At 37.7% G+C, this 114345-nt stretch overlaps 12 protein-coding genes across 14 annotated transcripts; 4 read left to right on the top strand and 8 right to left on the bottom strand.

Annotated features, from left to right (window-relative positions):
• The first annotated feature begins 6145 nt into the window (after window positions 1-6145).
• LOC131316992 (beta-amyrin 28-monooxygenase-like) lies at window positions 6146-6981 on the top strand. Its single transcript, XM_058346574.1, has 2 exons — window positions 6146-6217; window positions 6776-6981. The coding sequence occupies exons 1-2, from the start codon at window positions 6169-6171 to the stop codon at window positions 6979-6981; spliced, it is 255 nt and encodes an 84-aa protein (XP_058202557.1). The 5' UTR covers window positions 6146-6168.
• A 4116-nt stretch (window positions 6982-11097) lies between these two features.
• Window positions 11098-13366, bottom strand: LOC131317614 (uncharacterized). Its single transcript, XM_058347145.1, has 2 exons — window positions 12888-13366; window positions 11098-11611 (listed from the first exon to the last, which is right to left on the bottom strand). Exons 1-2 carry the CDS (start codon window positions 13335-13337, stop codon window positions 11522-11524), a joined length of 540 nt encoding a protein of 179 aa, XP_058203128.1. The 5' UTR covers window positions 13338-13366; the 3' UTR covers window positions 11098-11521.
• A 10151-nt stretch (window positions 13367-23517) lies between these two features.
• On the bottom strand, window positions 23518-28915 carry LOC131316991 (uncharacterized). Its single transcript, XM_058346573.1, has 6 exons — window positions 28389-28915; window positions 26899-26967; window positions 26325-26381; window positions 25408-25890; window positions 24856-24942; window positions 23518-23622 (listed from the first exon to the last, which is right to left on the bottom strand). Exons 1-6 carry the CDS (start codon window positions 28836-28838, stop codon window positions 23518-23520), a joined length of 1251 nt encoding a protein of 416 aa, XP_058202556.1. The 5' UTR covers window positions 28839-28915.
• A 12188-nt stretch (window positions 28916-41103) lies between these two features.
• Window positions 41104-42403, bottom strand: LOC131316316 (uncharacterized). Its single transcript, XM_058345638.1, has 3 exons — window positions 41825-42403; window positions 41247-41389; window positions 41104-41215 (listed from the first exon to the last, which is right to left on the bottom strand). The coding sequence occupies exons 1-2, from the start codon at window positions 42260-42262 to the stop codon at window positions 41291-41293; spliced, it is 537 nt and encodes a 178-aa protein (XP_058201621.1). The 5' UTR covers window positions 42263-42403; the 3' UTR covers window positions 41104-41215; window positions 41247-41290.
• Window positions 42404-46995: 4592 nt separating this feature from the next.
• Window positions 46996-48914, bottom strand: LOC131316676 (uncharacterized). The gene has a single exon (XM_058346111.1). The coding sequence runs from the start codon at window positions 48696-48698 to the stop codon at window positions 47166-47168; it is 1533 nt and encodes a 510-aa protein (XP_058202094.1). The 5' UTR covers window positions 48699-48914; the 3' UTR covers window positions 46996-47165.
• LOC131316990 (uncharacterized) lies at window positions 48697-57317 on the top strand. The gene is made up of 8 exons (XM_058346572.1): window positions 48697-48883; window positions 50942-51246; window positions 52714-53499; window positions 54191-54363; window positions 54984-55068; window positions 55152-55352; window positions 56617-56789; window positions 56943-57317. The coding sequence occupies exons 1-8, from the start codon at window positions 48697-48699 to the stop codon at window positions 57019-57021; spliced, it is 1989 nt and encodes a 662-aa protein (XP_058202555.1). The 3' UTR covers window positions 57022-57317.
• Window positions 57318-57373: 56 nt separating this feature from the next.
• LOC131313341 (nuclear transport factor 2-like) lies at window positions 57374-66886 on the bottom strand. The gene is made up of 9 exons (XM_058341606.1): window positions 66527-66886; window positions 65847-65981; window positions 62002-62308; window positions 61251-61513; window positions 59893-60076; window positions 59537-59658; window positions 59382-59447; window positions 59129-59210; window positions 57374-57842 (listed from the first exon to the last, which is right to left on the bottom strand). The coding sequence occupies exons 1-9, from the start codon at window positions 66563-66565 to the stop codon at window positions 57646-57648; spliced, it is 1395 nt and encodes a 464-aa protein (XP_058197589.1). The 5' UTR covers window positions 66566-66886; the 3' UTR covers window positions 57374-57645.
• Window positions 66887-71408: 4522 nt separating this feature from the next.
• On the top strand, window positions 71409-75064 carry LOC131316516 (pentatricopeptide repeat-containing protein At4g02750-like). Of its 2 annotated transcripts, XM_058345918.1 has the most exons (2): window positions 71409-72973; window positions 73139-75064. In XM_058345918.1, the coding sequence occupies exons 1-2, from the start codon at window positions 71776-71778 to the stop codon at window positions 73816-73818; spliced, it is 1878 nt and encodes a 625-aa protein (XP_058201901.1). In that variant the 5' UTR covers window positions 71409-71775; the 3' UTR covers window positions 73819-75064. The 2 variants fall into 2 exon arrangements, with proteins under 2 accessions (XP_058201901.1, XP_058201900.1); XM_058345917.1 differs by having other exon boundaries at window positions 71411-75064.
• Window positions 75065-75412: 348 nt separating this feature from the next.
• LOC131316697 (uncharacterized) lies at window positions 75413-79401 on the bottom strand. The gene is made up of 5 exons (XM_058346132.1): window positions 79206-79401; window positions 78987-79103; window positions 78028-78123; window positions 77839-77937; window positions 75413-76015 (listed from the first exon to the last, which is right to left on the bottom strand). Coding segments are annotated over exons 1-5 (585 nt in total). The 5' UTR covers window positions 79207-79401; the 3' UTR covers window positions 75413-75743.
• A 3015-nt stretch (window positions 79402-82416) lies between these two features.
• Window positions 82417-83070, top strand: LOC131316699 (mitochondrial import receptor subunit TOM9-2-like). The gene has a single exon (XM_058346135.1). The coding sequence runs from the start codon at window positions 82495-82497 to the stop codon at window positions 82813-82815; it is 321 nt and encodes a 106-aa protein (XP_058202118.1). The 5' UTR covers window positions 82417-82494; the 3' UTR covers window positions 82816-83070.
• A 12515-nt stretch (window positions 83071-95585) lies between these two features.
• Window positions 95586-98278, bottom strand: LOC131316693 (plasmodesmata-located protein 2-like). 2 transcript variants are annotated; one of them, XM_058346127.1, is made up of 4 exons: window positions 97153-98278; window positions 97038-97119; window positions 96179-96292; window positions 95586-96067 (listed from the first exon to the last, which is right to left on the bottom strand). In XM_058346127.1, the coding sequence occupies exons 1-4, from the start codon at window positions 97939-97941 to the stop codon at window positions 96060-96062; spliced, it is 993 nt and encodes a 330-aa protein (XP_058202110.1). In that variant the 5' UTR covers window positions 97942-98278; the 3' UTR covers window positions 95586-96059. The 2 variants fall into 2 exon arrangements, with proteins under 2 accessions (XP_058202110.1, XP_058202109.1); XM_058346126.1 differs by having other exon boundaries at window positions 97038-98278.
• A 3369-nt stretch (window positions 98279-101647) lies between these two features.
• LOC131316691 (pre-mRNA-processing factor 19-like) lies at window positions 101648-110943 on the bottom strand. The gene is made up of 18 exons (XM_058346121.1): window positions 110801-110943; window positions 110582-110667; window positions 108456-108527; window positions 108289-108351; window positions 107342-107428; window positions 106629-106776; window positions 106428-106549; window positions 106140-106256; window positions 105756-105851; window positions 105569-105628; window positions 104762-104836; window positions 103695-103799; window positions 103489-103605; window positions 103327-103404; window positions 103061-103157; window positions 102486-102537; window positions 102137-102207; window positions 101648-102019 (listed from the first exon to the last, which is right to left on the bottom strand). The coding sequence occupies exons 1-18, from the start codon at window positions 110811-110813 to the stop codon at window positions 101904-101906; spliced, it is 1575 nt and encodes a 524-aa protein (XP_058202104.1). The 5' UTR covers window positions 110814-110943; the 3' UTR covers window positions 101648-101903.
• Between the last annotated feature and the right edge of the window lie 3402 nt (window positions 110944-114345).

The following is a 114345-nucleotide window of genomic DNA, read 5'->3' as shown; positions in this document are numbered from 1 at the left end:
AGACACCAGTGCACACCTACCTATACTCCTAAGCTAAATGGTGTAGTTGAGAGGAAGAATCGTACCATTCTCAACATGGCTAGAAGCATGTTGAAAGATAAAGACATGCCCAAGAGATTTTGGGCCGAAGCAGTTCAGTGTGCAGTCTACTGAACAGGTGTCCTACAAAGAATGTGCAGTCGAAGACACCACAAGAAGCATGGTCCACTCACAAGCCAGGTGTGGGTCATCTCAGAGTGTTTGGTTGTATTGCCTATGCTAAAGTTCCGGAGGCAAATAGAACCAAACTCGAAGACAAAGGAGTTAAGTGTATCCTTGTTGGATATGGTGACAGAACGATGGGATACAGGTTGTATAATCTCATCACTTAGAAGGTGATTTTCAGCAGAGATGTCATTTTCGAGAAAAATGAATCCTAGAGCTGAGGTCAAATAGAAGCTACCAAAAATATGGAGCTAACACTTGAAGATGAAGAACAGGTACAAACCAGAGATGTACCTGGGAGACCAGAAGATCAGCCAGCATCTTCCCGTGGTTTCCCTTCACCACAACAAGGTGAACCATCCTCACCAGTTGAACGAGAAATTTCAGACATGAGGCCCGGAGGAATTCGGAACTTGAATGATCTGTATCAGAATACAGATCAGATGGATGCAGATTTTACCATGTTCTGTCTGCAAATCAGTTGTGATCCAGTTAGTTTCGAGGAAGCTACCCAAGAAGGAAAATGGATGAAGGCTATGGATGGAGAGATTCAGTCCATAGAGAAGAACAAGACTTGGGAGCTAACTAGCCTCCCAAAAGGTCACAAGGCAATTGGAGTAAAGTGGATCTACAAAGCTAAGAAGAATGCTCAATGAGAGGTTCAGAGATACAAGGCAAGACTTGTAGCGAAAGGCTACAAACAGAGAGAAGGCATAGACTATGGTGAAGTGTTTGCCCCTGTTGCCAGAATGGATACGATTAGGCTAATGATCGCATTAGCTGCTCAGAAGAAATGGAAGATCTACCAGTTGGATGTCAAGACAGCATTCCTGAATGGATTTCTTGAAGAAGAAATCTATATTGAGCAGCCACTTGGATATGTGAAGAAAGGTCGTGAAGACAAAGTGTACAAATTGACGAAGGCGCTATACGGGCTGAAGCAAGCGCCTCATGCATGGAATACCAGAATTGACAAGTACTTCCAAGAGAATGGATTCGAGAAGTGCCCCTACGAACATGCACTCTATATGAAGAAGGAGACTGATGGAAGCCAGCTGTATGTATGCCTTTACGTTGATGACTTGATTTTTACAGGCAACAATCCAGCCATGTTCGAAGCATTCAAGAAGACGATGTTTCAAGAGTTCGAAATGACGGACATCGGACTTATGGCTCACTTCCTAGGCATTGAAGTGACGCAAAGTGAAGAAGGAATTTTTATCTCCCAAAGTAGGTATGCCACGGAGATACTGAAGAAGTACGAGATGGAGACATGCAATCCAGTGACGACTCCAGTCGATAGTGGACTGGAACTGAAGAAATGTGATACTAGCAATGTTGATCCAACCTATTTCAAAAGCTTGGTTGGAAGTCTGCGATATCTGACCTGTACTAGGCCAGACATACTCTATGGTGTTGGGCTAGTCAGCCGATACATGGAGACACCATGGCCAGATCAGTCACACTTGTTTGCAGCAAAGCGGATTCTCCGCTACATCAAAGGGACTCATAGTGATGGACTGTTCTATCAGTCAGGCGGTGACCTGAATCTTTCCGACTATTCAGATAACGATTGGGGAAGAGACTTGGATGAAAGGAAGAGCACAACAGGGTTCGTTTTCTTCATTGGAGATACCGCCTTCACTTGGACATCCAAGAAGCAAGCGATCGTGACATTGTCATCTTGTGAAGCTGAGTATGTTGCCGCCAACTCAGCTGTCTGTCATGCTATATGGTTAAGGAATGTGCTGAAGCATTTGGGCTTTCTGCGAATATTGCCCACAAAAATCTACGTTGACAACCGCTCTGCAGTTGCGCTTGCAAAGAACCCAACTCATCACGAAAGAAGCAAGCACATCAATACCCGCTACCACTTCATCAGAGAGCATGTAAAAGCAAAGGAAGTGGAGTTAGTTTCTTGCAGGACATATGATCAAGCAGCTGATATCTTTACGAAGCCCCTCAAACATGAATCTTTCATAAAAATGAAGACAATGCTTGGAATGAAGAATCTCTGAGAATCAAGCTTAAGGGGGGATGTTGAAAAACCAGTAAGCTTGATTTGGAACGTGTGGAACTATTGTTTTGGAGGCTATGAATGCCTGCAAGTGGAAGGGTAAGTTGGTGAAGAATGAAAGTCAGATAAGCCTACAAAAAGAGCAAGAACAAAAACGTGGGTATTGAATTTAAGCTTCCGTATTTCAATTTGTGATCTTTGCATTTATTGCAAGATTATCTATTTGTCTGCTTGATTTGCCTATAAAAGAATGTATTCTGATTATGTAAAAGATATGAGTGGAGTAAGAGAATAAGAGAGTTACAGAGAGAGAGAGAAATTCCTCCTCCTTGTATGTTATTTTCAAATTGAGTGAGTTCAATATATCGTGAGTGTGTTTGTGCAATTCTCTTGTGAGTTTCATACATTATAAGTGTGTGATCAATACTCCTCCACCCAACACCTAGTCCTATAAAAATGGCTCTTAACGGATGTTCCTAATGTTTTCTGATTTTGTCTTCAATGAGCTCTCCAAATAAACTCTCGAAGTTTGGCTCTCCCGACACATTGGATAATTCTAATGAAGCCTTTTCAGTAGCCTTACGTGGGACTATTGTCGTATGATAATGCATTTTATTTTATTTTTACAAGTATTTCCCCTCAAACTAGGTAACGGTTTAACTAATCCATGGGAGCGTATACATGCTCCTGAATTAACATACTCCTTTGATTCAAAATTGGACACTAATTTTGCTTATTTGGACACTTTAGGAGCTAATTTTTGAGAGGCCGTTGGAGATGCTCATACCCTAGCTAGACAACGTACGCCATACGACCAAACATCCACCATCTCTAGATACACATACACACATGGACACCATCTTACACAAGCCCGGCACCTTCCCGTCTTCAACTATCAAACCAGTCACCTTCTGCCACCCCGGCTCTTTGATAAACCCACCTACCATTCCAATGCAAGTCCAAAATACTACAATACGAAACCACAATTACGAACCAGTGGAGATGATACATTTGATATATTGATTATAATATGGAAAATATGATGTCATATAAGTTAGAATTTCTTTGTCCACTTCACGGAAAGGCATTCATAGATATCAATGCACTATTCTTTGATATTGATACATTTGTATACATTATCAGCGAGTTTTTTTTTTTAGTCAATCGATAGGAGAGATCATTACATTATGTATGAAATACAAACCACTATCAAAGGAATAACAATTACTATAAGCCCAACTTAACTATAAGCCCAATTAAGGGGAGAAATAACCCCAACAAATACAAATTAAAGAATACTCACATGCAGATGGAAAAACTCGAACTCCTAATCTCCTAGTGTGATGAAAGAGTCCTGACCAATTGAAATAGCTCCAGTTGGTTATTATCGGCGGGTTTTAACATTTTACTCTTATATATAAGCTAACCAATATTTTACCATACCAATAATTTTGTTCTGTGTTTAGATGTGATAAATGTAAGCTCAAGAAGAATATCACTTCGCTGAAAACTATGAGCAAAATTAGTTCGGAAACAGTTGACCCGTCATGTTTTATGAATTATCCATGGACTGGTTAGACGATGAAAATACCGCCACTGAATTGGATGAGGATGGAGGAGGCGGCAACAGCGACAGACGGAAACCTGGCGGCGATGGAGAGAATGTTTTGGGCGACATAGGAAAATATGTAGGCGACGGAGAGAAATACAAGCAAGCAGGTCATACTCCTGGGCTTCTTCGATAGCCTTGTCCGTTTCTCCACTATATCTAAGCACAGTTATTGACACGCAATATCAAAAGAAGAAACAAGAGACTAAACAAAAATTGGTTGCAAACCCAATTGAAAAATGAAGCTAAACAAGAGACTGAATCCTTTTAATTAATCTTGGTTTGACTTCAATCGCTAATATCTTCAAAAAGAAGCTGAAACAGGACACAAAAAAATGTACTATAGAATTTGGAGGGATCCATCGCTAATAACCTTATTTGATTCTCAATTCACAATTGATTTGATTGGTCTTGCGAATATCCCCAAAGGATCCAAAAATTCAAAACCACAAAACCGTCAGAGCAAATTGGACAAATAGAAGCTCTACATTTAGCCTAAATTTTAAAGCAAAATTAGATGATTTGTAAACACCCTTCCCGATATCGGATTGAGGTGAGTTTTTACAAGGATCCTAAACAAAGTATTTTGAACAAAATGAGTGGCTCCGATCATCTTTGCGGGACCCGAGACGGGCGCAAAAGTGGTCTGTGCGGGACTGCTGTATAGCAGCTGCTGTACCAGTAGCATTTCTATTTTGTTTTATTGGGAAAACTGAAGATGCGGTATCTGTTTGGATTTCTTTTTCCGGGATCGAGTCTAAGAAAAGGAATAGTTTTGTTTACCTTTGTCTGATTAGGTTGTGGTCCTTAGGTGCTTTCTCTGTGAAACAAAGACTAAAACACTACATTCTCACACAACTTTTGGATCCCACGTCCAGTGGTTGAACTAGAATTTAAATTCAAAGGCGGCGGCGTTTAATGAGACTCTACTAGTATCTTTAAATATTCATTCGTAAAAATTTTAAGAGAAAGGTTAAGTGTCAAGTTAGTACAATATTGATCTTTGTCTTTTTCTATAAATGAATAAAGACTTAATTTAATTCCAATGGTCTTTAAATGAAAACTATTGAACTATTTATTTGTGATCCACACCATTCATCTTTGAAATCTCTGCATTTTTAATATTTGTGTGAAAATCAAGTTGTTTGGATACCAATAAGTGCCTAATCTATACTCATAAAAAGCACTACTTACAAAATTGGGATTGGCCCGTGTCACTCCCCCCTCTATATAGTTCCGCCTTTGCCCACATCAAATGATACCGTCAGATCGAAGATGAACATAGAGAGGATCTTCGTGTCCAAAGAATAAATGTTACCGTTGGAAGACCGACAAAAAACGAAAATACTACATAATCCCTTCTTAACATTGATGTAGAGAGGATCTCTGTGTTCAGAGAAGAGAAAGTATCAACAGTAGTTTTTTTTTTTTTTGACAAGAAGAAGAACAAAAGTTCAACTGACCTAGACGTAGACAAAGGTTTTCTATAATTTAGTTATTTATTTGATTTCTTATTCTTTTGAGATGTTCTATTTCTAGCATCTGGATAGTTAATAGTATTAGTGTAGAATGAAGTTTTTGCTAAAGGTTTGTTTCAGTTATTTTGGTACGAGTTTTTGCGTCTTGTTTACCTTTTTGTTATTAGATTGTGGTCCTACGTGCTTTTCCTCTTGAACAACGTTGAAAATATTCATACTCACATAGTAACTTTTTGGTCACGCATCAAGCCTTGTGATGAGATCCACAAATTACGCGAGCGTGGAAAATTCTATTAAAAGACAAAAGTATCCCTAGTACTATTGTTCCCCCTCCCTTTCTCCATTACCATCTTCATCACAAACAGAGCTCCAAAAAATCGAAAGCCCATAATCAGAGAACATATATAGCGTAAAACATACCATATGAAGCACTTATTCAGACTATAGCAACAGCAACTCATATACAAAGGTATTGGAGAATCTCTAAATGCACTTCTCCTATGCAATAGATCGATCTGGAGATGTCCAAACAGTTTGACTGTATAACCAAACACTTCTGCAGTAAAATATTAAGAAGGGTAAATTACCAAGATTAAAGTTGGTCAACGCCAATTTCATGAGCTACTTTGGCTTAAGAAATAGCTCATGAAAACCGGAGCCCAACGGTTTAGAACTGGAGATACATTCCTCTAGATCTTCATCGCAAGCTATTAAAACCAAATCATCATCCTCATCTTTGTAATTGATGTTATAAATTCTAGCCTCGAGTGACAACCGCTTTTTCACTTCTTGTTCCAGCTCTATCTTTTGGAACGGTCGAGACAACCGCTTTTTCACTTCTACCACCATAACTTTTTTTCATGAAGTATGTGGGTGAAAATCCAGATGTCTACAACAGAGTACTATCAGGTAACATGTCCCGGTCCGGCCCGGCCCCTTTATTGTTCTTGTCTCGCAAGTGGTCCCGTTTGTTTCTGTGTAATTTCTCAAGCATATCAGTCGTACTTCAAATTAACCAGAAAGGATGTTTAGCTAGCTCTATTTATTGCTTCTAATTTCATTACATGACTAGGTCAAAGTAAGCCAAATACTCCCTTCCTCCCATTCTTTGGCCTTTTAAGAAATTTGAACTTTTTATGGTGATATATTATTACTTTTCATAAGGTAATGAATATATCTTCGCGCCTAATTACTGGAACTGTCTTAAAAGTGTGACTCCTAAAGAATAGTGTGACATGTCAAAGTCTTTGTATCGCAAGTAAGTTGCTGGATTGTTCGAAACAGTTAATTGGAGAAAATTTGGACCATTCCATTTTCTACAAAACAATTGAGTTTGAATTTTTCCTCCATTGTTTACTCATTGAAGCTATATAATGTGTTAACGCAATAGAAGATTTGTTACAGTATATGTTGAAGTGGTTGGGTGTTTGGCAATAATAAAACTTTTCTCATTTTAAATGTATACAGAGCAATTGGAAATCTCGAAGGGCAAAAAGGCAGGGGAAATGTTAGATTGGGAAGATTTGTCGAAAATGAAGTACTCATGGAATGTGATGTGCGAAGTAATGAGACTTGCTCCTCCTCTTCAAGGAACTTTCAGGGAGGCCCTGTGTGACTTCACCTATGCTGGTTACACAATCCCAAAGGGATGGAAGGTGCGTAATAATAAGTAAATACTAGGGAGAATTTTGCATAAGTCCACTATAGCAGTTTCCAAACCCATCTAGTCCACTTTTAAGTTTCATAACCCCTTAAGTCCACTAGCCTATTATTAGGGATTAAATGAACCCGGCAAGACCAATATACCCCTAATTTTAAAAAATATTTTGCCCTGTCTCATCCATTTCAAAATTATCCCATTTCAAAAAATTACAAACCACCCCCACACCCCCCCCCCCCCCCCCCCCCATTTTCATCCGTTTCATCCATTTTCAGAAGAAAAGCCCAGTTCCCAAACCTAAAAAGAGTTCGTCTTTAACCACTCGATCGTCGTCGCCGTCCTCGAGCGCTCAAATACCGGTGTCGTCTCTGTCGCCGTCGTCAAGCCCACGATTGCCGTCGTCACTCCAACATCGAGATCTACGGACGAAAAGCAGAGATCAACCCACGTCCCAGACTTTCTTCGTCGTCGATTGTCGACCTAGCCCCAAGGTACAGTTCATTCCGAATATGAAGAACGAGAGAAATACTCCAACGTGATCAAAGGACGAAGATCAACGTTGATCGTTTGTCAAATCTGTCGACGTCGATCGTCTCTCTCTCTCTATCTCTCTCTCCCTCTCTCTATCTCTCTCTCCTATTATCCACTTTGATCGTTTGGCAGATATGTATATATCCACTTCGATCGTCGCCCTTCGTCGCTTTTGCATATATGTATATATAGTTTCTGATTTATATAACATTATATATGACCTACTGTCTCGTAAGACATTTTATATAATGTTCTGTTGCTTTTGCATATATGTATATATAGTTTCTGATTTATATAACGTTATATACGATATACTGTCTCGTGAGACATTATATATGATGTTCTGTCGCTTTTGCATATATGTATATATAATTTCTGATTTATATAACGTTATATACAATCTACTATCTCGTGAGACATTATATATGATGTTCTGTTCAACAAATATATAGGGTTATATATGGTTATATCAATGTTGGTAACTGAGTCCAGTTCAAGGTATATATAAGAACTCATTAGCAAAGCACAATTGAACAATTAATAATATATAAGTTAGGGTTTTGATTGCGAGTAGATATGATTATATCAAACTCTGATCATTATATGTTCTACTTTATTGAATTGGTCTGCGCAGCGGCCTTACTGACTTATTATTTGTGCAGTTGTTCAAGGGGTGAAGAGTATTAAGTTACATGTGAAATCGACCGTGAAGAAGGCGACGGCAACAAAGGGAAAGAAGTTACAAGATCTCCTCTTCTTTTTTTTCCCATTTTTTTTAGAGTTAGAAAGGACAGAATCTCATGTATAACGTTATAAGGCTATAAGTTTATTTTTTGTCACACTTATTACGTTTTTTTGTGTGTATTTATTTATGTGGCAAAGTAATACACATATAAAGTTCTTTGTTTGTTTTTGCATTGTAAACATAAATAAGATTATTTATATTCGGTTATCAGAAGTTAGTCAATGAAACCGCTGCGCGGACCAATTCAATAAAGTAAAACATATAACGTTATATGTGAGTTTCTATGCTGTGAAACTCCAAAAAAATAGAACATATAACATTATATGAAAGCTGCTGACTTGTGTACTCCCAACAAAAAAAGAACATATATTGTTACTCGAAGCAAGTCATTGATGAATACTAAATTGTTAAAATTCAAGATTCTACTGCATCCAATATACACAATGGTATACTTAAAAAAAAAAACTTCCACAAATTTCAAGCCAACAAAAACAAACTTCCACAAATACCAGGGTCACAAGGTCGTCTGGCCAGATAATATTGTAGGTGGTGTTTTTCTTGCTTTCTTTTCTTGGTACTTGCATATATGATGTGGAGAGGAGTTATGGCTCCTAAGCCTAGATTATAGCTGAGCTTATGATGTCAATGCATCTAGATATCAACCTCCTGCTTGCTGAAATTTACCACCTGCTTGATGTTTGCACGGGGTAAGCAAAGAGGCCACACCATATATATATCAAAATAAAGTGGCAAATTAAATAAGGCCACCATGATAAATCTGGGACCAACATGGCCGCAAACTAGACCATAACATGGTATTTATGGAAAAGACCAAATGCAGACAGAAAAAAAAAAAAACCCAAAACTAAGTACCACAACCCTCCCATTAATTATTCCAGTATCAAGCGTATTTCTTTTGCAAAAGCTGAAAACAAAGTACCACCACACATTTATTCTATCATTATCAATAGATGAATACGGATAGCCTTGAAAAAAGGATAGCCTTGAAAAAAGGATTATACACATTTATGCACAAATGACTTACCTAGTGTCATTTCTTCCAATGCCATGCCTCGATGTATTACCTCCAGCAATAACATAACCAAAGTCATTCATTTGGTATTTGTTGTACCCATAGGCCATAGACCTGAATAATTTCAATTTGCTATTCAAATTAGATTTGGTCATATATCAATCACACAATCAACTTAACTTCCTAGCTAGTTACAGATTCATACTCATATCAATAAAATTTACATATGAAAATAGGACCAAATACATGCACTGCAAGAAATTTGGGATCTCCCAACGGCTTTTTTTAGTAACGCTTGGAAAAACCGTCGATATAGATGGTGTATGGTAACGGTGTGCAAAACGTTACTAGAAACAAGACTATAGCGATGGTTTTTTATGCAACCATTAGTAGATTACAAGACTATAACGAAGATTTTTAATAACCGTTACTAAAAACTGGACTATAGTGACGGTTTTCATTAACTGTTAGTAGATTTTTACACCGCCAAAACCAATTTTCTTTCATACGATCGGTTTTCCAAATCAGAACTAAAGATCGAGATGGTTGACTTTTTTTCCATGTTGATTAAATCATTCTCGTAAAAATTTGACTCAATTGGGTTTAGAAAGCTTCTTTATCAAGACACAATTTCATTAAATAAATAAATTTTTTTATCCGATCAAGTGTATAGTGATACCCGATTAACTTCCTCTTTGGTACAAATGAAGTACTCGTTAATATGTAAAAGATAGATGGTTTCGATCAGACAAAATATGACTCAGGTAGGGGTCGGGTCTTAAAATCTAATACTTTAATGTCTCGGGATGCATCAAATGTGATCCGATCAGGCGGTCAACGATATCCGATGATCTTCGATGTTGGTGATAGTGACAGAATTAGTGATCGAGATGTGAACTCCCAACGGTTTGGATTGACGATTGTAAAAATTGAGTTTGTAATTACATTTAAAATATATACGTTCAATGTAATTCATAACAAACTATGTCTTGTTTTGTACTTGAACGTACAGTAGCCACTCGACCACAACACAACCGTGATGGTCGAGACCATTGATTTTGTTTTCCTTATTGATTAAATCACTCTCGTAAAAATTTGGCTTGATCGAGTTTAGAAAACTTCTTTATTGAGACAAAATTTCATTAATGAAATAAAATTTTCTGCCTGATCAAGTGTGTAACGATCCTCAATTGATTTCATTCTTGATATGAAGGATGTATTCTTTACTATGTAAAAAATTGACAGTTCCAATCGAAAAAAACAAAAACAAAAAAGAAGATATTAGTAGGTGTTTGTATAGCACAAACCGAATTTAAACCAAATTTAAAAAATTAGATTAAGAAAATTTTGGTTTGTAAATATTAGGTGTTTGATTTAACACAAGTTGTGGGATAATTCGGCTGGTTTGCTAGCACGCGCGCACACACGATGTTGTGGGTTCATTCCCAAGAGGATCAAACATTATTTTTCTACCACACGGGTGCCACGTCAGCGCCACGTGGGCATTACATCACACAGTGGTAGTTTTTCAAAAAAAAAAATTTCCTTTACCAACGCTCGTCAAAACCGTCACTATACCTCTACCAGCGACGGTCTGGCCGACTGTTGGTGAACCATTAGTATAGCCTTTAGCGTCATTTTTTTTTGTTCTTTAGTGACGCTTTTGATCGTTGAAAGATGTCGATTTTCTTGTATTGATGTAAAAGTTAACTGTTGTGAATTGTTGCTCCAAGCCTTTCTCTTCTTCTTCTTTTTTAATTAACAGCAAAGAAATGTTTTTACTCTTTGAATAAGTATTAAAAAGACTAAAGAGAGCAAGCTTTTTTTTAATCGACAAAAGTAACATTTTATTCAAGAAAACTTGACGAATAGTACATCGAGAGAGGGGAGGGAAATACAACCAAAGATTGAATGAAAAAGAAACACGAAATAGGACAAAGCCCTAAACATCTAGTGGGCTAAGCCCGAACCAATACACCTAATAGGCCAAGCCCAACACCCAACGGGCAAAACCCAAGAAACCAGAAATACTTAAATGGCCAAGGCCCAATGCGTTGTAAAATGCAGAATTTTACTAACGGGACTAGTGCTTTAATTTCAGATAGTGATAATGTCAAAACAATTTTTGTTGATGCCAAAGTTTCAGCGCATAAAAGTCTTGTACGCTACACATGATACAAGTCTTCTTGTGTACTAGAGTTTTGGTACCAACAAAAATAGTTTTGACATTATATATCATTCCTCTTAATTACTTCCGTTAAAACCCAAAAAAAAACCCCAAGCGAATTCAGCACCGCCCTTTAACACCTTCTTTGTGCGCCGCTTCAATTTGTCCTAAACGCATAAAAGACCACAATTAGTTAACAAACAAATCAATTCAAGTTTAAGAAAATATACTGCACATTAACAAGTCCAGTTCATTACAAAACTGAAGCTTCCAAAAGCAAATGTATTGTTAGCAAATTAAGACTGTACTGTCTTAGCGCTTATAACGTACCTTCCTAACGTACGGTATTTGCGAGGGAGGTTAATTTGTGGGTGGCGGCAGTGATAGCTTGTAGCGGTGATGGGGCTTTGGATCAGTGGTGGTCATGGCGGTGGTGGTCTCTCATTCAGCGGTAGTGATGGTTGGGATGCAAGGCGTTAGCAGCCGGCTCGGAGCATTTTTGGGATCGGTGACATATGGTGGATTCACGGCGGCTTGCGCAACGGTAGCGGCATTTCAAATCCCGATCGTTTGTAGTCTCTGGCAATGTGGTGGTTTTATTGGTGGGGTTTTTGTTTTTGGGTGTTTAGGGCTTTGGTTGGTCTCGGACTAGCGTTTGGGTCTCGGGTAGTGTGAAGATTAAGTAATTTTAATTTGCTTTCTGTCCTTAGTCTTTTAATCTTTGTAATATTGCATAGATTAATAAAAAATTTATGCCGATCAAAAAATGTAGGGTATTTACTTTTTAAAAAGTTGCCTAAAGTTCGGTTCAAACTCGGCTAGAATGCGACCAATCAATTAAAAAGGCATCTTGACGTTATTAGCTTCTTCTTTTTTTGAACAGTAACGTCATTAGCTTTGTTGCAGTTTTTTTTTTTTTATCAGAAAAAAATTTATTAATAATCTCAACATGGCACATCGAAGGAAAAAAGACAAGAACCGGCCACAAGATATTGATACATGCAGCTAGGAGAAAGTCCAGCGACAAAAAAAGAACCATCTAACAAAAAGTCGAATGGAAGAACCAAAACTAAATCCCGGCAACCCATGTAGTCCGCCCCTGGTTCCAACCATGTGTGGGACACAAAGCCGTCCTTGACTTTTCAGGAGCTTAAAGTAAAAATTAAAATCGAGCCTTTTTGTTAGATTTTTTTGAAAGGTTCTAACCTAAAATCAATTAGCAATAAATGGAATAACCTCTAAAATATAACAACAAAATTTGGGTGGCTTAAATGAGCCATATGGGACAATTCCAACACATGCGGGAAATTACAAAACTGTTTCTAGGTGTCATCGTGATAAGAACTTCGATCAGCGCTCCATGAATACATCCAAAAATCAATCCAGTTTATCATATATATGCATACAGATGTATGTAGGACAGTAGGAGCAGCAGTATGTTACCATGGTTCGAGAGTTCCGGAGGAGAGCATAGTTGTCCAAGAAGCAGGAGTGAGCATGAGTGAAGTTCTTGTTACGATAACAGGAACAACACAGGTCGTATGTCTTCTCCTTGTTATCCTTGTGGCATTCGACGCACAGGAAATGGAGGCCCCACAAGTAGGAGTTACAACCATCACAGACCACAAGCCTGTTGCTCGTGAGCATATAGAAAAACGTAACGGATTCCTCGAAATCCAGAGTGCCGTCGTTGTTCTTGTCGAGAAATTTGAACAGGTTTGTATGGAGCCCCAGGTTGTGGCCTTTTTTTACTAGGAAATCCGAGTACTCTTGGATGCTCACTTTCCCGTCTCCATTTGCGTCTATTGATTTGTAGAAACGCACAAGAGTTTTTTGTTGGTCCTTGGACATGTTCGCGTAATAAGCCATTGCTGCCTCACGCATCTCCTCCATCGATATCTCTCTCTCTCGATCTCTCTTTCTCTCTACAAGTATTAGTCTTTTTTATTTAGGGACAGTACCGGGCATATCCTCTCTTTTCTTGGTGACTAGTACCGGACATATCCTTGTACTTATATAGAAGGAGAAACCTTACAGTGAAAGGACCTACCTCACTATAATTTTTATATGCATTTTGACATGGCAAGCCAATTATGTACTCTAAAGTAGAGGTGCAGGTGTTGACTTTGTCCGCGCGCGTATTGGCATCACAAGTGGGAAGGAATCTCAATATTTTAAATAGCGGTAGCGGGTTGTGTGCGTATTGATATCACAAGTGGGAGGGAATCTCTGCATGCAATTTCAAATGGGAGTGCAGTTTGCATCTTGTGTACGTTTGAACTTCTCCTCAATGATCTGATCCATTCAAATAGTAGGGGCTTATCGAATAATAGCTTCAAGTGAAAATTCAAGCCGAACAAACACTCATGACCACTTGGTCATGACACTTTAGTTGTAGCATTTCCTTGTATTGGAGGTTTCGTGTTCTGATGTTTTTGGGTAGTGTGTTCCTAGAATTTTGGGCATATATCCCTTGCCTTTGCCTTGGCCTTGGCTTTCGCCTTCCTCCACTTTTCCCGTCGTACTTTTTGCTTCGATTTAATAAAATCTCTTTTGCCGAGCAAAAAATACTTCTAACAAACAAACTCAATTTTTTTGTGGTCTGACATTTTGAACTAAAAAAAAATGCAAGTAAACAACATCCACTGTCCATAACAATTCCAACTCAAATTTTTATTCTTGTCGGTATTCATTAAACAGTAGTGGCGAGAAGAATTTAGGTGGTCATGAGCAGTGTTTGGTTTTATACATTTAATTTTATTGGAGTCCTCAATTTAACGATGGACTTAAAATAAAATAAAATCATAATTAGATGGGAAAGTCTATAATACACACCCCTTAAAAGGGTGTACCATATGCACCTATTTTATGGTTCATTCATAATGTTTTAGAGTATTTCGTAACTTTTGTTCTAGAATTCATAACTTTTCAGCAGTACGATTCGTAACATTTTCATTATAATTCATAACATTTTGGTATATCTCATAACCTTTATACGATTCGTAACTTTTTAGCAATACAATTCGTAACATTTTCTCTATAATTTATAACATGTTGGGGGTGCATATGATACACACCCAAATAAAGGGTGTGTATTGTAGTCTTTCCCTAATTAGATATGAGAAGAACATATCTCCATATTTTATATATATATATATATATATATATATATGAGATTATTTTTCGTATTTCGAAGTCAAGTTCTTAATGTCTGATCAAAAAAAAAAAAAAAAAGTCAAGTTCTTAATGATTAAAAAATTGTCCACCAGTTTGCCCACTAGCTAGTTTGTTGCCCAGTTGCAAGCTCGATGATTGGTAGGAGTACTTAATTAACAGTTAACACACGTTTTAGACTTCTTGATGTGATGGATTAATGGGGTTCTAATTAATTAATGAGAAGATACTTATTAGTGGCAGTACAGCTAACAATGACTTTTTCAAAATGAGATTTTGCCTAATGATTAATACAAATTAATTTGTCTCGATTGGTATTATTTACTTTTAGTGTTCTTTTGTTTAGTCCTTGTTAAAAATTTTGAGATCAATCAATCTCCACGATACGAAGATTTAGAAAAGTATTAAAAAAAATTAACAAAATTGAAAAAAGTACAGACGACACTAAAAAAAAGTTATAACTAGAAGCATGGTTATATATAGAAGCTGAAGATGATCAGGAATGGGCAAAGGTATGTTCAGGCTCCCCAGCATGATGATGGATCCTTACGTATTTATTTGGAGTACTTTTTTTGCTTTTGTTGTTTTTTTAAATTAAATAATAGAAAAAATATAAAGATGGCTGGTTCGAACTTTTTTTGTCTTTAGTCAACGTTATTTTTGGGCTTTGATCATAATTTCCCACTTTTTAATCTCCTCTTGTCGAGACAAACATTTAATCGAAAAAAATTCAATGAACCTAACCAAAATATAGAAAAGCCAAACAAAAATACCAAATCCTTTGTTTAACCCTGTGCCTGTGGGCCCCTAACGAGGCTAAGAATACACGAAAAGAAAAATGGAACAGATCGAAGTCGATCGACGATATGTTGGGTATTCCGAAGTTCAAGAATAGGGTCGGAAGAAATAAGTAAAAGTGTGTAGTGTTTATATCTGTTGTGGTAGCACCTGCTCTATCCTCTTCTTCTAATCACTTTGACAGGTTTCACCTCAATGAGTCTCAAGCAATTTGGTCTTTAAATAAGATCATGGTATCGGTTATCAGGTTGATGATGAGGAAGTTATAACTAGAAATTGAGGAAGTTAAAACTTTGGGTATTGAAATTAAAAGAGGGAAGAATTATAATCTGAAGAGATTTGTTGAAATGCAAGAGGAAGAATTGAAAGAAAGGATACATGCTCTAGATGATTTTGATCGAGGAAGAGGATATCTCGGAGGACGATGTTAATTTCAAGGAGGATGCATCCCTCTCTTCGGCTTTTTGATCTCGAGTTTGGGCGGGTTTGAGGTGTCTTGCTTCTTTTTTGGTTTTGCTTGGCAGCTATTTGGTTATGGTTTTGACTTTTTCTTTGTATTTTTGTTGTTGTTGGTGGTGGGGATTTAGGTTTTGGGTGTGAGGCTCATTTGGATCTTTGGTTGCTTTTTGTTTTTTGGGTTTCGGTAGTTCTTTTTGGGCTTCAGTTGGCTTCTTGCCTTCTTTTAGGTCTCGGGTGGCTTTTGCCGGTATGTCCTTGATCCTTTTAATCTTTATAATCCTTTATGAAGATTAATAAATTCTTTTGCTTAGAAGAAAAAGAAGAAGTTATAACTAGAAGCATGGTTATATATAGAAGCTAAAGATGATCAGGAATGGGCAAAGCTATGTTCAGGCTCCCCAGCATGATGATGCAATGGGCAAAGGTATGGGCAAAGTTGTAACTAGAAGCATGTTTATAAAATCTCAAGTTCTAACAATATCCATAAATAAAAAATCTTATAAAAAAATAAGATATGGACATCACTTTCTACTCATATTTAACTTTGATCTACTCTTACCTTCCAAACTGAAATCGCAGCACCTTCCACTTAAAAAAGTGGAAGGTGCTGCGATTTCAGTTTGGAAGGTGTTTTGCTATCCTAAAGGACGTTTTTGCTTGGGTCCCCTATCTGTTCTGAGGTAGGTTTTGGATGATTACACTTATCTCATTGTGGCTTCATTCAATTTCTTGTTGGATGTATTTTCTTTCTTTTTTTCTTTTTCCTTTCCTTCTTGGCCTTCTCTATGCTTTTAGATTTTCATGTATTTAGAATTTGGCAGTCTCAATATACTCTTTTTGTAGAGTTTTAATAAAATTTTATTACTTATAAAAAAAAAACCTTAGTTTTAGAAAAAGAATTTATTGTTTCAATCCGCCCTCCGAATCAAGAGTCCAATTTAATAAACCTAATTAAGTTCTCAAATAGATTACAATATGCACCTTATTGACTACTCATTATCAATTATGATCTCATATTCGTAATTTAATTTGATTGTGAATCTATTTGAACAGGGGAAGAAATCTCATGACTTGTTTTTAATTGTTTTATGTTTTAACTTTTAACCTCAGAATCTCACATGGGGTTCCACATCTTATGATTCTATATATGGCAAGTTGCAACACTAAAAAAGAGAGGCTGACGAAACTACAAAACAAAGAATAGCAACAAAAAAAAGTTCCTGTTGATGGTGGTTATTGTTGAGTTTGAAAAAAAAAAATTTTTTTTTTTTCTCGGCAAAAGGAACTTTTATTAAACTCGAAGGGGTACATCAAGGGGAAAATAAACATTACAAAGGACTAATACCGTAGAAGATATCCAACCAAAGCTGGATAGAACACCAAACTACACCTTCACTTTTCGAATCCCATCCAAATAACCTTTGAAATTCTCCACCGTGTAGATCTTGATGTCAAACTTAACCTTTATCCATATAGCTACTCTCGTTTTAATGGATAGGTTAAGAGTGTTTTTGGAGTTGGTCGTTTCAATCTCTTCGATCTTATCTTTCAGACTTTCCCTGTCTAGCTGAATAAGTCATAAGCCTAATTTTTGATTGGATATTGGTAGAATCTACCAATATATCATAAAAATGTATCTGAGCCCACAAGCCTTCAAACCCTCATTCCTAATTTTCTAAATTTTTCACTTTTTTTTGTTTATAAAAAAGAAAGAGAGAGAAATGTGTGAGAGAGAGAGACATGGATTTAGAGAGAGGAGAGATTTTAGAGAGATGGTAGTTGAGTTTATTAGGGGGGAGGGAGAGAGAGACGTGGATTTAGAGAGAGAAGAGAGATTTTAGAGAGACGGTAGTTGAGTTTTATTAGAGGAGAGAGAGAGAGAGAGAGAGACGTACGTGGAGGGGGTGTGAATATGGAGAAAAAATAATTTTACGCCTCTGGAGCACAGCTACATGATGCCCCATGCTCATTCTCCACCACACTTATATCTTTCAGTACATAGAATGTGAATAATGTTAGCGTGAAAAAATTGAATTATCTTTTTCATCAAATACTATTGCGCCCGTCTGTTTGATACGCAGGCCAAAATGCACCAATATGAAGTTTTTGTGCGGGGCCAAAAATCACCAATATGAATTTTTTGTCCTGGGCATCAAACGGGTATCAACTAACATTGTGCCCGTTCGATACATTAGCTAGGCCAGAAAAAATCAATGTAATTTTTTTATCCCGTGCATCGAATGGGTACAAACGCTAGTATGTCTTATTTTTCATGTAGTGGAGCACATTTTTCTAATGCAATAGTGACACTCTCATTGTAGCCAAAATGAAGTACTCGGATAAGTACTGATGATTGCTCATTTTTTAAATAGTAGACGAATTTTTACATTAAATCATGACTATATATAGACTCAATAGTCATCCTACAACTTGACTTTAAAATATTGTTTCTCAATTTAGTGAAGTATCTAGCAGACCTTGTCAAAGTCTAGGGTGACTTTGTGGGTCAATGGGAGATATAGCATCACAGATTATTCGGTTGACGACTTCAAGAGATGTACATTTGGATGCAGTATTAGGCGTACGTGTGATCAATGTTGTAAATGACAAGTTGTATTGGTTAAATCTTTGAGGTTTTGTTTTCATTCAATCTTTTGTTTGATATTTTCTTCTTTTTATCTTTTCTTCGAGTGTTTTTTTAGCACTTCACCTTTGCTGATATACGCATGACAATCTCATTGGGATGTACATATGTAGCCCTGATGAAGAATCTTTGCCTCTCTTGATGTACCCGTTATCCAGTTATCAATAAAATTCTTTTCACCAAACGAAAAAATTTAACTTTAAAATAGTAAGAAAATCTCATATATCAAATCATTGGATTATTTTGAACTCATATCTAATTACTATAGAATCATAATTTATTTTTGAGATAGAATTGATCCCAAGTCTACCCTCCAATTTAAGATACAGATCAATGTAATTAACCCAATTTGAATTTGAAACATAATTCTGTCACCATCTTTGTTTGATTATCTCACCAGGCTCTATATCTCTTCTTTAGAGGTCAAGATGACTCCAATCACAGTACTCTATTTTGATATCCAAAATAGAAAGTCACATTTTGAATCTTTATGTTTTTTTTTTTACATCAAGAATGGGACTCGTCCCTGATTAAGGGATCAAGTAACCACGACGGTAGGGAATCAGTTCAAAGACAAGACCCCATACCAACTATACCTTTGATCGCCAACAGGTGAGCGACTATATTGCAAGGCCTACAGGCAAAGGAAAAAGAACAGATTTGAAAACTTCTACCCAAGGCCTGGACATCATGAATAATAACCCACAACTCCTGACTAGTGACAATCTGCCCATTTATCATATTAATCACAACTTGAGCATCACTCTCCACTACAATTGACCCGAACCCCAATTGGCTCCCTAGCAGAATCCCTCTTCGGATTGTCATGGCTTCTACCACTACAGGGCTAACACATCACGAAAGCTTCCCCATTATAGCACCAACAAAGCTCCCCCTACTATCTCGAATCACGGCACCGAAACCACCTTCCCCTGATTCCTTCTTCCACGCACCATCTACATTAATCTTGAAGGACCCCTCCGACGAACATTGCCACAATTGCCTTTGCACCTCCTCGTCGCTCATAAAATACCAGCGGGTTCACTACCAAAAATTTCTGAAAAGCAGTCACTGCGCGTCTACTGATCATTTCAGAGAGGAGGATCTTGTGATAAAAAACCGCACCATTTCTCCATTTCCAAATGTACCACAAAAGCATAGCAGTTGACTCCAAACACCACTCCCGATTAGATACAGATTGCCATCGTGATAAGAAACCATCCCACAGATCAGTAAAAGAGTTAACCTGTAAATTTACGACATCCAATGAAAAGGGGAGCATAACCACACCCGACGGGACAACTGACAATCCCAAAAAAGATGCACATATAACCATATAATTATATGTGAATGTTATTGGTATATAACTAAGTTCAAAAGCTGACAAATAACCACTCTAGGGAAAAGGAAAGTGATAGGTACGTAAACTGGAACTCGATCTACGTAGAAATTGAGATCCATAATGATCCGCACATGCGGCATTTTCAAAATTCATTGTCAAAATATCAAATTTTTTCTTCGAATCGAATAATCGAAGCGTGAACAAATAACACTTCATTCTGCCTAAAACCGACATATGAAAACTCACGGTTGTGTGTATTGTTGCTCCAAGCCTTTTTTTTTTCTTTTTCTTTTTTATAGGCAAGAAGATATTTTATTAGAAACTTGATAAGGGTACATTAAGAAAAAAGAAAAGAAACAAGACAGTTAAAAAACGAGGTAATTGCTCCAAGCCTTGTTACGCTAGCTAGCTGTAAAATGCAGAATTACTAACGGGACTAGTGCTTTAATTTCCCTCATTAACCTAAAAAAATTTCCAAATAAATTTACCACCGTACTTTAACGCTTTCTTTGTGCGCCGCTTCCATTTGTCCTAAAAGCGGAAAATACCACAATTAGTTAACAAACAAATCAATATTCGAGTTTAAGAAAACATACTGCACATTAACATAAATATAAAATATAGTATATTTTTAAAAAATTGACTTATACACTCTCCTAAGGCCATCCACAGTGGTATTATCAAATGCCAGTTGTTTTTAAAGTTAACAATGTTGGTGCAAAAGATTACTCACAATGGTATAATCAAACTTAGCAACATCTTTAGAAATAATCAAATTTTGAGCTTTGGATAACCAAAACTAACAACCTTTTTCAATAATCAAAATTTGTGAATCATACACCACATAAGTTAACTAGTTCCAAAATTTGTATACATACGTGTTTCAACTAGTATTTTCTTCTTTCCTTCTTCGCCCACTCTTTTTTTTTTTTGGTTAAAAAAATAAAATTGAAGAATAAAAATTTTATGTAGCCAAGCTTTTTCGCTACTCTATATCTTTTTCACTTCGCCAACAAATTATTTCTCTTTCTTTTCCTTCAAAAGTGAAACTCATATCTCTCGATCATCTAAAATTCAATCCATCGTCACCGGATTAAGGTGTTTCACTCTTTTTTCCTGTTTCTACTACCCATCCAAAAAAAAAAAAGGAAAAAATCATAATAGGAGAGAAGAAAGTCACCGATTTTTTTTTTCAAAATTAAGAGAGGGAATCGATATATTTTAACTCATAAAAAATGTAAATGGAAAGAAGGGAATGACGAAAAACAGGAGAGAGAGAGAGAGAATGAAATTGTAGTAGACTTCCATATTTTGATTATGGACTAGAAGTGACCATAGTGAAGCTTAGGCCATCCACAGTGGTATAATCAAAAGCTAATTATTTTTAAAGTTAACAATATTTGTATAAAAGATAGCTCACAATAGTATAATCAAACTTAACAACATTCTTAGAAATAATCAAATTTTGGATTTTGAATAACCAAAATTAGAAACCTTTTTCAATAATCAAAATTTGTGGATCTCATACCACATAAGTTAACTGGTTTAAAAATTTGTATATACGTGTGTTTCAAATATTATTTTCTTCTCTTCTTCGCCTGTTCTATATCTCATTTTCTTCACCCACAAACTATTTTTCTTTTTTTCTCTCCAAAAGTGAAGCTCATATCTTTCGATCATCTACAATTCAACTCATTGTCGCCAGATTAAGATATTTACAAAACTGTCCCATGCAAAACTTCGTAACAAGTGTATGCAAGAACGGGACCAGGATTTTACCCTAGTAGTAGCGAAATATATACTAAAAACATCTAGTGGTGGCGAGACTATATAAATTGTGCATAATTTTTTTTTTTACATATAATAATTGTATTTTCTAAAATTCTTATCGTGGCGGTCGCCGTCACTAAACCCCCCTGATCCCATCCTTGAGTGTATGCACATGCGGGAATTTACAAAAGTGTTCCTGTCGATCATCGTAATAAGAACTTCAGCGCTCCATGGAGCACCGCTCCTCCCGAAGGAGGAGCCCTCACCGCCCAACTCTCTCTCACTCACTGTCTCAGCACACACACCACTGTTTAAAAGGCTGTCAAAATAACAAGGAGAGAAAAACAGCGTTTTATCCCCTTGTGGTCACACCCACACTGAGGGGTGGACCCAACAGATGAATCCCCTGTCCTACGGGAATGGACTTGTGAATTGTTATGACTGAACGAATATGCTTCCCTCAACAAAACTCTCACTAATTGATCTTGGAGAGCTATGGGTAGGATTTTCAATCTAATCTATATAAATATTTTTCACACATGTAACTTGATGGTAATCACAGGACTTTATGTAGATAGATCATGACCTTTTTTCAATGGACACAACTCTTCATATTTTCTTCCATCAAAAAAGTAATAAAACACCTATTCATTAATAGTTACAACCTTATACATAATTGGTCACTAAACGCATTCATGGATACTCATCATATCTATTCACAAATAGTCACTAAACCTTTCCATAAAATCTATTGTATTTTTAATAAAAGCACATATAATGCTATATGTGTAATTCTGAATTCTATATCATACCAACATAACTAACATATATGGTTATTTGTCAACTTTTGAACTCAGTTATATACCAATAACATTCACATATAATTATATGTGTCAAAATATGTTCTCTGTACACAAACTCATATCCACAAAAATTACTCTCTTCATTTATCCTTGTTCCTACAAAAACAATGTACTCTAAAAATAACGTAGCACCAAAGCATCTGGCACTTGTTCGTATATATGGCGGCTGTGAGGTGCATGAGGTGGTGGTGGTGGCAGCTGTGGTGGTAGGGCGATGACGGGTGAAGGTGGGGGCGGTGGTGGTGGTGGGGGTGTAGTGGTGGTGGTGGGGGCGACAGCGGAGCTGTGGCGGCGGCGGTGGTGGTACAGTGGTGGTGGTGGTGGTGGTACAGTGGTGGTCGCGGTGGTGGAGGCGGTGGTGTGGTTGTGGTGATGGCGGTGGTGGTGATGGTGGCGCCGGTGGGGGTTGTGGCAGTGGTGATGGGTGGCAGAGCAATGGTGGCGGCGGTGGTCGTTGTGGTGGTGGTGGGGCGGTGGTGCGATGGTGGTGGCGATAATGGATGTGGTGGTGTGATGGTGGTGGTGGGGCGGTGGTGCGATGGTGGTGGCGATAACGGATGTGGTGGTGTGATGGTGGTGGTAGTGGGGTGATGGTGGTAGTGGGGAGGGGCAGCGGTGGGAGTGGTGGCGGTGGTGGTGGTCGGATGAAGGGGTTGGTGGAGAGAGAGAGAGAGAGAGAGAGAGAGAGAGAAAATATGATTGAAAACCTAGGAGGGCATTTTTGTCTTGTACAAGTTCTTTTTTCAAGTAAAATGGATTTAAGACCTTACAAAACATTACTAGTGAACTAGAAGGGTTACAAACTTAAAAAATTGACTTGATAAATTATAAACATGTTATAGTGAACCTTTAACCAATTTTTTATAAATAAAAAAAATAATGCTTCGAACACAGATCTAAATACATATGGTTTTGAAATTAAAGAAATCTATAGAAATGAGTTTCACGGTATATTCACGGAATCTGTGTGAATCATAAGACTCTTAACACATCAGTATCCGAATGGCATCTGGGCATTACTCCTCACATAATGGTGCATCCGTTTCCAACAGCTACTGCGTTGATTGCTCCTTTGATTGCTGCGTTGATTGTTGTCTCAAGTACTCTGAACGTAAGATCCCATGCTCTCTGAAAAACATAAAACGTACACATAACCAATGTGAACACTCAGTAGTGCATGCAATTTTTAACCATGAACATGAAGTTCTAATAAAACGGTTATAAAATTCAATGACCCATAAGATTCCTATTAGAAGAACAATCACCGGCCGGTTCGTTTTTCTATTCATCGTAAGCTCCATAGGTCGGGCTTCCTCATGGTTGAAAATTAATTTCATGTCAAAACACATATTCATTTGTATCCCCATACTTATTGAGTTGTACACTCTAATTTTATTCTTCAGAGTATCTGTTTAGGTAAGTTGAGTAGAATTGATGGGACTTGTAATGAGCGAACGAGTGTTAGACGATAGTCAAGTCAGAAAAGCGCATCACAATAGTCATTTTGTCGGTTCGGGGCAGAGAAACATCCTAGAGCTTCTTTTGCTTTGTATTTTGGAGTAAAGGTACAATCTATGGATCATTGAGTGCTAAATACAACTCCAAGCTTTCTTCTTCTTTTTTGGTAACCAACTCCAAGCTTTCTACAACTTAGTTTCGATCTACTTGAGTCGTCTTCCAGTGGATTTCAGAAAGATATCGTAAGGCTTGAGGGTTCAAGGTAAGGGCAATCAAACAACTTGGTGTGGTGAACAAGGATTTGACAAGTAGACCTTAACGTAGTTTTAAGAATTCAAATCATAGTGTAAGATTTCTTGGTACTACACAATCGTTTTGATAGTGCTTGATTTTCTTTGTACCTTAGCGATCAATTCGCAAAAAAAAAATTATGTTAAAACAGCTGGCAAAAAAGATAAAGTATGTATAATAAGAGCACAAAAAGATAAAGTAGGTATAATAAGAGCACAAGGTACATAAAAAACATGCATCATAACTTGAAGAGATCGTAAATTGACAACCTTTGGTTTTGTTCAGTTATCGGGAATATTACATATATTCTCATGAAAAGGAAGTAAAGAAAAACGTACGAATTTTTAATTTTTTTGTGTTTTTATTCCGTTAACAAAGAATTTTGTAGGAAAACTAAATTCTTGCTTTTTAGCAAGAAAGTGCTTTTCAGTTAGAATAATTGAATGAACCGAAACTTTCTCGGCAACTCGCAAATTAGTTCTAGAAAAGTTGATTTTACCATCGTTTTACAACCGTGCAAGTTGCAACTCAAAGGGGCCTAAGCCAAATTATGTGCAACCTGAATAAACTAGCCAAAACGGAAAACACTCGAGAGTTAGCAAAGGTACTCACCGTTTTCAGGTTAGGAGGAGCATTATAAGGAACAACATAATTCGTTGGGAATGTGGGAAGTTCAGTGATGGTAACAGATGAACTTGGCTGCAACAAAACACAAAGAAATAACCACTATGAAGGTCATCATCATTGAACAAAGTCAAGACGACAATGAAAATAGATTTAAATAAATGTACGAATTCATTATTAGCCTCCTGTAATGAGAAAATCGTTAAAAAGAAGAGGAGGGCAAACACATGAGATTTCTGAAACAAAAAATGCATGGGCTAGCTTTCTAAAGGGAGCATTAGATAAGTGTTTTAATTTCAGGAAAAAAAATAAAAAGTAGCCCGAAATACTATATAGTATCACCACATGGTGCTCCGCATAAATGATAAATTGTTTCATCGAAAATGTGAATAACCCTTGCTTCTACTCTTCTCGCAAAATTTTGTAATTGTGTGTCGCCTGCAAAAATGTTCTTTGCGTGATTTCTAGTAATACTACGTGAATAACGCTACCGGATACTCAGGAAGTATCGAATAACCTCAAATTTCTTGCTTCAGTTACCTTGTGCTGATTCGAATAAGTGACATTACTCCCATGCATTCTCTTGGTTTCCAACAAAGCATAGTTATCCAAGAACTGGGCATGCTCGTGGCGATAGTGTTCGCCTTGGAAACAGTTTGGACATACGCAAAACAAGTCGTTGCCATTGTTAAAGCAAATGGAGCAAGTGAAATACATGCCCGGGATGAACTCATCACACCCGCCACAAAAGGGCCTCCCACTTTTGATTATGTAGTAAAGAGCCATTACTTCCATGAATTCTAGGGTTCCGTTGTTGTCCTTGTCGAGTTCTTTGAAAAATTGACTACTGCCCATTTTTACGTGGCCTTGGTCCCTCATAAACCCTAGAAATCCATGGAGACACACTTTCCCGTCACCATTGTCGTCGAGTGATATGAAAAAATCACATGCCGCTCTTTTTATGTCCGCTGAGCTTTTATGGTAGTAGAGTCTGGCAGTTGTGACCAAATCCCCCATCGTGGCCTAAAGCAAAAATAGAGAAGCACAATTCAGTGTACAAACTTTATATCTAACCAAAAGCTAGCTTTTAATCCAGTAGGTGGAGAGGTCCCAAAATTATACTATGAAGTGATCACTCATTTCATACCTAAGCAATTTGAATATTTTATACTTTGATGAGATTACACATCGATGGTGTTGAACGAGGGGTTGTGGTTGCATTAGTATTATAAATATATATACATCTCAACTTTTTATAGTACTAATGTAACCTCTCTTTTTTTTTTATCAGCTAGTACTAATGTAACCTCAATCGTCGATCAATCAATGTACCCTTATCAAGTTCTAATGACGTTTTTTATTTTGCTGAGCCAAAAAAAAAAAAAAAAAAGGGTATATGTAGTACTCTGGTACTTATCGTAGCATAAAAGATGTGTCTCTTATCCAATAGAACTTACACGTTTATAGAGATTGCGACTGCCAACCGCTCCCGAAGTTATCGCAAGCTTGTTATCCTGCAATCAGAAAGTGTAGTTGAACTTGAATCTTCTTGACAATATGAAAGTAATGTAAACGAAACAAGAGAAAATCTTAACGAAACAAGAGAAAATCTTTTCAACGGCAGAGCCGTGAATAGGTGTTTACGGCGTTCAACCGCGCGCGTCCAAAGTATTTTTGAACGGTTACCTACCGGTAAGAATTAAAGCTTGATACCAGTATGGATGGAGAAAATATCGTATTAGTCTTAAGAAATGTACATCGTTGAAAGAGATAAGTGTGTGTAGACATATGTAGGAAAACACTTGTACACAATTCATAGCCTTGTGCTTGGATCCTTTTAATTTTTGTAATTCGTTTTCAAAAATTAATAAAATTATTGTTTGCCGTTCGGAAAAAGAAAAAAAAAATCATAGCCTGTAATTGTGATATGTGCGCTATACATGCACCCATTTTGTTGTATAACACTTCATATATAATACTTGCACGTACATAAATTGGCATATGATCATTCGGGAGATCGTGAGTGCCAACCTTGTTGGAATGCCCATTCTCTGGATGTGATACCACCATTTTTGTAGAAGTTCCATGTAAACTTTGTACCTATCATTGAAAGATTAATAAATTAGATATACAAGCGGTAGAACTTGAGCAATATTTAATGATCCTTTTATCTTTCAACGCTTCTGTATATATATGTTTCGTTGTCCCGTATGTTTATTGAATTTAATAAGATCTCTTGTTTTGCTAAGGAAAAAAAAGGGGTGATACTAATAAACAGACTAAAGCTGGTTTGGCTTCAAAAGTCATTTTGACTTATTGTTTTGTTTTTATTTAAATTTTTTTTTGCATTTGTTATTTGCATCAAACATTTATGACTTATTGATTCGTCTCGACGAGATGAATCGGAAAAGTAAAAAAAATTTATCGAAACTCAAATTTTTTTTAAAAAAGACAAAAATAAGTAAAAATAACTGTCTTATTGACTTATTTTTGTCCTTATTCAAAAAATTATGAGTTTCAATCAAAAAAATTTATTTTTCCAATTCCTCTCGTTGAAACAAATCAATAAGTCACAAAAGTTTGACGTAAAACTAACAAATGCGAAATTTTTTTGAATAAGAACAAAAACAAATAAGTCACTTAATTTTTTAACCAAACCCACCCTAATTTATGGACACAAATCCAGATACAAATGTGTTCATCCTCTTATACATGTGGGTCTTTATTATCTTGTATATATGGGTACGGTTCATGTCCATCGGACAACTTTGACTACATTTGTATTAGATCTATCTACATAAATCTATGTACGCAGACTCCTACAAGAGCAAAAGAAAGCTACAAAATAATGTGAAACTCAACTTAGATAATCATATCCTGTATAAAATTAACTAAGGTTCTTATTTTTTAAATATTTTTTCCGTTTTACGAGACAGTTTATTCTCTCATAATACATAATCTTTAATTCAAAAAATAAGCATTTATTTTAGTTAGTAAAACACACCAATTCAAATTTTATCCATTTAGCTTTTGTTTCATAGGAAAAAGGAATTACTTGAGTAAAAAATGCAGGAAGGAAAAGGTTGCTAAGAAACCAACCACAAGACCCAAAATACAAACCTATGAAACCTTTTCCAAACTCATTTGAGATCCTTTGAGATCGGTCAACTCGATACTAAAAATCAAACTATAAACATATTTTGAAGCTCGCCAAACTTCTAACCTCGGCTAAGTTAGCAGAGGTTCAAAACTTAGCCGAGGTTAGAAACCTATCGAGCTCAATAGGCTCATGCCTAACTCTATTAATTACACTAAACAAAACCAACCCCGAAACTCATTTCCAAGTTCACAATCTTTTCTATCATATTCGAACAAACAACACCCTGATCGCTCGGTTTCAAATCGTTTACTGCTAAAAGTTTGTTCTATATCACGAAATACTTGCATGAATAATACATACACCTTGTCGAGTTATCAATAAAATTTTCTTTTGCAGACAGAAAAAAAAAAAAAAACAATACCTTCCATGGTTTGGTGTGGAGGAGATCATAGTTGTCCAAGAAGGTGGAGTGTTCGTGGTTGAAGTTTGTATCACGATAACAAGAAGAACACAGGCTGAATGTTCCCTCACCAACCCTGTAGCATTCGACGCATACGAAATGGAGGCCCAACAAGTGGGACTTACAGTTATATCCACCACAGAACACAAACCGATTGCACGTGATCATGTAGAAGAGAGTAACACATTCCTCAAAATCAAGATATCCGCGGTTGTTTTCGTCGAGAAGTTTGAACAGGTTCGATGGCACTTGATTGTAGCCTTGTTTCCTGATGAAATCCAAGTACTCTTGGAACCTCACTTTCCCGTCTCCGTTCCCGTCCATTAGGCTGTTGAATCTCTCGAACGATTGTTGTTGGTCTTCGGACATGTTGGCGTAATATGCCATAGCTGCCCCGCGCATCTCCTCCATCTCTCTCTCTCTCTCTCTCTCTCTCTCTCTCTCTCTCTCTCTCTCTACAAGTATTTGTCTTTTTTATTTAGGGACAGTACCGGGCTTGTCCTTTTTTTTGGGTGATTAGTACCGTAGATATCCTTGTACTTATATAGAAGGAAAAATCGTACATTGAAAGGACCTACCTCAGTATAATTTTTATATGCATTTTGACAGGGCAAGCCAATATATGCACTCTAAAGTAGAGGTGAGGGTGTTGACTTTGTCCGCCCGCGTATTGGTATCGCAAGTGGGAGGGAGTTTCAATGTTTTAAATAGCGGTAGCGGGTTGTGTAACAGTAGCAGAACATCAAATGATACATAGAGCGTGAATCGAGTGTAGTGGTCGTGAATTTTTTTTTAAAATTATTTTAACACATGAATCCTATGAGTCTACGACATCATAGGTACATATACATAAGGGTGTTTGTGTAATTACAATGTGGTTCGTTATAGTTAATTACTTGTGACAAGTACTTTATAAAGAATGCTCAAAATGATGTAACCAAGAATGCTCAAAATTTAAATGATTACATCTCAATGTACTACACATCATATATATATACATATATTAATGATATACAGTCATTAATGAACCTTGTAACATTTATTTAATCATTAGCTCATAGATCGACAATAGGCTTGATTGAACATATATAAAATTTTAAAATGAGAGCGCAGTGTGCATTTTGTGTACGTCTGAATTTCTGATGTTTTTGGGTAGTGTGTTCCTAGAATTTTGGGCATATATCTCTTTGCCTTTGCCTTCGCCTCCGCCTTGCCTTCATCCGTTTTTAACGTTGTATTTTTTTCTTCGAGTTAGTAAAATTTCTTTGGCCGATGAAAAATAACAAACAAAATGCAGGTGGCCATCGCCAATCTCGTCTGACATTTTGAACTTAAAAAAATGCATATAAAGAACATCCACTATCCATAACAATTCCAAGTCAAATTTTTATTTTTGTCTGCATTCATTACACAATAGTGGCGAGAAGAATTTGTGCGTGTGGATCCAACACACTTTGTGAGTGTGTTTGTGCATTTATGTGTGCAAGTGTGCATGGTTATAGCATTATTCATACATGTGACGGAGACAGCCAATAAAAAGATTGTGTTGATGGTTGCAACGTTTAGTTTTTAAATTTTTTGCTAGGAGAAGTACAAAGAATTTTTTGCTAGGAGAAGTACAAAGAGGGCTGCTATTCCCCCCCCGACACACACCCCCCGGCCCCACCTCCCCTTTTCCGGAATTACCCCCGCCTCTCTCTCTCTCTCTCTTCCTTTTCTTTCTTTCTTTCTTTACAGTTTCTTTCTTTCTTTCTTTCTTTTCCTTTTCTTTCCGGTTTGATTTTTTTTTTTCATTTTATTTCTTTTTCTTTCTTCCTAGTTTGAATTTTTTTTTCTCTTTAATAATAGGTTCAAGTCTAATTCTAGGCTTTGTAAAGTAATTAAGAAAAAAAAAGTGTTTCAATTGATCATGTTTATACGACTGTTTTATTTTTCTTTTTTTGTCCTTTATAGATTAAAAAATATAGTTACGAAAATAAGTGTTTTAATTTTCAATCCGTTTGAACCAGTGCAAAGATGTTATTTTTCTGATCATTTCATCCTAAATGGTCGTGATAAATTTTTGGCTCTAAGGCCTTTCAATGAACACTCTAACCCTAAGAGAGCCCTGAAACCAAATAATGAGTCTTAGGGTGCTCGTTGAAAGGCCGTGAAGCAAAAAATTCATTAAGATTACAATTAGTGTTCGGGAACTAATTACGAAATGTATTTTGCAAACGACGTACTAATCCAGAATACAAATGTTATATTTAGGATTACTTTTTTTTAACTATAGTACAATTTAATAAATTTATTAACCATTATTTAGCATAGATCCTCTTAACTGATTCAGTAGTATGTTGATTCAAATCACGTTTCTACTCCATAGGATTGCAAATGGCTGGTTTTTATTTTTTTTAAAACTAAAACGGAAACGTTTTAGGGGCTTCGTAGGGGCTACTGTGCCAATGGGAACAGCAGAGCCCTTGGGTCCCCCCTACTTTTTAATTTATTTTTTTATTTAATTACTTATATCTTATTTATTTAATTTCTATAAATACACCCTTTGTATATTTAAAAATATAATTCAAGAATTAAGTGCTTTAATTTTCAATTCAGTTAAATCAGAGCAAAGATCGTTTTTTTTTATTATTTTATTTTAAATGGTCATAATGAATTTTTTGGTTTAAGGCCTTTCAACAAACACCCTAAGACTCATTATTTAGTTTCAAGACTCTCTTAGGGTGTCCATTGAAATATCTTGAAGTCAAAAATTTATTACAACCATTTAGGATGAAATGATCAGAAAAATAACATCTTTACACTGGTTCAAACGAATTGAAAATTGAAACACTTATTTTTGTAATTATATTTTTTAATCTATAAAGGACAAAAAATAAAAAATAAAACAGTTGTATAAACATGATCAATTAAAACACTTTTTTTCTCTTAATTACTTTACAAAGCCTAGAATTAGACTTGAACCTATTATTAAAGAGAAAAAAAATTCAAACCGGAAAGAAAGAAAAGGAAATAAAATGAAAAAAAAAAAAAACCAAACTGAAAAGAAAAGGGAAAAAAAGAAGAAGAAGGAAACTGTGAGGAAAGAAAGAAAGAAAAGGAGGAGAGAGAGAAAGAGAGGGGGTAGTTCGGGAAAATAGTGGTGGGGCCGGTGTGTGTGTGTGTGTGTGTGTGTGGGGGGGGGGGGGGGGTGGGGGGGGTAGCAATTTTCAAGTACAAATTGAGGGTACCAACTTTATTAAAAGAGATGTGCTACCTCCACACCCAAGTGCACACCCACACACACAAGTGTGTGCCACACACTTGTGTGTGTGGGTATGCACTTGGATGTGGTCCTAGAATTTTCGTTATTAAAAACAAGTCTGACCTCTTGATGTGATGGATAAGCTGAGTTTTTCTAAACTTAACTTACTATTTTTTTACAGTATTTATAGTGTGTTTTATTATTTTTTCTGAATTTTTGTTAGATTTGCATGATTTTTTTGAATTAATCATCCGTTTCGACAGAAAAGTCTAAAAAATACAAAATCATGACCAAAAGAACAAAAAATTTACTAAAAACGAAAAAAATATCAAACAGCTACTCCGTATCTTTTAGAGTATAAGTGCCGTCTTATTTGAATTTTTTAACATTGGTCCATATTTTTATACTTTTTTGATTCATCTCATCGAGACGAAAGATTAATCCCTAAAATCATATCAAAAAACTAAAAAAAAAGTTATAAAAAATAAAAAATACGAAAATAAGTTCCGAACTTATATAAGTTTAAAAGAGCGCAGCCTAGTGATCTCGTCACAAACTACAAATTCTAATAGGTCACTCATATTTAACTATGATCAACTCGTAACTTAGTTTTAGAGCCAGAATTTTATTGTTTCAATCCACCCTCCGATTCAAGATTCCAATTTAATAAACCTAATTAAGTTCTCATAAAAATAATTACAATATTCACCTTAATTGTCTACTCAATATTATTAATTATGATCTCATATATATTCGTTAATTCTTTTCTCCACTCACTCACCAAGCTAGTCACCGTCCACCACCGTTCCAAAATCTCACTCCACGATTTGGTCAAAATTAAGACTCACAACCACCGGTCCACCACCGCGACATCCGTAAATTAATCCCCAATTTATTAATTAATGAAGAAACAATTAAAGACCCCTAACATAAACCAATATTCAAAATCCTAGCTTATTGAAAATTAATGGGGAAAAGGCAACGTAAGAATTTTGAATTCTTCAGATTCCAAGAATCAGAGTTCTTGTCATAGGATTTGGATTGTCACAAGATTGTTCTTAGCTTAGTTTAGAGATGTGATGCAGTCTAATCCTTGTTCCTTTTAATCTTTGTATCATCTTCAAAGATTAATAAATTTTCTTGTACCGTTCTAAAAAAAAAGAATGAGTTTTTATTTTATTTTTTTTGAACAAACTTAGAAAATTTTGATTACTCAAAATCCATCCAAAGGGCAATAAACCCCAAACCGGAGCCCGTCGATGGGAACACACCCACGATGATCGGGTTATCCATGTGGTTTGAATAGGAATACTCTGAGTATAGAAAAACGCTACCTAAAGGGATAGAGAAAAATCCACTCAGGGAGCAGACGCAAACGAAGGAGATGAAGACGGAAGTTGTAATTTGACGCTCCTCACCGTCCTCTCTTCCGAGCAACTCGCTAAAGAAACAGAAACACTCACAAAGGGTAGCGAAAGTTCCACGCAGGGAACGACACTCTCCCAAATAGGAGAGAAGCAAGACAAAACAAAAAACGAAGACAAGAAAAGACACCTCCGATCACCGGAACTGTTATACTACGTACTGAATTCGTATTTGAATGTGGAAACAACCGTAGTTGAAGATTCAGTTCAATCCAACAAAACTACAATAAAGGCTAGAAGAATCTGATCATGACTTGTTTTTAGGCGATAATAGAAAAGTGGGGTTTTACACCGGCGATGGATAAAATTTATTCTCTTGTTTTTAATTGTTCTACTAGGTTTTAACCTCAGATGGGGTCCACATCTTATATATGATTCTATAAATGGCAAGTTGCAACACTAAAGAAGAGAGGCTGACGAAACTAGAAAACAAATTGAACATATGGGAAAAAAAAATTTCCCGTTGATGGTGGTGATTGTAGAGTTTGAATTTAAAAAAAAAAAAGATACGTTAAGAGTTTTTTGCAGTTGATCGTTTCATTCTCTTCGATCTTATCTCTTAGACCTTTCCCGTCTAGTTGAATTAGTCATAAGGCTAATTTTTGATGGATTATTTTTTTATCGGCAAAAGAAAAATTATTAATCTCTACAGAGAATACAAAGATTAAAGGGGTAAGGGCAAGCAAAAGCTACCCGAGACCCAAAGAGAAACGTTAGCAAGAAACCAACAAAGAAACAGATACCCCTCAATCTAATTTTTGATGGATTGTTGTTTGGCCACCACCTCTCCGCCTATCTCATTGTTATCGTAGATCATATAATCTATTTTTAAACACTAGTGCTATGATCATGCCTGAGTATCACATTTTGGACACCATGTAATTGTTTTTTGGTCAGCAACAAAATTTTATTAATACTAGACAAAGAGTACATAGAGGAAAGATCATGTAATGTGTTATCACTGAATTGGTAGAATTAATGCATGTGTCCTATTTGTCATATAATAAAGCACATTCTACCAATGCAATTATAACACCTCTCAATGCTCTCGTGGTACAAAAAATGTAATACTCTGATAAGGATATCATAGAATTGCTCATTTTTAAATAGGGGTTGACAATCTTTACATTAAATCATGACTATATATAGACTATATAGTCATCGTACAACTTGACTTTAAAATATTATTTCTCAATTTGGTGATCCAAGTATATGTAGCAGACCTTGTCAAGACTAGGGTGACTTTGTCGGTCAAAGGGAGATACAAGGTTTCTCCTTATGCACCCGTACGTGTGATGTTGTGTGACAAGTTCAATCTTTGGTTTGATGTTTTCTTCTTTTTATCTTCTCTTCAAGTGTTCTTTTAGCACGTGATCTTTGCTAATTATGCAAGTGACAATCTCGTTGGGATGTATATATGTAGCCCTGACGGAGAATTTTTGTCTCTCTCGATGCACCTATTATCCAGTTATCAATAAAAAAAAAATTTGCCTGGCAAAAAAAACTTGTCTTTAAAATAGTAAGAAAATCTCATATATAAGATCAATGGATTAGTTTGAACTCATATCTATTTACTATGGGATCATAATTTATTTTAGAGATTGAATTTATCCCAAGTCTACCCTCCAATATAAAATACAGATCAATATTGTAATTAATCCAATTTGAATTTGAAACACGGTTCGGTCACCATCTTTGTTTGATTATCTCACCAAGCTCTATATCTCTTCTTTAGAGATCAAGATGACTCCAATGATCACACTCTATTTTATTTTCCAAAATAGAAAAGTAAATTTTGAATCTCTATTTTCAGAAACTCCAAAAATATAGAGAGTCATCACTACAACCCACTTCCAATATTTATGCTTGGAAACCCTTGCGATTTTAGTGTATTTCAATTAATACAATTCTTAAAATATGAATACCATTAGAAAGAAGGTGACAACACTTTTGAAATGAGATCAAATAAACCTTAGCTTCGTTAGGACTCGATGTTTCGACATATTGGAACACCTATGTCTTTGATCTCCCAATTACGGAAGGCAAGCCTAAATATTTCCCACCCCGATTTTCACTCCACGCCCACCCTGGTATCCCCTCCATTTCTCCTAAGTGGATACCTCCCCCGTTTGCGTTGTCAAGCCTAATGTTGATGGTGCTGTCAATGAGAAGGATGGAATCATCGGTGTTGGTATATATTGTGGCCCGAGATCAGATCAGTGGTATGTCGGGCCTTGTTTTCTAAGCCGTTTACAGGTTTCCTCTCACCAAGATCACTACCGAGGCCTTGGGTGTTCGCGAAGCTCTGGTGTTGGCTGCTAGTAAAAAGATCCCGAAGATTATTGTGGAGAGCGATTCCGCCCAAGTTATTTGGGCGCTTAATAACAAGGAGGGCAGCTGCTGTTGATAGATTCCTAATTCAGAGACTATGGTTCAATGCGGACTTTGACTTTCTCAGAGGCGAATGCTGAAGGAGCATCAGGTGGAGCGATAATCATCTGGAACAAGAATGTTTTCAAAGCTGATGAAATCATTTCGAAGAGGAATTCCATTCTTATCAGAGGTAACATTTCTGGAAACTTCCCTTGTGTCATTTTAAATGTTTATACGCCTAATAATTATGCTGGAAGAAGAGTTGTTTGGAATGATATTAAAGAACTCAAGATCAGGTTTATCATGCCGTGGGTAATGGTTGGGGATTTTAACGAAATTAAAATCACTGGGGAGAGAACTGGTTGTACAAGAGGGGATAGGGGTATGAGAGATTTTCAGGAGTTTATTAATGACATATGGAGGTCAATGATTTGCCTATGTTGGGGAGAAAATTTACATGGTCTAATTTCCAATTAAGAAGTTAATATACAATCCAGAATTGATCGATTCCTAGTATCTCAGGAGTGGTTGGATAAATTTTCTGGATTCCAGTGGGGATTACCAAGACGAACCTCAGACCATTGTCCTATCATGTTGTCTGATGAAACCAAAGATTGGGGTCCAAAACCTTTCAGATTCATAAATGCTTGGTTCTCCAATCCAAAATGTGAACAGATTATTAAGAATGTGTGGGAATCTGATGGGTTCAATGGATGGGCTGGTATTAAGATCATGCAGAATGTTAGGACCACAGGCCACGTCGGTCTTTTTGTGTTGGGAAATTCCACAACAAAACAAACATTTAACTGTATTCTCATTTATCGAGTTGTAATTTATTTATTTATTTGTGGAGTGTCTGTTTAGGAGGTGGAGGAAATCAATTATTGTGTAATTGAGAGGTAGAGATTGTTAAGGAAATTGGAGTGAAAGAAAGATTTTGTGCACATGGCAGCTGAATAAGGAAAGGGAATTAAAGATTCAAGGGTGAGATTATTAAGGTAATTTGCATGGAAGGAAATCAACTTTCAAGAGGATTTCGTGCATGTGCTTAATAGGAAAAGGAAATGAAGAAATTACGTGTGTGGCAACATGGAAGTGTTTTTCTGTCACAGTGCTTGAGCAACTCAAAGACAGGTTATATACAGTGCTCGAGTAACCTTCCTGTTTTCCAGCATCTATTTATATGCGCATTTTTTGGAATTTCGAGGCTACCAAATATATGAGTGCAGCCCCTCTCTTGCTCCAAAATAGGGAAATATCTAAAGGAGATTTTTAGTTTGTCTCTTGGAAAAAGATATGATCGTTTGATCATCAAACTTCCGGATTAATTTCAAGAGCCTTCTCCAAACTTTATGATTACTAATCGACGTGTTTTTCTGATGGATTCCGTAGGTTATTGGAAGGCTTGAGCGATTCAAGGCAGCGGCGGTCAACCACTGGGTGCGGTGAACAAGTGATTCGGCAATCAACCTTGGTCAACCGAGAACAATTTTAGGTTGTAAGTATGGGTTTGTTTGTAACTGTACAATGAGTTATAGTGCATGATTTCCTTCCCGTGGCTTTTACCCTTTTAAGGGGTTTTCCACGTATATCCTTTTATTCATCGTTAATTATTTTTTGATTCCGTTTATTTTGCTTGATTGAGTATTTAAATACCAAAAAAGGAATTTTCACAGAAGTTGAGGGTTGTAAAGGAAAAGTTAAGATTTGGAATATTTCTGAATTTGGGAATATTGTGCCTCGAATGAATGAACTGAAGTTAAAGCTGCATCAATTTGATTTGCTAGCGGAGGAAAGGAATCTGAACTAGGAGGAAATCGCTAATAGAGAAAAATGCACGCATGATGTCTGGTCTTTGGAGAAGCTAACGAAAGTTTTTGGAGACAAAAGTCTGGAAATAAATGGATAAAATTGGGGGATAGAAATTCCAGATTTTTCCAGATTTGTGCAAAAAAGAGATATAGGAGGAATTTTATTGGAACAATTGAACATGAGGGGGATTACATATGAAGAACCAGAAGTGATAAAACCGGTTGCAGTGTTACTTCCAAGGCATTTTCAAAGAACGGTCATTGTCTCGTTCTGAAATTGGGGGAGATTTGCCAAGGAGATTGGATGAGAATAGTGCTCAAGAGCTGGAAATTCCTTTCGCTATGCTGGAAATTCAGGCTGTTGTCAAAGAAAGCAACCCTTTTAAAGCACCTGGACCTGATATTGGGGTGTTGGTTGAGTCAGACCTGCAGCTAATATTAAATTTGTTTTCAGTTTTCTTGGCATTTCAATGGCCTTTTCTCAATAGATAGATGATGGGGCTTTTGTCCTGTGATACTAAGTAAAGTTTGTTTCTGCACTTGCTCTTATCCGCGGGTGATAGTAGATGATTGGGACTTTTGTTCTATGATACTATTCCCCTCTTATACCTCCCAAATTTCAGAATGTTTGGGATCTCTAGACTGCGTGGATTGTAGATGCTTGGGGCACATTACTCTATGATACGATCCCCTCCCCTCAGTATTTTACCAAGTCTGGTTCTGAGTAACGCGTACAAAGCTATCAAGAAGGAAAATCATGTTGGTGGCTTGATAGTAGAAGATTGGGACTTATGTTCTTTAATGTTATCCCCTCCCCAATTGGCACAAGTTCTGCGTTTTTATTTTTGTATCTATGCGGAAACTCAAGCCTGAGGTTGATAGTAGAAGATTGGGACTTATGTTCTTTGATACTATCCCCTATCTGCTTTGCACAACACGGCTGATGTGGATCTTAATGGCGTCTACGAGTTATTAGAAGTTCTACAAGTTTTTCCAGGGGCTTGTTTGTCTTAAGTTCCTGGGTCAATCCCAAGTATAGCAGCAATGGTTTGGTTCTCTCAGTCGCAGGATTATGGAGCACAGATTCAAGTCCATGTTCAGGAGATAGAGCAGTCTGGAAAGTGCATTAGAGTTATGGTGTTTGGTTCTCTTTTATACGGGCATTTCATGATTTGATTTTAGTCTGTCCAGTTTCCCCAGTATGTCTAGGGGTTTTAAGTGACTGGTTTATAGGATTTTTATCTCTTTTATTGGGTTGGGGTCTTGCTAACCTTCCCCTCTTTTGGTGGCAGGTGGCGGTTGACAGATGAATGTCCTCAGACAAGGTGCCAACATAGTTGGGATGTAGGTCGGTGGTTGTGATGCCTCTCTTTCTCCGTTTCCATTTAATCTTTGTAACCTCGGTTCGTTGATTAATAAAATCTTCTTTGCTGATAAAAAAAATAACAAGGAGGGCAAATCTTTTTCTAACCGCAGCTCAATTGCCTTGGATCGTCTACAGCTTGCTCATTCCTTTTTATGTTAAATTTTTACTTATGTTAAACGTATTTGTAATAGGGTAGCTCATTCTTTGGCTAAACAATCCCTATTAGATGCCAGATTGGAACTTTGGGGGGTCTTGTCCCTCAATGGCTCACCAATCTTGCTCATCAGGATGTTAGGTCTTCGAACCCTGCCTCTTCGAAATAAAGATCATTGATGCAGCAGAATTCATGAGAGACTAGTTAGCGTACTAGTTCAAACAAGATAAACAACTCGTTGCAACGAGCAAATCTTGCATACAAGAAAGAAAAAGAAAATCTCTGCAATATTATTGATTAAAAGCTGCATAAACTCTGGGTTACAAACCCTTATATAGGCCGAAACCCTAGAACTAAACTTGAAAAATAAAAAGTCCCAGAATTTGAGGCTTTTCCTAAAACTAAAAACGGGAAAGAAAAACAAGACTTTCCCAAAAAGAATCAACTTAAAAGGAATTACAGTCTAAGAGTTATTAACGAAACAAATCTTTTCTAAAACGGTAAAATAACGCAATTGAAGACCTAAACAAAGAAATTAAGCCAAAAAGCACCATCAATCTTCAACTTAGGGCTATGAGTATTGACTGGAGTGCTAAAATAAGTCAGCCCACCAAGTTTGGGCCTATTCTGAGCTCGTCCGAATTTTGCCAAATTGGGTAATCTAAAATTAATCATTGTTTGGGCTTTCGAGGCTTGGTTTGGTTCAGCTGATCATAGAATTGGGACTTCACGTGTTTTACATCAATCATCGTCTTTCTATTAAAAAAAAATTAAATAACATTTTAAATTAAAACTAAACTCAAATCATGAGGGAAAATGAAGGAAGGGGAAGATTGATTTGAAAATAGAGATAGAAGTAGAAATTAGTTATTGGCTATAAGATAAGTAGTCATATGCTCTATAATCACTTCTTGATTAAAAACTAATTTCTAGAGTTTGGGTTGGAGATGCTTTCATATGGCTGCCAATGGAGACCTTCTCTTCTTTTTGTTTTTTGAAAAGACCTTATTTTGATGTTCTGCCTTAATTAAGACTTACTGGTGTGGGGTGGTGAGTTGAGAGGGGGTAATTTTGAGGTAGGAGGAGGAGTATAAATGGGTTTTAGGTTTAGGATTTTTCTGGTGATGTTATAGTGGTGTGGAGGAGAGGAGAGAGATTGTGTAGGGAAGAGAGAGAGAGAGAGAGTTTTATCTGGTATTGAGGTGTGGAGAAGATAGATTTTTATAAAGGGTGTATAAGGGCATTTTTGTACATTGATTTACTTTTTCATCCAATTTTGAAATTTTCCATCCAAATTTCTATCAGAATTGGACAGAAAATGGGGGAGAGAGTGAAGTTGCTTGAATTTTGTAGTCAGGGAGGTGAAGTTGCTAAAAAATGATAGTTTAAGGGGTATTCTTGCAATTAAGCTTTTAACTTATGAGCAGCCACAAAAGATTTCCAACCTAGGCCTTGTAGACGGCCATCGGTGTACCAAATATACCAGGCCCATTCTTTGGTTTTGATATTAAATTGATTGAGACCTTCAAGGTATGCTAGCTTTTGGAGCGGTGGGCATAGTTCCTAAGTGCAAATTAAATAGTTCATTTATGTGGATGAATCAAATTTGCAAAGTAGAGATGCAAATAACAGTTCAAGTATTTGCGCTATGGTTAAGCATTATGAGGAAGGGATACCATTGCAGACCAATTGTCAAGAGTTAGTTTGGTGCAAAAGCGATATTTTGCACTGATGTGTCGAAATAGATTGGGCTGCATGTTGTTAGCAAGTTTGCTGCACATTTATGCACCCAATAATTAAGAATTGTTAATCATGTAATTATTATCGTAAATTATGGGACTTATTGAAACTTGCCTCTGGTGACCCTGGCAAGCAGTTGATTGGAATCCCAGGTTTTCATCTCTCAATCTCTTTCCCTCTCTCTAACGTTTATCGTAAATAATGGGACTTAAGAACATATTTTAAATAAGTTGAATGATTGGGATCATAAAAAAATGACCCCAAAATGGGAGGTCCACGTATAAGCAAAATGAGGAATCCCTCGTAGGAGGCTGACTGCTTATATATCTTGAGGGAGGGTAGGTGTGTTCCAATTCGATGAGCCAGTAATTTTTTTTTTTTTTTAGGCCAATTTGTTTTGCAATAATATTAATCCAAATCGATAGTTTAGATTTTTGGCACTGTTAGAATTCATCAATGAGTTTCAACAAATGAAGACTTTTATCATCAAAAGTAAGCATGAGAAAGGTCCACGACTCACCCAACAGCACGCATGCAGCTTTTTTTAAATTCATGGTCGAAATTAATTGATATTTCGGCTTAGAATAGTCAAACCACAAATTAACGAATAGCGCTTCATTCTGCCTAAAACCAACATATAAAAATTCACAGTTGTGTATTGTTGCTCGATCCAAGCCTTTTTTTTTTTTTTTTGGCTCGATCCAAGCCTTGTTATGCTGTAAAATGCAGAATTACTAACGATACTAGTGCTTTAATTTCCCATGGAACCAAAAAAACCTGCCCCAGCTAATTGCAAAGTTAATAGACCACCGAACTTTACCACCTTCTTTGTGCGCCGCTTCCATTTTTCCTAAAAGCATAAAAAAAATACCACATTTAGTTCACAACTAATTGTGAAAGTTAATATATACATATATACACACACTCGGGATCCAATGAGGGATCCCGCACGGTCTTACCGTGCAGGACTCCCCTTTCCCGATCGAATTGTGACGATCTGAGCTGCTCAAAGTGTGCAGAACGTGATTTTAAGGGTACTCGCGAGAAATCAGCAAAAAAAATGATCGGGAAGGGCTTGATCCGAGCAGTTTTTTACTGAACGTTCAATAAAAAACTGTTCGGATGACGCCCTTCCCGATCATTTTTTTTGCTGATTTCTGGAGGGTACCTATAAAATCACGTTCTGATCACTTTGAGCGGCTCGAATCGTTGCAATTAGATCGGGAAAAGGGAGTCCCGCTCGGTAAGGCCATGCGGGATCCCTTAGGAGATAGTAGAATGTTACCCTTTTGCTGGGCTGGTTGGGCTGGAGGGGAGTATTGTTATCCAAGAAGGAGGAGTGTGCATGGCTGAAGTTCTTATTATGATAACACGAACTGCAGAGATCGTACGACTTTTCCTTTTTGTGACATTCGACACATACGAAATGGAGGCCGCACCCTTTGCAGAACAAAAACCTCTTGAATGTAATCAAGTAGTAAAAAGTAACACATTCTTCGAAATCCAGAGTGCCGTCGTTGTCCGCGTCCACATGTTCAAACAGGTTTTGCGGCACCTCCTTCTGGCACCAGCCTTTCGTCTTCAGGAAATCCAAGTACTCGGCGGTGCTCACTTTCCCGTCTCCTTCCGCGTCTATTGAATTGAAGAAACTCACAACCAGTTGTTGTTGCTCGTTGGACATGTTCGCGTAACATGCCATTGCTGCCTCACGCATCTCCTCCATCTCTCGATCTCTTTCCCTCTCTCTAAAGTATATTTGTACGATAGAAAGTGAAGCTCTACTGTCACCTACCTCGGTATAACTGTGCAATAGGGATTTTTATAATAAAGCAGTTTGACAAGGCAAGGTTTAGACTTGTCTTTTTTTGACATGGTCTCCCGCGTACGTGTGTTGGAAATCCCAACCTCGAATAAGTATCACCCAGAGGTTTCAAGAGGAATCAAGAATAATGATTGAGAATGAGGCAACGGAATTATTTGACATAGTCTCCCACGTACATAAGTGTGTTAAAATCCCAACCTTGAATCAAGATGAATCAATAATGATTGAGAATGACGCAACGAAATTAGTATTTGACATGGTCTCCTGTGTACGTAAGTGTGTTGAAATCTCAACCTTGAATCAAGAGGAATCAAGAATGATTGAGAATGACGCAACGGAATTAGTCTTTGACATGGTCTCCCGCATACGTAAGTGTGTTGAAATCCTAACCTCAAATCACCCAGAGGTATCAAGAGGAATCAACAATATTGATTGAGAATGACAACAGAATTAATTATTTGACATGGTCTCCCGCGTACATAAGCGTGTTGAAATCCCAACCTTGAATCACCAGGCCAGTTTCAAGCTAGAGGAATCAAGAATGATTGAGAATGACGCAACGGAATTTACAAAAGAATAGTTAGCATACTATTCCAAAAGAGATAAAGCACTCGAATCCATGAGTAGTTCTTGAATCCATAAGAAAAGAGAAAACTTTGAAGCTCAATTTGGATGGCAGGAAATCTTGAGGAGGAATGTGAATGTAATGCCATACTTCTATGATTCCGACGTTTAGAAGGAACAAGAATAGAAATGTGATGTCATACTCTCAGAATTCTCATATTTCGGAGAGACAGAAATAGGATTGTGATTTCTAACGACATATCTGGCCAGAAATCACATTATCAGATTGAGTAGGAATCTGATCCCTTTCTTACCCCCATGGGAATCTTAGATTCTTAGCTCAATCAATAAAAATAGAAAATATTGACTTTGATAAATTTTCAAAAAAATTAATTCATGCATAAGAATACTGACTCAATCCAAATTAAACACTGTAATGAAATTACTTTAGGTATTGTATTCATTCCTAGTAATCATATTCTTATTCCTACTGAAGATTTCGGTCATCCAAACTGAGCCTGAATATTTTGATGTAAAAGTAAAATACGAAATTAGGTTACAACCCCTTTTACAAGGCCTAACCCTAAATCCTAGAAATAATGCTGAAAAATAAAGACTCACAATTTGGAGAAACTACCAAAATTGAAAGAGAGAAACTTATTTTCGAAGCAGCTGCAAACAGCCCCTATTTACGGAGCTGTGCAATCTTAGACGTTTGTTTCGGCAATCAATAGTCCGGATTTTAAAATTATTTGCGCGAATAGTTTTTTTAAAATTCAGACCGTCCAAAATACTTTTGGATAGCCGAGATTGAGCTCCGTAAACATTTGTTTACCGGTGCTCTATAAACAAAATTTCCTCATATTGAAAGCGAGAAAGAAAAACATGACTTTCCAAAAAAAAAAACTAACTGAAAAGGAATTATACGCTAAGAGTAATTAATGTAATAAAACTTTCCTAAAACGTCAAATACATCAAATTGAAAGCTTAAACGAAAGAATTACGCCGAAATCTACCATCAGTCACACCTTAGGTGGTAATCCGCAATTAACGCTTGTTTGGGTTTCCGACGCATCGACCGGTCCTCCAACTGATCCATGAATTCGGTCGTTACTTGTTCTACATCAGAGAAGATGAGAGAAGCAGCTGGAGCAGAGGAGTTCTTCCCGAAAGCTGCCATAGCTGCTAATGCTAAAAATGTCCAGAACGTGTTTTGATAATTTAATATCCACCAAGGAATACTAAGAATATTTGTTAATACTGAAAATGTCCTTGGCAGATATTAATTATCAAAATACGTCATTAGCCGTCATTTTTCCATCAAGGTAACCAAGACGGTGGGGAATCAATCCAAAGACAAGACCTCATTCCAAATATACTTTTGCTCACCAACAGATGAGCAACCATATTGCAAGACCTACGGGTAAAGGAAAAAGAACAAACTTGAAAACTTCTACCCAAGGCCTGGACATCATGAATAATAACCCCCAACTCCTGACTAGTCACAATCTGCCCTCATATTAATCACAGCTTGAGCATCACTCTCCACTCCAATTGACCCTAACTCCAACTAGCTCCCCAGCAAAATCCCTCTTTGGATTGCCATGGCTTCTACCACTGCAGGGCTAGCACGCGACGACAACTTCCCCATAATAGCACCAACAAAGCTCCTCCTGCTATCTCGAATCATGGCACCGAAACCGCCTTTCCGAAATCCTTCTTCCACGCACGATCTACATTATTCTTGACGGACCCCTAATTAAAAGTTTCTTATTAGTGATCAGGCAGTCTCGGTTAATTCTTTTTTCTTACTAATTCTTTTTAAACTTTCACTTTGGGGTCAAAATCGATGGCATAGCAATTGAATCAAATAAAATGTTGCTTGGAACTATGTTTAGGCAAAATGCTAAAGGTACCAACCATTTACAGACAGTGTCTGTGCCCGCCCCACACAAATTATCCAAATGTAATTAATTTGAAAAAATCAAATGTTTACGCCATAATAATTTATTCTCTTTTCCTTTTTTCCCTTTATCAGCAAATTAAAGTCAATCCTATGTTGAATCATTCCGATGTTGAGTCCACTTGCCCAAGTGGAACCAGTTTTATCCGCAAAGTCAAATCCTATGTTGAACTGCCCTGCCCCTTTAAAAGCAAGAGGATTTGAATCCTCTCTGGTCCAAGTTTTAAACTGGAGCAGAGAGTTAAAATTTGGACCATCTTTCATTGCAATCAATGGTTCGGATTTACTCCGAGGACCTTCAAAGTAAGAGTTGACTCTTATTGGAAAGAGGGTCTGAATAATTCCGAACCATTTATTGTCCAGATTTTGAACTCTTACTTGGTGGAGTCTTGGAATAAATCCAAACTATTGATTATCCCAATTTGTGGTCCAGATTTTATCGTTTCCTTTGGTCCAAAACTTGGACCGATGAGAATTTGATCCCATTTAATAAAAAACAGAATCGTTAACACAGATCTTGACATCTTTATGTGATGGCTTAAGGGATCTTATCTGAATTAACAATTAATGACTTTTTAAAAAGACAAGTGCTTTTTTTTTTGGGTACATAAGAGGACCTAGGCCCTACGAAACAAAAACACTTGACGCAGTAGCTCGATGAACTCCAATACCATCGATCGCGGTCATTGCGCAAAGTCTCCGTCATTGTTGATGGGGCTTGTTCAAACACTTGCTCTCCTCGATCTAACTGAAGACCCAACCTTGCTAGATTATGAACGCAACCATTAGCCTCTCTCCAAACAAAGTTTAACTCACACGTCCAAAAAGACTAGAGCTATGGACATAGGTTTTTGGACACGGATATTCCGGACACGTATAGGGTTCACGTGTATCGACGGCTCCAGATATGTAAATGTATGGATATTTGTGTCTAAAACATATATTTCCATTTCAAAAAAATCCTAGTACTAGATCTGATCTCCTCTTTGGGACTCCTATTATTACATTATAAAACCTTGTCGGGGTGATATTTAGCCGAGACAACCAATAAAATGATTCTGTACGTTAAGTAATTTTTCATTTGGAATTGCAATAAGTTATTCTGGAAATGGATGAAACTATATATAATAATGGACAACCCTGAAATCATCTGATTTTACTAACTCCCACCAAAGTTTTTAATGAAAATTTTAAAATCAGCCCAATTGGCCTGACAATAGTATGTGTGTGAATGTGTATTAAATGGTGTAAAAATTAAACAAAAATACATATTTTTCTTACCTTTTAGTGTGCTAATTGTCAGCCCAGTGAACTGACAATAGCAAGACCGTAGTTTTTAAATACCTTAATCTTCGTCAACTTTTGTTCCAAGATTCTATTTTTGAATACCAATTTGATGATGTGGTTGGTTTATTTTATCGGCACAATTTGATAAGGTCAAGTTATACAATCTCTACTGAACGAATGCTTCGATTTACATTTCACATCATGCTACAATAGAAAGTCTATGCCCATCACTCACCTTTTATCGTTTCTTCCACCGATTTCAATTTTAACGTCTAAAAGTGTTTTGAACGGTTCGAATTTTAAAAAACTCGTCCAATTTAGAGTTTTTTTAAAATCCAGACTATTGATAACCGAAATGGACAGTGAGATATAGAGAGGTGAATATTGTCCACAATCTTGATTTTTTGTTGATATCTATATATGACATCTTGCTTGTTAAAATTTTTTTCCTTCTATCAAAAAAAATACCCACATAAAACGTCATCACGAAAAGAAAGAATGGAAGACACAGAAGGCATGTGATTGTCCTATGGCTGACTAACCTCACTCACTCACTCTAGCAGTTACAAAAAGTCTCACACGTGTTTGGACGAGTGGCATGAGACAGTAACCCAAGAGCTCGCCCTTAGGAGATCACAGGGCCGACTCTCACGAAAGCCAAACATTCTAAACTTTGTTTCCATTAAGATTTGTTCAATCGCAAATTTTAAGGCCCTTGGGATTAGTTGAGATGAGCGCAAGCCGTGCCAGCCCTGATGTTTGGGTTGCCAAAGCCCGACCCCAAACTTGGTTGCTTAGTTACAATTAAGTCAGCAAGAAATAAAAACATAAAAGGAAAGATAAATAAAATCAATGTTACATTAGATTTACATTTTTTTTTTTTTGCCTCATGGTGGGGGTTACCCAAGCCGGAGGTCCTGAGGGACTTATTTCGGAGCCGGCTCTGAGCGCAAGCTGGCTAGCCCGCCCGCCCGCACTAGCTTGTGAGCTCTATGATCGGTCGCTAAGGCTAAGGCTTCTCTTTCTCTCCGGTGGCTTACCGCAAATACACTGGCACTCGTACCCATATATGCTGCTAAAACACGAAAACAAGCCACTAGTCCCGTCATCGGTTTTCCTTTGTACGCGTTGGCCAGTCGATCTGAAGCTAGAACTCGCGAACCCGCCCCCTCGATCGTAGAGAGCTGGAAGCTCCGTCCTCCACCTTTCGAGCTTCGACCGCAGCCCTTCCATGCTTTCGTCTACGCTCCATCCCTCCAACACCGAGCTGTGGTTGTCGTCCAACGGGTATCTTCCCGTTTCCTTTTCCCTCTCCCTCACCATCCCTGCGGCCGCCACCTCGGATGGCGAGGGACCCACTTCCGACTCGGACCAAAACGAACATTGAGGTTTCGGAGGAGCCCGATACATGTATTTGCCACTCGCTATAGAAGACCCTTTTGGGCCCTCAAACTCAAACCCATTGGGCTTTGAGTTGGGCTTCTCCATCGCCGGCCCGATCGACGGACATTTCGTTAGGGCCTTGTCTTGAGGCTTTACTTGGGCCTTGTTGTTATAAATTTTTGGGTCATTGGGTACCTTTTCTTTGGGTGGATCCAAACTAGGAGGCTTTTCCATTTTGGCATTTTCAAAACTACAAATTAGATTGACCAATGAGCTTCCCTTTCCTTTTCTGCCTTTCTCCTTTGGTTTTGTTATGAGTTCTGCACCACTAATCACAGAACTTGCCTTCCCTTTCTTGCTCTTTCCGTTTGGCACAATATTGGAGTAATCTGATGAATCACTAACCCGTGAACTAGCCTTCTTAGAAGGCCCTTTCTTTTGTGCCATCCCAACAATGGAACCATGGGTAGCTGAGAGATCATCAAAAGTGGTGACACTTTCGGTTCGCTCGCTCCTCCAGCGACGCAACATAAGTGGTAGATCATTGGTGTCATGATTATTATCTTGGTTTTGGTGTTGCGGATTCTCTTGTCCCATCAAATCACGGTATCCTACAGCTGACCGGCTAAGTTGGGTATACAAAGGCATGCTCCGCATGGAGCTATCGAGCACAGCCACGCCAATGTTCAACAACCCCTGGGGACGACCCGACGGACGCCAGACTTGGAGCGCGGCGAACCGCATCCCGGAGTGGTGGTGGTGGTTCTGCTGGCGGTGGGGCCGAGTCGGAGGAGGAGGAATAAGATTGCCGACAAGGACGCGCACCGTGCCCACGAGGGTGTCGCGGAACCAACCAACCGCGTGGATCTCGATTGTGACAGCGGAGGTGTCGAGGCGGAGGAACTCCTCGTCGACACGGAACACGAACTTGTCGTTCCACGTCGGGTTGTTGTAGCCCTGGGTGTCCACGACGGTGGAGAGCTTGCGCTTCGGGTGGACCCAGGCGGTGGCGTAGGTTCGCATTTTCTTGGACACGAGCTCCAGGTCCTGGCCCGAGATGATGTTTATTTCTAGAAGCTGGAAGGGCTTGATTACGTTAGGCATGGTGACGGAGACAGCGGCAGCGCAATGCCCTTTCATGTGGACGACTTTCACGGCGACGGTTGCGGTGGTGGCAGCGGTGGATGGTTGTTGTTCCCGCCGCCCGAGGATTGGACGACGAGGAAGCAAGATGGCATTGAGGAATGGCAATGGAGGGAGATGGGGAGGGATAAAGAAAAGAGGACATACGAAATTTGGATTGGGAAGCGAATACAAAGGAGGCAGTTAATTTTGGAAGGCTTGGGTGTGAAGAGCCAAGAGAGAGAGATGGGTCTACAGATGCATTGACAAGGGATACTTCGATTTCGGTGAGAGAGGGATGGGGCATGCATATGCATTGGCAAGGGATGATCCGATTTCGGTGAGAGATTTATATTTGTGAATTTGGTTGGGGTCACATACCCTAATATTGTAAACACTTAATTATGTTTCTTATTTTATTTCGAGTTTAAAAAAAAAAAAAAAAAAGACTAGTTCCTCTAATCCTCTTTGTCAAGCATTTTTTCCTTTTTCTCGGTCTTTATAGTAATGTCATTTTTTGGATAAAGGATTACCCCATTCCAGAAATCTTCTTAAAAAATAAGCAGCTTATTTTACATTTTTAAATTCAAAAATAATGTAAATAAAAAATAATTTTTCAAATTTTTTTACATCGTATAAAAGATCTCGGTGAGATTTTTCAAATAAGATCTATTTTGCGTATTTTTATACTATTTCAATAAATTCATAATTTTTAAGCTTGAAATTATCTTCTTAAAAAATAAAGGGTTTTTTTACGTTCTGGAACGCACCCTAAGCATTTTCCGCACCATTTTATTAGATAACTCCCTCGGCAATTTGAAAAAATTATTGAATTTTTTAAATCAGGGTGCAAAATTTCTAAAGATCATACACGAACTTTTTTTTTTTTTGGTAAAGACAGCAAAATATTACTCCGTTAGGCATGTCCACAGGTCGGGTCGGGTCGGATCCACCCCGACTTTGGTCGGATTATTGAAATGTCCACTCTGAGACCGATCGAAACTTTGGTCGGGTAAATTTCGACTGAATTGACTTTCGGATTGGATTTGTTGAGTTCGGTCGGGTCGGCAAGTTTAATAGAGTTCCTTATTTTGCACTAGAAGGAGAAGTCCCAAAGAGGATCGGTGAACTGTGAATCCACGGAGGAAAGCCGAGGCCATATACAGCACAAATTGCATCAAATCCCAAAAAACAAACTTTCAAAATCAAATCCCAAAAGACAAACTTTCAAAAAACGCATACATAGAAAATCAGTGAGAGAGAGACATATACCACTCACAGTCGATCGTCGGAGTCACGACACCCACGACCACGGCTCTAGAGGGAGACTGAGTTGAGGTCTGTGAAAGAGAGAGAGGGATCGAGAGGTGATCGATTTGGGGTGGGACAGAAAATGGGGGAGGGTGGATGGGGAGGAGGAGAGGAGTGAAATGCATAAATGGGCAAGTACATTAGGGTTTTTTTACATATATTTCATACTTAGTCAGTCAGGTCGGGTTAGGAAATTATCAGTGCATTCGACGCCCGACAAACCACGCAAAAAGTCCCAAATATTGGATCCGAAACCGACCATTAAAGGTAATCGAAACTGTTCGGTCGGGTCGATGAGTATCGTACAAACCAAAGGCGTGTTTTCAAATCTCGTCTCCCAATGCTTTTTAATTTCCCTGCTTCAACGGTGAGTAGACAAGTAACACGTTTTTATTTACTACAACACGTGGCATCATGTCTTTTGAGGATAGAAATGCTTTGACAAATTTAAATAAATAAATATACCCCATACCATCTCATGAAACCTAATTTTCTCTTCCTTGGTGCCCTTGAAACTTTTTTCAAATTTTGTTTTGTTATCTTAATCTTCTTCAGTTCGGTTCGGTTTCTCTTATTGAGAGGAAGATTTTATTCAGAAAAATATTTAAACTTAGAATAAAAATTTTGGGAAAAAATTTTGAAAAAAAAAACTAACCTTTTATGACAAGACTTGCGAATTTCTAGGACCTGAGAAAAAGGTTGCATCTCCAATTCATATTCCAAATCCCTCAAACAGAAGGAGCCCTAGGCCCCTAGCTAGTATTTGGCATTGTTCTTTGTGGCAAGACTTTTAATTTCTACATGAAAGAGAAATGGAAGTATTTTTTTTTAGGAAACTAATGGACCACCAAGAAAGAAAAAAAGAAAAAATTAAAGCACCAAAAGGATCTTACAAGGAGTTCACATGCATATATTGTGGATTTTGCTTTTTCAACTTTGCTTGTGAGTAGTTAAGTTGGATCTTGTGATCAATCGAAGATGGAGATCTATTGAGCCTAAATTCAGCCCCCACTTGCATAAAGATGGATTCATCACGTGGGTCTTCCCGTTGGTGGAGGTTTCGGGTCTTTTTCTGTTCTTCTCCCAGTGTGGAGTTGTCCCCTTTCCATTGGTGAAGGTTTCGGGTGTTCATGGGATTACGCCTTGGATTGTTGATTGCGCCTTGGGTTGTTGGTTATGGTTTTTGAGGTGTATATATAGGTGTATCTCTTGGGAGGCCTACCCGCCCGAATGGCTGTCCATTTCTCTCCATGAGGTAAGAGTTTCTTTTAGTGTATCTGTTCTTCCTTTCAATCAATGGAGTTTCTATAATTTTAAAAAAAAAAAATTAGTTGAATTAAGAAAATGTAACCAGTTTATTTCATTTTCATTTAACTATAGTAGAGCATTATTGGTTGTTCTTTCTAATAAAACCAAGACCGCAAAAATAATAATAATAATAAATTTATCAGGAAAGTTCAATTAGGATATTGTCACACTTGTATGCATCTCAACTCTCAATTAATAGAGCGTGAATTCATTTGAAATACAAAGGTTCATAAAATGTTAAAACTATCCTCATGAATTTTAACTTATCTTGTCTACGAATTATATCACCATAGTTCTATTCTTTAGGTTAGGGTAAACACTAATTAAACTGTAGACACCCATAAAACCGAAACAATTTTGTGTGTACAATACACACATGTATAATTGCAATTACACCCACATAATTTGTGAACTTCACTCACATGAGGTGTGTGATTTTAGAGTAAGCTTTGCTCGGTTTAAATTTTGAGGAAAATTTTTAAGGATAATAAGTGAAGAGATATAAATATAGATATAACTAATAATTAGATAGAAAATATATTAGAAATCGTGCGCTAAAAAAGGGTTTGATTGATTCTATGGACCCAAAAAGGAGAACAGTTAGAGATGGAAATATTCCTTACGAAAATTCTGTTTGTACGTGAATTTTGCCCCAAAACAATATTTTAAATGAAATAAATTTATTTATGGCAGAGCAGTGAATAGGTTTTTTACGGCAGTAACCAATTGAAACCGTCCAAAAGTGTTATGAGTGATTCGAATTTTAATAAAACTTTTCAAAAAACCGTCCAAAACACTTATATATATATATATATATATATATATATATATATATATATATATATATATATATATATCGGGACGGTTCTGCGGACAACTATTTAGATACCTAAAAAAACAGAAAAAGAGATAGATCAGCAAAAAAAATGAGGACCTCCTTAACTTAATAAAATAAGGACCTCCATTTCTCGATAGAATTTTGATGATCCAAGCCACTTAATGTGTTCAGAACGTGATTTTAAGAGTACCCGTGAGAAATCAGCAAAAAAATGACCGGAAAGGCTTCATCCGAGCAGTTTTTGTTTATTTTTTATCGAACGGTTCAAATAAAAATTGCTCGGATGAAGCCTTTCCCGGTCATTTTTTTTACTGATTCCTCGCGAGTACTCTTAAAATCACGTTCTGAACACATTGAGCGGTTCGAATCATCAAAATTCGAACATGAAATGGAAGAAATAAAAAAATTCTTATTTTAACTAAAATAAGAATCTCCCCATTTGAAAAAGATTTTAACTATACGAGTAAACAGTTATTCAGAACGCAGCCGCGAAAAAGATTTTCCCATTGTAGATATAGATTAACTCGTACTCCTTACTATTTTAGTAATTTATTGTTGGATCTTTCTTTTTCAAAGGTCACGTCTTTCACAAAATTTCAAGCAAGAAAAGACACTCAGATGCTACTGAGAAGCACATCAACTCCAGTACTTCGAACCCTGTTCTCAGAAAGTCCAATCAAAAACTTCTACACCACCGAAACCAATAACAACTGCTCCAACCACCGCACCTCCGCCGTACATGGTGGTTGCTGCGGCCGCTGCAGTCTCAGGTCATTCTCTTGCTCTCCAATCTCTTCTGGGTCCTCCCAATTCAGTCGGAAAACAAGCACTTCTAATCACAAACCCCTTCGTAGAGCTAGATCTGAGGGCCATTTAGGAGAAATGTCAAGTTCGTTTGATTTTGGTGAGAATTCAACGTTGCAATCAGCTCCATCTTTTTGTATATACACTTCCGAAGATGGGTTTGATGGAGAAAGTGAGAAAGAAAGGGTAGAGAGAGAGACACTGGAGAGGCATGTCATGATAGGAGAGAGAAATGAGGAGATGGGTAGTGAGGAATTCTGTTTTGGTAATAAGGGTATGGACTTGATTGAGGAAAATGGTGAAGAAGAAGAGGTTTTGAGTGAGTTTCAAGATTTGGGTATTGATGAGAGAGTTGAACCAGTCAGTCCTCGTATGTATCTTGCCACAGGTCTGGGGATTGGTGGCGATGGTGGTTGCGGTGGTGGCGCTGGTGGTGGTGGATTTGCTCCGGAGTGGTTTGGTGGTGGTGGTGATGTGGAGGAGTATTACAAGAGGATGGTTGGTGAAGATCCTTCTTCCAACCCTTTGTTCTTGAGGAATTATGCTCAACTTTTGTTGGTGAGTTTTTCTTCTTCCTTGTTGGAATCAATTATGATGTTTGTTTTTTATCATGCATATGCACACAATGGTTCGAATAGCTTTCTTTGTGTGTATGGAAATCTAGCAGTCACAAGAATTTTAAGCTGTAGGCAATAAAATCCCTACAAACTGCTTTATTGAATCATGTTCATGTTTTTATCGGTATATAATGAAATTTTCTTTTGCCGATAATTAAAAAAAAAAAAAATGATGAGTTTAGTAGGTTCCTCAAGCTTCCTTTCATTTCTGGCGATAATGTCTCTGCCCTTTGTTATAATAGAAGTTAATTTTCTGAGTAAAGCAAAAAAAAAAGTGTGTTAAGCTGTAGGAATACTATTATGAGATCAAATCTTTTGTACCGAAAAAGTGCACGTATCTCTGTTCCCATGCAATTTCAGCCACAAGATTGCACAAAAGACTCTTCAGCATTCTTCCCGGGAAGAATCTTTTGTGCAATCTTGCGGAAGACATTGAATAGGAACACAGATACAAGCAGTCATGGGTACAGGTGACCTAAGGTGTACTATGGTTCATGAAATGATGTGTTATGTTTTGTAAGTTCCTCAAGCTTCCTTAGGTTTCATTAATAAAGTCTCTAACCTTTCTTATGATGTACTTAACAAAAAGTGTATTGTTCTTCTATTAAATGCCGTAATTCAATTGACAACAGAATAAGGGAGATCTTCATGGGGCCGAGGAATACCTCTTCCAAGCTACAATGGCAGACCCTAAAGATGGTGAAATATGTTCGTTATATGCTAAGTTGGTATGGGAGCTTCATCGCAACCAAGATAGAGCATTGAATTACTTTGAACAGGCAACTCAAGCTTCCCCTGAAGATAGGTGAGTACTTTCTGTCATTCATCTTGGCATATTATTGAAAGAAGTCCAAATTATGCCGTGTACTTTGAAAGAACTCAAGCACCCATTTAATGGATTCATTCAATTGGACTCTGCCATGGACCTGATAGAACAATCTCATATTGGAGGATCCTGGAATTGATGACCCTGCCTCGGTGAAGTGATTTGGGAAGGCTGAGTTGATCTACAGTTTGCGAAAGATATTTGTAAAGAAAAAAATTGAACATGATACGGAAGATCTAACCAGTTCGGTGGTTGTTTTAGGATCAGTTTTGCACAATACTCGCTTCTTTTGGTTGAGAGTTGTTTTGAGTGGTGTTTTTTCGGAAAAGAATCCAGTTTTACAGAGAAAATCCAATTGTTGAAAAAAATTTCTGCTAAGAAATAGCAAGGAAACAGTTCCAAAAGCAAAGATTGCTTGAAGATGGTTGAAATGGTCTTCCAGGTTAGGGAAAATAATGGTTAACATTTACTTTATGACATGTGATGAAACCTTGGTCAGATTGACCTCTACCTCTGCACTTTCCAGTTTATTTGCAAATTCAACTGGAACACTCTCTTCGAAAACTTTCTTCCAATTAACATCTATTCTTCGTATCCAGTCATGTTCTCGCAGCATATGCTTGTTTTCTCTGGGAAATAGATGAGGAGGAAAAAGACGATCGTGCATGGAATGATCATTTTCAGGTATGTTTCTTTACGTAACTGTTTTCAAAGTTGCTAGAACCCCTATTTTGGGAATGAACTAAAGCTCATCTGAGATATGGCAGATTGAAGGAGATAAAGGTCTGGTTGAGTTCAAAGAAAAGGCCCCGATTCGCCCGTATGGTATCGGAGGCTTTGAGAAGATTGATCAAATTGTAGCTGATTCTGACAAGGGTGGAAAAATTGAAGATTATTACAAGAGGAGGGTTGAGGAAAACCGTTCCAACCCTTTGTTTCTGAGAAATTATGCTCAGTTCCTTCATCAGGTGTGATCTCTCTGTCCTACTTTCTCTCATTCAATTTACCTTCTCATGATGTTGAAGCCATGTTTAATCGTGAGCCACAAGATCTAGTACTATATGAGACATTAGGACCTCGTAGCAGAACAACTATACTATAGGATCCTTACTTCTAAGAATGTTGGTAAATTATCATAGCCATGTTTACCTGATCATTCCACGAATATATGCAGACAGACGGATAGTAGAACATTGTAATAGCTTCATAGAACTACGTAGACATATCATGAAAAATGCTTGGTTTGCAAAATGGGCAGTCCACTTTAGGCTGTGTTACACTGTTATGGATCATGGATGGATGGAGAGACCTACCGAGAAAAAGGAAACCGAGGCTATTATTTCAGTTTATTTTCTTAGATGTGACTGATGTTTTCCTCGACTTAAACTATAAATCACTTCACAAATGTTGGTCCAAACACAGCATTACTGATTCAGGCACATTAATTGTCATTCACTAAGTTGCTGCATTACACTACCACATTGAGGCTACCAGTCTTATGGTGTTGACATAACACTAGCTAAATACTAGATAAAGTTCCGACGGGCCTATATTTTTTACATCAGTGTGCCAGAGAGTTCTAGAATCATATCTTCTTATTGTGCAGACTATCGAATCTCATCCTTTCGTTGTTGAAATTTGAAATGCAGTTTGAAGGGGGTATCTAATCTTCAATTCACAATGTCAACCCTAATCCAGTATTTTAAGAAGTTTGTAATGCATTATTGTAAGAATTTTGTAATGCATTCTATGTTAAAGTTCTAAGGACAGTAAGGAGTGCTAATTATGAAAATAAGACAAATCTAGAGGCCAGGAAGTGCTATCAAAAAAGGACGACACATAAAGCACACACAAGATATACGTCGTTCAGCACATCGTGCCTACATCCACAGATCAATCGCTCTAATGCATCCATATCTGTGGGGTGGAAAGTAAAGTAATCGCTTTGCAAATTCACCAGTTGTGACTCAAAGTCGAAAAACAAATCTGATAAAATCTTGAGTGAGTTAGGGGCATGCTTTCAGAGAACCTTTTTGGGAATTCTGTGACCTATAGATTGTTGTTTCTCTTGTGAAACCCCTTTCTTAATTGAGGTTATTCAGTTAATTTTATGTGATGTTAGCATTGGGACTTATCACCTGGGTTTGTTTAGGACTTGTCACCTGGGTTTGTTTAAAAAAGAATTGATTTTTCGTTTATTCTTGTGCAATGACTCGTTTACTTGGCTAGCAGTCCAAGGGAGACCTACAGGGAGCTGAGGAATACTACTCGCGTGCAATACTAGCGGATCCGGCTGATGGCGAAATAATTTCACAATATGCTAGTTTGGTGTGGGAACTTCATCGTGACCACAACAAAGCGGAGTCTTACTTTGAGAGAGCAGTTCAAGCTACACCACTGGACAGGTTAGCATCAATTTCCTCATTAGCCTCCATCCGAATCGTCTTTAGGAATACGGTGGTTCCAACATTGTCGAATATGCTTGTTTATCCCATATCCACTTGTGATTTTTTCATTTCTGACAAATTGGTTTGGTCATTTTGTTTCTTTGCTTTCAGCCATGTCCTTGCTGCATATGCTAAGTTCCTCTGGGAGACAGAGGGCAATGAGGAAGACGAACACCATAGTCCAGGGTAAAATCACATTCAGACTCCGGTTTTCCTGGAGGCAAGGACAACTGCAAATGCTTAACTCTCTTTTCCCAATTAGCAGCTCCATAACCGAATAAGCAGCACAAATTTTGTTAGTGACCTCATCTGATCTGCCGATCACTAATGTTTCAAATAAGTGCAAACTTTGTAGGAATGTATCTAATTTTGACTTCCTCCAATACAGAGGGAACGTTTGATACAATCCAGTGTATGGATTATTAACACAGATGGATCCATAAATAAAGTAAATGAGGCAAACAACTGAACCTCAGTAACGTAAGGATATGCAGAGTACAACTCATGGATCGAATACAAATTGTAAATTGAGATTAACAAGATTGGCAAGAAAAATAATACGCGATTCAGCTTTTATAAATAAGATGACCTGATATCCAAACAGCAAACCAAATAGCTGCCCCAGAAAAAGGTCAAACTTACCTTTTATAGAATAGAACTCAAAACTGCAAAATCATTACCTCCCAACCTTCAGAGACCAAAGAAAAAAAAATTGAAACCAAAAATTGTTATGCCTCGTAATGATTGAGGCCTTGAGAACCATAACGATGCAAACCTCTCCCAATACTTGAAAAGAACTGAGTCCTCAAGTCCTTCACTCTGACTGTTGTTCACTTGATACTTGTGAAAACCCTCTGTCTTGTCGTGGCGCTGGTCGGTAATACCCGTTTCCCCTGGGTCTATTGTGGTAGTCTCCATCGTAGCCATTTCCTCTGCCGTAATTCCGGCCACCAAAACGTCCCCTTGGTACCTCCGTTGGATAGTAGCCACCCCTGCCTCTCCCCCGCCCTCCTGCCATACAAGCTCATTTATATAAGTGTTCTAAGGAAAAGATGTTATGGGTACAGTAGTACTGCAGAAGTTATGCATACACTATCATCCAGGTCTTTCTTTAATTTACTAATTCAAATCATTTTTCATTTGCGAAGTTATGCAAATGTCCGTCTTGGGTCACCAATTTTATTTGTCCATACCAACTTCCCAAAAACTTCTGTCGGACCTTTAATCTATAGATATCACCTCCTCCACCTCTCCCCAAAACACGCTTATATTCTTCAAAACAATCTACCGATTACGACTAACCCCATTATACATACCCACTAACAAAATTAGAAGAGAAAGAAAAACTTGCTCATGTTTTTACAAGTTCAAACCAAGCGGCAGTTTATCAATTAAGGCAGCCACGATACAATCTCACTTGCAGTTGGATATCTAGGGCGATCGATCTACATCTTTTTTTGTCCAATCGCTACATAGACATAATACAATGTCTCACTTTCAGAGGTCCCAAAAATCAGAATGACAGTGGTCCCTCGAAGAAGTTGTGACATGATCTAGCCTGGCCATTTCAACCAAATCATGATACCTCTATGAGGGAAAAAGCAAATGGAAAAACCCCACGGATACCAATAAGCGGATAAATCAAGGTAAGAGGTCAACTTAGATCAAAGCAAATCTTTCCTGGTAGGCAAGTTAGCTGCAGAGTCAAGTCCCGAATTTGGAATAATACATAACCTCAAACCAAAAAACATTAATCAGCTAAATGGACTTTGCACATAAGCACATATGGAACAACAGAAGCGGAAAATATCAAAAGCATACGGAACAAGTTTTTCCAATATTTCATAAAATTATTAAAAAAATAGAAATTGAATTTGTGCTAGCTGAATGATAGAATTACAGATCAACAATTAAGAGGAAGAAAGGCAAACAAATAGTATTCAAATACGTGGTTCCAAGTCTAAACGGGATCAAGTAGTATGAAATCATCATATGCAGATCTGAAAAACTCCCAGCTGAAGCTTTCTTAGGCCAGTATTGGATAAACAAACTCCAGGAGGTATTAAGTGGAGCAGTAACCTATGGATTCGTTTTCGAGTGTGTCTAGGCATTACACGTATCCATGCTCTTACCCTTTCCATATCATTTGGTACAGTGACGGAAATAGAAGAGTCCATGTAACAACTTGTATATTAATGAAATCAAATACAACTTCTTACGATGATGTGTCAATGTACCAGTTACTCTCACACATCTGTGACCTTAGCGAAAATTAAAATGTTGGTATTAGTACTTACTGCCTCCTCGAGATGCATTGAATCTGTTTGCTCTCCGCCCTTCGATGAATACTTGATGTCCAGCTATTTGAACCGTTGAAGCCTACAAAAAGAATCAGAGCCAACATGTATATCAGAATCCGGGTTTAGGAAGACAATTCAACGGATCAATTAGAGCTACTATGGACTCAAGGACAATTGAGGTTTTCTATCAGTCAGTGTAATAGACTTAAGGACAACTGCAATGGACCCAAGGATCTATACACAACCATACCTGGATCGCATTATGAACGCCAGAAATATCTTCAAATTCAACGAACGCATAGCAAACACCAATATCCTGCACATCAATGAGCGCAAACCGCATATTAGTGTACTCCAAGTCAAGGGAGCAAGGGTACATGCACAAGGGAAGCAAAAAGAATGAACCTTTCGGTTTCTAATTGCCACAGCATCAGACTTGAGTCTACCAAATTTCTTAAATTCCTCTTCAATTTCTAAAGTAGACACCGTAAGTGGCAAGTTTCGCACATAGACTGATTTTACTTCACCTGAAAACATTACCAGATTTAAGAAATTCACAGAACAGAATGCAAGACTACCATACCGAAATATAGAAATCACTATATTATGTACTTAGGCATGCATCTTTTGAGGAAAAACAAAAATTCATTAAAGAACTGGCTTAATAAAAAGTTTTAGCAACTCAAAACTCTTATTATTTGGATATAATTACAACTGCGAGATGGTTTAAAACTTGGCCAACAGTCAAAGGAAATATCGACCTTCATCTTCAACAGTTGAAACCTCCTCTGCAGCCTCGGCACCTGAATTTTCTACAGCAATTGATGATGGAAAGGTCTGCTCAGAAGGTAGTTCTGGTGCACTATTCCACTCTGAAGCAGGAGGTGTGGACTTGTTGAAAGAGGGCTGAGTAGGTGCGGGTGTTGCTGGTTGTCCTCTACTAACCTGTAACGTCCAATAACAATCAAGCAGGATCTCAGTTGCTAAGCTCTATGCCAGGAAGCTAATGGTATACAAGAAAAGAAAAGGAAACAATATACATTCAATATGCTTTCACTAGTACGAAGCTCCCATAAACGACGATCCAGGAAGAGGTGCAAATCTTGTTCATCTCAAATTCAATCCAACATTAGGCCTTTTATGTGCAGATAAGATTTCATAAATAAAAGTCCTTTAACCTGGACGGGTACAACAGTAAGTAAACTCTCTTCCCCATCTTTTCTCATCCACATAAAAAGGTACAAATCATCTCTCTCCAAATATATGGATGTCGATAACATCACCAATATCCAAATGAAGCCCTCTCTAAATGGCAGGTATTTGTGTATCAAGGTATCAGAGTTACATGATTTTCAGCTTATGTCTAGCAATGAAGTGAACTGGAAGTTACGTTGAGAGATTAGTGGTTGTGGTGCTACTTGGGTCGACCTGCAATAGATGAGTGTCTAGACAACAGACCTGTACAATCAGAAGTTATGCCAAAGTTCAAGGAGATGGTAATCACAAAAACTTGCTAACACTAATGCATGGGAAATGTGATGAAGGTTAAAACTAGGTGGAAAGATGAGAAGAGAAAAAAGGAAGAGTAGACCAAGATGAGGGAAAGTCTATCTTACATGGACTCTGCTTAATGTAAGTACCTGAGTCTGTCACTCAGCAATTGAGTATGGAAAGGGGTACGCATCCAATTTGTGGACAAGGCATCCATCAAAGAAAAGTATGTCTAGATAAATTATGTTTACCATTTATATCTGCATAAAAGTCCATCATTATGCATCAAATGCTCCATTTCGCATTGTGACACCATTCAACTTAAAAACTTGGACCAAAAAAAAATTTGTTATTTGTGTCCTTGCACACATGATATAGATGATCCAATATCATACATGCACCAGTATTGTGCCTGACTCTATGTAACGTGGATGTATGGATGACCTGTTAGCTTAAGGAAAAAGGTGTCAAACACTCAAAGGTATAAATCAAGCGACTATATCCCTCACAATTATGCGTGAAAGGGAGCGTATAGCATTCTCTCTCTGGATTCCGTTAGATTTAATCCAACATTGAAGCAGTAGGCTATCGAAACCTTCTGAATAAGCCGAGATTTAAATGTACATACGATGGAAGCATAAGTGTGCTTTTGGGGCTCCCCAACAGGTTCCTCAACAGGAGCAGACAAGAGCTCTGGTACAGGATCCATTGAACTTTGAAGTGAACCGTTAGATTGAGCAAAATTGTCTTCAAGAATGCTTGCAGCCTCAGGGATGTGCTGCAGCTGTTGTTCTGAGTAACTGTAATCATCAAGTTGGCCATTTTCTTTGACATCAGCAGGAACCACAAACTCCCTGGCTTGGGTTTCTCCACCCAGCATGTAGTCGGGTACTGCAAAAGCCATAACTTCTTTTACCAAAACCTTCAGATACACAGTTTCCAGTAGATATATGAAAAAGAATGAAGTACAACAACGCAGAAAAAATCACAATCCATTCTACAAGCCAAGTCATCCTGTAAACAAAATTAGATAAAGTAACACAGCACGATTGCTTATGCTATCTTTAAACCATTCACCAGTTATTTTCTTATGTTTTTGGTAGCCACCGTTGCACATTTGAGTGATTGACATGTAGCCTCATTCCTTTTCCATTTTAGTCACTTCTTCAAGTCCAGACGCAAAAAAAAAAAAAAAAAATTAATAAAAAAATTAGATGCTCATTAGAGTAAATTCGGTTGTCTGGCTGATCAAAGTTCTTGCAATAAAATGGGAATGTAAAACCGTAGTGACTTTATGAATATATTTATAAAAAACAAGAAAGCTTTCTCTAGTGACACAGCACGTAAACACAGCAATCCTAAAGGTTCAATCATAGTACCTGGCTCACGAATAGTAGCTGGAGCATGTACTTTGGAATCAAGACTGCTCTGGGGTAAATAGGCAACTGGATGGTGGAGAAAAGGCTCGTCGTCAATAAAATGAAAGATATCATTGAGAACGAAGTACCCTTTCTCTTGAGGTGCAAGGAAGAAAGTCTGCGCAAATTTCCTCCTGCCACTGAAATTCTTCATAAGCACAGATCCCGAAACCATCACGAGAACACCACCATTCCAAGATTCAAGGGAATGCGCTGTCTTGATTTCGATGCCAGTGTAATGCAAAGACATAACTAGGGAATGGATTTGCTGCCAGAAATAAGGTGGAAAAGTGAACCCAAAAATTTGCATTACTTGGTAACGCTGAAACCAAGATACAAGCTGGAAAATGATGATCCAAATGCTACAAAGCACAGGCACTTCAAAAATGTTTCCTTTGAGAATCCGGTGTGCCCGTAGGTGTACTGAAAAAATGCACCATGATTTTTTTGTTTTTCTTGAGCCTGGGGGTACAGCTCTGATACATCTTGCATATCCAGAGCAGAGCGTCTTAGGAACAGCCCAGGTACATTTCCTTATTCTTTAATATTACGTTTAGTCCTCCCTTTTTTGATGTATTGACTGCTTTATACCAATATTCTAAAAATCGCTAGAGGTTAGTCGGGCGGAAGAGAGGCGTCTAGAGGCTAGGCCGACTAGTCAGGGACTAATCGGGACATAGAGATCAGTCGGTAACTCCTTTTCAAAATGAAAATATCTCTGACCTCACCTGATAATTGAGAAAGAAATGACACAAGACTAGGAAAAGAGCCAAGACTAAAGTTATAACTAACTCGTCAACTACAAAGTTTGATATTCAAACAAAATGAAATTAAGTACTTAACACATAAAATCTTTATATGATTACATATTTGTTTATATTCAAATAATGCTTCACCCCTATATTGTTTACGATTACACATTTGACCCTAAAACTTTTTAAAATTACAAAACAAACCCGGGGACCGCTGACTAATGCACAAAATGCCTAATCATCACCAAAACCCTAAAAACTAGGCGTTGGGTGGCCGCCTAGGCGGACTTTTAGAACACTGCTTTATACTTTAACTAATGCCAAATTGCCAATATTTTCCTCTCCTCTTATTTTACTTTTTCCCCTGGGTTTGGAATCTATTCCTTTTCCTAATTTTCCTATTTTTTTCCTTCTCTATATCAACAACAATAGAAGAGCTAGTTCGAAGGACCCACAAAAAAATTAGCATGTTGATGAACTAAAATTTTTATATTGACTAGATTAACTCACTTCTTCATCCGTATACAAACTACAAACCATTAAGCCCTGTGTTTGGTTCTAGCAGGTCATTTTATCCTGATTTTCTTTTTCTTTTTCCTTTCATATATTGCTATTTATCCCTAAAAATAGCTTCGGACTTGTTATGAGTACATACATAGACATATATCCATGTACAATACCAAAAGTCATACACCATGAGTGACCGATTGCAATGTGTAGTAACTTAGTTTCATTGAAGGAGGCACTTATGAAACTCATAGTCTGGATCTGGAACATCACCCCGTACATATTTTCAAAATCTAACTTGCACAAGTTTCTAACCTAAAAGATTACGTAAAGAGTAACATTGGCTTACTACATAGACACCTTGACCAAAACTTACACACTCCTTCATAAGAGGCAAACTCCTTATTCCCTACAAGTCCATTTTGCTGCCTATAGCTAATGTTATACGGGTTGTTGGAAAAAAAAAAAAGGATGCTGGCAAAGGAGGAGAAGAAAGGCAGGAACTACCATATACCACGGACGGCTAATCATTAGCCATGTATTGCCATGATTACGAAGATAACATTTTGTACCATTAGGATGCGTCTGGCAGCGGCGTTGTTTTGTATAAAACTCCTATGATGGAAGAGAAAAGGTTCTGCTTTTGAAATTAGGAGCAAGAAACTTCTTTTCACTTAGGTAGGTACGTGTACATCCACCAAGAACTTAATATGACACAACTTCCTTCCCAACAGAAAAGCAGTTCTCCTTATACACCAAATTTTTTGTTCTAATTGGTTAATAGGGATCTATTTTTATGGGACCTATCGAATAGAATCTTCAAGAAAGTATCATATGATGACTTCTTGATCGTTAATGGTTTTCTTATGTGTAGGAGACTACTAGGAGTACAAGGTAGTTCTTTGTCAGGATCAAAATACTAGTCTTCAGAGTTCAGCTTCAGACCCAATCCATGAACGTTATATTGTTATCAGTTTAAGAAGCAAAAACAGACAGACACCCCATTCAATTATCGAGCTGAAACAGTCAATTCAGGGCCTTTAATGACGAGTCATCGTTATAAATACACATTCTTGTCTTCCATGGATTCTCTGTTTATTACATTTTCTCCCTTCCATAGTTGTCAATCCCGTTCCGTACCGGCCGGTACGTACCGGAATCGAAGAAAACCGGTACCCTAACACCCCAATACCGTTCCGGGCCAAATACCGGTCGGTACCGCTCGGTACCGGCCGTTTCGGGAAATACCGGCCGGAAAACAAATACCGGAAATTCCGTCCGGAATGTTGCAGTTTTTTTTTTTTTTTTCCTGTGTTTTCTGGAACGCTAAAAAGGGAAAAAAAAAATTGGTTTTGTTTTTTTTTTTTCTGGAACGTCAATTAAAAGAGGTTTAAGAATTTTAGCAAAACATGGGTTTATCTATAGTACGTGCGCGAGGCTCAAAATCCCGGATTTGCACCCCCCCTGCGCGCGAATAACCCGTGACGCGCACCCGGTTAATTGGTTTCCGAATCAATTTTTCCAAATTGCATTCGGCCATGGTCTGTTTTCCCGAGCGCGCGAGACCTCTCCTTGGATTTTCATTCACAAGCTCACTAATGTGCAAAGTCTTTTAAGGTGGAAAAGAGTTTTGTAACTAAGCAATGTGGGACAAAAAGGCAAACACAATGTTTTATGACTTCACACCAAAATCCCAACAACAACAATTTATTTATTATGATCGTGAATCAGTAACAACGTCTTATGACAAGTATTATTGTTAATAGAATTTTTCTGCGCGATTTATACACTTGCAATGTTTGATTTTGGACTCCAAATGGTGAATTTTGTTGTCTTAATATAGATATTTTATGATGAATTTCTTGATATGAGGGATTTTTTTGAATTATAATTATATATAATTATTATATATATTGTAGTTGCGGTAAATCCGAAACGGTACCCGGTACCTGACCGGTACCGGTACGTACCGTACCAGTAGGAAAACCGGTACCCTGTCCGAAACGGTATTCAGAACTATGCTCCCTTCTCATGAATCCATGCATGCAAATCGAGCTGATTTCAATGTTAAGCATTTGTGTTCTCTTGTTTCGTCCTTGATGAAGTGCTTATCATATATGTATATGGCAAGCAAATCGTGAAGATATCAAATGACAGAACAACAATCATTGCTCACTTGACTCTTAAGTACACAAAAATAAGTCATTTCCTGATTCCCTAAAGGAAGTTCTCATCATTTGACAGTGGCAGATAGAAAGGGGTGCAGACCAGGGCCACGGCAGCCCCAAGCGTTTGAGCAATCTCATTTATGTTGATACATATACTTTGGTACTTATAACATAATTCAGTGGTTTGGCCCCTTCAAAATCTTGACAATTTTACGTTACCCCTTGAAAGTTGAACTTTTTCCAGTATAATCCCTCCAAACTAAAAATAATTTTGCATTTAATCCCCTCAAAATCAAATTCCTGCATTGGCCAATGGCTATTGATGTTTCGGTAAAACTGTAATAACTACACAAACAGAGATAATCCTAAATCATAATACCAGCATTCCAGAGGCTGCCTCTCTTGCGTGCTCCTCGATTCGAAGCATAGTGCTGGCGTCGCTGTAAAACTGGTGAACCAAATCAGGATGGTGCTGAAGCACTTGGTAATACTGCCCAACAAAGTACGTCCCAACCTGAATTCACCACAAAACACGATCTTTTGGTGAGGGAAAGCAGATAAAGCACATACTTCTACTCCCATTTTAAAAAATTGAAAATTCTACAAAAACCCACCTCACCCACTAAAATTCTCTCTCCTATTGGTTTTCCAAAAGACCAAATCTTTCAAATTTCTCCTCACTATTTCCCCCAACCTCCTTGGTTCGGGACGAAGCCAAGCCGATAACTCTCTGTTAACACTTAACACTACCTCCGTCCCTCAAAGATTATCCGGTTTGCAACGAAAATTTAAACATAATGCATATTTGTCACAAAAAAAAAATCAAAAATCAACTTTCTGTCGCAAGTTACTAGATTTCACTAAGTTCTTGTAATTCATCGAAAAAAAGTTCAAATTTTTTTTATTGTCGTTTTCGCGGACCAGACAATCTTCTCGAAACAGAGGGAGTACTATTTTCATAATTAATGTTAAATCTCACGTCGATCGGATAATCATCCTCAAACATAACAGTCTTATTTTCGTGCTTCAGAGAGAGAGAGAGAGTGTGTGTGTGTGTACCTGAGCAGCAGTTACGGGCAAGTGAAACGGGGTCGCCATGACGAGTCGGGACAGAAACAAAACACAAAACACAAAACCCTTGAACCCCAATCAAAACCCTAGATCTACAATGCGACACAATCGAAAAGATACCCCTTTAATAGCAAAACCAGCGAGGCTTTCCCAGAGAGGGAGAGAGAGACACAGAAAGATCTGATGATTATGAGAATGAGATTTAGAGAGAGAAACGAATGTAGTGAAAGAGAGATATAGAGTGAGAAAGTGAAGAAAAACCCTAAAATCTGCTTTGCTCGTATATATAGTGCTTCTTCCTTCACCACTGGTTTTTTAGCTTTTACGGCCGCTGCTTGTTGAGGAAAATCAGTACTGTGAAACGCGTACACCTCGGGCGTATCTTAGCCTGCGTATGACCTGCCATCTACGTGGCTTTATGCTAATAAATATTTGAAAAAAAATCATTACTTTAAATAACAACAAAACAAGAAAAAGTCAAAAAAAAAAAAAAAAAACACCTATCAGAAACCTTACATAGTTCTTTATAGAGAGCGTATGACATGGCATTTACGTGGCTTTGTGCTATGATGCGCCTATTGTTTATTATACTCCATTTCCCGTTTCGCTTTCCTCACCGTTGGATCCGAATGGTTATTTTTTGATAGATTTTGTTTGGGGTGAAAATGACTTTTTGATTTTCCGCTTCACCAAAAAAAAAAAAATGAAAAATGACTTTTGGATTAGATTACATTGACTTCCCCTGAGGTTTGTACTTTCGAAGACACTTCCCCCCCTTCAGGTTTGCGAAATTACGCTGACCTCCACCTCCTCACGGTTCGTCTGTTAACGGAGAGAACAGAACAGAACTGTCGTTTATTCCTCTCGTTTGTACTGAAGTACTGTACCTTTTTCTCCCCCTGAACGGCTTTGTACTAAAGTACTTGTTCATCAAAGTTTGTTCAAAATCAACTTGTTCATCTTGAATATTCTTTGTCAGTGCTAAATCTTAGTATTACCGCATTGCATTCCGAAGGATTTTCTCCAACGGAACACTCTTATGTCTCCACTTTCTCACAAATTCTAACAGCACAGACAATTCGCAGAGAACCACGCAGAGACAAATGCGTTTGGCTCTATTTCGGGGACCAAAAAAATTTAGAAAAATATCCAAAAATTTTTGAATATTATTTTATGGGGTCCTGTAAAAAATCAGCTCCAGTGGATATCGGTAAGTATTATTTTTTGATTCGTAGGGGCGAAACTGCTCAGTTCGCCCTTACGAATCAAAAAGTAATACTTACCGATATCCACTGGAGCTAATTTTTTACAGGGCCCCATAAAATAATATTCAAAAATTTATGGATATTTTTCTAGAATTTTTTGGGACCCGAAATGGGGCCAAACGCGTTTGTCTCTGTGTGGTTCTCTGCGAATTGTCTCTGCTGTTAGCAGAGCTCTTTCAATCTTATTGAAATCTAAAAATACGCAATATAGATCTTGTTTGAAAGATTTCATTGAGATCTTTAATACGATGCAAAAAAAATCAAAAAATTATTTTTCATTTATATTATTTTTGAATTTAAAAATATGAAATAAGTACTTATTTTTTAAGAATATTTTCTGAAACGGGCTCTAAGTTCGTTAAACTTCGCCGCGTTCAGCTCATGTGTGCTTGCGTCTCGTTGATTAAATTTTGTTTCATATCAACTCTCCTCATGCATAAATTAACAAGTCTTATGTGGGGGCTCTGCTGCCTAGTAGGAGCAGCAGGCGCTACCCACGCCTTAAAACTAGTACTCTTTCCGTTTCAAAATGATTGTTCGGTCTGCAAAATGGAGTGTAAAAAATAATACAATTTTTGCAAGAAAAAATTAAAAAAAATTCAACAACTTACTAGATATCAATGAGTATTTTTAATTTATGAAAAAAGTTTGAATTTTTACTTGAAAAAATTGCATTATTTTTAAGTTATCATTTTGCAGATCAGACAAATAATTTGAGACGGAGGGAGTACATAGTTTTGAGGCAAAACTATTAGTCCTCTTCTTCTTCTATTTTGATCTGCTGGGCCTCTTTTTTGCTCTCTTTTGTCCAAAAAAAAACTAAATAGACATATGGTACGAATTTTCAATCGGTTTGCACTGGTACAAAAATCTTATTTTTATGATATTTTTTTCTAAATGGTAATAATTAATTTTTGACTCTAATGCTCCCATATGAGAGCCCTAAGAGAATCATAAAACCAAATGAAGAGCATATATTTAATTATGAGAGTCCCAGAGATAAATATTAATTATGACTCTTTAAGATAAATTATTAGAAAAATTAAGATATTCGTACCAGTACGAATAGATTAAATGCATGCCCCGCCCTGCAAAACAGCACCCAAAGTGGGCCCGAGTCGGCGCGACTACGTGACATTCCACACAGAAGACCAAACCACACCTCATAACCTGTCAGAAATAAATCAACACCCATTAGCATGCATTTTCATCAAACACGCATATCACAAATAAATCTCGTGTCCCACACACCATGCTCACAACCATCGTCCATTGAACGATATGGCTTACGACATGGTGTGCCTCACACTCAAACATTCACAACATATCAAAAGCTAAACAACAATAGCATAATATACACCCCTCACTACAACATTTCATTAAAAATAACCATATCGAAAGCGAATCACGAATAGCAAGATATACACTCACCACCACAGCAATATTATATGGAGAACAACCATATCAAACACACTCACTTTTGTATCGATCGAGGTACGCCGAACTTACGGTTTCGGCCTCTCCCAACTGACTGGCTTGACACCTAATCACAAGTTAACCATATTAGTTTATTGAACGTTTAAATGTCAAAACTAACTTCTAACAACAATCTATAATACCAACAATAGATTAAAGATGCTTAACGCATACTAGCAGGTCCATCTCAAAGGTTTAGAAGTGTCCCTAAACAAGCGTAACACTCAAACACCACATAACCCTACATTTGGTTTGAAATCTACGACCAGCCTATCGTATTCTGCCTATAACTTCTTATAAGTTTAAAACCAGATCATGAAACCACCACCATTAGAAAGTTCATCTCCAGTACATAAATTTTGATATAAAATTTGTTAAAAACGAAGTCCGGATGATAAAGTTATGCTCGTCCAAAACTACACAAAAATTTGTCCAAAATCACAGATTCTGCACGTCTATCAACTTCAAATCAAAACCTGATTTAACCTGGTACAAACTAAGCCACAACCTTCACATATTTCGAAAGACATACGAGTCTAATTTCAGAATCAACAACCCGTAAGCTAACTCGAAACCCGAGCTAAAAGATATGACAATTTTCTCAAAATGTGTCAGTGCAGCAAATACAAAATTCAGCAGGGATATACCAACTTGTAAAATCTGCCAAACTTAGAATATGCATATAATAAATCCCAAATTTGGTACACACTATTACCACACACCAATATTCATCCCTGGTTTTTCTCAGATTTTTCACAATGAAGAAACCTAGTCAAAATCACTTCCAAACTCAAAAATTCTGTGCAGCGAAGCATAATTTTCAGCAAAACGGTCTGTGTTCGAAAATTCATTAAAAATCGAATACTTTATATTTTTCAGTAATTCCAACGCCAAAGCATCACAAACTTATCAATCTTTTAGACTCATATGGACCCATAATCAGGAGGATCGCTTAATTATAAAAAAATTGATAAAAGACGCAGTTTTGTAAGCTGTCTGTTAAAAAATAGGATCTTGACCACAGCTTGATTTTCAATTTTTATCTTTTTTCACATTTCTCAGAAATTTAACACGACACAATAGACATACTAATGAACCTTCAATAAAAACACCATAAATTTAAAAGCTTTCTAGGTACCTTGAATAATTTTGTAAAGAACAGACCGTAGTCTCCGCCCTCCTCTTCCTTCTCTTCTGTCGCCTCTCTCTCTACGTAAAAATAAAGATACGTATGGAGAAAGATAAATATCTCCGGGATATTTTGCTATATAAGGGCACATGAGAATTTATCACATGCAAGCGGAACCACGTCCTAACTTATACTTCAATCACAAATCACACACAGGACCCTTGCAAGTTCTATTATTTACGATTTAAATCCCTAAAACACATAGTTTAATTTAAAGTAATTGAAATACCGAAATATCCGGAATGGGTATTACATTAAAAATTGGAGCACTTAATTTTTAACTATATTTTAAAATATAAAAACTGTATAAAAAGTTGTGAATAATTATATTTATGATTGGGAACCTAATGGTGGAGATTGAGGTTTTTTTTTTTTGCCCATGAGAATTGTTTTTTTGTCATTTGATGCTTGCATTACTATGGGTGATAAATGAAGCAAACAAGTCAAGTAGGTAGTTGATTAAGCTTGGTTTGAAAATTTGGAAAAGATTCAAAAATATGTTCGAGCTTAGCTTGTTTATGAGATAAGCCGATCTCAAACGAGCTTTAATCAAGCCAAACACGAGTCGATCTTGAGTAACTTGAACTTTTTACACATAATTATCTGAATGAACCAAGTATTAGCTTGTTTAAGCTTGGTTTAAAATCTTAAGGAGCTTCAAAAAAAATGTTTAAGCTTAGTTTGTTTATGTGACAAACCAATTTTGAACAAATTTTTAATGAACGAACGTGCTCAAACTCGAATAGCTTGGTTTATTTAGCAGTCGTACGCACTACCACGTCTTTTTCTTTTTTTTTTTGATCTGCACACTACCGCATGTCTAATTCAGGTTTTTATTTTATTTTTTGTGCCCATGAGAATTGTTTTTGTGGACAAAGGAGAGCAAAAAAGAGGCCCAGGCGCCCAGCAGATCAAAACAGACGAAGAAGAAGGGACCGATAGTTTTGCCTCAAAACTATGTAGTTTTGAGGTGTGGGTAGCGCCGGCTGCTCCTGCCAGGCAGCAGAGCCCCCGCCTCCGTCTTGTTTCATATCGTCAGCTCCTAACGTGTAATAAATTTCTTCGGGAGGGGGAAAAGCTGTAAGCAAAATGGGGAATCAGTTATAGAAGGGGTTCGTGTCTGATTGGCTAGTTGGCAAGGCAATAGACCTTGTCATGATCAGACATTGATCCGAGAGGATGATCAAACCACACAAGGTCCACTAGACAGTGTCCTGAATCTGATGGGACTCTGTTCGTAACCAAAGCCTTGTTCTTTTTGTTCTCTTCATCTTCGACTGGGTAGTTGAGCCGATTCGAGTAGTACTATGTTGTTCCCCTTTCGTCTCGCTCCATCGCTCAAACTGACTAAAGCCCTCTACCAAACACTATCAAAAAAACACTATACAGTGAAGACCCCTGTATATCTGAAGCCTCTCAACTCCAAGATCTCAGATTACATGAGGAATGGCCTTGTTGAGGAAGCCCAGAACCTGTTTGACGCAACGCCGCAGAGAAACACTGTCACATGGAATGCTATGATACGCGGGTACTTCCAAAATGGGCAGCTCAACCAAGCAATGCTTTTGTATAACCGAATGACCGACCGGGATATTTACTCGTATAACACGGTGATATCGGGGTTAATGCAATGCGGTGAAGTGAGTAATGCTATGGACGTTTTTTATTGTATGCCACTCAGAGATGTTGTGACTTGGAATTCTATGATTTCAGGGTTTGTTTGTAATGGTTTGATGGATGAAGCCTTTTGGATTTTTGATAGGATGCCTTTAAAAGATGTGGTTTCTTGTAACTTGATGATAACAGGTTTGCTAAAGCGTGGAGACTTGGATTTGGCTGAAGAGTTGTTTAAAGAAATGGGTGCACGCAATGTGGTGTCTTGGACTTTAATGATGTCTGGGTTACTGAGTGCTGGACGAATTGGTGATGCCCGTGAAATTTTTGAAAGCATGCCCGTAAATGTAAGAGATGTGCAAGCTTGGAATACAATGATAACTGGCTATATTGATAATGGGTATTTAGAAATCGGGGAAGTTTTATTTCACAAAATGCCTGAGCGAGACTGGAATTCCTGGAATGGGATTATAACCGGGTTGGTGAATGTTCAGCGTCTTAGTGATGCTATGAGGCTTTTCTGGGAGATGCCACAAAAATGCCCAAGAACATGGAATCTAATCTTGATGGAATTAGTAAAGAATGGGCTCGTGAAAGAAGCTCATGCAGTTCTTGTCAAAAACCCATTTGGTGATGTTGTGTCCATAACAAATACAATTATCGGATATTTTCATTTAGGAGAGGTTCAAACTGCAGTTGAACTTTTTGAATCAGCACCTATTCGAGACATAACACTATGGAATGTCACAATATTTGGGTTAGGAGAAAATGATCTTGGAGAGGATGGTTTGAAATTATTCATGAGAATGAGAGAGATAAGTTTTCCAGTGGATGAGTTTACGTTTACTAGCGTGCTCACAATAGGTTCAATCCTTCCATCTTTAAATCTTGGTGAGCAGACTCATGCACAAAGTATCAAGATGGGTTTCGATTTTTTCAACGCAGTTTGTAATGCTATGGTTACTATGTATGCTAGATGTGGAAACATGGATTCATCCTTGATGGTATTCTCTTCTATGTCCAATCATGATTTGATTTCTTGGAATTCTATAATAGGTGGATTCGCTCACCATGGAAACGGAGAAAAAGCCCTACACATGTTCAACCAAATGAGATTGACCGCCATTAAACCCAATCAAATAACCTTTATTGGAGTTCTTTCTGCTTGTAGCCACACGGGACTAGTAGAAGAAGGTAAGTATTACTTCTATATCATGAAGTACAAGTATTTTCTTCAGCCTATGTCTGAGCACTACACTTGCATTGTCGATCTTCTCGGTAGATTTGGACATATAGATGAAGCAATGAGATTTTTGGATCAAATGAGAGATGATGGAATCGAAGCTTCCACGAGTGTCTGGGGTGCCTTGTTGGGAGCGTGTAGAATTCACAGTAATGTTAATGTGGGTGAGATTGCAGGGGAGAAGGTTCTGGAGTTAGAGCCTTGGAATTCTGGTGTGTACATGATTTTGGCTGAAATGTTTACTGAAAGTGGGAGAAAAAAAGACGCTGAGAAGATTTGGGTTCGAATGAAAGAGATTGGAGTGAAGAAGCAACCTGGGTGTAGTTGGATTGAACTAAACAACAGTGGGCATGTTTTTCTTTCAGGAGATGGTTCCCACCCAGAGTTTTATGACATCTGTTCTATTTTAGAGTTGCTGCTAATTGAGATGGAGATTGAAATGTTGAAACCAAATGCTAGTTCATGTCAAGATATACATGCCATATGCGGATGAAGCTGAATTGGTCACTTTTTCTTATCTTCATTCACTTGGTTTGCTAATCTCTCCTAAGGCTAGTGGGGATTATAGTTTAGTGGAGGGATCTCTGCAGGGAAAAGAAAGTACATACGCTAACAAATCCAATATGTTGGCTCTCTTTTACCCCTCCTTTTGCTTTCCATATGATACCCTCCACAAAACCAAGATCCAAAGCGGGCCTTGCCTACTCAGATCTGATACTGCAAAAACACCCACAAACCACCTGAGCTTAGGCTGGGAAGAGAACCTGAGAATTTCAGTTCTTGATATATCACCATGTCCAATTCACCAACCTGTGCAACTTAGTACTTGGTATTCACCGTATGCCGAATTTCTATCCCAAAGAGATGGCTGCATCAAGTAGAAGATGAAACTTATTTATATACTTGGGAGGAGATGAATAAAGGTGTGGTTGCCAATTGGGAAGTCCTACAAAAAGATTAAATGGCTCACTAGCAGCAACTTTGTTGATTGTATTGGCTAAGTGTATAATAAGAGGCTTGTCAATACTCAATACTGTGGGCTTGCAGAGATTTTGGATCAATCTTTATGTGTTGAAGATAAGCTCTGCATTTTGTTTGGTAATGTGCACAAGAGAAGGGGAGAAGTTCATTGGGAGATGGGGGAAAATGGAAATGCTAAACAGATTCATTTCAGTACTAGAGAAACAGCAGGATGATGTAAAATGTGCAGGTATCTGTAAATAGCTGCCAAGGCTTAGTTGGAAGATGCTGGAACCTCATACTGTGGACGCGAGCATAAGCCCGTCAAGTTTGATCTAAATCTAAGCAAATCCCACCAGAGTCCAGAAATACTGTGACAGTGGCATGTTCAAAATTATTAGCTAATATGTTTGGTTTTCATATTTATTTGTATAGAAAGGACAAGAAAACACAGCCAAGGGGTTTCCCCAAGCATATGGGATAGACTACTTGGAAACCTTTGCTCTGGTAACAAAAAGAAACTCCATAATACGGAGTAGTGTTTTTTTTCTCTCTCAGTTGCTTTTAAAAAGGATGGTCTCTACACCAATTTGACATTAAGAATGCTTTCTTGCATGGTGACCTCACATTGGGTTAATTGAAAAGACCCACAAAAGGCTAGTTCTTTGTAAGTGAGACTTGTGTATAAATATTGTTAGTTCTTTTATTCTCCATGTTCTGGATCCTGTTCTTGCAATTTCTGGAACACCCAAGTAAAGATGTGGCTTGCATTGATGTTATTTCTATTTTCAGGTTCACCATCTAATGTTTCTTGTTGTCTCACAGAATAATGTATTCTTAGGTCTAAAAGCTAGTTTTCCATCCATATTGGTCGATCTCGTGATATGAATCCCAGAATGGTGCTTTTAGTTTCTGCTGAGATGCATCTATCATTCTCTCTTTATGGCACCGCCGCATCTCTACCTATTTTGGAGGATAAAGTGCCTCGGAAAAAGCTTCTTACATCCAAAAAAAGAACTGGGATGTATATCAGTACATGTATCTGAAATTTATGCAATTGCAATGAAAAAATTAGCAAATAACCAGAATTCCTAGATTATCTACCACCAGAACATAGGAGCAACATATTTATCTTGAAAATCAATTTTCTTTGTATCTCCGATACTATAAAGTGCTCAAACGTTTCCTTTCTCCTTCGACAATAGTATAACAAAACACGTAAAAGGGTCGAGACAAAGTAGCTACTTTTCATATACAAAACCTCTTCATTGTTTCTTCAGAAGAGTAACGCCTTTATCGTGTAAACTTGTCATTTCTCCAAGCTCACAAAAGCCATGGATAGACAGATGGTTTGATATATCCAGTTAATAAGCCTCCGGTTATGTGAAAGTCCACTCAAAAAGGTTGAACACCATTCTAATCTCAAACTCCTTAGAGCTTAACTTCCGAGTTGGGTTTTCATTTTCCGAGGTGCACTCTCTGTGTTGGATTGGCTATTGTTGAGCGTCCTTTTACTTTTAGTTCACTTTTACTATCACCAGCTTCCTTGGACTCTCCTTTCTTGGTTATGGAATTTTCGTTAGTGCTTTGCTTGGGTGTAACCTTGCATCTGGTGTGCCTGTTTTGGCACAAATTATGATTCTTCAAATCTGAAAGTAGTTCTGCTTTAGCCTTGCTTCGGTTTCCAATCACCCCATCCTTGTTTCGGTTTCCAATCATCCCATCATTATCTAAACACAAAAGAACAGATGTATTCAGTGTCTGAGGCAGAAAAATAGTTCAGGAGGGGGAGAAACATTTGGTAACAGAAGCGTCTGAAACACCAGACCTTGGTAAACCTGATTCCAACTCATGACAACGATTTACTGTGACACATAAAACACACACCTAGCAAGGCTGCAATATGTATAATGAACAAGACTATTGCACCTATTACACTCTAGACGTAACCAAAATCTGTCATTAAAACACACTAAATGATGAACGAGTACTCTGAATGGAGATAGCATATAATGAGGAACTTTTGGGGTTGAGTTCTACCCAAGACCGTATAACAACCTAGTCTATCAAAGCAAGGATATATGACAACACATTGCACACCGCAGAAAGTAATACTTGAAAAGAAAATTCAGCAACAAAAATTCAGATTCAATGTCTTGTTCACTTTTTTTATTTTTTTCTGTCGACAGTGGTTTTCTAGGACTCCGTCCCGACTACTCTCTTGGGTACGTGTAGTCTTTCGTCCCATATATAGTAGGTATGAACCGAGTCTAAGCCACGGGCATAGTTTCAAGGGGAGTGAGGAATTGGATATTAAACCATGTATTACTACGTTAATGTTGGGGTACACCCAAGAGGAGTGGGTGTGAGTGTAGGGGATTGTTAAGGAAATGAATCTCACATTGCTTGGGAGTAGAATAGGTGATCACTTAATAATATCTGGGACCTCTCCAATCATTGCCAATTGATTTTGAGATGGACATAAAGTTTTTACATGGTATCAGAGCAGGGCCCGTTCGACCCCATATTTTATAAAAAATTCATAATCCATGCCCCACGATGATAGGACCCAAAAAGTGGCCACACATGACAGACCTCAAACGCGGCTACACGTGAGGGGGGATGTTAAGGAAATGAATCCCACATTGCTTGGGAGTGGAATGGGTGATCACTTAATAACATATGGGACCACTCCAATCATTGCCAATTGGTTTTGAGATGGACATAGAGTTTCTACAGGGATTATTACCCTTGGTTTCTTTTCTCCCTTTTGTTTGGACTGCCGAAGGCAGTGGCGTGTGGGTGGTGTGTGCCAGACAGTGAGAGTGAGGCAGAGAAAGTGTGAGCGGAGAGCTCCCCCAACGGGGGGAGCGGGGCTCCTCAGAGATGCCCGGAGAGACTGTCGGAGAGCCACCGGAGTGAGGGAGAGAGAGAGAGGAGTGGGGAAGCCTGTATGTGGCTATCCTGGTGAGGTTTTTTCATACTTGTATATGGAATTTATACATAGTGGAGTCTTTCCTCGGATATCTCTCGTTTGTGCTTGGTTGATTTCGTGCTTGTGCTTGGGGTGCGGATTTGAGGGTCAGGGTCACGACCCATCAGAATCACACTAAAGCATTGTGTAAACATCTCCAATAATGGTCAAGTTCTATCAGACTGCAGTGTGGCCAATAATTGTCCTTTCAAGTTCTGTGACCCGAGGAAAACTCCCTACAGATGAAACCAAAAATTCTTCTTCATTGTTCCTGTCTAGCTTGCTTATTACTGTACAATGGGCAATCACATCGTGGAAAACTACAGATTCTTCTAGACGATAGTTATTCCAGATAATGGAGTACGCAGAAAACCCGATAACTACACTAGTGCTAAATATCAATATCTATTGAAAAGGTAATCCAAAACCATTCAGACAAAGTTCTTGGGTAATCTATATCTAAGGAACAGTTGGTATAAGCATCTTAATCCTATTTATGATAATCCTTCTACATCCAGCAGAGATCAGTGTTAATTATAGAATCCAAACAAACATATATGCAGTGATAAATAGAAGTACCGGGACTTGATAAGACAGCACGTGGCCGCAGGACTGAAGTAGCTTTAACATTTTGTTTGTTGTCCTCCGCATCTTTCACTTTGTTGTCACTCTTGCCTTCTGCTGTTAATCAATAGTAGAGCCAACTAACCAAAGAGTCAACACTATGCGAAATATCTTATGAGAATCGTATGGGTTAAGGATTAAAACCTTTGGATAAAGGAGTCATACGAATCACTGAATTCGAGATATGTGACTCTGGAATTCTCACGACAGATCGTGGTGAATCATCTTCACATTCGGTGACTGTAAATAACAACGAAGTGGTCAAAAAGAGGGATAAGTACCAATTAAGTACCAATTTAGGCACTGAAAGATATGGCAATAGCAGTGTATCATCTATCCAGCATTAGAGAGTTGGAGAAATGGCCATTTCAGTGCAACTTTTTCTAGCTATGCGGTATTGGAAACAGTTGATGACTCGTCTTTCCCCTTTAAGACTAACAGCCCCTTTGGATGGCGAGGAAGGTGAGAAAAGAAAAGAAAGGAGAATCCTTTCACTTATTTGGTTAACTATAAGAGACAAGAAATTTGAGAGAAAAGAAGAAGAAAAAAAACAAGATGAATCTTTATTGGTTCATTTTATTTCTCACCAAATCTCATCACTCTTTGGTAAGATTTGGTCAGAACTCAGAAGCCAAATCATTTCTTTCTCTCCTGTCCTCAATCCAAAGGGCCTGTAAGGACTAAAACCATCACTCCAAGCTAGAATTGAAGGCAACCTTAAACTCCCATAAGCCTTAGATAGCTTAAGATGACAATAAACTCAAAGAAAAAACTTCTTTTATCTAATAAGAACAAAGGTCCACCAAAGAATTCTCACTTCCGAAGGGACTTCGAAATCCAGGCCCCCCCAGTTAACGAAGTTTACAAAATCTTCAAATTTCAACTCTTATCAACTCCCCACTTGAGAAAAGTGGTCTATCCATCCTCCCATTAGAAAAAGCTAACAACAATCTAACCTCCCTATGACTTCCTAGAATAGCAAATCAATCACATATATGATCGAAAAAACCTTAGAAACCCATTAACTTTCTACCAATGATCCTAGCAGAATAGCTGAAAATCAAGGTCTAATGTCTCAATATAAACCCTGAGAGCTAGTATACCTGAAGAACTAAGATCATGTATAGGGCGAGATTCAAAATCCTTCAAAGTCCCCTCATGAACTTTGAAAGCTATTAGATCATCTTCCCCTAGTTCCCTCACCTTCACCTTTGGATACACTTCAAAAAAACAAGAAAAAAAAACCCAATTAGCAAACAACAACAGAGAGATAGAATCTTGTCCAAAGTCGAGAACAGCAAAAACCCAAATCAAGAACCAACTTGATTTTTCTCTTGCAGCTGCCTGAGGTGATAGGAAAACAGCAATCTGAAGAAGTTTTGGGTTCTGGGTCAGAGATCTTTGAAACCAGAACGCAAATGGAGAAACACCAAAAACATGCGTTGAAGATTTGAATATGTAGTGGTGGGTGCCACGGAATTTTAAAGCAATAAAGTTGTTGTCTTTTGCTGACTTCAATGGAGATTATGGAAATCTATTGCCTTTTTTATGGGGAAGATTATGGAAAAAAAAAGAATGTAATCTCTGTACTGATGCTGAGGTCAGGTCAATGGTTTAGTGGGGAACTTGGGCAGCGGTGGGTATGTTGGCTTGGATTCAAGTGATTATTCAGTTTCTTGTAATACTGCCACGTCATATTTTAAATTTTTTTTGTATCACACATTAATATAGGAATCATATATTTGGTGGTTAAGTTCATACTAATATATAACTAGTGAGAAAAACTTTCGAAGCATCACTTGTCGACACGACGTGTTCCAAAAACAAATAAGTAGGAGTAATAATTTTTCGTTGGATTCACACCTCCTGTGGCACTCAAATTTGGAATCAGATGCGTTTTCCCAACGGCACTATTAACGGTTTTGCACGTTTCCCTCTGCTCCTTTTGTGTCCTACCACTTTTGTGTATTTTACATTGGGCTGCCTTGATAATTGGGACAAGCACAACTTGACTCCATTTGTTTTAGATAATTACACTTCTACCATAAGGAGCATGTATAACAGCCTAGTCAAAAGTGTACTTATTTTTTGAATAAAAAGTGATGTACTATGAGAGAATGGCATATCTCGTAAAGCATAAAATAAGTACTTAAAAAATAAGAACCTTAACGGAACGAGGTACGCTCATTAAGCAATAAACTTACTCTAACTTAATCTAAAGGGGAAGAAAATTAGACCCTACGATGAGACTCGAATTCAGGACCTTGTCCTCTGTAAAAGAAGCACCTAATCACTTCGACTTAAGGGTCATCATCGGGCCGGCATAGCCCGTCCAGTCGCTCCCTAAGCCCGCCTACGGGTTGGGCTGAGCGGGCTTTTTTCTTTTTGCGGGCCGGGTGGGTCGGGCTATGTTTCTTAAGTTGAAGCCCAAGCCTGCCCACGGACTAGTCCAATTGCCAAGCTGGTGAGCCAAAATTCTGGCAGGTTCACGGGCTGGACCGCACAAATTTTGAAAAGAAAGGTGGAAAAAAGGAAACTTAAAAAGTTTGCGTGAAAAAACTACACCCCTAGTTTTTTTTAGTAAATACTACACCCCTAGATTATTGTCCTCGAGCAGAAAAGGACAATGATTAAATAATAAATAAAAAACATTCAAACATTCTTTTTTTTTTTTTAATGCCTTGGAACATTTGGATGGGAATGACATGCAGTAAAGCTACATATGCTTAGTCTTCAACAACATAAGGAAGGAATGGTTATGCTCCCAAGGCCACTGATTTTTAGGCTATCGAACGGGTTTTACGAGCAGGTATCACTGGTAGGTTCACGGGCCAGGCCGGCAAGCAGGCTGAGTAAAAATTCATAGGCCCAAGCTCGGCCCATGAAAATTTTGGGCTGGGCTAGCCCGCCCGTTGGATAGGCTCGGGGCGGACAATAGTCCGACCGGGCGGGCGGGCTTCGAGCGGGTCACGGGCCTTCGGGCTAAATGATGACCCTTACTTTGACTATCCTTTTTGTTCTCGAGCCTTAGCTACATGTAAGAGCTCATGATGATCCAACTTAAGAATTACGAGGGAACTGTGGTGTGAGGCCTTACCGTAATTACAAAAACCCATGGGATATCAGTGTAATTGACCCCTTTTTTTGTATTTATATCACTTTGATTCTAGCCCAAGTTTTTTGAATCTGGCCCTTCCAAAGGCCCAAAAATTGCTACTGGCCCAAAACGAGCACCACCCCCATTCTTTTATCTTGGTATACACACCACTTCCTACTTCTAATCAAATCAAGCTACTCAAGTTTGATATCGTCAGGGCTGCAAACGAGCCGAGCCGAGCCGAGTTTTAGAGTGTTCGAGCTCGGCTCGGCAAAAATTTAGTTGGCTCGAGCTCGGCTAGAGCTCGTGACGAGCTGCAGGACTCGAGCTCGAGCTCGGCTCGATAGGTATTTACGGAGCTCGAGCTCGGCTCGTTCGGCTCGTTTATGAAACAAATAAATATAAATATATATATAAATAAATATAAATATGTAAATATATATATATAAATATATATATAAATATATTATATAATTGAGCTCGCGAGCCAATTCGAGCCGAGTTTCGACTAGCTCGAGCTCGGCTCGTTTCATAAACGAGCCCAGGACTCGAGCTCGAGCTCGGCTCGTTTTTGTCTTGAACCGAGCCGAGCCGAGCCTAGCCATTATCGAGCCGAGCTCCGAGCCGCTCGCGAGCGGCTCGGATCGTTTGCAGCCCTAGATATCGTATTAGCTCGTCAGAAATGTGTGTCAAATTAATTTATTACTATTACATAAATAAATAAACTAAATTTGAAATTTTATTCAAAGTTTCGTTAAAATTTCAAACCAAGCTCGAATTAGCTGAATGATAAAAATGTAAAATAATCAAGATTGGTTCATGTTAGGCTCAATTAAAGATCATTTGAGTTCGACTCGTTTCTTAAACAAGATATTCTCGAACATAATTTAAGAAAGCTCGTTAATGTTTCAAACCAATATCGAATAAGCTACGCGTTAACTCATTCAGCTTATAATGTGCAAAAAATTTAAACACTCGTCACATTGCCTACGTGATCCTTCCAATCATTTACGTTGCCAAAATACGATAGGGACCTTATCCTTCACTTTTGTTTTGCAGTTGGGAGCTTAGTCACATAATTCTTCAAAATGGTTTGTGCTCGTGCTCTTAATTCTCACACTCAAAAATTTTAGTTATTCGGAAGGTTTTTGGAAGACACTTTCACGCGAATCACGCTCACGCTGACACACATTGTGTGGTGGCTTTTTTTATTTGTAGGGAGTACTCAATGACAATGGTACATGATACTTCAGAGCTAAGTCACATAATATGCGGGCGGGTACGAGAGCAGGTGTATGAGTGCGAGCGTGAAAACGTCTTTCAAGAATCTCTCAAACAATTAAAATTTATGAGTGTGAAGATTAAGAGCGCAAATCGAAAATTAAGTGCGGAAGGGCCATTTTAAAAGATTATGGAAGCGAATTATTGTTGCATCATTGGCCCTTTCTGCCTTTCGGCTCGTTTTATCGCCCCTGCCATCTTTCTCTGCGTATACAAACAAATCTCTCTCTCTCATGGCGTCTCAGGGCAAAAACCGCCTCTCCAAACACAAACCAAACAACAGCAATGACGACGACGGCATCCTATCCAGAATCTCAACCGGAGTCTCAAACTCGCCCGTTCTGTACAGCGGCAAGAAAGTGGCGTCGAACGCCGCCTGCGCAGCGAAGCGCCTCCTGAAAAGCACCGGAAAGGCAGCGTGGATCGCTGGCACCACCTTCCTCATCCTCGTTGTTCCCCTGATCATCGAGATGGACCGGGAGCAGCAGATTAATGAGCTGGAGTTGCAGCAAGCTAGCCTCCTCGGCGGCGGCGGCGCCGTGGCTGTAAAGTGAGGTGGTGTTGACTGGGGGAGGTTCGGAATGAGAGGAGATTAGGGTTGGGGTTAAGTTCATTTCTGAGGTTTGTTTTATTTGTTTTTATTTGGATGTTCATGGTGGTGGATGAATGTACTCACGAATTTGGTTGCTTTATTTGCCTCTTCGGCTTTTCACTTTTTCTTTCTTTTATTACTCATATGTTATGCGCATCTTAATTAATCTTGTGATCAATTCTACTGTTTATTAACAGTGGCCTAATTAAAATCAAAATTTTGTCTTGGATGCTAATCCCAAAAGAGTTGACAGTGAAACTAGTTAATACTCCCTCCGTCCCAATTTATTTGTCCCAGTTTTATTCTAATCGGATAAAAAAACTCGTTATATCTTTAAATTGATAATGAATTTTATACTGTATCCAATATGGATCTTGTTTGATAGATTTCGATTTGTTCTATAATACAATGTTTTCAAAATTACCTAAAACATTATAAATTACAAGATATAATCAATCGAAAAGTGGCACGAACTCTTAAAAGTGACAATTAAATTGGGACGGAGGGAGTATAACCAACTGAGATAACTCAGTTGGCGGACTCTTGCATCTTACCAGAAGGTTAGGAGTGTGAATCCTCCCACCTGGGTGTGGATGTTCTTTCCTTAATTGGCTTTTCATTTCATTCTTTATTTCTACCCTATATAAAATTGGCTTATTTCTAGTATTTGTTGAGTTATTGGACTTGGTTGCAGTGGCGGAGGCATATGATGCCCAGTGGAGGCACAGGCCCACACTAGATGGATTTGTTTTTTTTTTTTTTTTTTTTTGCATTTGTAAAAAAAAAAACCTTAGAAGTTTTAGTGTATCACGTTCGAAAAAAAAAAAATCATTGAGGGCATCACCAGATGGTATCTCAATATGTTCTTTTCCAACACATATTCGTGTGAGATTCAAGAATAAATACTATGAATCCAATATAAATATGTGATGGAGAAGGGTGTTGGGGCACAACCTAGTAAGGTCCCTTAATCACTAAATAACTAAATTACTCAAAAGGAAGCCTCCATTCACTGAACATTCGCCTCCAAACCACCACGTGTTCAAGGAATTATAAGTATAGATTATTGTCTTATTAGAAAATGCAAATCAAGCGACGCTTCTTTTCGCCCTTTCTCTTATTTCTTTATTTTTCTTCTTAAATCTTTTAATAAGACCTCTCTCTTTTGTATTTGAAGATGATTCATTTAGACCACTCGGGAACTTATAAATTTATCTGCAAGATATGATATTTTTATTTTTTTTCTTTGTTATTTTAATATTATCTAATAGCGAAACACTTTTCAAATAGAAATAAGTCTTGAATAAATAGTGCAAAAGAAAAATCAAGGCATGTTAAGTGGTAAAAAGGAGATAGATAATTTTCTGTTTTTCACAATAACGTCACGTGTATGAATTGTGCCTCCATTGGTGCGATTTTCTGGCTACGCCACTGCTTGGTTGTCTCGTAGACTCTTATCGTTGATGCAGTGTTCCGGATTTATACTTTGCAGTATTTCATATATGATGATATAAAATGATCTCTTATATTGATTGACAAAAAAAAAAAAAACTAGTTAATATGTTTTTTGAACTGGCTTTGAAAAGGAAAAGGTAATGATGTAAAATGACCTCTTATATCGATGAAAAAAAAAACCTAGTTAATATGTTTTTTGACCTGGTTTTGAAAGGGAAAAAGGGTCATGTCCAGTCCTGTATGTACGTCGGTTACCAATCTGTTACCCAAATTATGCAACCTAGAGGGGGGCTGAATAGGATTGCTAGTAATAATTACCAATAAAAATTTATCTCTAACAATATATGCAAACAATAAGTATGCAATCAAAATAGAGAGATAGAGAGATAGAACCCGTTTATAGTGGTTCGGTCCGGATTTGTCCACGGTCCGGCCCTACTCCACTTCTCCTCAAGCAATTACTTGAAGGTTAGACTAATCTTTAAAAGATTACAACTTGTAAGTCTTGCGGGTGCTTACAAGAACCGAATGCCTCTAGCTTTCCCGAGGAGCTAGCACAACCGCAAGAATTTTCTCCGAAAACTTCTCAAAAACAATTACACCCAAATTCCAACCCGAATTTGGTCTTCTAAGCTTTCAAGTGTTTGACTCAAACACTCACTTAGGAAATACAAGTATGTGAAGAAGGTATGAAAATTATCGCTCACGACTTGTACAAATTTTCTCTCAAGAATAATATGAAAGTGGAAGAACAATGAGAATTTTTGGCTTTGATTTTTTGAGAATTTGCTCTTGCAATAATATGGAATGTTGTAGCTTGTGTATGTACTCATTAATGAGTTCTTGATGCCTTATATAGCCATCCATATGCTTCCTAGCCGTTGGAAACTAGCCGTTGGAAACTAGCCGTTTGAAACTAGCCGTTTGATAGAGTGGTCATCCGGGTGGTCGTCCGGTTGTCACAGCTTTCTGTTCAGACAGCCGGCTTGTCAGCCGGTTCGTCAACCTGTGGCTCACAATTTCATCTAAATAAACCGTTAAAGCATGTATTGAGCTCAATAAAGTCTTTGTAAATATAAATCATGAATCCAAGAGACTTTATGCTATATTTCAAGGTCACGAAAATATTTAGTTCGGGAATCGACTTTTCGATAATTTTGTATTTGCCGAATAAAAATATCATTGAATTAATCATCAAAATAATTAATAGAGATGCATATAAATTTTCACAAATTATAATGCATACATTTTTCAACAATCTCCCCCTTTTTGATGATGACACAAAATGATAGTTTTTATTCAAGTAGGAGTTATGCCAATCTCCCCCTTAATACATGCACCAAAGCAGTTATCTATGATCAACGAGTAATAGCAATAATCATCAGATCATAGCAAGCAATTTTTTAAATTTGCCCAAAATGGCAAGATAGATCAATTAAAACTTGGCTTTTTCTCCCCCTGTGACATCATAAAAAAAAACTAAAAAGAGAAAAACAATAGGGCCATGGTTCCAGCACCATGCCGCTCTTGCCCTGTAGCACTCTATCTTCGTTCATTGAGAGCTTGGCGTCCTTGATTTTCGTATTCTCGAATAATGGCTGCTACAACGGCAGCTATAATGCCAATCCAATACCACAGAGTATCCACATTTACATTCCATCCGAACCATGGTGGTATTCTCATGGTAAGTAACGCACACAGCAGAATGAAGATAAAGAGTTGCATCCAAATGGTTTGGATAAACAACCTGAACTCTGCTCGTTCGGCATCTCTTTCGTAAAACTCAATCGGTAATCCTTGCGGTATGTTTGCCATTGCTCGATTTTGAAGTATAGAGATTTGGAGAGTTTTAGGCCGAGAAAGAAGGAGAGATAGATAGATGAGGAGATAGAGAGAGTGTTGTGGAATTTATAGAGTATGAGAGAAGTGTTTGGAATGCTGCGCCGAATTGTTTGAAATGCTGCGCCGAATTGTTTGAAATGCTGCGCCGAAAGAGAGATAGATGAAGAGATAGAGATAGGATAGGGGATGCGGTAGAGATGCGGCGCCGAAAGAGGATAAGAATAGGGGAAGAAAATTGTGTTCGGGTGTTTATTGTTGTGTCCCCTTAATACATGCTCCCCCTAAAAGAGAGCTTTTTAAAGAATGCGAGGGGTATTACCGAGAATGATTATCCCTGCAAGCTTAGAGACAAGAAATTCATATCGGCGAAGTATATAAGAGACAATTTAAGCACTAAGCCATGAAGTTCAAACAAACTAAGTGTAACAGACTTAATAAATCAGAGTTAGCAACGCAAAAGCTTGAATAAGTCTCAATCCTCACGGTTGTCCGGTTGGACATCCGCTTGGACATCCGACTGACTGTCACGACCCTGACCCGCCCCTTGAGGTCTTAATCATGACAAATGCCAGTGATTTCTAGCAGAGGGCTCCCAAAAGACAGATTTCCAAAACCCACGAAATTATCAGCATATAACAGATTTGTTCAAGACTCAAAATAAATGATCAAACTTGATTCTTGTACATCTAACCAACACTTAAACATGTAAAGAAGGTAGGAGATCCCTACCTCGAGGGTTAGAAGCAAGCCCGAACATGGAGGAAACCTCAAAGTGCTCTGATCATGATTCTTCTTCGATCAATAGGAAGATCTCGTCGCGTAGAACAACTTTAGTACTTGGGATTTTTCCGAAATCTCATTCTAAGGCGATGAAATCGAAGAGAGAAGTTTGGAGGAGAGGTGAGAAAGAGAGAGAGTCGGTCGAGGGAGTAGAGAGAGAGAAACGTGTGTGTGTCTGCCCGGAAAAGAAAAGAAATATATGTGGGGGAGAATTATCCCCTACACACACCTTCACTTATACACCCATGCATATTACACTTGCATCCCGAACTTCTAAATTCTAGCACATTCGACATCCGAACTCATTCTCCATTTTATATCACAACTCATGCCTTAATAAAACATAAAGAATTATGGAAATAAAATACGGGTCTCTACACTGACAAATGCAGGTTAAGTCCAGAAAACGTTTAAGAGGAGTAGCATTAAAGACCATAAAACTGTTTTTCTGCATACCAAACACAGGAAAATGAATCATATGATAAAATGTTTGGAGGGTGATTTCTTTATCAAGATCATTTGTACTCTCCATCAAGTATGATATTTACGAATTCAATCAACTCAACATTGAATTCAAAAAAAAACTTTTGACATCAAGAACACAACTTTTTCATAAATGATTAGACATGCCGAGTTCTCGTCGAATGAAACAAAATTGTTCTTCACCAAGGGGTTTTGTGAAAATGTCCGCCAATTGCTTGTCGGTACTAATAAAGTTAAGTTCAATATCCCCTTTTTGAACATGATCTCTTATAAAATGATGTCTAATCTCAATATGTTTTGTTCGAGAATGTTGAATTGGATTCTTGGTTAAGCTAATTGCACTAGTATTATCACATTTAATAGGAATATGATCATATTGCAAATTGAAATCCTCCATTTGTTGTTTGATCCACAATATTTGGGCACAACAACTTCCGGCCACTACATATTCCGCCTCGGCGGTAGATAGAGCTACGGAATTTTGTTTCTTGCTATGCCAAGACACTAGAGAGTGCCCTAGAAATTGGCAAGTCCCACTTGTACTTTTACGATCAACTTTGAAACCTCCAAAATCCGCATCCGAATAACCAATTAAATTAAATGCAACTCCACGTGGATAAAACAATCCTAAGTCATGAGAACCGCCAACATATTTAAAGATACGTTTAATAGCTTTTAAATGCGATTCTTTAGGACATGATTGAAATCTAGCACACATGCAAACACTAAACATTATATCCGGTCTACTTGCAGTGAGATAAAGTAATGAGCCGATCATACCTCGATACATCTTTTCATTGACGGCCTTACCATTCTCATCTTTGTCTAGCTTAGTTGATGTGCTCATTGGTGTGCTCGTTGGCTTTGATCCTTCCATGCCAAACTTCTTAATAAGTTCTTTCGCATACTTGGCTTGGTTGATTAGGATCCCCTCATTAGTTTGCTTGATTTGAAGTCCGAGGAAGAAGTTAAGCTCCCCCATCATATTCATTTCAAATTCACCTTGCATACACTTAGCAAACTCTTTGCACATATTATCATTAGTGGCACCAAAGACAATATCATCAACATATATTTGAATAATGAGCATATCTTTACCTTTGGCTTTAATGAAAAGAGTAGTATCAATTTTTCCACGAGTAAAGCCATTGTCAAGCAAGAATGAACTAAGTCTATCATACCATGCACGTGGTGCTTGCTTCAAACCATATAAAGCTTTTGAGAGTTTAAAAACATGATCGGGGTATACATGATCTTCAAAGCCGGGAGGTTGTTTGACATAAACTTCTTCATTTATGAACCCATTCAAAAATGCACTTTTCACATCCATTTGATAAAGCTTGAAATTTTTGAAAGATGCAAAGGCAAGTAATATGCGAATAGCCTCTAATCTAGCTACCGGTGCAAAAGTTTCTTCAAAATCAATACCTTCTTCTTGATTATAACCTTGAGCAACAAGTCTAGCTTTATTCCTAACAATATTTCCGGATTCATCTAGCTTGTTACGAAAAACCCATTTAGTACCTATAATAGTGTGATCAAGAGGCTTAGGTACTAATGCCCAAACTTTATTCCTTTCAAATTGATTTAACTCATCTTGCATGGCCAAAATCCAATTTTCATCATCTTGAGCTTCCGGAAAGTTTTTAGGCTCAATTTGAGAAACAAAAGCTTGATTTTCACAAAAATTTCTATGAGACGAGCGAGTGGTTACCCCTTTCGAAACTTCTCCAAGAATCAAGTCCTTTGGATGGTTTTGCACGAATCTCCAATCCTTGGAAAGATCTTGGTTGTCTCCCATGGCATCTTGAGGTTGATTAATAACTTCATCTTCTTTGATTTGAGAGCTTTCTACTTGAGTATCACCATCAACTTTTTCTTGAATTGTCAAGTCATGAATCTCATGTGTAATTTCTAAGTCATCATTATTAACAACATCCTTAGTAGCACAAGGATTAGATTCATCAAAGGAAACGTGAATAGATTCTTCAACAAGATTAGTGCGCTTATTATAAATTCTATATGCTTTGCTAGTAAGAGAGTAACCAATAAAGATGCCTTCATCCGATTTTGAATCAAATTTACCCAAGTCATCTTTTCCATTGTTTAATACATAACATTTACAACCGAAGGCATGAAAGTAATTGATGTTGGGTATTCTACCATTCCAAAGCTCATAAGGAGTTTTCTTGAGGATAGGCCTAATTAAAACTCGATTCAAAATATAGCATGAGGTATTAACGGCTTCCGCCCAAAAATATTTTGGCAAAGAGTTTTCACAAAGCATAGTGCGGGCCATTTCTTCCAGAGTACGATTTTTTCTCTCTACTACTCCATTTTGTTGAGGAGTACGAGGTACGGAAAAGTTATGACCAATACCATGTTCATCACAAAACTTTTCATATAAAGAATTGTCAAGTTCTTTTCCATGATCCGTACGAATGTTAGAAATAACAAAGCCTTTTTCATTTTGAACTCTTCTACAAAGTTTAGTGAAATTAGGATAAGCCTCATTCTTATGAGCTAGGAACATCACCCATGTAAATCTAGAGAAATCATCAACAACAACAAGACAATAATAGTTTCCACAAAGACTTGGAGAGCGAGTTGGTCCAAACAAATCCATATGAAGTAATTGCAAAGGTCTAGTAGTTGAAACAACATTTTTGGACTTAAAAGAAACCTTGGTTTGTTTTCCTTGTTGGCAAGGACCACAAAGTCTATCTTTTTCAAATTTGATTTTAGGAAGACCTTTTACCGAATTTTTTCTAGAGAGTTTTGAAATAACATCCATACTTGCATGTCCTAGGCGCCTATGCCAAAGCCAACTATTTTCACTCAAAGCGGAAAAACATTTTATATCACAATTACTTAAATCATTTAGATTAAAAACATATACATTTTCAAGTCTTTGTCCAACGAAGAGTGTCTTGTTGCTTTTGACATTTTCAATGATACATTTGGATTTTTCGAAGATAACACGATTTCCTCTATCACATAATTGACTTATGCTAAGAAGATTGTGTTTTAAACCACTAACAAGTAAAACATCTTCAATAATAGGAAAATTACCTATATCACCGATTCCTATGATTTTGCCTTTGTTGTTGTCTCCAAATGTGACATGTCCACCATCTTTAGGCGAAAGAGAATTGAAAGCCCTCTTGTTACCGGTCATGTGTCTTGAACAACCACTATCAAGGTACCAACTTCCTTCCTTGAGAGAACTTTTGAAGCATACCTACAATAGCACATCAATTCTTGACTTTTGGTACCCAAATCATCTTGGGTCCTTGAAGGTTAGCATTGATACGGTTCTTAGGAACCCAAACCTTTTTTGCATTAGAAGATGAGTATCCTTTCATAGGACATGTAGGAGAAATATGACCAATTTTACCACAATAATGACATGTCAATTTAGAATGGTTAGAAGGAGGAACATCTTTTTCAAAAAGATTTTTGTGTTGAGTGGGATTATAACCAATTCCGGCCTTGTGAAAAGAAACCATTTGTTTTCCAAGAAGAATGTCTAAACTTTCTTTTCCATTAGTGAGTTTTGAAAGAGAATTAGTTAAATCATCAATTTGTTTTTCTAAAGATTCGTTTTTGGAAGTATCCTTCAAATACTCTTTTTCTTTTTCCAAAGAGGTTCTTAAACTTTCATTTTCTTCCTCCAAAATATCTTTCTCTTCAATTAAATCATCCATTTCTAGTGAGAGATCTTTAGCAACCTTTTTAAGAAATTTGTTTTTAGAAACAACTTTTTCAAATTCTACTTTCAACTCTTTATAGGCAATAAATAATTCATCAAAGGAATAGGATGAGTCGAGATCTACCTCGTTTTCTTCGACGGCCATGAAACACAAGTTAGCGACCTCTTGTTGCTCATCGTCCTCATCGGAGCTACTATCGTCACTATTGTCCCATGCGGCCATCATAGCTCTCTTTTTGTCCTTCTTTGAATATTTTTTTGCATATGGACATTCACTTTTGATGTGGCCGGGCTTCTTGCACTCGTAGCAAATGATTGGATCCTTTTTACTATTTTCTTCTTTGCCTCCATCTTTTCTTGAAAATCCTCTGCCTTTGTGAGATGCTCTATTTTTGAGGAGTTTCTTGAACGTTTTTGTGATGAGCGCCATTTCATCATCCTCACTTTCGTTGCTTGAATCCTCCTTGCTTTTTGATTTGCTTGTTGTACTTTTGAAGGCAAGATCCTTAACTTTCTTCTCTTTTTCACCCTTGAGGTTGTGATGCATTTCCTCCGTCATGAGAGATCCCATGAGCTTGTCCATCGTGTATGTTGAGAAATCTTTGGATTGTAGGATGATGGAGGTGGTAGTGTCCCAATTGGTTGGCATGGAACGGAGCACCTTCCTTGTCATTTCGGATTGACTGTAAATCTTTCCAAGAGCTTTTAAACCGTTAGTAATACTAGCAAATCTAGCAAACATTTGAGATATAGATTCATCCGGTTTCATTTTGAAGAGCTCATAGCTATGCACAAGAATATCAATTTTGGACTCTTTAACTTGACTATCTCCTTCATGTGACATTTCTAACTTATCCCATATTTCTTTAGCCGATTCACATGCGGAAACACAATCATATTCATTGGGAGTAATAGCACAAAAAAGAAGGTTCATAGCTCTATAGTTCTTTTCTATTGAAGCCTTTTCCAAATGACTCCACTCATAATCTGGTTTAGGCATAGTCTCTTCTCCAACTTTCTTAGTAGGAATAATGGGACCATTTTTGATAATTTTCCATAGATCATAATCCGTGGATTGAATAAAGATCATCATTCTATTTTTCCAATGAGAGTAATTTTCTCCGGTGAACAAGGGAGGTCTATTGGACGATTGACCTTCGATACAAGAAACATTACTAGTGGTTGCCATGGATCTTAACTCTTAGATGGTTAAATCTACAAACAAGAGCCGAGGCTCTGATACCAATTGTTACCCAAATTATGCAACCTAGAGGGGGGGTGAATAGGATTGCTAGTAATAATTACCAATAAAAATTTATCTCTAACAATATATGCAAACAATAAGTATGCAATCAAAATAGAGAGATAGAGAGATAGAACCCGTTTATAGTGGTTCGGTCCGGATTTGTCCACGGTCCGGCCCTACTCCACTTCTCCTCAAGCAATTACTTGAAGGTTAGACTAATCTTTAAAAGATTACAACTTGTAAGTCTTGCGGGTGCTTACAAGAACCGAATGCCTCTAGCTTTCCCGAGGAGCTAGCACAACCGCAAGAATTTTCTCCGAAAACTTCTCAAAAACAATTACACCCAAATTCCAACCCGAATTTGGTCTTCTAAGCTTTCAAGTGTTTGACTCAAACACTCACTTAGGAAATACAAGTATGTGAAGAAGGTATGAAAATTATCGCTCACGACTTGTACAAATTTTCTCTCAAGAATAATATGAAAGTGGAAGAACAATGAGAATTTTTGGCTTTGATTTTTTGAGAATTTGCTCTTGCAATAATATGGAATGTTGTAGCTTGTGTATGTACTCATTAATGAGTTCTTGATGCCTTATATAGCCATCCATATGCTTCCTAGCCGTTGGAAACTAGCCGTTGGAACTAGCCGTTGGAAACTAGCCGTTGGAAACTAGCCGTTTGAAACTAGCCGTTGGAAACTAGCCGTTTGAAACTAGCCGTTTGATAGAGTGGTCATCCGGGTGGTCGTCCGGTTGTCACAGCTTTCTGTTCAGACAGCCGGCTTGTCAGCCGGTTCGTCAACCTGTGGCTCACAATTTCATCTAAATAAACCGTTAAAGCATGTATTGAGCTCAATAAAGTCTTTGTAAATATAAATCATGAATTCAAGAGACTTTATGCTATATTTCAAGGTCACGAAAATATTTAGTTCGGGAATCGACTTTTCGATAATTTTGTATTTGCCGAATAAAAATATCATTGAATTAATCATCAAAATAATTAATAGAGATGCATATAAATTTTCACAAATTATAATGCATACATTTTTCAACACAATCCATATCTCATCTAAACATATTTATCATTGAATAAATGGGTCCGATCCAGTGTAATAAGTGCACATATTTAAAGAAAAATGTATTCTAATTAGGCGTCAATCGGTAACCGACAAATCTAATTCTTCTAGAGGTGGAAGGTCTCGATGAGTTCTACAAAATGAATGATTCCGATTATTGTTGTGGACCCGAAACAAAACCTACAAAATTGAAACGGGATGAAACCAGACAGTTAGGAAACTGAACGGGACCCTTTCCTGTTTTGAAAGGGTTCAGCTAGTGGGATGAAGAATTGATTCCTCAAAGATAGATTCTCAAGGGTTAATCAAGGCGCGCGTTTGCGGGTCTAGGTGACATATTAAATGGAGTAAAAATCAAATGCGTGAGATAATCCCATTCAAATGTTTGTAGTAAATAGTAATACGTAAATGTGATTAACATCCACAAATCTACCATATCTTACAACGTCATTGCAAATTATATGCAGCGTTATGTTGTCCAGTCTCAATTTCAGTCGGAATCTAAAATCATGATTTGAACCGTTTTTTGGTAGAAGTTTGTTCATTGTAAAAAATTACCTTAATCGAATATTGATATTTACACAATCTAACCATTCAAATCATTCGTACTGTCCGTGTTTTGTTTTACATGTACTCTGTTGCTTCATAGTATGATTAATGAGGCGGGATGAAAATAATTTTTGGTGTGGACGAACTTCTTTACAAGAACTACTACTAGATAAACTATTCGAATTACCGTTTTGAATCTCAGAGTGGACCCATAATACTAGCTCAAAATTGTACATGATTGAGACTGGGCTGGTACCTTTTTTTGATCGGCTGGGCTGGTACCTTATTCGTGCACAATAAAAGAGCAATTGGGTAGTCCTTTTTCTACCTGTCCTTTTTTCGTTAAGTAATTTCCCTAGTCTTTAAAAGTGATGTTTTCTACAGGGAGGTGCTTCCCCTTAGCTGCTACTGTATTGTCTGTCTTCCAATCTTGGAGCTGTGGTCCTGTGGAGAGTTTCTATAGGACCAAAAAAAAAAAAAAAAACAAACATCAGAGTCTCCAAGAACAGTGGAGTAGTGGATCTCCTATGCTTTCTATTCAATTCTTTCACCCCAAAAATTGATGGAGGGGCTCCAAAACTGAACTGCGGTGATACACAAAACGATGTCGTTTTGGAGCCCCTCCATCAATTTTTGGAGTGTTAAAATCAATTTTCTTTTTACAACCTCTTCTGTTATTTGCCCCCTAAAATTGATTGTTAGGCATGTGTTTTTGGTAAGGCAAACAAGTGTGTGCTCATCCCTTTGGAATTTCAGAGTTTATGTCAACTCTAGCTGCTTCTTTTTTTTTTTTTTTTTTCCCCCAAAGTTTAGAAGAGTTTTCATTGCTGCAAAAAAGACGAGTACATTAGTGGAGACCGCTTTGGACCACACAATGAGCCATAGAGTTACCAACACTTGTCACAAAACTTACACCAAGTTCATCAAACAAAGAACAAACGACACCCACAAAGGGTGAGAAAGTCCACAAAGGGGGAGAAAGACCCACATAGGGAAAACCACAGCTGAAAACGAAAAGAAAGAGAAAATCACCAGTAGCAAACGACATCACTAGGGCCATCACGCTGGATCTGAAAACTTATTCGTCGAAGGCGTAAAACCAAGCCATCCTTTTTCCATATCTACGCCAGATCAGACCTCAACTTCACCGAAGCCTCTAGAGGATGGAGGTGGAGGTAGAGGGTGGAGGGTGAAGGCAGAGGATGGAGAAGAAAGGTGAGTGTGGAGGTGAAGAGATGGCGGAGACTAGGTGAGGGAGGCTGGAGGAAGGGGGGAGTGAAGGTGTTCCTCCGACCACCCCCCCACCCCCCCCAAAGAGAAAAGTTGAGTTTTATTTCAACTTTAAATGAGTTCCCTATTCAACTTTAAATGAACTACCCTTAAGCTTGTCCAACACTCTGAATTGTAACAAAAAGTTCCATTTCATAACAAACGCGACGAGAAAGCCTAACCATTTATTTTGCCTTCCATTATCTTCTTATCCATTATTATCCTCGATAACACAATAGCCTTTTGACACTAAAACAACCTTTCCAAACACCAATTCATGAAGATGCATGTCAATCTGGGGAAATTGTTGCCAGGCAGTAATTTAGGGCTAAATTGTCTTCCAAGACTCATTACCAACTTTAAGAGAAAGAGAGTGCTTTTTGAAAAGGCATAAAAGTAGGCAAGAAAACAAGGAAGCATAATTGCGGAAAAGAGGGAAAAAGAGACATACAACCACATGGAAATGAGGAAAAAAGGGACCAAAATAATCATGAAGCTCTTCCTCCCCCATACCAGGGTCCCTGTGTGCACCACAGGGATGTAGAGCACAATCTGAGTCATCCATCCTGGCAAAGGGCAATTCACCTATCCTTCTTTCAAAACTTTGTCACATATTCTTACTTTCATGCCACTTCAGTTCTTTCCCCTTTTGTCACAAATATTTCTTACCTAAAACAAAATTTCCCCATTTTCCCCTCCTTGCTCCTCTACCTACAATTTGGAAGGAGAAAATAGAAAGGGAAAACAAGACCCGTCTCAAAAAGATCTTTGGTTCTTCAATCCCATCTTCTACATTCAATAATCTGCACAGAGTGACACCAATTCCAACCAAAAGAGAATTAGAATTGTTTGTACATCTACAAACATAACAAGCAAAACCTGTAAGATCTACCACAATTTCGACATAAACTCACCATCATGTTTGCCCTTCTTCATTGCATTTTTTACCATCATCAAGAAAATGACCAGAAACCCCACTCCAACTGCACCTCCTATTATAATAGCCGCTGTCTCTTGTGTATTTTTACCTACAACAATTGAACACAACCCAAACTAATCATTGTCAATGACAACCCTTTCTGCCATGAAAGCTATCTACATACATAAAACCCAAAGTTGGGGAAAGCCTCTCTTGGATTGTAGATGAACACATCTAACCAAAGATTTCACAATAATATTGAGAAAAACATGGAAAGAAAGGAGAACCAACTTCAAAGGTGACCTCAATCATATATATTTCCAAGATGGAATAATCATACTTTATTGCTTATCCCCTAAAAGATGTTGCTTTTTTCTATTTATTCCTTCACATTTTAATTTCATCCATTGGTGACTCTGCGTTTTCGGATTTCAGCTTAAATGATCCCATTGGTGAACTTTGCTTTATCACAAATGACATGTATTGCAAACATGGGTTAATTACACTTACATCTCCCAAAATTGCCCCATTTTTGTTCCATCCTTTCAATAGGGAATTCCTCTATTTTGTTCCTATACTTTCTCCTTTACCACTATGACAACATATCTGCAGGATTCTCCTTAGCATTTACCTGTTTGTATCACAAACCACAAAATATATACAAGATGGTTTTGGTTATTTACCCTTCTATCTCCCTAACTACCTTGTTTCTGGTTTGTCTTTCAGCTATCAATTTCATCTATTTGGTCACTAAAATTTTCTGATTTCAGCCTCAATGTAACCACTGGTGAGCGCTGACCTCTATTTCTATCGAAACCACATCCATTCAAATAGTTTCCTACACACACAGTTACCTGATGGAGAAGATGAAAAACCAGATGATGACTCAGATGCCGACGAAGGTGATGATGAGTCCGAACCGGATGACGACGACGAAGACGAAGAACCCGAACCGGATGATGATGATGATGAAGAACCCGAACCGGACGATGATGAACCCGAACCAGACGATGATGAACTGCTTGGTACCCCATTTGGGTAGTAACTATAGGTAACAAAACACTTACTAAGATAAACCTGGCCAGAATTAGCGCTCCCACATTCAACCTGAGACCTCTGAACAGCACTAGTCACACAATCCCCACAATCTGAACTTCCCAAATCACCCTCACATTGCCCCAAAGCATAAACATTTCCATAGCTTGTTGCATAAAACCCATTACTAGCACTACCCATCCCATTCTCCAGTTGTGACAAAGCAGTGTCCCTTTTCTCTTCAAACCCACTTCCAGGACTGTTTTTCCCACTACAGACCTTATAAAGCATATCCAAGCCAGAGACTTGAGTGAACCCAGAAATCTCATACAGCATGTAGCAACCCAAGAGCTGCATTCTTGCAGCAATGGGGGTCCCACATAGCTTATCAATGAGTATAGGGAGATTACTTACACAGTTGTAGCAATCAACATTGCTTAGGTCACCCCTGCACTGGAATAGGCCAGAAATGGTGGTCTTGCCAGTTCCAGTGGTGGTTTGGAAGAATTTGGCCTTGGATGACTGAGAAATCAGAGACCCAAAGAGGGCTGAGAGGGCTTGAGAGTAAACCCCAGTTGGATCTGACAAGGCCTGTGTGGCGCAGCCCTTGTAAACCAGAGTGGTGTAATCAGTTGCAGATTCAGACAGTGGGATGAGCTCAAGATTGGAAGAGAAGAGGAGGAGAAGAGAGAGGAGAGTAAAGGGCTTTGAGGGTATACCCATTTGGAGGGTGTTGATGTATCAAATCATGGGTGATTTTGGAGGATTTTTTTTTTTTTGGGGGGGGGGGGGGGGGGGGGATGTGTTCTTGCAGATGGGTTCTGGGTAAAAGTGAGGTGAGAATCGTAAGATGAAAGGTTTGTGTTTGATTCTCTGATTTTTGCTCTACATTCACTGAAAATAGGTCGGGGTTTTGGTTTCCGGGTGGAAAAGGGGAAGGAGGGTAAAGGTTTCTGGAGGCACACTCATTTTGGTGGTGGTGGTGGTGGAGTTTGATTTTGGGCAGATTTTGGGAGATGGGTTTTAGCCTTTTAGGTAAAAGTGAGGAGGGAGTGAAGGTTTGTCTGTTATTCCTTGACTTTTGCTTTCTTGTCACTCAAAGCTCGGATCCGGATCCTAGGATTCTCTTTAGGATTCTTTTTGTAAGCAAGAGTTAGGAAAGAGTTAACTCTTCCCAGCAGAATTAAGAAAGAGTTAACTCTTTTCCGAAAGAGTTTTTTTTTTAATTCTGATTATTGATTGTTAAGATGAACGGTTCGAATTCCATGAAAATCCTCACATAGGATTCCGATTGCGCTCAAAGGGGTTTTGGTTTTTTGTTGTTGGGGAATTTTAAAATGAAATGCACAATCTTTGAGCTCATAAAATATACTTACCAGTAACTACTTTTTTTTGAAACGGTGAAACTCTGTTTATTTTTCTCAATAGATTAGGCATTAGGCTGCTGATTTTGTCACTCTTTTTTTTGTTAACGTCACTCCTCTGATAAAATAAAATTGCAGGGAAGTAGTGGTAACAATAAAAAAGAAGTGGCAAAATCATTTTCAATAGATTATTGTTTGTTTTAAAGTACTTCAAGAGAATAAGAACAAAAGCTGTTTCCAATAGGGTGATGTTGTCTAGGTCAAGGAGGTGATGACTGGTTTGGATAAAAAAAAAAATTGAGGTGATGACTGGTGAAGGAATCTGATTTGGTGGGAGGTGTGTGAAAGTTTGACCAAAGCACATCACGTCTCGATCTAGGGTTTGAATTTCATGAAACAAAGCAACTTGTTTTTTTGAAGAGTTTAGGCTCTATTTTTAGGTTTACAGGCTCTATTTTTAGGAGGATGAATGAGATTTTGTGAGGATGCAAGAAGTGGATGAGGCCTTTTGACTATGCTAGGAACATAGCATTAGAGCATCGCCCCTGTAATAAGTAAATGAGTGTGGATAAGTAAATTTAACAATAATACTTAAAAAACACCCCACATTATAATAAGTAAAGTTATAACTCTTTTAGCAAATAACCAAATTTCACTCGTTCTATAACCAAATTTAACAACTTTTACTAATAACCAAACTCAAAATTCAATAACTCAAAAACAACCCACATTGGAATTGTCTCATCGAGACAAATAATTTGGTGTGGTCGGGTGCGTAATTAGAATTCGTTTGCGATTGGACAAATTTGCATAGTGTATTGTAGGGGGTTTTTTGGTTAGGGATGCAAAAATAACAAATGTGGAGGTAGAGATTGTTAAGTTTAATTACGCACTAAATAGATAATCAAATACTAACGTGACACAATTTGATTATTGGTTTTGATTATTATCATTGCGCATGCTCTTATGATGATAAGAATTAAGGAAGTTGAGGGAAAGTCCATTAGGATATCCTCTAAAGTCTTTCTTTTTTGTTTTCTAATGCTGTGTATTCTCAGTTAGCTTATTTGCACCTCAGATCTTACACCTCGAATTAATTCATATAGTCTATCCCATAATTATTTCACATGTTTATGCATAAGAATAAAATAACTCCTGAAGTTGCTATCAATAAGAATTAAATATAAAATAAAAAAGCAAGCAAACCCCTAAATTCCAAATCAATATTACTGGGCCAACCCTTTGGGTTCTTCTTTAAAGCCGCTTTCCGAGGTTTAGCGATTCGTTGCATTGATAGCAAACAGCTGTTTTCAGATAATAATAACATAGTCATTTATTGTTAGGTCATTCCAAGTAGAATAGAAACTTTTCCTAAAGAAAAAAGATTTTCTTTTGAGAAATTCTAAAGACAAAAGATTTAAAGGTTACTCCAGATTAGATTGTTCTCATTTCTTAAGCCAATCGGGTAACACCGGCATCCAAATCCAAATCCACGCTGGAATCTTGAACTTGTCATGAAACTCGGCAAACGAGGTAAACCAGCCAAGCAAACATGTCTCTTTGTTGGGAAAATCAGTCATAAGGACAAAAAAAAAAAATTAGTTTTCATTTAGAGGAAGAATACCGGTAAAATAGTTTTCAATCGAGGTCTTTCAATTTTTTGAGTTTTTTAGCCATAAGGCCAAAACATGTTTAGGCACTTTTATAAGATTTTAAGGTACACTTTCTTATTATAGGGTTTTAGTGGTTTAAGTACTTTCATAGGGTATCATAGAGTTTTAAGCACTTTTATATATAGAGTACCCTAGGGTTTTAGGCACTTTTATACACATTTGTCCTTATGTTTGATTACAAGATGTGCTTATTCTTAAACTCAACAAATGAAACTATGAGGGATCTTTAACTAAGTCTCCCTTCTTTGTTTCTTTCCCGTGAGGACATCTCGAACCAATTCTCTAAACCACCTTTTTGGTCTCTAAAACACATTTTGGCCTTCCAAAATAGTGTTTTTGGAGGATGAATTTGCTCTAACCTATCCTCCAAAACACTTTTTTTGTTTCAATTCCTTCAAAACACTTTTTTGTTTTGTCTCAATTCTTTTCAAACATGAAGTATGAACTTTTTCAAACTCCAAATATAGAGGATGAAAGTACTATCCTCTCAAATGGAGGATGGACTGAAGCATTATTTTCCTCCAAAATAAAAGAATTGATGTCAAAAAGGTGTTTTGAAGGATTGCATTAGCTTATTTTCTAGTTGAATAGTTAGGCTTAGTTATCTCATAGACTTCTACACAATTAATGTAGTGTCTCATAGTTTGTACTTTGCAGTTTAATTTATACATGATGTAAATGATCTCTTCTATTGATTGCAGAAAAAAAAAATCAAAGCGAACATGTTGCCTAATTTCCCTACGATGAAGAAAATCACCCTCTCGAATAGAATTTATTGGTGGGTCTTAAATTAGATGTTACCATTACGGGCATCTCCAAACCATCCTCTTAACTCTCCATTTTCTCTTTTATTTCTCAATTATGGAGAAAATTCTTCCTCCAATCCATCCTCTATTTCCTCCTCTACTTTTGAGGATAAATTTTGATACTCCATATAGAACATGGAAAAAAATGAAAGGATCCTCCAAATTCAGTTTTTGAATGTCAAAGGCAAAAGGTATTTGAAATGGAGATGAGATGTAGAGATACACAAATTTGTGAAGGGAGTTTCTATGAATAGTAACTCTATATAAACCTTATGAACCAAAAAATACCAATTTCTCCTCTCAAATGGAGAAACAAAGGAGGTTGGGTTGGAGATGCTCTAACAAGAACTAATTAGAAGTATAAATGAATCATGATGTTAAACTTTCTTTGTCCATTTCCTTGGTATAAAAGTTCCCCCACAAGGCTATAATGCAAAGAAGAAAATAAACCAGAGAAAAAGAAGCCAGATGTTCTCAGTGTGTGAGTGAGGGAGTGTGAGCAATGCCGGTCGTGACATTTCAGGGGCCTTAGCCCAGTGCCAGCCCACAGAGAGAGAGAGAGAGAGCGCAAAATGGCCACACAGCATACGACAAATTGCCGCTTCGAATGAATTGCATCTTTATGTAAGGGCATTTCAATCAAACGGTCAAACCTAAGGAAAGCAAAACTTGCTTTTTACGTTACAGTAAACATACAAGTCTCAATCAATACTGGATATTCATCTTCAACCCAGTCCCAATATCTATATCCCAGATATTCCTCTACGATATCAAAATGAGATTTAAAGCTAAAGAAGGGGGGGCGGGGGTAACTTCTCTTCCAAGAACAAATACAAAATGGCTCAGGATTCTGCTGGATCCTCATCTCCCGGCAAGCCAAATATCCGGAGGTTCCGGTCCATGGATCCCACTGCCAGGTATTTAGCATCTGGACCAAATTTCACAGACGTTGCTTTGCCTGCATTGACAATGTTGTTGAAAAGTATCAAGATCCATAACTACAATTTCTAGAAACATTTTCTGCACAGGTGATCACTTGAGAGAGAGAGAGAGAGAGAGAGAGAGAGAGAGAGACCTGTGCCAGACAAATCAGGAAATGTTTTGATGCAATTCCACTCAGACTTGACATTTGCAACTTGATAAACCCTGAAACAGCAAGCACATTGGTATTGAGTACACTCTGTTTGGATCTTGGATTTGTGGAGGAAAAATAGAAGGTACAGGATTTTCCTTCACAAATTCAAGTCATGTTTCTCTAACATATTCTTTTCCCTCCATGAATTCCTACAACAAACGAGGATATCCTAATCCAACCTAAAACTCAGGATTTGGATCCACAGATCATGAATTAACCACCACGGCACCACCCAAATCTTTAGACCAAAATGCAGTACTAAGATGATTTTTTTGTACGAAAAGCCAACCTTATATCTGAACCTGCAATAGCAAGATAGCTTCCACTATGGTCGAATTCCACTGCAAAAACAGGAACAGAACATCATGCATAGCTCCAGAGGAATTAGCTTGAACGGTAAAAAGAAACATAAATGAAGCAAGCAGACAACATTCTCAGGGCTTCGATACACAATTAGCCAATCCAGATGATGATTTATTATAGAAAATCCGTTGGGAGAATGGACATGTTGATAAGGATCGGCCATTAGGAGCTTTCTAGAAAGCCCATACCGTGAAATTTCTGATAAAAGAAAGAATGCATATTGCTGCATTTTGAAAACGATTTAAAAATTGCCAAAGTTAGGTCTAGAACCACTGATTGAAAACAAAAAAAATATGATACCAATATAAGCTCTACAGAGAGAAAGAGCGAAGATATTCACTGCACTAGTCACCACAGTCAAAACCTTGTGCCATAAAAAAAAACATGAGAAAACTAAAAGGCAAAGCATATAAGACACCACTACTCTAGAGTTCCTGCGGTTATTGGTAATTATCTCCAACTGACATCAAATATAAGCGGGACGAAAATGGAGATATGTACCAGATTGAGTTGGTGTGTTTTCATCGTAAGGTGAAAATGTCCGGAAATTCCTCAATTTCCGCAGATCCCACAACTTAACTCCATCATGGGCAGCAGTCTGTCAATTAACAAAAAAAAAATCAGAACAAGGTTATGCTTAATACTCCATCATGTGCTGCAGTGTGATCATCTTTTTGTTTTTCAATTAATTGACATTTCTTTTTCTTCTTCTCCTCTTTTGTTTTTGTTTCATTCTATTTTGACCCAGGGGGAAGGCGGAAACATACAGCTAGGAAATAACCATTTTCTGAGAAAGACATAGCAGTTACTGCACCAACATGTCCATCAAATCTCGCAACATTTTCCTGAAACCCAAAAAGAAATCAAAAAGGGGAAAAGGGAACAGAATAAGAGCAGATTGCATGATGAACAGCAAGCCGGAGTTATACCTGACTTTTTACGTCCCAAATTTTAACAATTGACTCAGAGGTGCCTGTTCCTAAGATGAGACCATCAGGATGAAAAGCAGCAGATGTATAACCACCCGAGCCTGAAGTATCTTCAACCTACAAATGGTCAGACAAATAACACCATCCATGAGTAATGTGAGGTAAGATTATATGAGCAAGACCTCATTTGAGAGAGAGAGAGAGACCTGTGTGAGGCATGAAGCAGAAGAAAGATCATAAAAGCACCACGTATTGTCAAGCGAAGCTGTCACGAAGTAATTATTGGTGGCATGGATAGTGACTGCTTGCACCTGTAAGAAAAGATAAGCAAGCCATTCTCAAAAAGTGAACCGGCTGAATATCTAAATTCAGCAAAATAGACATCCATAGCACAGAATGAAACAAATCTTCAGCAGTCAGAAAAATACTGGAAAAAATAAAGTCAAAGAGTTGCAATAGACCAGTTAGTTTTAACCCAAGAATAAAATTGCTTGAGAATAGCAACTAGTTGAGGCTACTCGATCACCATCTCCATACTTAAATTGCTTGCTATACCAAAGAATTCAAAAGGTAGGATTCCTGGCTTCCTGCAATAATTTCAGGGTTCACTAACCCACATGGAGGAGCACTAAGTTGTCAATCCACCAGAAATGACAAATCAAGAGGATTTTTCAACATTAAGGACATTGGAATCCTAAGCACGATCACAAGCAAAGGATAATTGCTTGAAATTTGAAGTTCGTTTACGCAAGCATTTCAGGTCTTTGGTCAACTTTCCAGGTGTGCGACCACCAACTATATTGTGGCCATTTGAAGCATAAGCCTACCCGGTCTTAACTTGTTTGCTGGATGCCTCGATGGAAGAGGCCTAGTTGACTGAACGTCTCAGGGTTACAGCAAGTATTTCCCTCAAGCCTCACCCTGACGGTGTGAATTATTGAGTGTCTCGTGCCCTCAGATACAATGACATAAAACTGTGTTCTGTGAAACTGTGCTAGTGAACATCCATGCCCAGACCGAGGGGCTAGTGCTATGAATTAGCATAGAGCCACCCTCCAGGAATGACGGACAGATTTTCTTAATGCTACCAGAAAAAAGCAGGTGTAACTGATTTCAGTTTGTTAGAACATAGAACAGCCACTCCTGAATGATTTTGATGGCAAAAAATAACAATATGAGACTGACAATTGACCAAAGAACACACATTTATGAAATACACCAAAAAAGACATATTTGAGAAATATGACCAGCAAGGATTTCAAAACATAGTTACCTCAGCCGTATGGTCCTTTAATATATGCTTACAATCATAGTTCCCATTTTCAGAACTTTGCCATAGACGAACAGTCTGCAACATGATAAAGCAGGGAATCAGGAACCCAAATCCAGCAAAGAATACAAATGACACTCATAAATCATAATGAAATACCATATAGGTGTATAATCAGACATTAAAATGTTCGACACCAAAATTGTGGGTTTGACCCTTGCTATTGAAAACTCAGGCAGAAGATGGTTTCTCCCACATGGGTATTATATATCTGGGATGGCCAGGCAGTTGGTGGATCATTGTCGTTCTATTGAGTTATCGCTCCAATTCTATGACTGGTGACCCGAATATGATGCTCGGCGAGGAAATATATAGAAACAGATGGTGACTGTGCCAATATCATCTGTTACGACAGTTATGTTACAGTAACAGTTGCATAATGATATATGGCCAAGATGGGTGAAATCTTGATATTAGTACACGGGTAACAGAGCCCCAAACTCCATTATAAAACAACTACTATTATTTAGAACCATGATTACATGTAACATGACTTTTTGTCCAAATTTGTCCTCATTTCAAAATGGAGCCATAAAAAATCTGAACGTGTTTTTAGATGATCATCTTCTTCAATACTTTCACTAGACTTTTTATATGGAGAAGTAAATAAAAAGAAGGATTCCTTCGACATCCCATCTACCAAATACAGACTAGATTAAACAAACAAGCGTAGCATGGAGGCAGAAGATATGATAAAGAAAAAAGCTTCAAACACGAAATTGATATACACTCAAAGTGGGCAAGGATTACCTTATCTGCTGAACCAGTAACAACCAAATCACCCTCACCCACAAATTTAACACTAGTGACCTGCAAAGCAAGAGAGGAAGGTGGAGAGGGGGTGGGGGTTGGAGGGGGAAAGAAGCATAATTAGCCAACTTTTTCAATCTGGAGAAAAAACTTGCACCAATCAACAAAGCCAAAGAAAGCATAAAACCTTCTTTGAATGACCACTAAGCGTAGATAGGATCTCCCCTGATGGTCGATCAAAGACTATAGCATTTGTATCAGCTCCACCTGTTGCTATAATATCCTGCACACCAGAAAAGAAGTATTAGAAGACACTTCCACAAATGTTAGATACAAAAACGTGAATCAAAATTACTGAAATAAAGCATGTAATATTGGTGATAATATATCATTTGTGGAGTACAGAAACAGATCATATTGTCAATTAATTAGTATCGTATCAATTATTAACATCAGCTCATACTGAAACCAATAGTATGTGACTGAGAGATGGTGCATGCATATTTACAATTTCACTTCTTATGGAACCTGTAACCACTACTGTAAGTTGTGTATATTGCAAATGTCATACCTTGGAATAAAGGATATCGACAGACAAAATGCCAGGTTTGCTGGTTTTGTGAAGTGGATAGCTGGATAGTTGGGTATACCTCTCGATAGCATCAATAGGAGCCAATGTTGGAGGAATCTATGGAAAATAACAAAAAAAAATAGAACTACATCAAATGGATAAATCGGCTACGGATAATTGATAGTCATGGAAGTGTATGAAAGACCAAAACTAAAGCTGTGTTTCATAGGAAAAGACACCAAATGATTTTCCACGAATCACCAAATTATATATCAACGCAAAAAATACCTGTCGCTTTTTGCGTTGCTGTGAAAGTGCCGCATTACAGTCAGTGAGTTCTGCAATAATGCTAGGAGAAATTCCTGTATGGAGTTTCTTTCCAACAGCGCCCATATCCTCATCTGTGCGACCTGCAATGACAACCAAAAGAACAAATGAGTCATCACACACAAATTAAAGAAATCAACATAGAACAAATAAAATGCAAACCTCTTTTTCCATTGCTCAAAGCCGAAGCCTCAATTGTAGGCGCCGTTGGTGCTAACATAGGCACCTGCCTGTCTGCTTGTGCCAGTAATGACCTCGCTTCATCCCTTTCCTTTTTCAGTCTTGCAATTACACGACAAGCGGCATCATGCTGCAGATAAAAACACATGGTTTTTTATAGAGGGCTTATGCTGCAAATAAACATATGGTTCCAAATTTGGAAAAAAAAAAATTGCCTCGTATACGTGGTGATATTTCACATGGTCAATACTATGGTTCTTAAATTACTACCGAAGCAACAACATTTCTCCCAACTTATCAAAAAAAAAAAACAAAAGCAACATTTCTCCCAATACTACAGTATAACGTAAGGTAATATACTAAACATGCAGCACCAAAAAAAGGGCTATCTTATTCACACACACCGAATAATTTAGAATCCCATTCATGCATACGGTGAGAAAAATAAGATGACATAAAATCTAAAGCTTAATTTAGGAAATATGTGCAATCCATTTCGTTTTAATTCAGACACGGAAAAATATGCTATGCACAGTTTATCTTGAAACATACACAAAGACAAAAAACGGCAGGAATGAAACCCGTACTCGAAAAAAATCCAACCATGCCAGTCGTACCCAAACAATAATATTCCAGAGAAAAATAGTTTCTACAAAAGACAAACTTTTTAAAGCAGATATAAGGTTTTCATTTACCTGGTATAAGGCATGACTTAGCTCTTGCCTTGCTGTATGTAGTTGTTGCTCCAAGGCAAAATTGGATAGCATCAAGCCATCCCATTCCTATTATGACATTGACAGAAAAAACTACAGAATATCACAGAACTATAAAGGGATTTCTTCTAATATAAACATGAAGTTCAACAATCCTTTCCAAAAAATATGTTATGGCTATCAAAGCTTACTAGGAAAATAGGAAGGACATGGAATGACCACTGTATGGTTTACAGAGAGGTGGAACTATCCCAATCCAGAACAGGTACATGGGAGTGACCATCTTTCAAAGAAATTCAGCTTTGTATACTTACTATTCTATTGTGTCTCGTGTTTCCCATGGATGGCATAAATTGTGGCTTGCTTGGATAATGGCATCTTTCCAATTAAGCAAGATTTTAAAATGAGTACATAGACTTATAGAAACTATTCTAAATCCATTTTTTTACCAAATAAAGCACAAGCACAGCTTCAAGTTTTTCTGAAAGCCCGGAGAAAAGCATAGCAAAAACTAGCATAATACCCAAAGCCATTAAAAAATCGTCGTAATCCTAGACGAGCAGTAAAAACAACACAGTATTATCTCTAAGTAAACTTAACAACAATGAGTAGACAAATCTATATTACCAAATATCTAAAGAATCTCAATTCTCAACCATAATTTTCCAGCCATTCTAATAACTAAGGAACATGATGACGACTGAACACGGGCTTTGAGTTGCAAAAATAACATTTATGCATTAAAGTGAAGTTTATGGGGAAATGAAAGCAGGAAAAGCCTAATCATTGCATTTGATGGAGATGCTAATCCTATGATAGTTATCATAAAAACAGGGTGATAAGGGTCGAAAACACAAGCCATGAACGTATAGTAACAACCCTGTAAAAGAATCTGCAGAAACAGGGTGCTAAGGATTGGAAACACGTACAATCTGGAACATTCCAAGCATCCCCGGAATGCTTGCTGCTTGTACTGGTCTTGGCTTCACTATCTGCAGAGAATGCTTACATGATTAAGTTTTCAACAAGCTGTACTCAGCAGTGAAAACACTGGCAACAATATGGCTACAAGTATACCAATTAATGAACAGCATACCTTGCCGGTTTTGATTGGGACAATGTCCTCCATCGAGAGAGGCTCCCCAGTAATTGGGCATTTTCCATAATCCTATTTGTAGAAAAGACAACAAATGCTGATTCCATTAAACAGAGCACTTAGAACTACAGTAAAATTCTCGAACAACTACAACAGAATTCAAAAAAAACAATGTGAAATAAATTATACAAACAGAATTCAACTGAGCAAAAATAAAACTACGAATTACAATGTCCAAATGTATAAAAAAAACAATGTTAACCATCCCTGGTAACCATTACAGAAACTGAAAGGTGACTGTGAATCCTTGGTTACATGACTCAGACTGACACTAGCAACCCTAGTCGCTTGACCACGTTGAATGTGTGGTTTTCCTTCTATTCTCTTCTGTAACCTTCTGAAGCCTTAGATAATGACACCCTCGTAGTTATTAAAGGCGATAGGGGCACAGAGGCGCAAAAGGTCTGTTGGGGCCTATACGCAAGGCGAGACGTGAGCATTATCGAATATTGATGCGAAAGGTATCTTGTCAAGTACAAATAGCAAATACAATATAGACAAAAGCTAAAGCAATCATAGGAAAAAGCATTATCAAATGGAACTTCACTCCTGTTTATCCAATACCAAAAATAGAGCAAGTGTATAGACTATAGTCCAAGGCCATTTGGGCCTATCAACAGAACATCTGAATAAGCTTATTTGTGTAGAATATCACACCCCATTACCAATACAAATAATAATTTGCAACAACAAAAATAAAAAATATAACATAAAAGAAGTTGACCCCAAAGACCCAATTTGATTTAAAAAAGAAGAAGAAGAAGATAAAGAGCAGGAGTAGACTCGATTGATCAACCGAAAACTTGTGCTTCAACCGGCAAGGGGTTTCAACTGTTGGAGACTTCAATCAAGCTTGTCGATTAGTGGTATAGAGTCTCTAGACTGTATGAAACAGGTTTTCATACCTTTTTTGCTTTTAGGGTGAAAGTTTTAACCCTTTCTTTCAATTTTCTAAAGAGACTAGAAAGATGTATGCAAGTCTTGCCAAGGCGCAAAAGGCGAGTGAACAAGTTCAATGCGTCCTACGATTAGATCATGGATTGTGAAGAGAAGAGAAAAGAAAAGGAAAAGAAAATTGAAGGTGAAGAACCTAAATTGTATCTTTCAGCTGGGTTGCAAAAACAAGAATTAAATGAATAGAAATACAGACCCAGCAACAAAACACACCCCTTAATGGTGCATACTCTATGCCCCCACCACTCCTAAATAACACCGCAACAAGTATGATAAAGTATACCACTACAAGTTGTCTAACTTTTCTCAACACAAATCCCATAACCAAAGACAACATATACATAATATACCCACAAGCTCTCTTAACCAAGATTTTCCCTCGGTAGAGTTACCCCGTTCATAACCGCACCATAATGGTTCCCAACATTATCCACAAAATCTCATAACCTCTAAAAGTACGTGAGGATCAAGGCTACAAAGGAACCTAGCTGTTCGCAAGAAGCTCGAGGCTCGGCTCCTTATGGGCTTGGCTCAGCAGTTTTAAGCTTGTACAGTAAACAAGCACTTTAGCATCATTTCAAAGCCTAGATATCTCTTTTCTCTTTCCCTTCCATGTGAATCCTCTAGCGGCAAGGCTCCTCAGCTGCCGCTTTATCCTCTCCTCGGAGGAATCAAACTAGCTACTAGCTCAAGTTAGTTGTGACTTGGCTCGTTTATAAAAGCTCCGCTCATTTGTAGTGGCCCGGCTCTTTTATAGAGGAACCGAGCTTGAACACCTTGATACTACACGAACCAAGCTCGAGCTAGACTTGTTTTGAACAAGCCGAGCACGAACACTCCAAAGCTTGGCTCGATGCGTCTTGTTTGCAGTCACGTATACGCGACGTGTATAAATTCTCTCTCCTCAAAATTTTCCAAATAATCCAGAACTAATTATTCAATTACCACAACCAAACAAGAAGCATAACATTACAAATCCGAGATCCAAACATAGCATTTCAATCAAAATTCATCATTTTTTTTATTATAAGGAAACAAAGCGGACAGCAACGAGCGCAATTAAAACCCTAGAATGAAGAAAGAGACAGGAAGAGAGGGAAAAACAAACATACGGAGATGTGCCTCTCGATCAACCGCTTCTCGTAGAGAAGTCCAGACTTCTTCGAAACCACTGGCTCCTCCGGTACGTCACCGGAAACTGCACCGCACAACTAGAGATCAGCGAAACCACAAATAGTTGCATTGTACGAGAATATATGCACGTATACACCTATATAGATTATATGTATGTATGCGCAGAGAGAGAGAGAGAGACAAGAGGAGAGAGTTACTTGAGCAGTTCATGATCGGAAGCGAGATGTCCGGTGCTCCGCCGCGGTTCGGAAGGGAGCACTGCTAACGAAGAGAGAGAGAGAGAGAGAGAGAGCGGGCGTTTTAGGGTGAGGGATAGATAGATTTAAGATTTTGGCGGTGGGACCATTTTAGGGGTGTTAAATCGGACGGGTTAACCGGGTAACCCGCGTCCAGTATGGATAGAGTCCGTTAAAATACACGTTGGGCTGTAACCCCAGCTTTTTTTGAACGGCCCATAATCTCAGCTTACGGATGTGTTTGGAAGCTTACTTTTTAGCTTTCCATTTTCAATTTTTTGATTTTTTGGTTTTTTTGTCAGAATGTAGTTTCAATCTGGTAGAATATTTGAATGATATGTGTAGAATGCATTTTGCAATTAGATAGTGTTTGGGAGATATGTGATGAAAATAAATTATGACCTGATTTTTTACCGTATTGCCCTTGTTTATTTATTATGGAATACACTGTGTATAAGCCTAGTTTGGTCAAAATAAATTTTACTCCGTAACTTTTTTCACATATTAATACGATACTAAGGACTTTGTTTTTTTTTTTCTACATTCGTTAATCCTAATCTACTATATCTAAGGAGACTTGGGAAGGGGATGGGTTCTTATGAAAATTGAACCATACCCATGTGCATGGAAGTATAAGAGAGGCACCAACTGTACTCCGCTTGCACTAAGGAGTTCATTTTACTGTAGTAATTAGTGATGAATTTTTTTAAAGTGTTTTTCAATAAAAATGCATTTTTTTGGAATCTTGTATTGCGTGATGGATGAACATTTTGGGACAGAGAGTACGTATGTCGTACCTGCGAGAATATTGATGAAATGAAAATTATGAAAATCTCATTTCAAGTTTGGCTCTTTGCTCAAGTAATGAGGTGGGAAAAAATATCCAACACGTTTATTATTGAATTTGGGCCCAAAAAAATAAAAATAAAGAGTGATAGCAGTCCTTCCTAAATCCTAATCATGACAAGAAGAGTTCCTTCCTTCGGCCTGGTTCAGCTGCTGACCATGTTACAAGCACGTCGGCTATTGTATAGTCAAATATAATGTCAAAACTATCCAAGACGAATTTAAGGGAATCAGTAAATTGATTAATCACGTTACAATACTCGAGAAGGCCTTAATAGCACGCTTCAAACCCTTAATCACGTTACAATACTCGAGAAGGCCTTAATAGCACGCTTCAAACCCACAACCGCTACGCTACCGCATCAAATGGTCTAAAATACAAAAAAAAGAAAAAGAAAGAAAGAAAGAAGGATCCTTCCACTTATTGTTTTAGTAGTAGTATATTATTTTTATCTTTCTCATGTTCTTTGTCCAAGAACTATTTTACATTAATCTAAAGTTCAATCAAACCCTTATTTTTTGGTTAGGCCCATTGTTACAGTGGCCCATCAGGGCCGCTAGTTCAAAATTTAAGGGTGAGCAAAAAATTCGTCAAACCGCGAATCTAGTTCAAACCAAAAGATTTTGTTTGGTTTTTTAATAGTATGGTTTGGTCATGATTTAAAAAAATTAGAAACCGTGTTAATTATATGGTTTGGTTTGTGGATTCACGGTTATGGTTTCAAACCGATCCGAACCGTATAATACACATATATTTTTTGATATATATATATAGTTTAATTATGATTCACCAAATAAATATGAAAGCTTTAGTCAACAACTTTCCTAATTTATTGTTCGTATTAAATCCACTGCAATATTTAGTTTTTCTTATATGCCAAGATAAGTTAGACTAAACTTCTATGAATCCACTGCAATAATTAATTAGTTGGTTGATGTTAGTGTGTTTTGGTAATATGAATGGAATTGGTTTTAATATAAGTTTTTTTTTTAAATTTATCTTCGTAATTTTAAGTACTTTAAATATTTTTAAAGATGATAGCTTAGTTCAAAGCAAATCGTGGTTTAAAACCGAAACCGAACCATATTTTAATGGTTTGGATTGGTTTGGTTCTCTATTTTTTGTGGGTTGGTTTGGTTCTATATTTTTTGTAGGTTGATTTGGTTCTCCAAATTCATAATCCGTATATATTGGTTTGGTTATTGGTTTATTATAAAACCGAACCAATCCGGACCATACTCACCCCTAGTTCAAATCAAGTTTTCAAGAATGTGATTTGTATCTTGAATTTATTGGTAATTTGTCCAAGAAAAAGCACAGAGAGAGGATAAAAAGCCTTGAAAAGATGCATCCTATTTTGGTTTGGCCTCGAGTTCCATCGATGCTTGAATCAACCCTAAATGGTACGTATTATGAGACCTACTTTGAAAGATTGAATCGCAAGCGACTCTGGCCATAATATGAATCACAACCTCACGTATATATGCTCATAAAGAATCACAAAGGCTTTGTTTGGTTGGGAGTTTTGTTTGGTTGGGAGTTTAGTTTAGTTAATTTAATTTGGTAGTGGGTGGAGAGAGAAATAGAATAATAATTGAAGATATGAGTAATGATTGGAGAGAGATAGAGAGAGATGAAAAAGTAATAATTAAAGAAATATGGTAATGATTGAAAACTAAACTAAAACTAAAACTAAAAGGTTAACAGAAGAAAGCCGAAGTCTTTTCGTTTTGCAAATCAATATCGGCATCTTAGCCATTTTAGTCAATCCACTTTGAATAAATGCTGCCACATTTGACAAGAGGGTTTGAACTTTGAACATGTAACATTTCCTCACAACTTTTGTTCCATCAATGATTGGAATGTTTCTCATCCTTTCTTTCTCTTCAAAGCCGCATTGCAACAAAACATATATCTTTGATCCCAAACTCAACAACTCCAAAACCATTTTACGCCACCGAGTTTTGCCAAAATCAAGGTTCCTACGAGGATACTCTGTTACTAGAATAGGTCATTTGACTACATAGGAAAGTAGGAACGTAAAATCAATTGATGAGTTTGTGCGTGCAAAGGTATTTTATCCAACTTTTGTCATACAAAAGCATGAGATGTGTTGTGTGGGTGGCAGAGATATAGTAGAGTGATTCATATGCCCTATGTCTGAGAGGGATTTCAAGAAGGGGACAAATTCTATGCATTTCCCTTATGCAGCTTGGGCCTGTGGACGTCGACCCATCAGGAGCCTTACCTCGATGATCAGGTTGGTTAGTTTTGCAGGTTCCGGTGTTTATGTTATTCATCCTAATATCGGTATGTGATATACCAATCCTAACTATATATGATTTAGTTATATTTCTCTTTAAGAATTGGATGATAAGTATGATACTAGACACTTATTTTTGCAAATCCAAATACGCTTGAATCTTATGGTTCAAATTTCCAAATCAAATTGATCTATCCTACAACAGGAAATTCGCATCCAGGAGCCTAGTAGACCTACAACCCAAACTTTGCAGTTCAATTTCCTTACGAAAACTGCAAAAACACGCGTAAATAGTTGTTTTAATGTGAGTTACCCCACGAATGGTCTTTTTCAAGAGCAATTATGCTATGAACACATACTGAGACCTTGGACATATTTGCACGCGTGCAGTGTATC

The sequence above is a fragment of the Rhododendron vialii genome, chromosome 2a (assembly GCF_030253575.1).
Source record: "Rhododendron vialii isolate Sample 1 chromosome 2a, ASM3025357v1".
Classification (NCBI taxonomy): Eukaryota; Viridiplantae; Streptophyta; class Magnoliopsida; order Ericales; family Ericaceae; genus Rhododendron; species Rhododendron vialii.
This window is presented reverse-complemented; position numbering and strand designations above follow the sequence as displayed.

What these genes read in the sequence shown, in the direction of transcription:
- LOC131313341 (XM_058341606.1), bottom strand. Translation starts at nt 66,565, where the DNA reads ATGGCGACCCCGTTTCACTTGCCCGTAACTGCTGCTCAG. An exon ending in TGCCCGTAACTGCTGCTCAG is followed by an intron (nt 65,982 to 66,526) that starts GTACACACACAC and finishes TGGTGAATTCAG; the next exon opens with GTTGGGACGTACTTTGTTGG. An exon ending in AGCACACTTATGCTTCCATC is followed by an intron (nt 60,077 to 61,250) that starts GTATGTACATTT and finishes TGGACGTTACAG; the next exon opens with GTTAGTAGAGGACAACCAGC.
- LOC131316691 (XM_058346121.1), bottom strand. An exon ending in TCCCAATCAAAACCGGCAAG is followed by an intron (nt 108,352 to 108,455) that starts GTATGCTGTTCA and finishes CATTCTCTGCAG; the next exon opens with ATAGTGAAGCCAAGACCAGT. An exon ending in AAAATGGTTATTTCCTAGCT is followed by an intron (nt 103,158 to 103,326) that starts GTATGTTTCCGC and finishes GTTAATTGACAG; the next exon opens with ACTGCTGCCCATGATGGAGT.
- LOC131316990 (XM_058346572.1), top strand. Translation starts at nt 48,697, where the DNA reads ATGTGGACGACTTTCACGGCGACGGTTGCGGTGGTGGCAGCGGTGGAT. An exon ending in TGTCCATTTCTCTCCATGAG is followed by an intron (nt 51,247 to 52,713) that starts GTAAGAGTTTCT and finishes TCTTTTTCAAAG; the next exon opens with GTCACGTCTTTCACAAAATT. An exon ending in CAAGCTACACCACTGGACAG is followed by an intron (nt 56,790 to 56,942) that starts GTTAGCATCAAT and finishes CTTTGCTTTCAG; the next exon opens with CCATGTCCTTGCTGCATATG.
- LOC131316676 (XM_058346111.1), bottom strand. Translation starts at nt 48,698, where the DNA reads ATGAAAGGGCATTGCGCTGCCGCTGTCTCCGTCACCATGCCTAACGTA.
- LOC131316693 (XM_058346126.1), bottom strand. Translation starts at nt 97,941, where the DNA reads ATGGGTATACCCTCAAAGCCCTTTACTCTCCTCTCTCTTCTCCTCCTC. An exon ending in TTTTTCATCTTCTCCATCAG is followed by an intron (nt 96,293 to 97,037) that starts GTAACTGTGTGT and finishes CAATTGTTGTAG; the next exon opens with GTAAAAATACACAAGAGACA.
- LOC131316516 (XM_058345917.1), top strand. Translation starts at nt 71,776, where the DNA reads ATGTTGTTCCCCTTTCGTCTCGCTCCATCGCTCAAACTGACTAAAGCC.
- LOC131316316 (XM_058345638.1), bottom strand. Translation starts at nt 42,262, where the DNA reads ATGGAGGAGATGCGTGAGGCAGCAATGGCATGTTACGCGAACATGTCC. An exon ending in CCAACCAGCCCAGCAAAAGG is followed by an intron (nt 41,390 to 41,824) that starts GTAACATTCTAC and finishes TTATGCTTTTAG; the next exon opens with GAAAAATGGAAGCGGCGCAC.
- LOC131316697 (XM_058346132.1), bottom strand. An exon ending in ACATGATCTTAGTTCTTCAG is followed by an intron (nt 78,124 to 78,986) that starts GTATACTAGCTC and finishes TGTTATTTACAG; the next exon opens with TCACCGAATGTGAAGATGAT. An exon ending in TATGACTCCTTTATCCAAAG is followed by an intron (nt 77,938 to 78,027) that starts GTTTTAATCCTT and finishes GATTAACAGCAG; the next exon opens with AAGGCAAGAGTGACAACAAA.
- LOC131316991 (XM_058346573.1), bottom strand. Translation starts at nt 28,838, where the DNA reads ATGGAGGAGATGCGCGGGGCAGCTATGGCATATTACGCCAACATGTCC. An exon ending in TCCACACCAAACCATGGAAG is followed by an intron (nt 26,968 to 28,388) that starts GTATTGTTTTTT and finishes TTTCAATGATAG; the next exon opens with GTACAAAGTTTACATGGAAC. An exon ending in CTCCTCCTAACCTGAAAACG is followed by an intron (nt 23,623 to 24,855) that starts GTGAGTACCTTT and finishes TATGTTTTTCAG; the next exon opens with AGAGCATGGGATCTTACGTT.
- LOC131316992 (XM_058346574.1), top strand. Translation starts at nt 6,169, where the DNA reads ATGAAGTATGTGGGTGAAAATCCAGATGTCTACAACAGAGTACTATCA. An exon ending in CTACAACAGAGTACTATCAG is followed by an intron (nt 6,218 to 6,775) that starts GTAACATGTCCC and finishes AAATGTATACAG; the next exon opens with AGCAATTGGAAATCTCGAAG.
- LOC131317614 (XM_058347145.1), bottom strand. Translation starts at nt 13,337, where the DNA reads ATGGAGGAGATGCGTGAGGCAGCAATGGCTTATTACGCGAACATGTCC. An exon ending in TCCGGAACTCTCGAACCATG is followed by an intron (nt 11,612 to 12,887) that starts GTAACATACTGC and finishes TTATGCGTTTAG; the next exon opens with GACAAATTGAAGCGGCGCAC.
- LOC131316699 (XM_058346135.1), top strand. Translation starts at nt 82,495, where the DNA reads ATGGCGTCTCAGGGCAAAAACCGCCTCTCCAAACACAAACCAAACAAC.